General features: G+C 40.3%; 14 protein-coding genes across 15 annotated transcripts; 6 read left to right on the top strand and 8 right to left on the bottom strand.

Moving 5' to 3' along the window:
- Positions 1-3045: 3045 nt before the first annotated feature.
- Positions 3046-13376, bottom strand: scinlb (scinderin like b). Its single transcript, XM_030774475.1, has 17 exons — positions 13294-13376; positions 11385-11570; positions 9923-10077; positions 8677-8838; positions 8302-8451; positions 7628-7717; positions 7255-7387; positions 6856-6944; positions 6122-6337; positions 5882-6015; positions 5620-5710; positions 5118-5288; positions 4841-5015; positions 4470-4585; positions 4249-4326; positions 4075-4135; positions 3046-3471 (listed from the first exon to the last, which is right to left on the bottom strand). Exons 2-17 carry the CDS (start codon positions 11563-11565, stop codon positions 3311-3313), a joined length of 2163 nt encoding a protein of 720 aa, XP_030630335.1. The 5' UTR covers positions 11566-11570; positions 13294-13376; the 3' UTR covers positions 3046-3310.
- Positions 13377-18276: 4900 nt separating this feature from the next.
- ccdc18 (coiled-coil domain containing 18) lies at positions 18277-35483 on the bottom strand. The gene is made up of 27 exons (XM_030774740.1): positions 35383-35483; positions 34728-34932; positions 34212-34367; positions 33970-34079; positions 33711-33839; positions 33364-33460; positions 33111-33232; positions 32633-32921; positions 32123-32210; positions 31656-31867; positions 31329-31439; positions 31095-31226; positions 30817-30951; positions 30570-30647; positions 30181-30297; positions 29684-29851; positions 27292-27434; positions 26316-26479; positions 25804-26017; positions 23543-23642; positions 23012-23128; positions 22833-22901; positions 22046-22186; positions 21457-21594; positions 20723-20935; positions 19856-20377; positions 18277-18360 (listed from the first exon to the last, which is right to left on the bottom strand). Exons 1-27 carry the CDS (start codon positions 35481-35483, stop codon positions 18313-18315), a joined length of 4119 nt encoding a protein of 1372 aa, XP_030630600.1. The 3' UTR covers positions 18277-18312.
- A 2642-nt stretch (positions 35484-38125) lies between these two features.
- mtf2 (metal response element binding transcription factor 2) lies at positions 38126-41735 on the bottom strand. Of its 2 annotated transcripts, none has more exons than XM_030773128.1 (12): positions 41645-41735; positions 41342-41442; positions 41059-41207; positions 40634-40729; positions 40460-40528; positions 40107-40230; positions 39936-40003; positions 39671-39841; positions 39346-39448; positions 39149-39207; positions 38922-39029; positions 38126-38501 (listed from the first exon to the last, which is right to left on the bottom strand). In XM_030773128.1, exons 1-12 carry the CDS (start codon positions 41718-41720, stop codon positions 38126-38128), a joined length of 1500 nt encoding a protein of 499 aa, XP_030628988.1. In that variant the 5' UTR covers positions 41721-41735. The 2 variants fall into 2 exon arrangements, with proteins under 2 accessions (XP_030628988.1, XP_030628989.1); XM_030773129.1 differs by having other exon boundaries at positions 38931-39029.
- Positions 41736-46632: 4897 nt separating this feature from the next.
- Positions 46633-53473, top strand: dipk1aa (divergent protein kinase domain 1Aa). The gene is made up of 6 exons (XM_030773127.1): positions 46633-46659; positions 46777-46860; positions 51570-51704; positions 52055-52162; positions 52286-52462; positions 52661-53473. The coding sequence occupies exons 2-6, from the start codon at positions 46807-46809 to the stop codon at positions 53471-53473; spliced, it is 1287 nt and encodes a 428-aa protein (XP_030628987.1). The 5' UTR covers positions 46633-46659; positions 46777-46806.
- Positions 53474-54336: 863 nt separating this feature from the next.
- rpl5a (ribosomal protein L5a) lies at positions 54337-58254 on the bottom strand. The gene is made up of 8 exons (XM_030773126.1): positions 58174-58254; positions 57592-57661; positions 57334-57449; positions 56910-57044; positions 56600-56802; positions 55710-55887; positions 54957-55045; positions 54337-54501 (listed from the first exon to the last, which is right to left on the bottom strand). Exons 1-8 carry the CDS (start codon positions 58174-58176, stop codon positions 54402-54404), a joined length of 894 nt encoding a protein of 297 aa, XP_030628986.1. The 5' UTR covers positions 58177-58254; the 3' UTR covers positions 54337-54401.
- Positions 58255-60272: 2018 nt separating this feature from the next.
- On the top strand, positions 60273-67314 carry evi5a (ecotropic viral integration site 5a). Its single transcript, XM_030774739.1, has 15 exons — positions 60273-60364; positions 60777-60939; positions 61165-61389; positions 61497-61571; positions 61762-61887; positions 62093-62236; positions 62740-62829; positions 63078-63175; positions 63300-63360; positions 63527-63598; positions 63727-63846; positions 64158-64298; positions 64449-64601; positions 65641-65787; positions 67222-67314. Exons 1-15 carry the CDS (start codon positions 60273-60275, stop codon positions 67312-67314), a joined length of 1800 nt encoding a protein of 599 aa, XP_030630599.1.
- A 7103-nt stretch (positions 67315-74417) lies between these two features.
- Positions 74418-76550, top strand: gfi1aa (growth factor independent 1A transcription repressor a). Its single transcript, XM_030774738.1, has 6 exons — positions 74418-74529; positions 74745-74936; positions 75113-75486; positions 75675-75812; positions 75905-76070; positions 76372-76550. The coding sequence occupies exons 1-6, from the start codon at positions 74418-74420 to the stop codon at positions 76548-76550; spliced, it is 1161 nt and encodes a 386-aa protein (XP_030630598.1).
- A 1666-nt stretch (positions 76551-78216) lies between these two features.
- On the bottom strand, positions 78217-85589 carry rpap2 (RNA polymerase II associated protein 2). Its single transcript, XM_030775747.1, has 12 exons — positions 85532-85589; positions 85183-85225; positions 84834-84948; positions 84484-84582; positions 84208-84273; positions 84025-84113; positions 83882-83917; positions 82790-83780; positions 82143-82222; positions 81766-81846; positions 81022-81090; positions 78217-78375 (listed from the first exon to the last, which is right to left on the bottom strand). The coding sequence occupies exons 1-12, from the start codon at positions 85587-85589 to the stop codon at positions 78231-78233; spliced, it is 1872 nt and encodes a 623-aa protein (XP_030631607.1). The 3' UTR covers positions 78217-78230.
- Positions 85590-86542: 953 nt separating this feature from the next.
- Positions 86543-92073, top strand: glmna (glomulin, FKBP associated protein a). The gene is made up of 18 exons (XM_030774338.1): positions 86543-86626; positions 86741-86866; positions 86990-87103; positions 87202-87310; positions 87680-87917; positions 88081-88180; positions 88477-88658; positions 89013-89066; positions 89221-89251; positions 89355-89444; positions 89564-89605; positions 89697-89770; positions 89945-90029; positions 90124-90233; positions 90339-90402; positions 90612-90747; positions 91090-91166; positions 91408-92073. Exons 1-18 carry the CDS (start codon positions 86588-86590, stop codon positions 91486-91488), a joined length of 1752 nt encoding a protein of 583 aa, XP_030630198.1. The 5' UTR covers positions 86543-86587; the 3' UTR covers positions 91489-92073.
- A 529-nt stretch (positions 92074-92602) lies between these two features.
- cdc7 (cell division cycle 7 homolog (S. cerevisiae)) lies at positions 92603-98291 on the bottom strand. The gene is made up of 11 exons (XM_030774737.1): positions 98240-98291; positions 95711-95797; positions 95361-95496; positions 95085-95178; positions 94847-94989; positions 94470-94707; positions 94136-94231; positions 93752-93936; positions 93583-93665; positions 93203-93352; positions 92603-92952 (listed from the first exon to the last, which is right to left on the bottom strand). Exons 1-11 carry the CDS (start codon positions 98289-98291, stop codon positions 92603-92605), a joined length of 1614 nt encoding a protein of 537 aa, XP_030630597.1.
- A 145-nt stretch (positions 98292-98436) lies between these two features.
- hfm1 (helicase for meiosis 1) lies at positions 98437-118946 on the bottom strand. The gene is made up of 34 exons (XM_030774736.1): positions 118857-118946; positions 110950-111023; positions 110608-110720; positions 109170-109401; positions 108721-108836; positions 108509-108550; positions 108153-108223; positions 107935-108067; positions 107493-107644; positions 107324-107401; positions 106741-106896; positions 106432-106632; positions 106193-106281; positions 106045-106088; positions 105718-105819; positions 104239-104384; positions 103841-103935; positions 103579-103712; positions 103424-103471; positions 103154-103234; positions 102908-102999; positions 102629-102735; positions 102490-102537; positions 102197-102294; positions 101902-102036; positions 101669-101754; positions 101369-101452; positions 101044-101201; positions 100806-100909; positions 100325-100528; positions 100080-100184; positions 99870-99994; positions 99476-99558; positions 98437-98680 (listed from the first exon to the last, which is right to left on the bottom strand). Exons 1-34 carry the CDS (start codon positions 118944-118946, stop codon positions 98437-98439), a joined length of 3870 nt encoding a protein of 1289 aa, XP_030630596.1.
- A 2306-nt stretch (positions 118947-121252) lies between these two features.
- On the top strand, positions 121253-124508 carry znf644a (zinc finger protein 644a). Its single transcript, XM_030775659.1, has 5 exons — positions 121253-121560; positions 122093-122665; positions 122769-122894; positions 123130-123232; positions 124138-124508. The coding sequence occupies exons 1-5, from the start codon at positions 121332-121334 to the stop codon at positions 124328-124330; spliced, it is 1224 nt and encodes a 407-aa protein (XP_030631519.1). The 5' UTR covers positions 121253-121331; the 3' UTR covers positions 124331-124508.
- A 2135-nt stretch (positions 124509-126643) lies between these two features.
- Positions 126644-129918, bottom strand: lrrc8da (leucine rich repeat containing 8 VRAC subunit Da). Its single transcript, XM_030774157.1, has one exon. The coding sequence runs from the start codon at positions 129916-129918 to the stop codon at positions 127369-127371; it is 2550 nt and encodes an 849-aa protein (XP_030630017.1). The 3' UTR covers positions 126644-127368.
- A 3422-nt stretch (positions 129919-133340) lies between these two features.
- gtf2b (general transcription factor IIB) lies at positions 133341-139192 on the top strand. Its single transcript, XM_030774158.1, has 7 exons — positions 133341-133388; positions 135003-135109; positions 136240-136373; positions 136468-136614; positions 137532-137661; positions 137818-138099; positions 138452-139192. Exons 1-7 carry the CDS (start codon positions 133372-133374, stop codon positions 138583-138585), a joined length of 951 nt encoding a protein of 316 aa, XP_030630018.1. The 5' UTR covers positions 133341-133371; the 3' UTR covers positions 138586-139192.
- The last annotated feature ends 1210 nt before the right edge of the window (positions 139193-140402 follow it).

The following is a 140402-nucleotide window of genomic DNA, read 5'->3' as shown; positions in this document are numbered from 1 at the left end:
TCATGTTAAATGTAACAGTCTATACATTATGTTTACCTTGTGTATTAGGGCTCCATGTCCCTTTTTATCTGTCCCAGCCTTACCTCATCAGTGTTTCAGAAAAAAAGGCCTGTACCCACCACGAAAGGACTCCCAGGCACATGTGGCTAAAATTATATGCTGTACTATTAATTTTTCAGAGTGTCCTCCAGGCTAGTAGATGTTCATACCCAATCTGACTGATTTGCTGGTTGGCACCAGTTGTGAGTGACAGAGAGGGACCCACTCATGGGGTTAAGTGTGGTATAAAGCAGTTCTGTAGGCTCTGCCATGCATTATGCTATTAGAAGGACACAGTCATTTGCACAGTTATACGCTTCACTGGACAATCAGGTGGCACTCACTGAGATATAAGAATACGGGATGAAAGAAAGTTGATTCTTTAGGAGGAACCATCTTTCATTAAAATAAAATGTAACTAAAAATCAAATATTTTGACCTGACTGGAGCATTGTTTAATACAATCTATCTAGTATAACTGTGGGCACAGAAACAAAAGTACTCTGCTGTGTCATCATTCTGCTGGAGTGACATTATGTAAAAGAAGTGGTGAAAACATCAGTTATTATGACAGACATAAACTACCATATATTTTTCAGTACGAGCACATGCTAAAAGCAAATAAAAGGAGAAAAGCATGAAACAGTGGTTGAAGATTTAATAACAGTTCCATTACATCTTCTTTTTCATTCAAGCTTTCATTCAATCAGTGTCTAAACCAAAGCTTGTGCTGATGACGGTGGTCAGTATGTTAACAGTATGTATCATGTTCTCAGCTATGCATGTCCTCAAGGTTTAATCAAAATCCCTGATCGTCATTTCTCATTTGGTGAAAGTTCCCCTTTGTACACATTTATCGTCTTCAGTGTCAGGACTCATCTCTAAAGTGTTCAAAGTTTGTCTCTGCCAGATAAAAAATGTGTTTGCTTTGTCATACTGTGATTCCCCTGATAGCGTTATTGTATTAACACCGCTGGACTTGCTAATGGAACACCATTTTGGTTAATGCATGAACGTACAGTACTTGGCCCAGTTACTACAGCAAGCTCAGGCAGATCTCCACTCAGTGCTATTTGATTGAGATCTGTGGAGACAAATGGGGGAAAAAAATAGAATATTGTTCAGTGTTATTAAGCACACATTAAATAGATGCAAGTGATCTACATATACTTATCTTGTTGACGTATTTGTTAATTAGGGATACATGTTTGTCTTAATCACATGGTATGAAAGATGACATGACTGCTGCAATTTCTTTTTTCTTTTTTTTTTGATCTTTCATTACTGTTGTCAGCAATCTAGACTGATGGTTTCAAAGGCATACTACCTTAGCTTTTCACAGGGCTTTTCTTCTTTCATCCAGGCTGTGTGGGGGTTGATACGTGTTCAGATTACAGGGTGCTTAACCCTGGGTGTGTTATAACTTGTTTCAGGGCCTCTTGCACTGCTTGAAAGATAAAGAGGCAACATTAGGTTGTGCTTATCAACAGATACATTCCTGAGTTAGTTCCAACCATAAAAACCTGAAAACGGTGACAAACAATGAGACAAAAATGTTCTACAATCTACAGCCTAAGCCATGTACCATTACTGAATATATTTCAGAACATGGTAATTCTTGGTATGTTGAAAAGAACACACACTTTAAGTTTTCTGCTTGGCTTTCCCAAAGCTCTACTCAGTGGTTTTCAACCCTAGTGGACTATTGCAACCATGTTGGGTTAAGCTATGTGTCACCTCCCCTGATCATCAAAGAGCAGCCACAAAACACATTTCCAGCCTTCTAGTCAGAGTGAAAGGGAGTGAGCAGCCTCTGGAGAGTAACTGGTGACGGGTTCAGACCAGGAGAGCCATCAATCATGCAGCAGATCCACAGCTCAAGGGATCTGAGAGTTTTAGCGGTGTCCCCTGATGATTACTGGCCTTATGGCGCTAACACATCATGTCATGGGTGTGCCACGCATAACATGTTCAATATAACACACTAATGTCTCCTGTATCAGGCCCTCTCATCAGTAAGATGTATAACAGGTAAAAATAAGTGTTGTGATGGGTAATGTAGCACTTTATTATTGTGTTGTTTTTTTAATCTAATGTTGGTTGCTCTTTACTGCAAGCATTGTTAATAGCATGTTTCAACAGCTCTGCGTTTTACACTTTACAAAGAACTCAGGGTAGTTGAGTCATAGTGTCATCAGTAAAATTTGCATTGCAGAAAAGCTTGAACAGTCAGTGAATCCCTTAATCCTCTAAGTGTATTAATAAGTATACGGTGATTATGTCTACAAAACACTAGCCAGATATATGTCTTTTACGGGATATGGAGAGCAAAAGTAAATACGTATTTTTGTTTGAGGGACATGAAGAGAAAAGGTGAATAAGGTCAGAATTCCTACTACGATGGCAAAAACTGCAGTTTGAGTATGAAAGCAGTGCCACCATGTGGCCTTAAAGGGTGGTGTACGCTTCTGTTACACAACACTGACATCATGGAAAATGCCAAATGATAATATTTATTGTACCAAACAAGAGAAATGAGGCATCCAACATGTGGGTTTCCAACAAACATTTTAAAGAAAAGGTCATAATTCCAATCCTGTTACAGTTATTTTGGAGACAGTTTCCCTTTAATTTGCAACTTGAAATATGTTCTCAATCCTTTTATGAACAAACTGATTTCTTTTCAATACTACTGCTAGGGACAGCGCTGCCCATGCTTCAGTGAAGGAATGAATCCATGAAAAATACTGATCATTAAACATGTCAAGCACTGAAAATGTAAAAAATGTACTCCTCTGACACATCCAGGAACAAGCAATAAAGGTCTTTAAAATTTTGACACAAAATGCAAAGGGGAAATTATGGCAACACTGTTCTTTGGAGACCTGTGTATGCGATTTAAAAAATGCACAAAACCTTTTCTCACTACTGGTCTAAAAATCAAACCTGCTGTATTTCATACTCTAATGATGGTCCAGTACAGTGACAGTACAGTATGAGGGAGTATTGGTTGGAACACATAACCCATCTTGGACTGTACGACAGTTTAACAACATATTTAATCAGCAACATGGATATTTGTGTATGTACGTTAGTGCTGTAACAGTTCATGGGACTGAAGAGTTAGCTGTGATCTAGAGGAAAGAGGAAAAACAAAGCTGCCTTGGGTATATTGTTTTGTGAAAAGCAAGCCTTGGAAAAGGCTGAGAATATAGCAGAACAACAGCAGCCTGCCATGTCAGAGACAGGAGTGAGGAGAAGGTCCCCGCTTTTAAAAACTGGCTCGGATGCGCTCCAGAGGGTCTGTGTCCCACATTTTGGGGTCCCAGGCCTGAAACCACCCAGTAAAAGTTGGTGGCTCTGCTCCTTGTTTGATAATCGTAATGGGCAGCCCACGACGTCCTGATGGGTCGGTGTCCACATAGTCTTTGGCTGTGGAGCACAAACATAGTCAATACACCAAAAAAGTATCCTTAGTTATTTTTACAAGACAAAGCTGTTTGTTGGGACTGAATGTAGGAAACGATTCATGTGCTACATAAATACATGTTCTACATATATCAAAATAAAAGAAAAACTATTATAAAAGAGAGTTTAAAAGAGTTTCGGTAAAGATTCAAATGATCTTGCATTGGATGTCTTTCTTTTCTTTCTTCAGTGCCTTTATCTTACATGTGAAGTTGACCGTTTTTTTACATATAAGCTCATTACAAACCTTTCTTTGACATTTATGGGTACTTCAGAATGACTTTTTTTGGATTTTGACTGTTTCATAATTTTCTTCAAAAATGATCATTTTCCACCTTGATCTGAAGTGCATTCACAATTTTTTTGCCAGTGAACACCCTTCTATATGGTGTTGAATCTCACTGAAATTGTTCTCTGTCATTATCACAGGAGATGTGACAGAACAGCAATTTTACCATCTGAAGAAATGGGTCCAAACATCAGTGCCCCTTAAGAATTTCTGATGACAGTGACAAATGACATCTACTGAAATGTTAGGCACAGATAATATGTTAGTTGAACTGTCACCTATTTTTGGTGATCCAGTCCTCTCCTCCTCATTGGCCTCGTTGCCAACCCAAAGGAAGATCTAAAAGGAGAGAAGGAGAGAGTTTGTTAGCTCTTTAATATACTTTTTAATATGACACAGTACACTGTATTCTGCACCACTGTTAACTATCGGCAAGGGACACCTCAGCATACCTGGTCCCAGGTGTCTAGCAACATGACATCATCAGTGGCCAGGTCAGCCTGAGTGAAGTCACCAGGAACCTCTTCAACCTGTGAGACAAAAAGACATAAACCACATTACTCTCTATTAGTGTATGAATAAGCTGCACTGTTTTCTTCAGCCAGTCATCAGCATCCCATCATAGCTTTTCTGACCATTAATTAAAAAAATGACAGTCTCCCTCATCACTCACTATAAGGCGTCCAGTCTTGTTGGAGCAGCCAAACAGACGGGGTGGTTTGACCATATTCTGCAGGCTTTCTGAGGTCTGGTACTCCTTCTTTCCCCCGAGAGCAGACCAGAATCCATCTACAAACAGAGACCACACCATCAACCAACAATATTATCGCTGCAGAAAGCATTAGCAAGTCTACACTTCAACACTATATCCATATGTGTTGAGAAAACCATTACTTTTCCATAGCTAATGCGCAAATAAGTCAAACCACTTTCAGAGACATTAGAAACTGACTAATGAAAGTATGGAAACCATTAAGTGGAGATGAAAGATTAGAGACATCAGTTTCCGGTATGTTGTGGTAGATAGCGTATGGTAACACAAACCTGGCTCTTTGCCCTCAGTTACATCACTGGCACTTCCACCCAGGATGCTGACCACATACTTGGCAGCAACCATTTCTTCCTCGCTGGCGCCAACTCCTCTCCATATGAACATGGAATTAGGAGTCTTGAGCACAAACACATCATTGGTATTCAAGTAAGAAGCAGAGGGCTCAACCTGGTGAAAGAGAGAGAGAGCATTTTGCACCATGGATAACCTGTAAAAGGTTCATAGGCACTCATATTACAGACATAGATGCCACTACATCCACGCGCTCACCTCAACAGCACGGGTGGCTTTGGTGGAACTCTGACGGATGTGGAAGAGGCGAGTGCTACCAGGTTTGGTTTGGCCGCCCCCCCGTGACGTTCCACCACTGTGGACAATCATGGGCTTACCCTTGAACAGGCTCATCAGGTGAGGAGGCTCCTGTCCCTGTGTCACACGCACCTGTACAGAGACACATATCACAGACTCAGGGAGCTGGGCAAATAACGGTGGTATTCTCGCAATGTCATTGGTTTCAGTCACAAAAGCACATTCAAATCAACACTGCCCTCTAGTGGTAATTTCACATAGTAATATTTTCAAGTAGCTACCCAACAACAGCCTGTGGGTAAATATCACTAAATGTCAATAGATATGAGACCCACACAGACACATACTCCTATCACAGATTCAGTTTGGCTGTTCTGACATACCTATAGGAACTGCTGATTCTGACAAACCTCATCAGATACAACAAAGAAAACACAAAAACACACGACAAACCCAGACTCACCTGGACTGGAGCTCCACCCATGGAATCATCCAGTTTGACAGTGAGGAAAGCAGAGGCCACAAGCTCATCCTGAGAGCACTTTAGGCCCTGCCTGAAACACAGTGCCACACACTTCTGATTATAACGCAGCACACAGTCAATGGAACCTGCACATGTGTTTGTAATGAGGATCATAATATCAGTCTGTATCAGGGGTTAAACTTATCTTACACTGCCGCCCTGAGGAGGCACTTGAACAAGAGATGACAAAAGCCCCACTGACCAGGTATAGATGATATGCTGCTCCCTGGCTCCTCGACTATAGCTGTACAGGATGAGGTAACAGTCTCCTCCATAGAAGTTGCCATAAGTGGAGGGATCCACTGGAACCTTATCACCACCCTCCACACGCCAGATCTGACAATAGAGAGGACATAGACATCACCTTACAATTCAGTGACAAATACATAATTGAGGTGAGATTCAGTGTTTCAAGAGTCAGAGTCGAGAGTCTGTTGTTTACCTGGACCTTTCCGGAGCCGTCGTCAACCATGTTGTGTTGGGCTGCCATGGTACTGTTGGAGTGGAGAGTAGAGGCATCAAAGGGCACCTGCTCTACGTGGGCTATGCGGCCAATGGTGTACGGCTTGGTGGGGCCCGTTGTCTGGTCTTTATCTTTCCAATCAGAGAAGAACTGCTTGAAGAGGGTGGTCTCAGCCCCTGCTGGGAGCACTTGAATCTGCAGGGAAAAGAGTGGAGGGGTTTTAGTTCACAATGGTATCTTGTCTGGAAAGAACATACTGGATGTTTTACTCTACAGACAGTAAAGTCAACGATCATGTGTTTTACTCTGATCAATTAGTAGAGGGATGGTGTTGAAGTCAGAACATTTCAAAAGTGTCAGAAAGAGCTGGGTTAAATAAGGAGTTCAGTTATTTGAATGACTCCATTTTGACTCATATTTGTATTAGGCTCCTTTGCCTAGTGCCCATTTCCATAAAAGTTACAAAACTTCTGAGATTTAAGTGGCTTACAGAACCCTCATCACAAGACTCAGTCCTGAATTTAGGGGGAGCTCCATTATTTAAATATTTCCCAAAAATTAATAGAGCAAGACAAACACAACCAATTCAAGTCCCTGGCCAAAAAAAAACCCCAACAACAGTTTTAAAAGCCAGGTGTAGTGAACACAATTTCTTTATGTATCACCCGTTTCTGATGCTAACATTGACTATGACAAGCTCTCCGCATCTGTACCTGTGTCTTATTGGAGTAATTCTTCTCTTTGATGAACTGCTCTGCAGCCTTCATGGCTGCTTTGCGTTCTGCTTTGTTAGCATTTGGACCTGTGAGTAGGAAACACAGCAGTACGTAAGGGTGTTAATATTAACTGATAGAAAATACCAACAATGCAACATCTCAAGGTTCTCAATTAATTACTGTGTTACAAGCGGCAAAAATGAATTAAAAGGAAAAAACACAGCAACAGGGCCTTATGCAAAACTGTATCACTCGCCCGGTGTGTTATTCGGACTGAGAGAAAAGAAATTAAGTATGAAGAAACTCCACTACAGGGCAAAAGAGTGATACAAAGAGGGAGGTAAGCAGAATGGGTAGAGAGCAGAATTCAGGACCCTGTCCCTTTTGAAGCACAACCTTTCCACACAAACACGTTCCTGTCCACGCCGTTGTCCAGGATGTAGCATTCATCAGGCGAGAGCATGGCCTGTTTGAATGGACTGACCTGAGCCACCAAAGAGGTCTTCATGGAGCCAGAGGCATCAGAGATCTACAGCAGCATACAAAACAAATAAGAGAATCAGTGCAGGTTTGCTGCTGTAGGACTGACTATGGTACCATCCAGGAGAGAATGATCCCTTGAGGAAACTGTATTGTGAGTGTACCAGAATAGAGATATAGTAGAGAGATCTATGAGGCTTTGGAACAGTCAATGGTTCTGCGGTAGGCCATTTCAGAGATATCTCTTGCAGGTTAGCGTATATGCTATTGAGATTTTCACAACAGTTACCATATACAGTGCTCCTTTTTTCTTGTTGGCTGTGTCCACTTTCTCATCATCAGGAGTGCCAGGGGCAATAGTGGTCTTGGGTCCCAGAGCCTGTGAAATGCACCAATACAGGATTAGTGCACATACACATACAGGCCTGTGCCAAGTGTTTCAAACTCTACTACTCATTTTGAATCTCTTTTCAAAGCAATGTGTGATCGTTATGCAAAACCAGACTCGCACTGCCAGCTCATTAACATTTCTCTCCAGTCTTGTTCAGTGTTTTTCTCTCTCTCTCATTAAGACCCTCGTTGCTTCGCTCTCATTAGTGAAGTAGCCCAGTGTCCACTCTGAGATTGAACCTTATGCCAGAGCAGAGAACAAGGGTGCTATTGTTTGTATTCCCTGCAATGAACGAGGGAATCATCAACACCAGAGGGAGGTTTCTGTGTCAGTTTAAAATCATCTCAATGTCTTTTTAGCAGCAATTTTCTAGTATCATGAAAGAGAGTAACACTCTTTTTAAGAGGGCTTACAGAATGATGTGTGTGTGTGTGTGTGTGTATTTTAAATTTGTACTGTGTGTATGTACGTCTTGAAGCCTTTGTGTGTGTTTGTGTGTGTGTGTGTGTGTGTGTGTGTGTGTGTGTGTGTGTGTGTGTGTGCATAAGTGTGTGTTTAAGCTTCTCACTCACATCAGTCAATGCACTTGGTTCAGCTCCTTCTTCCACCATGTGCACTTTGGCACGGCCATTCCTCTCGTTGTCACGGATATCAATGGCCACCTGGGAGGCCTTTAGCCTCTCAAAGCGATTACACTCACTGCCACACCACTGGAAGATATCCTGAGAAAGAGAAATCAGGAGAAGGTTTCAATATTAATTTGGAAAGCAAAAAATTAAAGACAACAAAGAGCACAGTAAGACATTCAGTAATTCTCATGTCTACAAAAGGAAGTCCAAATAGCATAAGGCACACTGAACTAATGTGCAAACAAAGAGGCAACTGGAGCACACAAATGTAACCTGAGTTTTAGACACTAGGGGCGCTCTACAAATGAGAAGTCATACCTTTCCCAGATCTACTATAAAGCAGTCACCCCTGTTGAAGCTGCCCCAGGAAAAGTCCACCTCTGTAGCTCTGATGGCTCTCCTACCCTTAATGTGGAGCAGTCGCTTCATGCTCACATCATTGGTCACCACATGTTGGAAGCCAGAGGCCACGCCCCCTTGCTGTATAAAAAAAAACCAAAGAAAACAAGCCATAAAGGTTGCATTCACACACCCATAAATCACCATAAACCACTTCTGATCATACACAAAACAAGATGACCCCTTCAAAACGCACGCTCTTCAGCTGATGACACACCATCGTGGTGACACTGTTAAGGACACATGACTCAGTGAGGTCATATGTTATGGCCTGAGAGAGAGCAGGGCTGCCTGAGCAAATACGTTCTGTACTCTCATAAAAAAAGAGCAAAATTAAGCCATGCAGGAACTCTTTCATGTCAGTGAGACTCAAACTTGCCTGACCGACATTGGCCCTTAGGAAAAAGCAACACTGTAAGAGAGATGCTATCGTTACTCTGGCAAAAGGAAACATTTGAAACATATCTGGCCACAAAACTGAATCCTCCTTATCTTAAAAATGAGAGTCAGCTCTTCTCAGCAATTAGGGTTTTCCATTTGATGGAAGGAATCTTGAGTAACTCAGAAATAACCAGAATCAGAGAGATAATCGACTCATCATATGGCCTGTAGTAGAAGAACACTGCGAGAAATATAAGACTGGCAAGAGGACTATATTTCTAAACTCTAACTGCCAGATTTTAAACAGAACTGCAGACTTCAACTCAAACCTCACGCATAAGTTTTTTGGGAAATGAGAAACAGATGTTCCATGTCCTTTTGGACAGAAGCATAGAGATCAGGGCTGCAGATGCTGTGGTGTTGCTGGTAGAACCTAAAATGGCAGCCTGTTTGGTAACAGTGGCAGACCTTCCTATGAAAGTAAACATATTCCACATAGAAAAATAAGACCATATTGGTGTTGCTGAACTTAAGCCTCATTTACCATTTGTCAAAGTTCAAGTGTTCTGGCTGATCATTAACCTAATTTTAAGGTTACTACCTTACAGACTGAATTCAAACAGAATTCACATGCTCCTGCTTTGAACCACTGCTGTCGTTTCTAGCTGCTCTTTTCCCATTAACTCACTGTTTTAACTATTACTGTAGTACTCTCTTCAGCCCCATCTCCCCCTGCTGTTTATTTGAAACCATGAAGTTTCAGAGATGGGGACTATGTGCCAACCTGGTACTTGATCCCAGATTTGAAGTAACCCAGGAAGGTGAGAGACTCGTTGTTCTGAACCTCACGGAACTGCACGGGGCTGCCACCCAGGAAGTCATCCAACTGTGTGGCAAAGATCGCAGCAGCACCGCTCTCATCTTGGGAGCACTCAGCACCTAAGAAAGAGGAAGAGGAAAAAAACAAAACAACAGAGGAAGGGCACAAAAAACAAAAGTCACAAACACGCATAATCTAAAATACAGAAAGTGAGTAACAAAGCAAATATTTTGATTTTTTTTGTTGTTGTTCATTTGTTTGTTATACAATGAGCTCACTAATTGTCTCTGGACTACAGGTTTGCTGAATTGTACATTAACAAATTACCAGAAAGAACAGAAAACTAGAGAAGAGAGAGAGAGAGAGAGAGAGAGAGCGACACAGAGAGGGGGGGGGGGAGAGAGAGCAGACGTTGGCCGACTTATTATCTGAAAAAAAAAAAAGTTTGGCTAAATCGGTTAAATAACAGCATTGAAAAAACACTGAATGGAAAATCCCGGTTTTCTACATGGGGCAAGCTCTTCCAATCTGGGTCCTCAAATGACCCCAAACATTTTGATCATTTTTCCAACAAACCTCTAAAAATACTCCAACACACTGTGAGAACTTGTTTGACCTTTACGGTTGCATGTGGTTTTACTTAAACTAAGACCAGTTAAATGGGTTTTGACCAATATAACTACCCTGATGGCTGGTTATATGGGTTAAAACCACAGACTGAGTCACGCAAACTTTCTCAGTGATTTTTCCAAGAGCCTCATCACAAAAAAAAAACCTAACTATCCCAAGTCACTGGTTGGCAGGATGCCAGAAACTGCACTGTACTCTGCTTTACAAGTTTATAATGACAAGACTTCAGGATTATGCTCAGTACAGGAGACAGGCCTTAAATCACTCTGACTCTGCAGAATGGTCACAGACTGCAGAATGTTTTTTTGCGGTTTTTTGCAGTTTTTTGCAGAATGAGGAAAGAGGGACCCAAAAGTCGTACAGTGGTCTTCTATTTACAGCACGGACAAAACGCTGTAAAGACAAAAGATGGGTAAAAGAGATGTGCAAATAGAAGCACACAAAGAGCTGTGGTCACAAACTGATCATTTTCACTTTGACGAGGAAGTGCAATGCAAACTAGCTTTTAAGTCTAAAGGAACATACAGGCAGTTGTGGTGTGTGATCTACAGATAACTGAAAGGCCTTGAATTTAGAATTATTTTTATATCTTTTATGTATGATAATCTTTCTGATAAAGGAGAGTACAGTGCATTTTCACTGTTCAAAATGATATGCACGACAAAACAATCCAGGTAGTCATGTTATTAGTACAAAACATTGCCTATTTTAATATATGGATATGTTAAACGAATATGTGCTTAAAACATAAGGGATGAGGACATTAGATAACCTGGCTACTGTTGAGATCACTCACCCATCCACATGTGTATGTAATAGGATGGTGCAGAAGTGGTGTACAGAAGCAGGTAGGCATCTCCTGTGTAGAAATTTCCATAAAGGTTTTTGGGAACAGGCTTGAGGTCCATGTTCTCGATGCGCCATACCTGCAGGCCTGGCTGCTTCCCTGCAGTCTCAAATTCTTTGTGGGACACCATGATATCTGAAACAGTCCAATATCGAGCTAGTTTTTTTATTGTTGTTCCTCATTTTTAACCAGTTTGAAATGGAATGGACTGTTAGTTTTCCTCTCAGTTTGTAATAGGTACTTTAGCCTGTGAGGGAAGCCACATACTTCTTCCTATACATGTGAAACCAAAGCTGGTTTATCTAGTTAGATATGACTGAAAACAATGAAAAACAATGAAAAATGACCTGAACACATGTAAAAAAAGATTGTATTAAATAGTGGTGTCTAAATGGTTGAATTCCTATTCTAATGATTGAAATCCTAAATGGAGTACTTGAAAAAGATTGAGTTTCTAATAGTCCAAGCTTGAGAAAGCAAGAATCAACAACTCCTAGAGGATCAAAGGGCTGCTGATGTGGCCCAATTCCAAGCATGACACACAAAGGAACTTTGCGATCATAATGACAGGTGAAGGTGATATTAAAAGAAAAACAAATGACAAAATTAGTGGCACTGCCTCTAAAGAATTGAAAATGAACCTCTTTCTTACAGAAACTGATGACACCTATCAATAACAATATCAGAAGCATTTAGACATTATGCTTTGTACAAGAAATATGTCAACTTTTCAGTTGTATATAATCTAAGTGTAATATAGAGATGTACATATTAGCAGCTGTTCCTCTCTTTGTCATGTCTGCGTTAAACAGAGCACTGAAATATTGTTTCCCGTTCTTGCAATGTTAATGCAACCTCCTATAACATTACAAGCACTAAACTATTTCAGCAATTGCATTAAACCGCAGGCGTTCTGTTGACTCCTTCTCCTACTGTTCAGATCAAGTTCTGCAACTCACTCAAGGAAAGTAAGCCCTGTACATACATAGAGAATTCTGCAGGTCGTGTTCACAGAAGTGACCTTGTAATGGCTGATTATCCCTCCATCAGTAAAACACCGAGAATGCGTGTTAGGAGAATGTACATCAGTGTGTGTTACGGCTTAACTGAAGAAATTCTAGAATATTTAGAGCAGCTGAGCGCAACAACAGTTACAAACTTAAAAACATTTTATGTTTTCATGGTCATAACTAATACTGAACAATTTTATAAGTCACGTCGCATAAACCCATGGCAGTTAAGTTAATGACAACAACAGGCATGTAATGTTTAAATACAGGGAAAATCTTGGAGAATGTAAAGGCCTGTAAAGTTACAAAAATACAAACAAACATTTTCTATTGATTTTAGTACAGAGCTCCGCACGCGTCCTGTAGGAATATAACTGACTTCAAACTGTTATGTAACAAGCTGTGCAGTGCTCTCATTCACGGCAACTCATAGATTTACGGTTAAAGATCGAGGAAATCATTCCCGGGGAAAAAAATGGTTTGTCTTTCGTTGAATAGAGATAGGAGAGTTCAGGATATGCAATCGCAACCTCTTATGCATAAAGACATTTAATTTAAGGGAAGGTACAGAAACTAGTGAAATCCAGGATGGAGTCGCTTCTGCACAGAAAACATGAAAACCATCACACACAGCCCATTTAGACACAGTTATGTGTTTCATAGCATGAACAGGAGCAGGAATTTTACTGCATCTTCAAAACTGCTCGTAAAGTAAATGTTTTGGCTTCAGACAATAAAGCGCTTTTAAGAATGACAAAGGAATAAATACTACTAACGTCGCAAGACCAAACGCACAGTAACAGTTTACCTACGATTAAATGACATCAAATTTAATCAAACGAACTTACAGGTGAAGTATGAACGTTGTAAAAAATAAATAAATAAAAAGATTTCTCTTGTTCAATGAGAGAAAAAGTGCGCTGGTATCCCCTCAGTGCCTCAAAGCGGTAGTCTGAGTATTATCCGCAAACTCATCGAGGAGGCGTGTTTCAGTACGTTTACGAGATACAATAGTACAGGCTTGGACCACCATGAACAATCTTTTAAGGCTAACTACTTCAGATAATTATATACGTGGCACTGCTTTACTGCTTTACTTAATGATTAAAATGTTGTGGAAAAAATGACTTATTATGATTTTTTTTATTATTATTGTTCAAAAGGAGAACCTGTATTTGTGATGTTTTAAGAGATCTCGTATTTGAATGTACGTTGTGGGCTATTGATGGAAAGGTGAACTAAACGTTCATTAAGATTAAGTTGTTGCCTGAAGACACAATGAACTAAGCAGTGTCATCCTCTCTCACGCACAGGTAAAGCCAATATAATGACACACAATCACTCGGTCCAGTTGTTTCATCTACATATGCCCACTCGAGCACAAGCAAGTATAGCCTAAATAACGTTCTCTATCTGTCTATTTTTCACGCATCAAATCTGTCTCATAGACTCACACGCACAGACAGTTAAGCCTGCACAAGCACAAAATTCCACACAGTAACACAAGAAGTGAGAAATTCAGATGAAATGCGTGACTTGGGGGGAAAAAAAAGGGGGGGGGGGTGTGACCGCTGTAACGGATGATCACCCCAATACATGGATTACATTCACAAAACTGAACCTGTTTGCCACGAACACTCAGGGTTTACACTTTGCCCGCAGGACCAAACACCCACCATAAAAACTGAACGTGACGTTCAGTGTGTTTTCCCCTTGAAGCCAAGCCCAACCCGTGAGCAGAGCAATGAATCTACACAATGCGCAGTGTGGGACAGATGCCAGGGTAATAAAGCGAAAGCAGTTCTATAAAGGCCTCCTCTCTTTCCTTTTATCGTCTCCTGGCACCATGTACAAACCCAGGCCTGTCAGACATTTTAAAACGGTATCAGATGTCAAGAACTAAGGATGGCACAATCAGGATTTTGTCCTGTTTTCACTTAGCTCTAAACTTAATTACTTTTATGAAGAATGTGGGGTTTTTTTTCAGCACAGAAAAGGACATGGTCACACTTTTTTGAGTCATATGCAAAGGTTAACTCTTTAACTAAATAAAGCTGCATTGTTTCATTTTGATCTAGTTTGCTCCAATAAATCATACATTCAAAACATAATATATACACAAAGCATCTCTGATGTATGCTCAGACATTAGTCCATGCAATTTTATCAAGACGCCATCTAATTATGTTTGCTTCTAAAAGGAAGCTTTGTCAATGCAGCACTGCTTTCATCACATTTCCAAAGACAGGGGGAAAAAAATTGCTTTTGACATCATTTCTCCTAATGATTTTGGCAGATCTCATTCTTGGTACATGCATGATTACTTTCATGGACAAACACACACAATAGCTAACTCCTTGTCACCAAACCCTAACACATAAAATTCAAAACAAAATGGTGAACAGTGAAGGGGAAATGTCTGTCATCTTGCCAAACAATGTGTTTTTTTGTCTCAGTTATCTCAGGGTGATAATGACCACTGTGGGAGCAGACAGACTCTAACTGCAGAATGAGAAAAGTGATGTTCTTCCGTGTTTCAGGACCAACAAAGCACTACTGCAGATAATCTTTAGGCCACACAGACACAAATTCTCTTCCTCTGTTCCATACACTGGACTCCTATAACAGCGTAGGATTTACTGGATCAGACTACAGTAATAATGCCATCCTCCCAAAAAACTCTTGCATAGTCATTGCATTCACAGTCATTCACCTAAAATCATGAACAGTATCATGGTAAATTTACCCTGTGTGTGGGGAGAGGCGTGTTCCTAACGAGAAGCTTCAAAAACACACTGATGGTGTTGTCCTCACCTAGGGACTTGTTTTCTCAAACGGAAATGTGTCTCAGCCACTAGATTAGAAAGCTTGGACCAAAATGCCCCTCTCACATCTCATTAAGACAGAAGTAATGGAAAGAGAGTCTCAGAGATAAAGAGGCTAAAGATTGCAGTGACTTCATAGGACAGTGAAGATTACAGGGACATAAACCAGAAGGGACATAGGTGCAGCTGAAAGGAAAGCTTGGGCTCCAATAAATCTTCTCATGGTAAATTCTTGCCATTGATGACGGCTGCGACAAGGTCACTCTTTCGTCAAACAGAACAAGACAAACCACTGCAGCCCTTCAGAGCACCATGGGAACAGTTGCTGGGACACAAAGAGGGGAAGCTTTACATTTCAAATGTCAGTTTACTGGGGGAGTTTAATAGCAAAGGGCTGCAGCTGGGAGATTTCAGAGGCTCAAACACTGATATCTTCCACAACTATAGTGGGACAATAACCAAGAACAAGTGATGGATTCAGGACTGTTGTGAAAGCTTATGGTGTGAGCAATAACACAATGTAACTAAATAACATCTGTATATACATTAAATGAATAGAACTTCCTAAATGAGCAATGAAAAAAAGTACATGCCAAGTGTTTAGCTCTTCAAATATGATGATGAAATATGATGTACTAGTCCTGGTGGTCAAATCAGCTTTACAAGGGATTGGCTATGGCTGTGGAAATGGCTTTGACAGTAATCAGTGTAGATCGGACTGAAGCTCACCAACACAAATGCATGGAAACGGACGTGTCGTTAAAATCACACATTAACTCAAGTCATGGATGTGTCATCTAATGGAAACCATACTGGAAGGAATAACCTCCGGAGTGTTTGATGTTTCACAGTCCATTTCCAACACAAAAGCAATGCATAATCCAGGCAAAGCATGTGATGTATTTATGTGATCAGCCATTGAGAGAGGGACTGTTCTGTGTACTAAAATGACAAAAACACATGACAATGTCTCAGTTCTACCATGTAGAATCAAGCTGGGCCAAAAAAAACCCTCTGTGGTAAAATTTGTACCTCACAGCCACATGCCAAGGAACACCATCACTTCCTGAGGCAACAGAACTCGTGTGGCAGGCGTGATGTTCTTGAACAACAAATTTTATGAGAGAGACTGTAGATGTAGAAGTTGATGATAATGATGATGAACAAGAACAAAAGCAAGAACAAGAACAAAAGCAAGAACAAGAACAAGAAAACTTCAGTCCACTGTAGAACAAGGTTATTCAGTTTCTCAAATTCACAACCAGATATTCACTTTATTTGTAAACAGGTACATTGTGAACGGCCACCTTTAAATAATGCAAAAACAACAGAACAACCACAAAAAAATACATGCACACACAGTCACACAAAATCAAACTCAAGGACAAAATCATTCAAAATCTTTTGGGGAGCTAAATGTGCATTTTTAATATGAACAACCAAACAGAAGTAGTCCATGTACCCTGAGTTTAAAGAAGTGGAGCATTTGAGAAGCATAACCTCAACTCTTTGTGTGTGTAGTGTGTCTTTCCGGCAATGGCTCAGTATAACTACTACCACATCCTCTGTAACGAGGGCAGAAGCCTCAAACTCAGTAAGCCTCTCTGTGGGGGGTGTTCTATTAGAAGAAGAAGAAGAAGAAGAAGAAGAAGAAGAGGAAGAAGAAGAATTAGTAGTAGTAGTAGTGGTGGTATTCATACTGCTGTGTATTTGACTGGGCAGGCTCCGGATATTGGTTCATTTCTGATCTTTTCATTAATGACAAAGAATGACTGAAAATGTTCCCAATGGTCTATTAATATTTTCTGAATGATCAAAGAGTAAAACCTTCAGGGAATTTGTAACAAGCAGTGAAAAACATTGTTTGAGTGTTGTTTATTCCTAGAAGAAGTCCCTTAGGAACAGATGCACCATTTTGTATTTAAAGGCCAGCCGTTGTAAAGATCAATAAACATTGCAAACATCTACGCCTATTAACAAACCTCACTTTATAACAGTGACAGTACTGCCCTGTCAGCCTTCATTCAAAAAACAAACACTCCCTTTTCACTGTAAACATGGCTTCCTACGACCTTCAGAGACAACAACGCAAAGAAAATGATCCTGAGTAAACATCACACGCAGGCACACGTTAATTACCTTCATCAAAGGCAGCAGGAGTGTCTGTCTTTCCACACAACTCCATGCATTTCAGTGGAATGACCTGTGATAGAACCAACCCCCCCCCCCCCATTACAGTTCAAGCAAACTCGCCTATCTTCATTTCAGTTCCTCACAAACAGATTTTTCTCCAGAATTACACCTTTCTCGTGAAAACAGGTTTTATAGAACTACATGCAAAAGACTCAAGTTCATTGTTTGATTTCATTTGCCATGGCAACAGGATGCCAAACAACCACACCACACAGACACTTCAGTGTGGTCAGACAGCACAGTGTCACATCTGAACACAAACACAGTCACTTAAATATTTATATAAATGCCTGAATGACTATGGATGCGTGCATTTATCCTTTAGACACCTACAATAATTTGTAGAGTTTGTTAAAGCGTTAGGCATCGTCTTGAGTCATCAGGGAAAGAACAGACATAGTGATACATCTCATCATCATCATCTCAACCCTCCAGAGCTGTTACAAGTAAAGGGGAAATAAACGAACATATTTTTTCTTTACACGTCCATAGTTGTGCTCATGCTCTGTAATTTCCTTTGAGTTAGCCAGGGTTCTGGAAGAAAGATGACCACTTCGTTTTTCATTTTACATAAGTTTATTTTGCTGAATTAAAATAATTCTCCACAAGGGATATATAAAACACAGTAAAAAAAAAAAACAATAATAAATACAAACATTGAAAAACCAAAGTATCTACATGTGCTTAGTCTGGGACAGGCTCAGAGGTTGAACAGCCACATGGTCAGTGTGATCGGTAAACAACTGAATTATATCGAACCATATTAGAGGCAGATCTGACCTGCAGCATTTCCACAAATCAAAACCCAACACACATTTCAGCACGGCATGTAACACGGAGATGTAGACTGTTACGAAACTTCCCCTGTAGAGCTGTATCCTTCTTCATTTGTGTCCTTCTAAAAAAGAAAAGATCAAATCATGAAATAAACAATTACAATGATATGCACCTGTTAGCATAAACAGAAGTTAGGGAAAGCCACAGTCGAGATATTCTTCCTCATCCTTTCAAGGCGATATACAGTTAAGCCCAAAATCATTCAAAACCATGCCAAATTTGCATTTATAGTGAATTTTTATTTGACCAATAGATTTCAGCTGGCTGGAAATGACATAAAGAAGCGACAAAAGATGGTAAAACATTGAGTCATGTTAAGATGTTGAGATGTTAATGATAAATTCTATCTATTTCTATGCTTTTTTACATTTTTACTAAAAACGCCACGTCCAAAATTATTCATACCCCTTCAAATTGTTGCATATTCTTGAGAAAATGCAATCTTCTATACCATTCCAAATGGTCTTGGTCATTTTTACCGTGTTCTAGAGCATTCTAATCAACTTCAAATTGAGAATAGTTCATACAGTAGTTCTCTAGGGAGTTACTAGTCAATTGCAAGTCATGGCTAAAACCAAAGAGCTTAGTGTGCACTTCCGGTTGCACAATGTGGCTGCTCACAAGATGGGGAAAGGCTACAAGGCCACGTCTAAGTGTTTTCAAGTGTCAGTGGCCACAGTGCAAAGCATAATCTAAAATTACAAGGAGTTCTACACTGTGAAAAAATCTGGTCATGCAAATGCAAATTTGGCATGGGTGTGAATAATTTTGGGCTTAACTGTATATTCACACTGTAAATGTTAAAGCGATTGATGTGCAGTCACACTATAATTCTCTGGATCCCGAGAAGCAGTTTATTGTGTATGCATATGTTCTAATGGTTCTCAGAAAACCTCTCTATCAACTCTTACTCTGTTCTGTGAATGAAAGAAAATATAACCAAGTGAACAATAACATCTAACTGCTGTAAGGACGTTGCAGGACCCAACCTCCTGTTCACACACACAGCAGCCCCCCCGCCCCCCCCCCCCCCCCCGTATCTGTGGGGAATACGTTCCAAGACCCCCCGCAGATGCCTGAGACCGCGGATAATACTGAACCCTATATAATAATAATACGTTTTTTCCTATATATACATAGCTATGATAAAGTTCAATTTAGAGAAAAACTGATTCACATCCTGAGCAGGATGGCCCAAGATGATTTCATCACGCTTCTCAGAACAGCACGCAATTTAAAACTCATGAACTGTTTATTTCTGGAATTTTTCACTTCATATTTTCAACCACAGTTGACCACGGCTAACGGAAACCACAGAGAGCGAATCTGCGGACAAGGAGGGTTTAGTGTGTTTGGCAACTCTGTGTAAAGATCCTTTTGCAACACTGTCAAACAGTTTGTCGTACTGTCAGTCATTATTACAAATATAAAATTCATCTGATAAATACCGTACATTAATATGCACACGCTAATTCAGTACTTGCGCACAAACTCTTTTAGTCAAATTGAAGATCATTTAAAGATTTTACGACCATTCTCTGAGTGGTTCCACTGACCTGTAGCTGGGGGAATGAGCGATCGGGTTGGAAGGGAGAACTGGAGTCACAGTGGGAGTGCTGTTCCTGCAGGGCCAGCGTCTGGTTGACAAATCTCAGCATACCTGAGAGAGAGTTCAGATCTGCCCCCAGCTCCTCGGGATCCTCTGGCTCTCTGTCCACCATGTATGTGAGAGGATTAAAGGAGAGGTCAGACGTCGAGGAGACGTCACGGGAGTTCAGGCCCTGCCAGGAAGGGTTTGGGGACTCAGGCTGCCGCAGGGTCGCCTGAACACCGGCCTTAACGCTCTCCGACAACTCTACGGGCGAGCTGGCCGTGTCGTCTGGCCAGTCATAGAAGAGACTGGAGCGAGTGGAGTGTTTGGCCGGGGAGGAGAGACGGGTGCGAGTGATAGAGTCTTTGTGAGGGGAGGAGCGAGAAAGGAGGACACTCTCCTGGTTGTGAAAGGTGGTGCTTTGGGAGAGTCCTGCGGCCCTCTCGAAGCCAGAGATCTTGGCCTGAAGACGAGTGATTTCAGACTCCTAAGACAGAGAGAGAAGTGCTTGTCTTTTGCGATTCTTTCATATTCAGCTGGTGAATTTTACAAAGAATGGACCACAGCAAAGCCCAATTATTACATCCTAACACAACAGACACCATGTGGCTACCCTAATCAAAAATATCAAACTTGGTCGCCAGCTCCTCTGGGCTGAACTGAAGAACTCCAAGATCAGTTCATCAACTTCATTTCTCTCATCGTTCAGTTATCCTGCTTCAGAGCTTTAATATCCAAAACCCTTAAGTGTTAACATACTGTGTTACACTACAGACATCTGCCACAGTGGCTGAAGCTCTGAGGATCTCATTAACATAGCTTTGGTTTCTACCTTGAGGAGCAACGCCTCATTGGCTCCCTGTAGCAGGTGCTCTCGAGCGTGGAGCTCCGCCCGTAGGGTGGAGGCATCGTTCCGGGCCTCCTCCAGCTGAAGCCGGGCCTGTTGCAAGCGTTCGGCCAGCTGTTCCTGAGAATTACGCAGACTGCTGGAGATCTGATCCGACACTTTAATCAGCTGCCCACGTGTCTGCTGAAGCATGCACAGCTGGAGAGAGAAAGAAAACACACAGTGAGGTAAGCAGACAAAAGCTCTGGAAACTCCTGACCGCCTAATGATGCCTTACACACGCCCATAGCAGAGCAGTGATGTAGGTGACAGTGAGAGATGGCATTGAGGGGACGGGAGGATTTGGCAGAAATAGCATGATGTTACAGGGCCTGTCTAGTCACAGCTGTCTGGGAATCAGGTGTTGTTGTGCAGAGTGTAGGAGACGGAAATGAAACTAAAGATAAAAAACAAATAAGAAAAGAACATGGTTTGAAAAAAAATGAAGCGATAATTATGGAGGTTGGCATGTGAGAGAACATAAATGGATGTGTACATATAAATAGTGCGTAAAAACTGAAGTCGAGAGCGGAAGAGGTATTTGGATGTCCGAGCATAGGTTTTTTTGTGGGCGAGAGAGTGAGTTACAAGGTAAGACAGTTTGGTATAAAGTTTAGGGTATGAGGAAGTGTAAGCAGTGGTAAGTTAAACTGTTCTGAGGGATGACAGTGATATATAACCTCTTTGTGATGCTCTGCTCTCTGCTGTTCCAGCTCCTCCTGCAGAGCTGTTACAGTGTCCTGGAGCTGAGCCGAGCCCTGAGCAGAACTCCTCTCCATCACGGCCAACTCCTTAGACAGCCGCTGGGACTCATCCTCCTGCAAACACCACACACACACACACACACACACACACACACACCCAAGCATGCACACACATACACGCACACACATGCACACTCATGTCACACTTCACACAAATACAAAACCCTGCACGTCCTAACCATAACTGACAACTACTGCAAATGTCAATAGTCTAATCTGAGTACACAGGCAGAGGAAATGATCTGTTAAAAGTCCATGTCAAAGTGGTTCCCAAGCTATCCATCTTAAAAGTTTGCACAGTTGTAACACTGTATTCCCTCTGTCTAGATTATACAACTGCTGCCGATCACTGGCCCTTTTGTCATATTCAGCAGGGCTATATGAGTGTTTGTTTATCCACTGCTGCTTTATATGAGTTTACAGAAGTTCTGTCATAATGTGCCAAGCCTTACAGGTTTAACCTGAGTTTTATGGTAGAGAAGCAGTGAACCGTGCCAGGCCTGACCTTCTGACGGACTAGCTGAGTCATTTCGTCCAGCTGCCTGCTGAGCGTGTCACAGCGAGACTGTGCATCATGCAGCTCCTGGGCAGTCCGCTCGAGCTGTTCCCGACACAGACGCAGCTGTTGGCACTGTTCCACAACATCCTAAGACACACACACACACACACAGAGAGAGAGAGAGAGCGCCCAAGCCAAAGATAAGAGGTTTAATCCACTGCATTTATCTACTTAGCAGACGAATGTCATCCAATACATTCACTCAGCGTTATTTGAAGTTATTACGAAATAAAAAAATCCTCAGTGGATTAAACCTGAAATAAACTCAGGATTTAATATGAGAACCTTATTAAAATAAATACTACAGTAAATATGAACTGCCTATTTCCTTGTTCAGTTTGTTTCATGCCTGCAGAGGGCTCAACGTGTGTCTCCACAAATCAGGAACGCTTGAGAAATCCGACCGTAATGCCGGAGTTTGACTGATGCGATTAGGGCAGAAGATTGAATTGAGGTTAAACTCAATTCAGTGTTCTGCTTAATGCAGCTGAATTCTTCAACAGCTGTTTGCTTCTTTTCTCTCGCTGCTGTCCGTTCACTCAGCACCGCTGAGCTACACAAAATCAAGATCAAAACCCAGATAAAAAGTTGTGCGCTCGTGACCTCTGCTGCGAACGACATTGCTCCAATGACGAAATTACAGCTCCTAAATGTCACAAGCAGAATCTGCCTGAACACACGCTTATACATGTCCAACATGTCTCTTGTTTTCATTAATTCTCTGATCACACACCCTCTCCACACCCTCCTTCCCCTGCAGCTGTGTTCTGACCAACTCCAGTCTCTGAGTCAGATGCTCCACCTGTAAAGAGACACAGTAAAGAGAGTGCATTAGAGTCTGTGAAACAGTCTTCATCAATGACTCACAAACGAATGCAGCACAGGCTCTCTTAGGCCAATCTAACGGCCCACCTGCTTTTCTCTGTCCTTCAGCTCATTGTCTCTCTCCTCCAGGGTCTGCTGCAGATATTCCACCTTCCTCTCCATCTCCAGCTTATGCTCTTTAATGGCCACGTCTAGCTGGCCCAGCTGAGACCAGAGCAGAGAGAAAGAGAGGACAGTAAACTTTGTCTCTATTCTCTAACACTTGACTTCTAGGTTGGCAATATACATGACGGTAGCAAGACCAGACAAAGACAGTAAAATAAGTTTGAAATAAAAAAAAAAAAAACCCAAACAAAAGAGGTGAAAAGCTGGTACTTTCCCTGTATTCAGTTGTTACTGAGGCCAAATCACGTCTTTCACATAGTTACAGTGTTTACAGTATTCTTCTCAACCCTTTCTGCTTTGTGGTGCTGGAAAGCCTGTTAACCAGTGTAGTTTAGGTCTAACAAAACTGGGTCATTCATCTGTGAGGGGAGCATTCGTGCCTTTGTGCGTGTGTGTGTGTGTGTGTGTGTGTGTGTGTGTGTGTGTGTTTGTAGTGGTTTACGAAGTCAGTACCAGCTCTGCCCTTTGTTGTAGCTCCCCCTGTCTCTCCTTCAGTGCAGCATCCATATCTAACACCTCATGATTCCTCTCCTCCAGCTCACGCCGACTCTCTCTGCAAACACACACACACACACACACACACACACGCACACACACACACACACACACACACACACACGCATGTAAAAGAGAGGTACAGCTATTGGTTTGTGTGACAAAACTGCCTGAAGTAACAACAATACAACATAAATTCGAGCTAGCGAGCTAATCTTGGTCTGTAACACAGAAGCTCAAAGCTGGAGTTTTTAATCTTAATTTGACTTGTCAATCAATGCATTGCAAAAAACAATTTGGTAAAAACATTGGTGAGCATATCTGACATATGCCCCCACAGCCCATGTGTGGGGAGGCAAAGGGCGTATCGTAACGGGAGTGATGCACATGATCAGGACACACAGAGCTATGTGGGAACAGTTATGAACTATTCACAGAAATCAGGAAACCCTATTCTAAGACAAAGACTGCATACAGTCACATAAAAGAGTCTGAACAGGCCATGCTCCCATTACTATTATCGATTGCAGCAGGATTATGAATAGAACTCTTATAAAGAGCAGTGCAGTTTCAGGCTGCAGCAACGAAAAACAGACGTGTGTGTGTGTGTGTGTCTGTCAGACACGCTGACATGTTGTATGAGGTGAGAGTGTTCTAGCTGAGCTGTCCTGATACGTGTGAGTTTGACATTCTTTCCACAGAGCATGAAAGCCACACGGACAAAGCGTGTTGGGCTGTTTTTTTTGGGTTGTTTTTTTTTAAATACATGAAGCTAAAGAAGTCCTCTGGCAAGTATGGTCACTGATGCACGCCAACACAACTTCAGCCCTGCTGTGTCACAGCGCTGACAAAAGCTTCGATTTAGGGCAGATAAAAACTGAGGAACTACAGCTGCCTGAGCTGTCATGTCCCCTTTAGTGGTGTTTCCACATAAACAGACATATGAGTCTCTGTTGCCTTCCCATCTGTCACGTTACCAGGGGGCTATTCATGTATCATGAATTCAGTCAACAGGAACAGTGCAGTTGGGGAATTATGGTGTTACTTCTCAATAGCAACAGAACTGTGAATGAGGTAATAATATAATGGAAGGGAGGGGGCCATGTCTTGTGGAGCGGTGAATTTTGGTTACTGTTTCAGATGGGGTTTTTTTTTTTTTATCTCTGAGAATAAACACCAACAAATGCAAGCCGTCGGACACAAGTCTAAACCCAAGCTAATAAAAGAAACATGGACATGTCTGAAGTGGTGATTAAATCATATTTCCAAAAGGAGAAAAAAGAAAAAGTGCTTTGTGAAAAGTGCTTTGTGAACATGGGATCATTGATCAGTAGTCACAAACAAGCCTTATATTTGTACATAATGTGTATGAATCATTCACATTCGTGTGAAAATAACTGTCTGTCTCATCTATAATAGACAGAATATCTGACAATTGAGCAGTTCAGCAGATGTTTCACATCAAACAAATGAATAGGCCAGGTTACATAAAAAGTCATACCAGCCCTGAGGATAATATGGCAAATAACACTGGAGACTGAAATGGAAATAATCCTTCAAATGATCACTTTCACACGAGAAAGAGAAAAACAGATAAACTGGCTTGATCACATTAAAACAACTAACATTGTTTCTTCACATTACACAGGATAACACAGAGATAAGAAAAATGTGCATATATACATACATTTATGTACAATTACTCCCTCACCGCCCTCAAGGCATTTTGTGGTTTGGGAAAAAAAATTCAAGCAGCACTGTATTGTTTGCAAGTCCGGGAGCAGAGCAGGAACTTCTTTTGAACAAAGCTTTGGTTAGGGTTTCATTGTTTGGGCAGGCCATCTTTGGTTTTCCATGGCAAAAGGGTACAATTAAGAAAGGAATCATTAAAAAAAAAAAAATGAAAGGACCTCGCTGTCTGCAGTAATGAGGAGTTAAAGAAATAAACATGCCTTGACTGACCAATAAAAGAAAGGTCCACGGGTCATAAGATAGCTTAGAGACCAGTATTGAACAGACAGAGAATACTTGGTTCAATATCAGGTGAGATGGGATGGTCTGCATTCAATCTTGTCCAATGGCAGTGAAGCTGAAGGCACTCCCATGTGCTCCTGGGCTAATAGCACGGAAGCTGATGACATTTTCATGTGCTCTCTAGCCAACGGCAGAGAAGGCACGCTCTTCGTTCAGAGAGGAGAGTTTGAGAAGAAGCTGCTCACCTGAGCTCTGCGGCCAACTGATCCATGGCGGCCTGTCGCTGGTCTGCAGTCAGCTGCGTTCTCTGCAGCACGTCCCGCAGTTCCTGCAGATGATCCAACGTGCCGGCCAACTCCCCGCGCACGGCATGCAACTGCTCCTCCAATAGCTGCGCCCGCTGCAGGGAGTTCCGTCTGTCCATTTCACTCCGGTGAAGCTTCTCCTCTAAATCTACAACTGAAACACGCACATCAGAGACGTTTAAATGAATCAGTCCAATATACCTGAAACTGTACTCTGATCGTCATGAGACAAAGAGAAATCACACATACACGTGAAAAGGTTCAACATCTAAAGAATCTTGGCCTTCTGTAACACAAGCCAACTACTGCTGTGCAAATTTAAAGCAACAGATTATGCTTTTACAGCCTGTTTTCAAACTCTAGTAAAAAGTAGGCATAAAACATAAAACATAAAAGGACTATAATAGTCAGCGTTAGCCTTGAAGAAAAGCAGGTCTGTGGTATTCACATACCCATCTCGCTCTTCTTTTCCAGCAGTCCCTGGGTCTCCAATAACGTGCTCTCCATTTGGCTCAGCTGAGATGCCTTAGCGCTGCTGTCCCTCCTGAGTCGAATCAACTCCAACTCCATGTCGGACAGCTCGCCCTTACACTTACTCATCTCTGAGCTCAGCTGCCTGCAGAACCACAACACACACACACACACACACACACATACACACACACAGCTGTAAATTAAGCACATGCTGTCTTTAAAATTTCTCTCCATCTCATCGCTGAATATCCTAATAATCGTCGTTCAGTTTTTAGGTATGTTGAAACTGGCCTTTGTTGTGTGTGGCTGTGCCACACTGAAAAAGAAAGTCAGAAAAGACAAGTCCACTGATCCACAGAGCACAGATATGAAAAAAAACTGCTGAGGACAACAAAACTACCTCAAACACCAGCAGCAACTCTCTCTCTGACTTTCTATCCAACCTCCTAGGCTAGGGGAGAAGGAGCAAAGCCTACAGTCCTCTCTCTGGACCCGTCACTGTTCTATATGGGCATGAGTGCTGAAGGGTGGGTTTGTGTATATATATATATACACACACAGACACACACACCAGCAATCACACACACATAATCAAAGGAGAGGCTGGCCTTAGAGACATAAAGGAGTAACTGAGTAGCAGAGTAGTCATGGGACAGTCTCTGGTGATAGCCTCCAGTGAACTGACTAGTTCACCCACAGCCTGTGGCCACATGCTGCCCAAGCCCCATAAACACCAATCTCACGGCAGCCTCAGTGCGTCAGACTCACAGAGGCCCGTTGTGACAAGAGCGCTGTGGCCCTGCGCTAGTCACACAAAGGCCGAGTGAGACGGGAATAACGGCCGCGACTTGGAAAATCACAAGGCGAGGACAAGAACATATGACTAAGTAGAAAAAGAGCTGGAGTGGAGCAAGCAGAATAAAAAGAGAGAGGCAGATATCAGTGGAAACTCACATGATAGAGCCGGAGAGCTCCGCCGCCTTTCTCTCTTTCCTCTCAGACTCTTGGCCGGCTTCTTCTATCTCTTCTTCTCTCCTCCTCTGTTCCTGAGCAAGGGCGAACCGTTCTCTTTCCAGCTCCTTCTCCAACTGGGCCACCTTCAGACACCAGAGAAAACACAGGTTATCGGTGAAACCGCAAAAACATGGGTTATCTCTGTAAAACCACAAGAACACCACTACAAATAGTGTGTGTTTCATGTCTCTCTCTCTCTTCCCCTTTCTGTGAGTGTAAGACTATCTTCAGTCTCAGAAGATTGAGTCTTCCATCAGACTGCTGCATTACCTACTACTGTGTCTGAATTTCAGCACTGACTATGGTATGGAGGCTCTTGGTACATACTTAGGAGACTGTTAAAAGACAGTCTATAAGGACAGACTTGCTAACATCTATCTGAAATTTAAACACAATTAGTCAACCAAAGATGATATCACAACTTCTAGGTTGATGATGTAAGCGCACAGTTGGCTTAGCTGATCTTTGGTGTGTTGTTAATAAGGAAATCTATCACCTAACACATTTCTTTTCAGACAGACAGGTTTAAAATGCCTGAGAAAAACTACTGCAGACCTCTGCTCAATATGATTACGTACTCCAGCATGTAGCATGATGACACTGTGAAAAGTGACGTAAGGTTAGACTTTAGTGTTTAGTGTCACTTTAGTGTTTCCATCAATCATCCTTTAAATTTCTTCCAAACAGAAAATGATAACTTGCGGCTCTGGAATCTTTTCCATATATTTTGAAGCCTGAGGTCAACATGGTTGACAGATATATGGTCTTTCACTGTGTCATATCATTTCAGAACTTGTGCTTGCATTCAATAGTTGATGTTTGCTTTTTGATCGATTTAGAGTAAGGCATCTATATCAGTTAACTAGGACATTCCTAAATTTTGCCTGATTTTCTCATTAAGTAAAAGAAATGTCTCTTTAAACGTAAGTTTTAATTTTAAAGATTACAAAAAAAAATTCTCCACAGCTGAGGCTTATGTAATAGGATAAAAGTGAAATGTTTGTTTGGAAACAGATTAAAACTTAATGACCTTGTTTATGGTTTGTGGCTTGCCCTGTCTCCAGTGTTTCTGATTATGAAAGCCTACTTTGTAAACTAGAGTACCAAGCAAACACAGCAACCTATGTTCATTTTAACAAGGAAGTCTATCATGCACTGATTCAGATGATGAAATGATTTCAAAAAACACTTATAACAGTACATAATATGTGGTAAAAGCTTATGAAATTACAAACTAAGAATATCATAACCAAACAAGCTGAAGGGTACTTCATATGGTATAATATGATCAGAAAAGTTTGTATGAATGTCAGGGCATTTTCACACCTAGTTCATTCGGAGTGTTTGTTTCAAACCCTGGAGCATTTCCACCCAAGTTCAGCTCATTTGGGCATATATGAACACAGCAATCGCACTAAGGTGCAGACTAAAACAACTCTGGAGCGGTTCCTTTGCAGTGAGAATGTAATCCGATCCAACGGAACAAAACAACCCACTGCTGCTACACAACGGATGATGGGTGGGTTGGCATGCTTCGAATTATGGGCAACAAATTCTGGGTGGTCGGCAAACTTGCTACTAATAACGAGTTGTCAAATTAAAAAAATTACAAAAGATGCAATTCCTCGATGATGGGGGAATAATGGCTTTAAGCTAAAAAAGAGAAATTATAATGAGATGAAAGGCATATAATATCACTAAGCTCACCTGATGAGGTGAATGTGTCACTGTGTGCATTATATTTAAAGCATGCCTTCTCCCACTGAAGTGTCTCAAAGCAGCGCATCTTCTTCTGAAATGCATGCTATTTTCAAAATGAAGTCTAGATTCATTTTCAAAGTGAATATGGTACTCATACTGCTAACACTGGTATAACAGCCAGAGAATCGTGACAACTGGAATGATGAAATTGTTAGTTTGCTCTATTTTCGATTTGCTGTTCCCATGTTTTTCTTTTCAGAAGACAGTGATGGAATTCCCGCACAAAAATTCTGACCATTGAGGGAACAGTTTGCTTGCGCATGGCGTTTGTTTAACAATTTTGGTCCATTTTTAAATATTGCTGTGTGAAAACAAACAGAACCAGGGTGCGAATGTAACATTGTAACAAATTAGTCCCTGATTCAGAACAAAGAAAACGGTCTATAGATGTGAAAACGTCCTCAGTGTATGTGTGGTACTGGATCACTCTGTCAGAGCATATGGCAGGTCTATTGTGTGTGTGTGTGTGTGTGTGTGTGTGTGTTTGTTTGTTTATCTGGATCTGTAGATAAGTCCTCTAGCCAGTCAATGTTCTAAATGTTTGTGTGTGTGTGTGTGTGTGTCTCCATACCTGGCTCTGTAGCCGATTCTGGCTCTCCTCTAGCTGGGCTACGCGGGACGTGCTGTCCTGTAGCATGTTCTGCTGATGCTGGAGGGATTCTTGCGTCTGTAGGTTCTGTTCACTGGATCTCTCACAGACCAGAGTTACACTCCTCACCTCCTCCTGCAGTGCCCGCAGCTGTCACACACACACACACACACACACACACACATCACAGTTACAGCCTCATACAAACATGTGCACATAGTCCTGAAGAGCAAAGAGAGCAGACAGCCAACTAAGGACTCAACAGCCCTTAAGGATTTATTATTTGTCAGGAAACACCGGACAAGCAAAGCATTTTCTCCTTAAATGCGAACGGTCCCAAAGCGAACACGATATATCATAACATAGATGCAAGTGTACTGTATTCCGTGTGTGTGTGTGTGTGTGTGTGTGTGTGTGTGTGTGTGTGTGTGTGTACGCGCATGCGTGCGTGCATTTGTTTTCTGTACAGTAGAACAGACCTGGCTATTCTTAAGTTCCAACTTCATCTCATACTGGTTTTTGATGTCCTCCATCTGCTCAAGATAAACATTAATTTCATCTTTACAGCAGGACAGCGCTGACTCCAGAGCCTTCACCTACAACAGCACAACCAGATCTGTGAGTCGCCAAACTACATTAAAACAACATTTAAACATCTCTGCAACAACTCAGTCCCATTCACAATCACTTTAGGACACAGTCCGCATTCAGAAGAACACGTACATGGATTACCATCAGTTCATCCCATTGTTCTGTTCAAACATAAAGCTATTACTTCTCAGCTGAGGCTTCAGCAGACAGCAGACTACACTGAAGCGGCCCGCTCATCCTCACACACTACCCTGAGCGCAGTGAGCGGCGGACTGACCTTAGATGCCGACTCTGACGCCTGTTCTTCAAATTTACGCAGGGTTTCTTCATAGTGCTTTGCTTTTACCGTTCTGTCCTGTTAAATAACACACACAAAACACAGTCAGGACAGGGATCTAATAATTATTGAAAAATTATAGTTGTAAAATCTAACTTACAAAAGGGAAAGATACAATGGAACTGATTTGATTAGAATGAGCACAAAGGTTTCTGTAGAATAGGATAGAATGGAATTTCAGCCTGACTTGTGTGAGTTGGTCCAGAGAAGCCTGTAGTAATTGGGCTTTGTGTTGGGCTTCTTGTTTCTCTGTCTGTAGGCAGGCTACAGTCTGCTCCAACTCCTCCACCTGAGCCTTCTTTTGCTCCACAGACAACTGCAGCTATAAACAGTAACACACACACACACACACACACGCACACAGCGGGTGGCGGGTTATAGATAATATAGACAAAATGTTCTTACACACAAAAAAAGTAATGCTGGAGACCTGGGAGGAGATGGACCATGAATACAGAAACTCACCAGTTCTATCCTGTCCTCAAGTTCCTTACATTTCTCTGAGTGGGAAGTCTTGGTCCTCTCCATGGCCTGCTGGTGGTCCCTCTGTTTCTTATTCAATAAGGACTGATAATGTTGGAGACTGCTATTTTTTTCCTAAAAAGAGAGATATCACAGATCAAAACGACTGTCTATAGTGTCAGAGATGAAGCTGAGATTTCTGTCATTGGATATAGTGTGTGTGTGTGTGTGTTTTACCAGCAGCTCCTGCTCTAACTGGCTGGTCTTCATGGCAGCCTGAGAGTAAGCAGAGGTTTTCTCCTGCAGCTGTTTCTCCAGCACAGCCAGACGTGAACTCTTCTTTTTTAGCTGCATAGTGACATGTCAGCCACAAGAGGGAGACATACAGTAAATTACAGAGGTCATCTCACACACATGCAATACACAGAAACGAACACACACAGAAACAAACACACTTGCAGCCTGTTTTGGATGCTCTGTAAGCATCAGGATATCCACGAAGCATTGTTACTGCATACACGTTTAAAGGTGAATATAGGCATGTGTATCCAGGCTGTCACTCACCTCTTTATCCAGTCCTGTGGCCTGGTTAGCCTTGTCTAGAAGCTGGTTATGGAGCTGTTGGAAGTGGGAGCTGCGCTGGGTGATGGAGGCCTGCAGGGAGGAGATCTCCTCCTGGGCTCGGTTCAGTTTCTCCTGCAGACTCTGAGCCGCGTTGGCCTGTCGAGTCTTCTCCTGCTCCACAGCCTGCAGCACAACCAACAGCTGCTGGTATCCTAGCAACCGAGATACACAACAGTCATGATGATTTTTCAATCAGACAGGCAACTCAAGTCACAAAAATTAACAATCACATCTGTTGTGATGTTCAGTGTTTTCCAAACTATTTAAAAGCTTTCTGTCTGAAGCAGAACTAACATGTGACAGCATGTAAGCGATGACAGCATCTGAACCTTGGATGTCATTGCAAAGCTGGTACAGCACTGTTTTTATGGGAGGTAAAAATTGTGCTGACAGGGTTAAAAACACACCTGACTTCTGCTGAAGTTGTTCAGTGCTTCCTGAGTAAGCCACTGGGGAGGGAAAACAGGGGTTCACGCATAACGGTCCCTCTCGAGTCTGAAAACAGACGTACAGTCAAAGTTAAAACTCCATACTGGACTACAGTCTTACCAAAACTACACACACACACACACACACACACACACACTCAGAGGAATGCGACACAAAATCTTTTTGATGGAGTCAAAAACAAGGACTAAGAAGCAACGGACACACATAATGACCATGCGTGACGCTTAGGCTTCTGGCACTCTCACTCCAATCACATCATAACCAACTTACTCCTGTCCCAATTTCCATCTACAAGACACTTCACAGCCTAATCCCAGCGCCCTGGCAGGCTGCCAACAAAAAAAACACTGCTATGTCCTTGCTTATCAACCAACCACATGATAAATCACTTGCCAAGAGGTTATTACACCAAATCAAGAGTCTGTGTGTGTGTGTGTGTGTGTGTGTGTGTGTGTGTGTTCCCGTACCTCTCTCAGGTGTAACAGACTGAGAATGGACTCCAGGCTGGTCAGCTCCGCTTTGCTGTGTTCAGTCTCTCTCTTGGCCTGGGCCAATCTCTGCTCCTGACAAGCAGTGAGGAGACGCAGCTCCTCCCTCTCTTTCCTCAGCGCCGACACCTCTTGCACCTCCACCTCCTTCTGAGCCAGCTCCTTCTGCAACCTGCTCAGCCTCTCCGACGCATGCTCCAATCGCCCCTGCAGCTCCACCCGCTCCTTAGACAGAGCATCCGCACGGGCACAGCCCTCCCTCAGCTCACTACGGCAGGGAGAGAGAGTGGGACGGAGAAAGAGAGGAGGTGGTTTAAACAGGGGAGACGGAGAAATACGGTAATATTCCCAGTGACATATTTATTATGTCCAAGGGACCCAAGTCGCAATAACAAATGTGATGTGTGCATAACTAGCCCAGGATTCCTGAACAGATCTGGGATGTTTAACGACTTACCTAACGTTCTGGCTCATCCCCTCCCTCTCTCTCTCCAACTCCGCACACTTCTTTTCCAGTTCTTCTCTTTCTCTGTCACACTCTATTAGGCTCTCCTTCAGCCTGCTTTCACTCTCCATTACCTTATAACACAGACATGAAAAAAAAAATGGCAGAGAAGAGATTTCGTTTATTTAAGACTTTCAGCCATGTTCTTGAGAATTCACGGATCAGTGGAAAGCTTCTAAGCAGAGAAGAGTTTGTCATGAGCTACCTTCTTTAGCTTCTCCGTAACATCTTCTTTGTAGTGTTTGAAAGCGAGGGTCAGCTTCTCCGCGTTCCGTAGGGCCTGGTTTCTCTGCTGCTCCGCACTTTAAAAAACAACACGAACGAATTTCAAAATCCGCACAAAGGGTTTAGAATAACGAAAGGATCGGTGTCACATCAGCAAATTTTCCACATGATTTATGTGAGATGAAAAAAAAGAACGAAGCATTTTGTCATAATGCTTCGGAGAATTCATTTGATAAAGTAAAACTGTCCACCGGCACAATCTGAAGGGAAACGAAATTATTCAACAACAGAGTTTATTGAGAAAGTAAACCATGGCTTATGCCTCACCGTTTCCCCTGACGAGTTCTATCAGACAGTTCAGCTTTAACTGCATTCAGCTCCTCTTTCAGCCTCTCCACCAGTCTGTTACTCTGGGCCACTGCCTCCTGACTCTCCTCTCGCTTCTGTTCAGCATCCCTGCCAGAGCATAAAGACAAGCAACCCTTAACAACATCTGCCAGACAAACACCAGTCTAGCTAAGATTAAGGCTGAGGTGTAGTGATACTATAAAGAGCTATGCGAGTGACAGTCAGAGAGCAGAGTTACAGTAATGCTTTAGTCTGAGTCTCCAGATCTGCCTCCAGGCCCATGATCTGCTCCTTCAGCACTGCCACGCTAGACGTCTTTGCCCCAACAGCCGAGCCCAGCAGACGTATCTGAGGAACGCAATCCATGCATTCCAATTTATTCCAATATCAAATATTTAATTATAGGACTGTTGTGCATAGCATTAAGATGTTTTACTTAAAAAAAAATAGATAAATAAAAACACAGAGAGTGTGCAGTACCTTGGACTTGGTGTTGGCCAGCTCCAGCTGAGTGGCTTCCAGGTCACCAATAAGCTGCCTGTTTTCCAAAACTAACGAAGAGTTCTCCTGTCGAACGGAGTTGAGTTTCCTCCTGAGAGCAGAAGTTTCCATCTCCATGTTCTGAGCTGAGCGAGACTGTGAATCACAACATGAAATCTCACATAAATAGATTTTGGGTTTATACTTATGAAAAATGAAAGCTAAATATTGTAGATACCCACAGGGATTACAGTTTAGTGTCCATTGTCAGTGTTGTTATTATAATGTCTGACAGCAACACCTTCCTTTCCATAATCATTAAATCACAGCATACAGTTCATACCATTAGAATTTATTCTTGTATCAAGCTTTAATCTTTACATTTTATACATTACTATTTTAAAGATTATGCTGCTGAGGTCTTGTTGATTAGTCTAAGTTCCATGGACTAATCAATAACAGCGTAACATCATTTAAGTCCAAAGCCTGACTGCTGAGTTTAACAGACTCTCTTACTCTGCAGTCACAAATGGGTGTGTTTCCACAGTGCACACTGTGCTCTGTGGTCCTACTGGATTTGCTTTTTTCCAAAGTGCAGGGATCAGGCCGCGTCGGCACAGGTGCAACATCTGATCTCTGGAGGTCTTCAAGGGTCAGACGAGCTGGTAAAGTAGGCGATGGTGTCCGATCATTTGTCTCCTCGATGCTGTTTTCTGACTGACTAGTGGTCAATAGACAAGACAGATGTTATCTGAAGATGCCACAGTCATAAAATTGAAATGACTGGTCATAAGATGATAACAGAAGCGAAATATGATGGAGATGCAGTTCAGAGGCCACAGTTAGGGCCAGATTAACAAACGTTAACTGGAACGTTTGAAAGCGGTATCATGAGCAGTACTCATGATACCGGTACATGTACATAGATTAAATCACTTCCCATATGTCGCGCTGAATTAGCACAAACTGTAAAAAATAGAGGCTTCATAAAAAAAGGTCTTCTGGTACAAATGTGCGTAACTTTAATTACGAATTTCAAATAAGGTTTTCAAAGCCCTTCGTGTTACTCCGGGGTCAAAGATGAAGTAGGAGACCACGAATTCAAATGAATTAAAGGGCCTTAGGCAAAACATATCTCCTCTTCCCCTGTCATGAAGCAAAATGAGCTCACCTTAACTGCTCTCCGAGAGACTGCAAGCTGATCTCTGTCAATCGCAACTGTTTTCTCAAAGAGACCACATCGTCAACCAAGTCTGTGTCGTTGTTAAACATTGGGAACTGACACATTCACTTCTGCCTGGAAAGTGAGCCAGGCCAGTAGGACCTAACTGCTTTTGACAGCCATAAAGTTGGTTTTAGCTTATGTTGATAATATGAATATGTTCTACGCGACACTCTAGAACAGCTTACTTCTTACTTTTAAACTTAGAATAAATAAACTGTTACAAATGTTGTACACTAAACTTAGAATAAATAAACTGCTACAAATGTTGTACGCAGTCTAGTTACTACCCGTAGATGTGCTTTCCAGCTAGCAAATTAGCCTAACTGGTTTTGGTCAAACTTGTTGCATGCAGACAATAAGTTGCCTAAACAAATAGCTGTTGCAACTAACTCTGTGTTATTATATCGCACGAAAAAAGATTTATACTGTGACGGAAGATACAGTGAATCAAATGATTTGAGTATATTAACTACCTACAACGAACAATATCCCTTCAATACAGTAAGACCTCAGAATCCAAACATAACACTCCGGCAACATCGTGTTATTTGATTGGTCCAAAGAAAACCGTCACTTGTGACTGGTGTGCCTCCTTTACGAAAAAAAGGCCGCGAATGAAGGCGCCCAATTCGCTAACTAGGAAACGACGTGCTTTCAGTTATTGTACGTGAAATTTTGAATGTATGTATTAAGGGACAAAATAAACACAATAACAATGCAGTAAATTTCAATGAATTTATTCTTTGGCTGAAGAAGCCTGCTCAAAGCCAGTAAAAAAAAAAGAAAAGGAAATATGCAGGGGTTTCACACTGGCACACCAAATGAGAAAAGCTTCATACATACACATATGAGCTTAATCCATGAACAGGTTAAAATAAAGAGGTATCAATGTTGAAGTCCAACACTTGCCTTGAGCCAACCCTTTATGACGTTTTTGTCATAACAACAAAAACCTGGCAGATATGACATGTTATCAGAGCTTTCACCACAAAACCTCATGTCATCACTGCTCTTACAACAGTTTTAAAGGGCTATGATAATAAAAACGCATCTTCCCCTAAAGTGAGCAAAATTTGAATTTATCCAAACCCATTTGAGGGGGAAGCCTCTGTTCACACCATGAAGAAAAACTCCCGAAAATCTCATAAGAAAGCAAGACTGACGAGTGTTCAATTCCACCATCAAATGCCCCAGTACATTCCACACCTATGACATTCTCACCAACTCTTACAGTGAAGTTGTATCCTGAGTGTACTCTAAAGTGAGTTCGGCTGTACCAGTGGACAATCCTGACTTAAGTACACTGTTTCAGAAAGCAATAAATAGCACCTCTACTTAAAAAAAAAAAAAAAAAAAGAAAAGAAAAAAAAAGAAGAAAATAAAAAGCCTGAGTCAACTGTAAGCAGAATATTGCTTTATGTTATCCTGAAGCTGGTGTGGTGAAACTGAGACACTGAAAACCACACACATCCTTGTGAGTATTGAATTGCATAGGAGACAATAAACAAAACTATGATACAACGGAAAGAATGACCATCAAGGGAGAAAAACATAATCCTTGAGCTTCTCTGGTCCATAGTGCACGTATATTGCACATGAACACAAATATAAAGTTTTTTCTCTGCAAGAAAAAAAAAGGAAAAGAAAGAAAGAAAGAAAGAAAGAAAGAAAGAACAACTGGTTCACAACAGCTTGCATGTGAATGTTGTTACATACGTGTAAAATAAAACAAAAAACAAACAAACAAAAAAAAAAACCCTTTAAGATACAAAATGACGGCATATGAAATGACACAACATTGGGGAGAATGTAAAGCTGAGACAAAACAGACAAAAATATTCCAGGATTTCACGTAAATGTTATAGTGCGCCGTCTCATATCAAACAACGTCTCAAAAGAGAGAGATTTCAGAAAACCTCATGAAAGATACCACAGCACTGTATCTGCCAAAAAAATCAGATTATTCAAAATAACCAGTGTTGTCTGTTTAAAGGCAAAATGAAAATCTACACGCATTTAAAAAAAAAAAAAAAAAAGGAGAAAAAAAAAACGATATAAAAATAATACTGTATAAGATTTTTAGTTCCTAAAACCTGCAGTTTTTCAGAATGAAATAAGAGCTTGCACATCGTTATCTGATAAGCATACAAACTAGCATCTTCTCAAATGAAAATGAAACTTTAAAACACTAGATGAATAAGATGAGAACTTATGTGCAATCAATTATGTAAAAAATAAAAGTGCCCTACTGACAACTGCTCACTCTCTCTCTCTCTCAACAGGAAAAGGATGATTGTTTAGAAAAATACATTTGTTTGCAGCAGCACATCACATCTGTTTGTTTGATCACTCCATACAATGATGAAATCGGTGGCCCTTGTGAAATGACAGTGATACTTGTCATCTATTCCTCTCACTCCATCTCTCCTTTAATCGTCTAGACATTCAAACAATCACAATCATCTCACCACAAGCAAAAAAAAAAAACACTCTGATTCCCTAGCAGAGTGTAAACTGTAGCTGAAGGGATTCCAAAATACATATCAAAAGTTTTTTATATATATATATAAAGAAAAAACAACAAAAAAAAAAAATCAAATCAAGAAAACAAAACCGAAGAGCATATCACTGGGTCTAAATGGACTGTACAAGCCCAACTTCTGAGGAGCAGGACATGTATGGACGTGTTTCACGATGCAGTGACTCCCTCCCACTCCACCAGGTACTGCACTTTGCCATCCATGGTGACGCGGCGGGCGAGTACGCGGTACTTCTCCCCGCAAGCCATCCGTCCGGCCGCCCCAAAGTAGCTGCTGATGGAGCTCTTGAGGTGGCTGAGCTGGGCGTCGGGGTCCAGGCCCTGCAGTATGTCCGTGGTGTGAAGCCGCGGCAGGGGGCTTGGCTCTTGGACACTGGGGTTGGGGAGCGGCTCCGTGTCACAGGGCGGAGGGATCTCTGGGTTGGGGGGCTGAAGGGCTCGCCGCGGTCGCCCTCTTCGCCTTTTAATTGGAGGCTGGGCGACGGGGCACGGGCGAATCGTTCGCGTTCTGCTGGGGCTGCTCAGACTGGGGAGGGGGAGAGGAATTAGAAATGCTTGGTTTTTTAATGTACTCAATACACAGCTGGAGCCTGACAATTATACATACAGCATAACATGTAAGAAATGCAGCAGAGTTATTCATGAAATGAAGCGTTTCCCTGCTCCGACTCTGGAGACCCACTGCCTTTATTCAAGCCTAGCAGAACAGCAGATTCCAGTTTAATCATGCATGACGGAGTTGGGCTACAGCAACAACATCAAAAAAAAAAAAAAAAGTGGGTATCCAGCCCTAGAGCTGAGAAATATCCCCAGTAACAAGCAACAACATCAAAAAAAAAAAAAAAAAAAAAGTGGGTATCCAGCCCTAGAGCTGAGAAATATCCCCAGTAACAAGCACAAGTTTAATTCAGCTCAGTAGAATACTGTCTATGATGAAGGGAAGTACCTTGACTGCCTTGAAATGCTTGTTGAGGTAGTTTCTGAGGTGCTAGTGGCACTGATGGAGTCCACATCTGAGGTACTTGATGATGGCATAGACTTGTCACTTCTGATACTAAACAGAAAAGAAAAAAGAAAACCACTGAGTACATGTTCATTCCTTAGGGAGAGAACGGGCTGACATCCCCTTACGCAGAGCACAGGCTGACAGGCCGTTTTTGTGCTGTAGCCTACCTTTTCGAGGCCACTGTGTCCAAACCGTTATTGTCCAGTGGTGGCAACTTCACATTATTCTTTATATTGGGGTGGAGAGGAAACATTGTGTTACTACAAGACTTGATTTGATTACAGAAACATATCAAAGACATGAAAAAAAGGAGATCACTCTTCCATTCTCATCTCTTGTGAATGTTTAAATCTTCCATCCTCACCTGTACCAGAAGTTCGTTTGATCGCCTCAGCTTAGCCAGCGTCTCCAAAGAGTGAGTGCCACGTTTCCGCTTCTTCTTCTTTACTACACCATTGGTAACCGCACTGGGAAAAAAACACAGCACCATGTCATGGTCTGGACAAAACCAAAGACGTCTGATAACTTCTGGACTCCACCTAATTAAATATGTAGTCTTGCTCCACTGCACATAAAAGCTAATGGCGACTGCTGATCAAAGCCTACAACCTGCTGACAATGGGTCTCTTTTCTTCATGAGATACAGTCAGCGCAGAGTCGCTTAAAGATAAGGAGGTACATGGCTGTACCTGGCTGTGTGCAGGGGTTTGCTGGACTTCCTGCCTTTGATCTTGATTTCGTGAGAGGCCCTCTCCTGTTCCCTGTCGGCCAGCAGCTCTGAGCTTTGGGGCGCGGGGGGGAATCGGATTCGTAAGCCAAACAGGTGCTTCTTTTTCTTTATCTCCTTGCCGGACATGAACCTGCAAAGCACCAAGGCAGAAAGAAGATGTGATTCATACTGAACTTGTGTACTCTAAAGGAAAGTGTGTGTGATTTTAAAATCACCTGACTTACATGTTGAGGTTGCTGTTAAGTGCTTCAAGAATGTTTTCATATCGTTCTGATTTGGGGGTGTCTGCAAGCTGAGACACAATGCATAAAATGAGGAATTAAACTCCATTTTCGATATCTATGCATTCCTGTAATACATCTGTAGAGGAATTTCAGCCACAGACAGAAAAGTACCTCTCCAAGCTGTAGCCGGTCCCAGTTATCATTGATGTAAGTCATCAGCTCGAGCTCTGAATCAAAGTACTTCTTCTTATGAATGACACTCAGGTTGTAGAGGCTCAGGTGTGCGACATCTACCCTGTGGAGAGGCACAGAAGAGTAAATCTCTGTGCTTACTGGACCACTATGACTGATTTATGGTGATAAACTGCACACCACTCTGATATGAGTACTTTAAATTAATCGACAGAGTTGTCCTTGAAGTTTGAAGTCCCTCAACAGGCACAAAAGTGTACCAGACGTTCATCTTTTTTATCAATTAAATCAATGAGTGGTAATCTGAAACACACGTAACATCTGAAACTCACCATCTCAAAGGCAGTCGTTTGAGGTACTCTGGTCCACTATTGCAAACTGAACAAATAAATAGATAGAACCTGAATGACAGAGAAATACAAAAAAAAAAAACATTCTTATTCGGCTCAAGGTTACAAAGCCTGTTTTTTCATGAGTACATGCTGGTTTAGGCGGTAAAGCCCTACCTGTCTCCATAGAGCATTGGCTTCTGAAAACACTGTATGCATGCCTCATGAAACCACTGTTTACACCTGCTACACTGCAACATTTTCAGATACCAGCTGAGAAAGAGGAGAAAAAGCACTGTTATAGCTACACAACACTGCTCATTATGAATGCCTTCAAACATAAATGAGAGAGTGATCCAGCTCATCTACAATTTGATAACTTGTCGTTTTGTTTTCTTCTGACACCACAACAATGAGGTATTTGCATTTATTTATTTACTGTCTTTAAAGACCCACTGAAATAATGTATTCAATACTGTGCAGGTGTTTGGGACACATGTGAGGAAAGCCTGAAACTCTACACCGTGCTCTGCATGTAAACACTCTGGAGATCTACATCAAATTATTCTGCCATAAAATGTGTGTGTATTTGTTTCACTCACTCTCCAGGTCCTCCACAATAACAGTAGCACTGCTGGACATTAGTCTTGTGGCCCTGATCCCAAACCAAATCTTCCAAAGCGTAGGGCAGTGACTGTTTCATCTCTTGTAAGGCTTTGGCGTTTGGCCCCTTCTTCAATGCACCACCTCTCTGCAACCAGTGAACTCATATTTAATTGACCTGTATTCATAATACTAACAGTCCTAAGAGAAACTTTACTAGATGTTGTCCTGCAGGGCACAAGTGATATAGTGACTGCAAAACTTTAAAAGCTTTCAACAAACCTTTGTTGTGGTGGCAAACACGCACTGTCGGCAGAGCCACTTGTCATCAGATTCAATCACACTGGACTCGATGATGGGAGCGTGGCAAAGCTGATGGTATCCTGTAACGAAACCGAGATCATTGATAGAAACTCTATAGAAAAACTGTCATAAAATGTCCACTGGATTAAAAATGTCATAATGTGGATTAATAATCTGAACATATAGCTACCAAATATCAAATGTTTAATTAAGCAGCAGTAACTTGAATTAGCTGGGCTGTTGTCACAGGACCTGTTTCCCAGGGCTCTAAAAGGGGCATACCTTGTCCACATTTGTCGCAGATGACCATTTCATTGGGGGGCTCTGAGCTCTCATCCTGGCAAATGGTACAGACCATCTCCCCTCCACTGTCCCCTGAAACAGAAGGAGTCACGCAGAGATCAGAGGAACTGCCTCCCTGACCATCCAACTATCAGCCTATACAGTTCCACATTACTCAGTGACTTGCATAGGCAAGGAGTATCTGGCTTCAAGCAGGAAAAACAAAGAGTTAAAATAAATGTCTGTCTTACACTGAAAAGATTCAGTGAAAAAGAGACGAGAAAGACACAGAAGAACTAATTTCGCCTATGAGACACATACAGCGTGTGAGAAGGGGCTTTAAAATACTGCACAGTTCACTTGGACAGATAGAAAGACCCAAATAAAATGACGTGTATACAGTATTCACCCACGATACCCTATAAGGAAAGCACCAAACACCAAAACATTAACGTGGACAGAACAACAGTAACAGCATAAACATACAGCACGTGTGAGCCCGTAACTGAACTCAAAACTACAAAATTACAACATCTAATAACACCAACAGATTCAGAGGTACCTTCCCTATTCTTGTCTCCTGGCTCCACGTGGAGCATACAGTTTGAGTAAGCCGGGAAACTCTGTGGTCTGTCAACTGTCAGGGACAAATGAAAAGATAACCCAAGCTGAATGGAAGCGATAGGGCAGACAGACCTCAACCAAAGAGACAGGAAGCAGGGAGAGGAGGAAAAGCAGTCAAACAATGAGATACGCTGCATGAAATAAAGTGAAAGCTACAACAAAACATAAGGTTTTGGGTGGTCCATCTTCTATTGGAAATATCTGTGAAGAGAATAGAGGCATAAAACTACAACTAAATGACAGCATGTACGTTGGATTAGAACATACAATGGCAGCAATGTATGAGTGCTATCAGTGGGATAAATAGGAGAATGTCCGAAGATGAATCTGAGATTATCAGAATATCCCCCCACAGACCAGATACAGCACAAATCTCCCAGCTAGAGAAAGTGAGAGCTTTTATCAGGGGTATTCCTGATGGAAATCAAGCTAGTATCAGATATGCAATTAAAACAAAAGTTTATATGAAGGTGAAGGTTACTTGCCTGTCTGTATATCTTTCCACAACACCCAGGACTTAGACTGATCCTCAAAGACGACAAAACAGCGACGCTTGTGTTTATTTATCTGAGAAATCGAACAAGAGGGTTATGGTTAGAATACACCACATAATGAGAGCGATCTGGGAGTGAATACATACAAGTAACTACACACTGGGTGCAAACTTCAGTTTCATTTTATGACCATGAAAATGAAGTCACCTTTGTGTTTCATTTTATGACCATGAAAATGAAGTCACCTTTGTGATTGTTCCCAAGTAGAACAAGCCATCTGACCACCGAGCTAGGACGTCCTGGCCCTCTTCGAATTTGTTGGCGTATCTGGCCGTATCATTCTGTCCATCCTTGGGAGACAGTTTGGACAATGACAAGGGCTCCTTTTGATGTCGATGGGAATGAGCTTTTTGGTGGACTGCCAAGTCATCTGCACCCGTTGAGTCTCTGTAACGAGCGACAACACAGTCCATAACAGTTCGGCCGCATTAGAAAATACACTGGGGATGAAAATCATAGCGTTAATTTATACCACTTTAATAATACCCTGAAATTCAATCCGCAAACGCTTATTACTGGCTGTATTTCCCCGCACGACGCCAACGTAAACTAAGAGACGATACTTATGATTACTTTTAACACAATTTGTCGACTGTCGATCAGACTTTTCATTCATAAATAAGTTTATAGAGTAACACCACACGGTAGGCGGGACGTTTCACATGTGCAGAAATGAATGAAGGAGCAAATCACAAAGGTGTTTTTTTTTTTTTTTTTTGCCGTGGAAGGCTTTATAGCCAGCTAACCCTCTTTCAGAGCCCAATTAATGGAAATGTCTCCCACTTTGCGGCCAGGGGAACAGAAATGATAAGTCTTCTTTTGTTAGCAAGATAGCTGGCAAGCTAGCCGGACAATTATTTCAAAGCGGTAGACAGTCACACAAAAAATAACTAGTTTCAAAGCGTTTCTTTTCTGGAACAACGAAAAGGCGCGATACACTACATCTACTGTCAATTAATGGTCATTTCAATTGTCTGGAACGCACCCACACCCCCCACTCAGAAAAACATGGAAATGTTGATTACACGCAAGATACCTCATTCGGTCACTTTGCGGAGTCAAAATGCTGCGGTTACAGGAAAAATTACTTTAAAATGATGACAAACGTTTTGTCTCCAATTTGTTACCGCAAACCGATAGACTCCTCAGTTTGATAATCCAAAGTCAATGTGCTTTTCAGAATATGACAAACGAATGATTTTCTCCCGATGTACTCGCCATTTTGGTTTCCCGCTGAGTTGCGAGTGCATTCTGGGAAGCGCTACAAGCAGCATGTTTTTTTCTATGAATTTGAAAGTAGCAACCTTAATGTTTGGTCCGTTCACGGATAAACGTCCTCGCTAGTGTTCAGGATGCAGTTATCGTAATAAGTTTGAACATGCACAAGATCTCATATCTGCGGCACAGAAATTATATTCAAAATGCGACGGTTCAGTCGTATCTGATCTAATGTATTTTTCCTCGGCTAATCTTATTTAAAGGGGTATGGTCGAAATCAAAACTGTGTTTTGTTATAATCGACTGCTGTCACTCTACACTATTTTTTAAGATGTGAGTTTTCATAGGGTGGGTAATATTTTGTTTGTTTGTTTAAAAAGACCAAACAGTAAATCACCCCTAAAAATGCAGCTAGACACGTGAGTCAAACTAAGTTGAACATGTTTATGAATATGGGAAGAGTCAGCTACAAAAAAAAGAATGACAACCAGCATTGGGTTTCTCAGGCAACACGACATATCTAAAAGCGTTTTAAAGAGACCAAAGAGTCCATAAATTCATTCCAAGTGTCTCAAGGACTGCAAAAGTATTTAATGTGGGTATAGGAACAGCCTTGACAATGTTGACAGCATATGTCAGGCAAGGAAGATGAACAGGTCGGCTGCTAAAAGCAACGAAACAATGGACCCCAAAATTATCACAGAACTGAAATACATTTCCATGACTCTCAAGAAAGACTAGGCATTAATTTTACAAAGCTTGTTGCAGGGCTTCTATTTGGATGCCACATACCATGGCCAGTGGGAGAAAACACACGACTTCGTATTTTAGGACAAAACCTGGGCTGGAACCCTAAGCAAGGGGGGAGGGGGGGCGCTTTGCATTTGGAAAAAAAAATGTCCCAGTATGGCACTGGACGCAGCTCTAAACTGGAAACAGCATTCCAAAAAGGTTGGATTTAAGGCTGGGTTTAAGACATTGACGAACATTCACACGTGTTAGACATTTGCATTGCTATTTTCATTATGTGCACACCCGTGTTTTCTCCTAACGTATATTAATGAGACAAATCAACCAACAGAGGGCGCCATCTGAGCGGCCATGAGATATTTATGAATCAAGAAGCGTTACTTCATGAATTAGTCGAGAGGTCGTTCAGATCACTTCATGGATGTAAACGGCTTTCAGAAAAATTTGGTTAAGACCTTGAACTAATAATCCGTACAATGTTCTGTTCATTGAGGTGAATATAATCTGAGAACAGTACTGAGAAAAAGGGACTAAAAGGATGTACAAGAAACGGAGAAAGTTCATTTCGTACCTGGAATTTATATTAAATGAATTTGCAATTACTTGCGTATGTATGTGTGTATAATAATAATAACTGTATTTTTTACAGACACACACGTACACACATATGTATGTATGTATGTATGTATGTATATATCTATGGGTGTGGATGGGTGTGTGGTGTCACGAATATAAACCATAAAACCATAAAACTATAAAACTATCACGAATATAAACCATATCTACCCTGATCACACACATACGCACACACGGTGTTTCTCTGAACTGTAGAGTGATGGAATTGAACCTGGAAAACCTGTTGCGAGTGTAACAAAGCTTAAATAGCTATCCTAGGACTTGGCAATAATATTCAAGAGGAGGACAGTCAGATAATTTCTCCAAAATGTAGGAGAACAGCTCGTTGGGACAACAGCAGCTAAGCAACATTGTTACTGTACAGACTTGAATCATAGTTGAATACTCTTGAATAATTCATCTGAGGAATCCAGCCTCGTGGAATACCCGCATAGTCAGAGAAAAGCGTTTGCCTCTACATTAAAATGCGGGTGAGTTCCAGCTCCTAGTCCTCAGCTGTGTTTGTTCGTTCGCTTTCGGAGTGTCTTTATTTCATTCATTCTATTTAACAGTGTCGAATGCCCCCAAAGATTCTTCCATCCTAGTCTGTGCATTTCATGTTGCTACTAAGCATGTTGGTTAATTTAATCTGATTTGATCTGTACTTGAAAAGAGCCTCTTTGGTAGTTAGGCAGCCTGATATGCATAGTTTTTCTGTATGCGGGTTGTGCATCCGTATGTTTGTTGTTGATTTGTTATTGCGTAGTGTGGGGCAAGTCAATTATTTATCAATTGCATTTTACTTTTTACTCTGGCTTGCACAAATCAGACCATAGATATATCACATGGCTGGCTACTAGGCTACATAGCTGCCCATAACTCACAACTACAGATTTCCGGCAGGAATCATTTCTGCACTAAGTTGGGCTACCAGATTCCTTTTGGGGTCCTTTAATGTTTTGTGAAGTATCGGATCCCTAATTTATGATCTAACTATAGCTCAGCACAGCATTAAAGGGTTCTGTCCAGCTCGTTTAAGGCCGATTACAAGTTACTGTGATGAAATATGTGTCGGCCAACGTTTAATATGTCCGCGCCTTTAATTCTAGGGTTACATATCTCTGAGGCCCAAGGTGGCTTAAAACTGCCGCATTAGAAAGAGGTTGTTGCGACCGAGGAGGCGCCTACACAGCGAAATGCGTCTTTTCTGAATTATTTTTACATCTTCGGCAATCGAGGCAACACCGGTCAACGGTATGCATAAAACTGTAGAGACACTAACATGCAGTGTGTTGATTCGTGCGATGAAGCTATTCACGTGCATTAAAGTGTAATACTCGGCTTTGCTCATCATGCATTTCTCATTTATAGGTCTATGTGTTGAGATGATCTATTTTTGCTATGGCGAGGGGTCTGTTTTCTCGGGCCTGGATGACAAAGTCTTATTACTTTCAGGTAATAAAATGTTCATATGTATTTTATACTGATGTCGCATATTCATTCATATTACTACAGTGTTTTGGGGACGACTGGTCGTGGACTAATTTGTCACACTGAAACCATGTGTCGTACTTGCCGTCATTCAGTTTTGCAGTTTGAAGAATAATGTGTCAAGTCTTACTGCTCACAACGTTTTGGATAAAAGCTGCTTATGTTTAACCTATATGTATCATTAACAAAATATTTCAGGAGATGTAACCTGTTTTTGTTAATTATTATATAGCTTGCTCTCCAAGTTGTTGGGTGACGTGTAATGTCAGCTGTCGTGGCATTAAGAGAATAATCTCTATTTAAAGGCTTGATTCACTTTCTTAAATCCAGCGGCGCTGCCAAACTAATGAGCCACCACTGCAGACTCACATGACCTGTGAGCCCTTGCGCGCGAGGCTGTTCGATGTGAAAATGTTTGACAATTGGAGTTATATACATCAGGGCCGTATTGTAGTAGAAATGTTTATAGATGTATGAAAAATCGACAGACCTGGTCAGGTAGGCTGAGTCAACGAAAGTGAAATGCCCGCGTCGACGACGCGGCTAATTAGTACTAAAAGGTTTTTTCATAAACACGATCTTTGAAAACACTACAGTGGTTAACGTAGCTTTGTCCATTTCGTTCACTCTTGAGAATGAAGAATCTCAGCAATATTGCAATATGTTGTTTGTCTGCCACTATTGTGAAATTATTCCAACGCAATGTGCTACGACGTTAAACTGGATTTATGCCCGTTAGCACAACTCAGCACCAAGGATTGAGGAGATTAAACAGTGGAGAGACTAAGGGGCACGCCATGTCATACCAGCAATGTGTGTTAATGCGCCACAATATTACATTTGGTTTAAGATCATCTTCTATTAGGGGCATAAAACATACACACCATGCTACATTTATGCTTTCACAATCAAATTTTTGGGTTTAGTCACAGCACTTCGATGTAACGGACTTTGCCAGATTTCACCATGTGTAATAGTCATAAAGGGAAATTTATATATAAATAACGACAGGGGCGAGTGTGGTTAGTGTAGCCTTTATTCAGCACACATAGTCTTGCCAGAAAAGGAGTAATAGCTGTCAGTGCAATGAAATCATTTACCTATATTTTAGTATGCTCTGCATCTCTTGATGTCATCAGCATGCTTCTTGTAATAAACAGTTTTCAAGCTGTGACTTTCCAAAAAATGTGGCATTTTGGCTCAGCTTGCCCGATACCAGGGGGAACTTGCGCATATGGGAAGGGTAAGTTGAGCCATGTGATTATGTGTTGTTATTGTTCACTCTACCCAAACATCAAACAAGATGTGATCTTGTATCACCTCCATCCACAAAAAAAAAAAATGGGAGTACCTCAAAGGCCATGACCCTTCCTACAGAAGTGACCTCAGGCGTGCGGGCATGACAGGTGTTGGCATTTTCTGAATCCATCCATCGCGTCCCATAAAGGGTCGAAAGTTGCGTTGTCATTTGTACTAGCATTTCTTTAGAGGCCCAGATGGGACTGAAAGAGAGCAGTGTAGACGATGGCTGGAGAGGCACACGGGAGCGTATTTTCATTATTGGAGCCGGCCCATAAACAACATCAACTGACAAAGATAATATAGGCTGCATGTGTTTTCTTCTTCAGTCCATCTTTCAGGGTCCTTGATGGTATTCTCTTTTGCAAATTCAGTGGCCAATTTTTGGATCTTTGTGACCCATGAGACCATGAAACTGGTCATCCCTTTCCTTTATTTGGTCTGCTGGATCTTTTTCCTGAGGATCAGATGAGGATTAGACGAGGATCCTGTCATGCAGTACCCTCTCTTTGTCATCTGCACCCTCTCAGTTTTAACAAAGAGCATTTTCGGGGTCATTCTGTCTACTTTCATTTATCACGTCTGGATCTCTCTGTCCTCACCTCTGCGCCTGCTTTTCATAGAAAAATCTTTCAGAGGAGTTGAACCCTTATTTGTTTAATATACAAGTGACATTGGTGCTGAAAAGATTACGACTTATTACATTTTCATTTCTGTGCTTTATTTAATACAAACCAACCAATGAAAAGATGGCATATAATGGAGAAATCAGTAAAATTATATAATCATAGGAGCAGGGGCAAGTTGAGGTGGTGCTTCAATGAACCCCATGCCAAATGGCTCAGTGTACGCCACTGTCGCCGTTTTAACAAACTTTCCTCACACGGCAAATTAGAGCTAACAACACGCTAAATATTTTAGCTCGTAATGAAGCTTCATAATGAATGAAGACGTTACTAATGTATTCTAAAACTAACACGCACAGCGAAAATCTGCAATGCACTCTTCCTGTGTCTATGCTCACATGACCAGTGATGTGTTTAGTTGCTTAGGAACAAGGGGTGGCTCATCTAACCCCACTCTCCCCTAGAGTTCTTTTTTTTTTAATCACAGGGATGTAAATATGGATATAATCATCTTGAAGGTTTTCATCTTATGTTTTTTTTTTACGGCCCATTGCCTGTTCCTGTTGGTGAGCACTGTTAGTTTTGTTACCAGTTTTTGTCTTTTGTAACGCATTTTTTCAGACATCCTGTCATGGTTTGGTGTGGTTTAGTGTTCCTCTTTTCACACACATAATTTTGTGGGGGTTTCTTGTGGGCCAGGCACCTGCATTTTGGACACCAGCAATTCAAGCCTCTTTCAAATTCAGTTATCTCTTTGCTTTAGGAGCCCCCCCCCGCCCCCCCCAGTATTTCTGACCTCTTTTCTTGCTGATGACGGGAAATCAGTACTTATGAATCACTTGTGTCACTGCCTTTGCAAGTGTGTTTTGGTTATTTTAAAGTTTGAATACTTTCCATGTGGGCTTTTCCATTATTTCTTTTTGTCTCCTGCACATTCAGGAGGACACACATTACGGTCAGATTCAGATTTCAGTTACAGAGCTGTCTTCAAACTATTTTTTGTAATGTTAGCACATAAACTTCAAGGTGAGGTTCACATCTGCTTTTGGAGCATAAATCTGTCCAGATTAATGGATCCAAGCAGATGTTCCAGCATAAGCGGCATGAGTTCATCTTGTCCAATAAAAATCTTCAGTGTCTACTCACAAATTGAACTGGAGATGTCCTCAAATGAACTGCATTTGGCACATATGCGAATTCTGAGGCTTTGCAGATTCACTATTGCAAAAACACAAACGTGTTACGGCAGAAATGTCTGGCTTGTGTCAGGCTGTGTGTTGGCGATTAAAATGCGGCACAAATGATTAGACCCGTGATGAACTGTTGTTTAACTGGAATGCTGAATGTGCCTAAGAAGAATGCTGACACTCTTTTTTTTGGGGGGGGGCAGAGCTGATGTGGCCAAAAAGAGCCTTAAGCATTGCATTTGGCAAAGGAGTTCAGAGAGCAAGGGTATCATCTGACAAAAGTAATTAAGTGATGCCAAACATGTTACAGATATTATGTACCAGATGATCTCTGTGCAACAACCAACTGCTGTTGAAATGCAATTATGCATACAAATGTTGTGGTGTCTATCTATGTAAAAGATTGATGTAAAGTCCACATTAAGTGAAGATGAAAATTAATTGGCCACTGAGGTTCTGTTTGGAATTATGTCACAATGACAGGATCATTTGCTTAATCTACATCATATCACTTTTGTTGTCAGGCAGTAAATAATGACAGCCTCACGCAGTTGTGTGGCATGTTGTACACTGTACACTGTCCAGTGGGAGTGCAGCTTGACTCTCTGGTGGAGGTGTCTGAAATGAGGATGTCTCTCTCCCACTGCATAAAATACTGAGCAGTGATAAGGGCATCTTGAATAATGGTCTACCACTGTCAGAATGTAGTCAGAACATTTAAGGGATGTGTTGTTTTGAACATCCCATATTGGTCAATATACTCTTTACACATTATCTATTACCCCACTGTGCCTTCCTTGTATATAGTTTAGGAGACGTATTTTCATTTATCTTCTCACAGGCTTAGGCCCAGAGTTAATCATATTTACATTTTTATTAGTGCTTTTGTTTTTGTACTTTTTTTCCAAGCACATTGTCATGTATAATACCCAAGCAACTGTTTAAAATTTATCTTATCTTTTGAGGTTTGCTAGCTGTCGTTCTAAGAGATTAATTGCCTTGTCACCACAGGAAGTCTCTATGGCTGGTTGTCATAATGAATTCATTACGAGCCTGCTAATTCAGCATTGAGTCATAGTTTAACGGATTTGTGTTGACTTCAATAATGTTGTTGACGGATGGTTTTGTACCCCCCCCCCGTCTCTATCATCAAAGTCTAAGCTTTTTGGAGGGGACTGTTTTAATCAACATCATGGTAGCCTGGCGCTGTACCACCACGCTACGTTTTTGATGATGGATATAATGCAAATACAGCAGCTTCAACTCTTTTCATCAGCCAATGAGCTCCTATTTTCTCAATGTCAGTGTATTGTACCACGCAGAGGTTTAACGTTTAGATATCTGTTGTTGAATACGGCACAAAGACCTGACCATCACTGTTGACATAACACACAAAAGCCTTAGATAATAACTTAAAGAAGAGATAAGCATCCTGTTTGAATGAGGTTAAATAGGTGAAAGTAGTACACTCTCAACTTGTCTTTACTGAATATGTGAATGTTTTTTCTAATAAATGAGTGAAGTTTTGTGTGAAATGGTTTCTTTGTTTATCCTCGTGCAGGCTCGTCTGTCCTACGTTCGACTGAAGTACCTGTTCTTCACCTGGCTGACGGTGTTTGTTGGAAGTTGGGTGGTGTATGTTCAGTACTCTGCTTACACAGAGCTGTGCAGGGCACAAGAATGCAGCGACTCCATCGTGAGTGTGATTCCCTGTGTCGCTTACTTTAGGAATTACAATCAGACTCGCGATTCTTGTAAAACGTTAAAACTGTTTGGTTATCCGATAGGACTGATACGTTTTGAGATTCACTCACACAATCTGAGAGATTACGCGTACACATAGAGCAGCCTTTTCACTGTACAGCCCCATTTACACGGATTTCATATTTTCAGTTTAAATCTTTCATGACGCTTTTGTTTCATTTGTTTGGTTCATTGAGTTAATTACAGAACGCATCAACTGATTGCTCCATTCATAAAGAGGCACAATCTTCAATTTCAGTTTTCTCTCTTTCCACTCCCCCACCCCCTCTCGTCTCACTTCAGTGTGACAAGTACAGAAGGGGTGTAATCGATGGCTCGGCTTGCAGCAGCCTTTGTGACAAAGGCACGCTCTATTTTGGGAGGTGCCTCTCCACTAAGCCTAATAACCAGGTGCGAGTCCTTGTCCACTTCCTCCTGTTTCCTGGTGGTAAAAGAAATTCTACAACATTATCTGAGCACTAGCTGTGGTTCTATTATAATGACTTAGCTCTTTTCCTCTCTGCTGTCCTTCAGGTATACATGAGCAGTTGGGGTGAGCTGGACACAGTCATTAAGTGTCAGTTGGGAGATGTGCTTCACTATGAGCTGGGTGAGGAACTGGAACCCAGGAGAGAAGCAACACTCTTTGACAAACCCACCCGTGGGACGTCAGTGGAGAAGTTCAAAGAGATGGTCTCTAACCACTTAAAGGTGAAGGGGATCTCTCAGGACTTTTAACTCTGACTTCATCATTCACTGACGTAAAAAAGAAATTATTTGTTTTAAAATGAGACAAGTTAATGAGTTATGTTGACACAACAAGTAACCAGTTGGTTCCTCATTGTAGTTACTGGCTATTTCAAAGTTCCTCCCTCTTCTTCTCTCACTTTCTCTCATTTCCACTCTTAGGCTAAGGTTGGAGAACATGCCAACCTGCCCAGCTTGGTGACCTTGATCCTATCATTTGCAGACAGTAACAAGGATGGACAAATTTCCCTCGCTGAGGCCAAATCAGCCTGGGCCCTGTTGCAGCTCAATGAGGTTCTGCTAGCAGTGGTTCTCCAGGACCGTGAGCACACGCCCAAACTGCTGGGCTACTGTGGAGACTTGTATGTGGTGGAGAGGGTACCCTACACTCCCCTCTATGGTCTCAGCCTGCCATGGCCACTCGAGCCCTGGATCCCTGTTGGCCTCCGGCACAGCATGGACCAATGGTTCACACCCTCCTGGCCACGCAAAGCCAAGATCTCCATTGGCCTGTTGGAGCTAGTGGAGGACATCTTCCATGGCACATTCGGTACCTTTCTCATGTGTGACATGAGACCTAACAGTTTTGGCTACACTAATCGTCACGATCTGCGCCTGGTGGACGGGCGTAGGGTGGTGCCAGAAGAGGCCTTTAGACTGGCGATGGTCTCCCAGCACTGTGAGGACGACGAGGACTGCGTTTACGGCATAGACTGCAGGACGTCGTGCGACCGCACAGAGCGCCGCTGCACGGGCAAGGTGACCCAGCCAAACCTGGCACGGGCATGCCTGGCACTGAAGGACTACCTCCTGCGGGGGGCGCCGGCACATCTGCGGGAGGAGCTCGAGAAGCAGATGTACGCTTGTATGGGTCTCAAGGGTTCAAATGAACAGATGGAAATGGAGCATTCGCTCATCCTCAACAACCTTAAGACCCTGCTGTGGAAACAAATCTCACACACCAAGGACTCTTAAACTGACGAGCCAGTTTCTACAATTCACAGAAACACCCACTCACCCACATCAAGTCACTCTTACCTCTCTTGTCTTAGACACTCTATTGTCATCATCGGTGGCTGGAACGGTTAATATATAGAGCTACGGATTTTGCGGTTCCATTTTAAGTGGTAATTGAGAGAGGACTGGGGGCAGTTAAAGATTGAGTGTTTGAGCTGTATGCCTCCGAGTCACATAAGCTTAGGACTCCATTTAGCCATCAGCTTTTTTTTCCATAAAGTATGGGAAAACTGAAAGCTGACAAAAGAAAAAAAATGCTGTTTAAGTATAAAATGGTACCATACATCAGTGATTACTGATCATACTGTATGACAATTTACTCCGATGAAGTATTATGGAGTGGCAAAGAATCATGATGCTGCATCCATTTTTGGATGTGAACCACTTCTTGAAGACAGCCTTTTTTGTAATGGACTTTCCATAATGAATTATCATACATTTAGTGCAATTTTTATCAGTACATGAATCATTGCTTGATGTCTTTGCTGCTGTTTAAGAGAGAAGGATAAATGTTTGTATTTTAATATTTAAAATGCATGAATTTGCACATTAAAAACATTTTGTCACAAGCCTTCCAGACCAAAATGTGTGAATTTGTAACTCACTGAGGTTTTGGACATAAATCTACATATGCCTCCACAATCCCAATCCTGGGATTAATGACAGTTCTGCTTGGTAGTACTATTTACAGATTTTGTCAATGAAAAATCCAAGTAATATAGAAGCCTAACTTTCCATCAGGAACTCCTTTAAACACTACCAAAAAGTCTATGAAAAAAATAATACTGAATCTTTGAGAGACCACACACACACACACTGAAGTCTTTCCAAACGATTTATTCGGACAAGGCGCACGTTTTCTTTGGAGCGAGGGTCAACCATCCTTTCACTCAGCAGCTTCAGCCTCCTGGGCCCGGAGGAAGCTGGCCTTCTTCTGGGCCACACGATCCTTCCTCTGGCCCAGAGTGAGTTTGGCCCGGTTCCACCTGCAGCAGGACAAAGGTACTGAGTACATCTCTTCACAAACTGTCAATCAAAACTACACAGTTTCCTCCAGCCCCCAAAAGCTGAATACAAAACAATGATAGAGCCTTTGTCCCTAAATAAAATGTTCAATAATAAAAATCTTCTTTGGTCTGTAAGTACTATGTAGTGCATGACGCTGCAGAAACTACAATAAGTGAGAGGGACGAGTAACACTTTGGCATTGCGTTACCAAACTACAATGTAATGATTATTACTGTCATTTAATGTCGTTTTACTGAACAAAACACAGCAAGAAAGCTACTATTTGCAGTGTTGGAACTATAGCAAGACTCGCAGTAACGCACTGAAGGGAATGACAGCAATGGTTTTGGCTGGGACCCCCCAGAGAAATTTTTCTTTTCTCTGGAAAACTTTATCATAGCAGAACTGAAGTAAAACAGCCATTAGAACCCACCTCTTCTTCTTCACCTCCCTCTTGGGTTTCTTCTCGTGGACTGGGTTCTCCCGCATGGCAGCGTGAGCCTTTTTGTACATCTCCTCCATCTGCACAGACCAGAGAGTCTCAGAATGGAACCACTCAGGTCTACATGTACTCACATGCAACAATCAAGATACCTATCTAAGTCATGATGAACTCTCCTCTCAGTTCTCGGAAACATTTAAAAACCCCTACAGCTTAAGTTCTACAAAAATAGTAATCCTAAAAAAAAAAAAAATTCAAAGAGCGCTTATGTACACACCTCACACATCAGACATCACATGTGCATAGTCACCAACTCACTTTCTCACACAGACACACCTCAGAGCACAGTTATCAGCACACTGAAACCAATAACATCTCTGAGGTATTGTTGGGTTTTCCTGATTACTAATGATAAACGTCTGCACAGGTCTCACAGCGACAGACACACTGTGACAGAGGTAGTCAAAGCACACTTGAGCTTCTTTCAGCCCCGTCTTGAAAGATGATTTACATCAACCGTGCAAATGAAGGACCAACAACAGTTTGCTCAGTCAAACAGGATCATCACCAAGAAGCGCAGTGTCTCCCAAATCTAGTTAGAGCAGTTCTGAGAACACAAACCCAACCAAGGTATGTTGCAGTCTCTGCATTTTTTCTTTACTGCGGCCCTAATTGTTCTGAAATGTACTCATCTTTACATGGTAACCTGTCTGTGATACTAAGAACCCATGTCCTCGCCCTCACCGATTCAGGTGTGACACCATTCTTGATGTAGCGAGAGAACTGTTTCTTGTAGGCCTCCTCGTCATCCTCCATCAGCTGACTCATGTATTCCGACACGTTCAGGCCGAAAATGTGTTTACGGTGAACCTCGGCGTTGAACTCTTTGCTCTCAGAGTCGTAACCAGGGAACCGCTTCACACTGAGGGACAAAGGTACAGAAATGCAATAATTCTCAGGTTTAATCAGTGACTGAAATCTGCTAGATTAGCACTGTGAGGGCCCCATCTGGTTTAAAAATAACAATAATAAAAAAACAAAGAAATTAGCAAACAAAAACATACCACTGGTAATGTGTGTCTTGTTCTTTTATGGCATGGCTATCTAGCTATTTCTACCAAATAGAAATAACATGTCTGATACATCGGAACTAACATTTTACAGATATTTTAGTCATATTTGGAGTGGCTACACCCTGGAATGAACAATGACTGCAAACAGTGCCTCAGAGACACTTTAAAGTTGACTCCCTATTACTAACCGATAATTTCGGCCCTGTGGCCCATTTTCATGCCACTGTAAAGGAGATTTCAATGTTCTGTGTGCTATCCAAAAAAGTAAATTTACAGGAATTATTTGAGACTAAAACCATCCCCACAAAATGGCATTTATAATACAGTTAAAAATCTCATTCCATATCAACACTGAAACGACAAAAAGCTAAAATCTCATAAAAATAAACAGATAACCAAACAGTTACATGTATTAAAAATGACCTTGAAAGTATCAAAGAAAAGTTTGGGTAATGTTACGAGGTGATTACAGAGACACTGCTGGTGTGTTATGAGGACATTAATCAGCCCCATGTTAAAACACTCACTGCCATCTGCTGGCTGACTCAACACTGCACTGACCTGTGAGGGATAGACAGGCCTCCATCCACAGCTCCTTTGAGGGCTCCGAACACTTTGTTACCGGTGGTGGTTCTAGCCAGACCAGCATCCAGGTAACAGGTGAATGCACTGGGCTGACCATCAATGCTCTCCACATTAAACTCATCACCCGTAACCTCCACCTGGCCCTCATATACCTTATCCAGACCAAACTTGTTCAAAAGCTGCAAGAGACAGAGGGGAATATACCTCACTTTCACAACGCCAACATCTTATCTGAGAAGTTTTACAATTTTAAATGTGTGAAGCTTGTGACATGTCAGGTCCTTACCCTGCGTGCCACCAGCAAACCAGTGCAGTAGGCAGCGGCATAGTTGGTCAACCCCACAGTGACACCATATTTTGGCAATTCGTGGGAGTAAGCAGCGCAGACGATCACGTCGCCCTCGATTTTGGCGTACGCGATCTGAAAAGAGCAAGATGACCAAGCAGTAGTGTCAAACCCAACACTGCATGGACCGTCGTTCTAACACCACTCTCTACTTTGCAGAGAATTCCTAAGTATTTTTCCATTTTCAATTCAGAGTCAAGAAACCAATATGGTTTAAGACACTCAAGTATTTGATGCGTCAGAACACAGTTTCCATCACACAGTCACCCCATAAATCCACAAGTGTGAGAAACAATACAAAGAACTTTTACAAGAACTCTGTGGAACTACACTTTATAAGGTATGTACCGAGTCTTGCGCTCACCTGGCAAACAATATCCCGGTTGGAGAATCTCACAATCATCCTGTACTTAGGCGTATTGTATTTATTCTTGTCTTGGATGACCAGACGCTTGCGAGCAAAATAGTCAGTTTTTCCCTCTGAGATCAAATCAGGCAGAAAATTCAGAAAAACACTAAGCAACAAGGGAAATCATGATGCATTGGTGCAGGTCGTTTCAGCTGACAACAGTTCCATTTAAGCAGCATGTGCATCCATTACAACATAAAACAGAGGACTTACCTCTCCTCCTCCTAAATTTGACCTGGTATCTCTTGAAATACGCCTTGTTCTTGACTACTTTTACGAAACCCTGAAACAAGACACAAGTTGTTGGAAAAGTTGGTCAGAATTCATGTTACAAATTTTTTAACCATATTTCAGAACTTAAATATTTCATTAATCCTATCCTCTGATAGTTCAACAGCATGTAGGTGCGCTATACGTCTTATAACGTACTGTTAACGTTGGTACCGAAAAGGCATCACTCTGCGACTGGCTATCAATTTAAAAGTTATGGAGAGGACATTGACACGCATTAACTCGTGTGACACTAAGTTTTTAGCATCGGATGTTATGACAGTCTTTAGTCTTAGAAATTGGGAGCATTCAGGGTGAATCAATGAATTAACTTTTGTATAGCTTAGCAAGCACAGAGGGAGGATACGTAGGTAGCCATGCTGGAACACAAACCAAGTACAGATAGACATTTGAAATCTAACATCATCCATCAATGTAATAGAGGCATCACCATTGCAAAAGGACTGGATTATATATTAGACCATAGTCTATCTATTTAATGGTATACTACAACAATTTACTGACCATTTTGCTGTGTTTATTCTCCTAAAGTCTGGAGACAGAAGTCTTCAGACTGCGGTACTGCTCCCGCTGCACTGAGAAAAAGGAAGTTAGCTCGTCGCTAACATCCGTAAATATGCTAGCCTGTGAAGAAGTTGTCTATGCCCCGTCTGTTTTGGAGGTAGAATTGCAAGACAGTGGGACAGTGTCCTAGTTAAGTGCACGATCTCATCATTTCATTTCACCAAAACCACATTATACGTATATCGGTATTTTTAATAGAGAAAAATACACTTCTTCTCTGATTTTCGGTTCAGTACGGAAAAGTATTAGGATCGATGAGGGAAGAAAGTATTTCGAGACATAACTTGAAGCCCGACTTTTCCCTCGAAATTTCCTTTTTAAACTCGAAATTAATTTCGTGAATCAACTCGACATTTAGAGAATAAATTCAAAATTGAATATCAAGACTAAAGTTGCAACTGTATCTCGAGATAATTTACAGAATAAGGTCGAAATAAACGAAATTTCGTATATAAAGCTGAAATCACGAGATTAAAGTCGAAATTTCGAGGATAAAAGCGGTATTCTTTCCCAGTTAAATCTCGAAATACAGTCGTTATCTTTTTCTCTCTATGCAGCCCTAATGCTCTTCAGTACTTTGGTAATAATACAAAAGGGGTTGGCTCATACCCAAATAATTAAAAATAAGCAATTAAACCGTATACAAAGTCGGGTTACTTATACATTAAGTGGCTAATATATTTTATTGGCGAGACTGGGGGCCGACACAGTGGGTGTGGCATAGTCATTAACCTTGGTGCTCTAATAAGCAGACTTAGTTTCGCAAGATCAAATAATTTCCTGCATGAAATAGCATATGTTTTGGGGAGAAATGCAGTTTTGCATTCACAGGGGTCTTGCCTACAGATCAAAATTCGGTTGGATTACAGTGTTAGTGCATGTGCATTCAGCAGCGGTAGTTTTAGTACAACCCACATGTCTAATCATTGTTAAAGCTGTGGCTCTGAAGTTAGTCAGCAAGAATGCAGGAACAGCACAGGTCAGTCAGTTTGTCCCTGAGCATAAATAACACTATAACATAGTATAAAAGGCTGCAAATGGTGTGAAACCACATATAATCTCACTTCCCTAAAACAATGTAGTAACCCACCAGGGGCATGAAGTTCCACCCAGTTACTTTGCAGTCTCATTTTACAACTTCCCCACAACTAAGCATGTGCAGTTCACTACTCTAAAATTCTCAGTATAGACATATCTGTTTCTCATCTCTCTCTGGTCAGCTTTCAAGGTAAGGAGCTACATTATTCACTTTTTCATTTTGCAATTCTTTCCCTCGCCTGCACATTTTACCCAAGCTGATTACTGCCTATGTCTTTAAAACATATCCATTTGTCTGTAGATCTGTCCAATGTGTAAAGAGGAAGCTGCTCATGCAAGTCACTCTTTAACAAAACCATTAGTCATTGGGTTAACTATTGTTGCTGTGGAACTTTGACCACTTGGTGATGCTCTGGACAACATGTGACAAAAATGCTGTCTTTTCTCAGTTTTCTCACCTGCCTATTTCACCACTATGATGGGAAGCTGGGTCAGAGCTAACCTGCAAATGTGAAGGTTGTTTCTCACAACTAACCACAGCTTTGACTGCTGGAGAAAAGAATGTTGTATACAGGTAAGATTTAAGAGTTCACCATTTCCTTGTTTGTTTGTCCTGAATCTGCTTTTTCGACTGATATGTACTTTTGGCTGGTGCATTTATGTTTCAGCTGAACTCTTGCAGTTTCAAAAACAAAAACAAAAAACGTAAAGATGACATTGTAACAGAAAAGACAAGGTGGGAAGAACCATAGACATGCTGAATAGCTATTGAAAAAATGCTGAGGTTGATCTTTCTTATCTTTTAACACCAGTTTACAGTTTCTAACAAGCACACTAACTTATACATGCTCCTTTCCCTGCTCTACAAAGCGTTTTGGAGACAGGTTAACCAGAGTTATCATCTTTTCATTTTCAAGTATCTTCAAAGAAAAGCGCTGTTACTCGTTCCCCACACTACTGGATCGATGGCCAGAGAACTGGCGACAGCCTGTGCTGAACAGATGGATTTCTTGTCACCTCCCTCGCCCGCCACAACATCTCCGCTCAGCCCAGATGAGGAGAAGCTCCTTGCCAAACTGGAGGCGCAGAACAGGTTCACTAACCTCTAGATCTCTGCAATTAGTTAAATGGAGAGCACACCTTCCACTGAGCATTTGAATAAGGCGTCTCTGTCAATGCTCTTTGATCTGTGTGGGTTTTGGGCTCATCGCTTGCAGTAGGCAACCACTAGCAATTTGTGTCCGTCCTTTCACAACGTAAACTGTAACCTTCAGCTTGTAATGTTGTGGATACATTTGTAATTCACCCTGTGGCCAGTGTGTGTAATTTCTCAAAAATATTGTTTTATGGATGTCACAAATGATGGAGTTTGCATAATAAATCACAGTGTGTCCCCACAGAGGTCATAAACGCTAAACACTGAGCTGGTAATTTCACACTGAAACACATTTTATGGATTTGAATGGAAGACCTAATCCCGGTGTGGTTATTCTCCTATTCTTCAGGCTGCTGGAAACTGACAGTAAGTCCCTGTACTCTGTCAGTGGTGTTCTGCACAGCCCATCTGCCCCAAAGGTCTTCAGCTTTGAGGAGGAGTCCTGGAATATCTGGGGGTACATTGTGAAGGAGTGGGATGACTGGAGCAAAAGAAAAGTTAAACAGCTCAAGGTACTGATCCCTGGTATTGGTCCTTTTTTCTTTTCTTTTTTCTTTTATTCACATCAAAATGTCAGTTAAGAGATTTTCCCTGACTTTATAACGATACGGTCAGTACCCCCCTCCCAGTACGCTCTCTTGCCCATTCACTGCCTCCTTCACGTAAGCAGTGGGTGACTGACGGTCATGCGTGCCAGTGTCACCCCGACAGTCTACTGAAAATATTCGTCCTCGTAGGAAATGGTGAGGAGAGGGATTCCCCACCACTTCCGCTCCGTGGCGTGGCAGCTGCTGTGTAATTCCCAGAACGCGCCCGTCCGGAAACAGTACAGCCAGCTCCTGAAGATGTCCTCACCCTATGAGAAAGTCATCCGCAGAGAGTTAACCAAAACGCTCTCACATCACACTGTCTTTCAGGGCCAGGACGGGCTGTGTCAGAAGCCACTCTTCAATGTTATAAAGGTTGGATTGCTTAACTTTAGTTTTTGTCATTTTTGCTGTGAAAATATTTACAAACATTTTATCTGTTTTTAATTTTTTTTATTTATTTGGTTTTCTTGTTTGTTTAGGCTTACTCCATTTTGGACAAAGAAATTGGCTACAGCCAGAAGTGTACATTCATAGTAGGACTATTACTTACACAGGTTAGAAATGCTTAATTCAAAAGTATACAAATGTTCATACACATAAAAAGAAAATAATCTCAATTTGAGATTTTTTTCATATTTCATATCACATTAGATGAAATTTTTTAATGAAACCTCCTGACAATTTTTTTGGAATCCTGAAGTCACATTGGACCTGAGGAATGATCGGGTGTTTATGTCATGTTAGATGCCAGAAGAGGAGGCCTTTAGTGTGTTTGTCATGCTGATGCAGGAATTCAGACTGAGGGAACTATACAAGTCCAATATGACTGCACTGGGCCTGTGTGTTTACCAGTTTGAGGGCATGGTACAGGTAAAGAACCTCAGTGCTCAACGGTCAGAGAATCTCAGTAGGCCCGTGGAACCTCTCTAGATGAATTTTGTTCTCCAATTCCATGATATGTTTAAGCTTCCTTGTTATTGTGGGTTTTTTTCTGAGAAAACATAACTTGATGTTCAAGCACAGTTTTTCCATCTCTGACAGAAGTTACATATTTGCTATTTTTCTCTCTGTTCAGGAAGACCTTCCAGAGCTCCACTCTCATTTCCAGGCTCAGGGTTTCCAGACGGCCATGTACAGCGCAGACTGGTTCCTTACACTCTTCCTCTCCTCCTTCCCTCTGTCCCTCGCTCTGAGGGTCTTTGACATTTTCTTGTGTGAGGTGAGATCATATTCATGACATATTTATGTTAAAGGAACTCAGTGACAACTCAGATCCACAGGGTGTATTCCTGGGAGACAGTGTCACAGTGTGTCACATGCCTACTCTAAGTGTGGTTCCCCTCACGGTTTTTTGTTTTTTTTTGTATTTTTTGTATTTTTTTGGTGTGTTTGGCTTGTGAATACCACAGAATCTTTAAATACAAAAAGCTGTTTTATTTTCATGAGAGAAAATTAAGTTGTTGCAAACCCAAATATTTTTCACCTGAGTTTACTCATGGAAGTACGTTTATGGAACAAAGAGACAAATAATTATGTCTCTGATTTAATGCATTTCAATATGTTACAGTGAAAGAGGGCCAAGAAAAAAAAAATAAACACATAATTTACATGAAGAGTATGGGTAGTTTTTGGCAATGTAATTATGACAGTTACTCTCTCCGAGTCAGAGACAGAGTTAGAGTCATAGCTTTGAGTCAGAGCCTGTTATCTGTGTGGGTCCAGGGTTTGGAGATAGTGTTCCGTGTGGGGATGGCCATCCTGCAAATGAACCAAGAGAAGCTCATGAACCTTGACCTGGAGGGACTGACACGGGTAACAGAAGAGCAGCATGCATTTAGAGAAATTCTGTAAATTCTTTTTTCTGTAAAGATGTTTGTTTCTGTCTAAATGAAATCTTTTAAGTCATCTACATGACATGAGACGCACTTGCGCACTGCTGCCTTGAGGGGGCAGCCCATCAGCATCCCTATGTGGCATTTTTAGGGTAGATACAACTGTACCAGTCGTGAGTTGGTGCTCTGCAGAACAATCCACTCTGCTGTAACTCTACTGTTTCTCAGTATCTGCAGAATGATGCCCCCCATCAGTTTGTCAGTGATCCAGAGAGGTTGATTGCCGCTGCCTATCAAGTGAAGTACAACCCCAAGAAATTAAAGAAGTAGGTAAAAGCTTTTCACTTCACTCCTCTAAGAACCAAAACGATCGCTGCCACCTTTCTCCTCTTTCTCTTTCTGACGTTCCCTTGGTTTAATAACGTTGTGCTCTTTTCTAATTGGTTGTAGACTTGAAAGAGATTACACTACCATAAAAATGAAGGAGCAAGAGGATCAAGAGGAAATAAGGGTGAGCATTTCAAGTTAAGTGTTAAGTTTTGGGACATGATACACATTTAGGTCCGAAGGAAAAAATCATAATGCTCCTATGAAAACTTCAAGCTGTAAAAATGTACTCAGTTGAAGTGAATGCTAATGTACGTGCAGCTCAAAATGTTCTTTACTTCTCACTTCAGAGGCTACGGTCAGAGAACAGGCTTTTGAGACAAAAGATTGAGACACTGGAGAAGGTCAGTACACAGAGAACAGTGCTGAGAACAAGAATGTAGACTCATTATGCATTCTGATACACTGGACTGTTGTCACCTAAACATATTTCACAACGTATTACTCATCTCTCTCTCCCTCTGTGTGTGTGTATGTGTATGTGTCTTAGAAATACTCTGAGGACCTTGTGGTGCAAATGGAACAAGAACTGATGCAAGTCAGGCTGAACGAAGCAGCGTGTCAGTGCGCTTTAAAGCAAATGCAAGCCGAGATCCTCCACCTGGAGAAAGTGAGGTCCACAGAGTGTACAGGGCCCTGGGCCGGCTCCTGAGAATTTGTCTCTTTACATCAGAATTTGAATTTCGTTAGTTTTGTTGATTCAGGCATTGCGCATAGGGTGACTGTAGTTAGTTCACAGTGCTGAAGTAACTGCAGTATCAATGAATTATTCCTAATTGTCTTATCTGATGTCACACTTCTAGACTGCAATATGGATAAGCATGAAACTGTGCTGATTATTTTTATTTGCAGAGGTTATCTGCTTTTGGTGGTTGGCGTATGATCATATGTTGCCATATGTTAATATGTGTGTGTTTTCAGAGCAACACGGTCCATTCAGATGAGAACAGTGTGACACACTTACAGGAGCAGCTGATCAGTGGAAGACTTAGGGAGGCAGAGTCCCTGACAGAACTGAAGGAACTTAGACAGCACATCAAAGACCTGGACGAGCAATGGCAGGTGGGTTCTACTCTAACGTTTGACTTCAGAGGCTCAACTCATTTATTTATTTACTTACTTACTTCATTGCCTTTGACCCCCCTCCCCCGCCCCGCCCCTCCCCGACCCTTCTCTCTCCTTGTCCTCTCTCACCCCCACCCCCTCTCACAGAGGCGGCAGATTGACCAGTGGCGGGTAACTGGTGCGAAGGGCAGTGTTGAGAGTGAACTTCAGAATGAAGTGATGACTGCCAGGTTGGGAGAGACACACACCCAAGCCCTGCTCAGAGAGAGCCGTCACAGACTGCTCCAGCTGGAGACTCAGGTCAGACCACAACCAGTCACTATTACTGCAGCCCCTTTAATGCATACATCTCACAGAAACCCTCTCCAGAGTTCAATACAGCAGATTTCAAATTTTGTTTAGGATCTCATTAACGTGGATTTTAAAACCAATGAATATAGATGATGGGGTACCGCAGCTTAGAGCTAGGGTAAAAAAAATGTTTAACCTACTTCATTGCATTACATTTTTGATTTGTTTTGTTTTAAGTGTGGCCATTATTTTCACACCAGATGTTGTCATGTTTCAATTTGTCCAGTAGATGGATAGTTCATTTTTCTGTCTGTGTACCACAATGCCTCTCACTGCAATTATATCACTGCTGTTACTAGAATCCTGACTCTTTTAACTCCTTTGTGTGCTGTAATAATAATCTCTGTAATGCTTTGATGCTATTATGGTCAGAAAGGCTTTCATAAATCTTGTAATCTTGTGAAAAAATATTTGATATATCACTATGGTATGTACGGACCTATATGTCACATTTTTTGTTGTTTCTGGGAGTTTGAAACAGGGGGAAGTGTTGATGACCGATGCCTAGCACTAAGCTTATTCATTACTTCATTTCCAAGAACTATTTAGTTCATTTTTAGTTCTCTGGCTTAGTTTCCTCACCATATATGTTTACAGCATCTTGATATGAGGCCCTTGTCTCAGAGGCATGTGCTGTGTGTCAATGTGATAATGAAAATGTGTTTGTCTTTCTACGTGTTGTAATCTTTTTTAGTCACCGATTATGATACTGACAGTACAAAAATACATCGTTCAGATGCTCCACTGAACTGTGGAGGGTCAGCGAAATCTCCACCAAATCATTTCCACCCACTAAGACTAAAGTGATCACACCCGAATGTGAATCAAATAAAACCAGATCTACTCCTACGATGGTATGAATCAGTGTAAACTGGCCCTTCACGCGATGGGAATTTCAATGCAAATGAATTGTACGGTGTGAAGCACTATGAAATCTCACAGTAATCTCACATCTAGCCGCTGTAATCTCTTCCCCTTTTTTTTTTAGAAGCAAATTTACGAGAAGCAGCTGAGGCGGGTGGAGCAGGAAAACTGCCACCAGGGGGAGCTTGTGCAAAGGATGACTGCACAGAACCAACACCTGCGAGAGCAACTACAGGGAAATAGACAGGAGGGGCAAGACAGTGAGACTAAGGTAAACTGTCAGAGCAAAGACGCCCTCCAAGAAATTCAGTGGAGACAGTTAATTACCATGACACTCGGCTATGGTTACTCCTACGTATATCTAAATACATCCACATTTTACGATAATTCAACCCCTGACTGTTCTGGATCAGCTTTTGTCAACTTACTTGACTTCATTGCATTGTTTATGTCCACAAACCATATCAAAGGAGATTTACATTATCACACTGACATAGAGTTTGAGGCTACAAGATTTCTTCCCTCTTAGGTCATAGACATGTGAATGGACATATAATACAGATTTTGATGCAACAAACTGTGTAACTGCTGAGGACACACCCAAAGTGTTGTCACAGCTCTGATAAACAATCAGAGTTTTTTCAGGCTCCAGTTACTCTTAACTGTCACTTTTGCAGCATAGACATGGAGTCAAACGGGACTTAAGTTTGGCAACCTGCTGTAGGGGTACAGAAAACACTGGTAATTTCAATATGTTTACATTAAAAAATGTAAAACTCCACGTTTTTAGGTTCTCATTCATTTTATAAAGGAGTCATCGGTTTCGTGTTTTACTCATAAGGTCAAGGTATTTGTCGAAGAGATGTACAGCCATTAATTTTCCTTAGCATGTTATTAACATGCGAGAGCAAATGAATTTTTCCTGATGTGATAACCCTGGCTTTCTGAATATAACTCCACACTGAGCTCCACACTGAGCTGTGGGTGGGGGGGAACTTTTTCTATGTACATTTCAGTTCATTTCCCTCACAGATTTTCCTGTTTGATATGATATTTCTTCATCACACAATGAGTTAGTTAAACGGAGCTCTATCTACAGATCACTGAAGACCAAAAAGGAACCTGTGTCTTCTGCTCTTCTGCTTTTCTGAATATGTGTGATCGATAGCATCTTTCTCACTCTGCTGATGGATGGTCTGATACAACCCCATCCTTACACTCTCTGACCAGTAACTGCTGTCTCTCAGCTTGTTTCTGCAGAAGTGATCATGCAAGAAAGAAATGATGAGACATTATTTTTCCTGTGAAGAGCTATACAAATTGAGTTTAGTTTTAGGGGTAAAAAAAAATTCCTTACTGACACTGATACAGTCAGATTGAGAAGTTTATTTCAACGGGGTGACAAAGTTTTTCTCTCTCTTTTTTTTCTTTTTTTTTTTTTTTTTTTCAACAGAGTCATTTTCTTAGAATAGTTTACCAAGGTTCCACGCCTGTGAGGGATGAGAATTGAGCCACACACATCATTGCTCGTGTTTCATTTTAAGCATGGATTTCACTAACATGCCGTCATTCTTCAAATGATCGATGGGTTTTGTTTTTTTTATTTGGTTCTACTCTGCTCTTTCTATCAGCTAGTTGAGAATATTTTCAGCGGTAAGGATTCTAATTCGGTCATATTGTGCAGTGATGATCTTTTCATCTGCAGACCAAAGACGTGATGCATCAAGAAGAAGCAGATAACATGACCACCATCACAAAACTGCAGAGGAAGATCACAGAGCTGCAGGCCGAAGTATGATTGTTCGCTGCGCCACACTTAATATAACCCTTGATCTTTTATCTGCACTTCTGACTCAGCCAGAAAATTACAAATACATTACCTTATGTACTAATTTGTCTACAGTTAACAATTATTTTACAATCAGAATAATCATTTATTCGCTGTTACTAGTTTTTAAGCAATGCATATTATTCCTGATTTTTTTTTTTTTTTTTCCCAGTAGATGATTGTCTAGAAAGAACTCGTCAGCCGTGGTCCACTGCTGACACACACCAGTCTTTACGGACTTATGTCTGTCCAAAATTCATTATCTCTAAATGACCACGTAAAACAATACGAGTTTGAGACCCTGAATAAAAATAGCAGGTGACGCGTCATTTATTTTCCTGGAGTGGCTTTAGTAAGCCCTGTAGATTTAAACCAGTCTACCACATTTTTCACACTTTGCAGTGAGCGGAAGAAGAGGTGCTTTTGCAGTTGAAATCTTTTTGTCAGACCACAGATTTAGTTCTACCGTGTAGAGGAAGGGCCAGAGAGAGAGAGCAGACTTCCTACCACCACACTCATGTGCTTAAGCACCCAAATATGTCACTTAGACTACTTTCTTTCCTAATGTTTTTGTCACACTCTGACTCACGTGGGTCTTAATTTGTTTTTCATGTTTCCATGTAGAAAATATGCAGATTGATTGATTCAGCATTTCACAAAACAGGACGTACAAATACATTTTTTTTCACACATATAGAGAGAGAAAAAAAAAACCCTACTTGATATTGTTGAGTGAATCAAAATCAGATAGCAAGACAGAAATATCAAGACTGAAGTGCTATAGAGCATTTTACAAGAAGCAGTGGTGTGGTAAAAGAGCTGTGAATTTTCAGAGTTTTAAGTTGTTGCGTTTGGTCAATTCAGCTTTAAAAACCCAAGAATCAAGAGAAGTCACAAAATTGTATCCAGACAGACAACGCAAATATGAAATTACTGGTGTGCTAAAAACAATCTCAAGCTGTACAGGAAGGCCTGAATTTGCAAGTACTCATTTCTGTTTAGGTGCAGACAGTGAATAGTCTCTTTATGGTGAGCATTGAAGTTGAAGTTGTGAATGACTGTGGTCAAACCCTCCAAAGTGAGAGTGGCTTCATGAAACAAGAGCATTTTCTCAAAAAAAAACAAAACAGCACAATGGCCAGGAAACGGTTAGCATCTCTCAACACGTCTGCTCTGGTGTGATTTGCAGTCTCCTATTCATTAGATTTACAACCAGAAGCCCTGGCTTGAACCAGGAGCCCTCAATGAGTATAGCTGATTAAAAAGATAACGGAAGGCCTCTTACCCTAGGACTCCGTTGCCGCTCACTCTGAGAGAAAAGCGATGCGATGAGAGAAGAACAGTATTAGTCTTTAGGCCTTGATGGGGACAATTACTTTAAGAGCCTATTTATTTATAAGAAGTGCCGCATTTGAATTAATACCAGTAAGGCACTGATCGCGTTTAAAGACACGAGCGAGTGCTAACTTCTATGCCAGTTAGGATTCTGCGTGTTCTGAACGTGTTCTGAGCTCCTATGTTAAAGCAAAAAAAAAAACAAAAAACGTGCAGCGCTTCTGAAGAGGGGACTTTGTTTGTTTTGAGCAGTGTGTGAGCCATCTGAAGTCCCACTGCAAATTTAGAATTTATACCTTCACACAAAACCTTCGAGTGTCGATGGTTAAATAAGGCGTTTACGTGCTCTCTGTTTGTGGTTTAGAGGAGGTTTATACAGTTTATTTCTATATGATCATCCAAATACGGGTATAACTAGGGTTCTTTTCAGAGTATGGTGTCTTTATGAGCTGTCTCAGGAGTAGAACACGTGGATATTTCTAGATAAGATCGGAGTAAGGGTGTACGTGTATGTGCATTACTGTCAAGATGGACGACTAAAGCATGTGCTATGATAAATATAAAGTGTAACCAAATGTGAGCTGTCTTTGTGAATTGTTTGCAATATTTCTCAGCGCACGTGGGAGTGACAGTTTTATTTTTACTGGGCTCAACATTGTTTGGATTGTTTTGCAATGATTTCACGCATCAGATAATCTTACTCAATCTCTCTCTTGCTCTGTAGTTTTCACTACCTTCCTCTCAGATTATATGCTGGTGCTGGCTATCACAGGTTGAACTCCTATTGTACAGTTAATGGCCTGTATGACAACACCTTGCCCCACTACACAGTGTGAAGAGCGGTTTAGTCACAACATGTGTGTGCTTTTCTCTGTAACCATTTCTCAAATATATTTTGACCCATATATCAAGCTGTGATAATAAAAATAATAAATATGTTATTATCATGTTAAACCTGCTGCATTTCAAACTGATGAAATGGCATTATTCACTTAACTTATTAAAACTTGATTTGAATACTGAAAGCTGTGGTAAAGAGTATGGCTGCACAGCCGCATAGCTATAATACAAAGTATGGCACCATACAGCATATTTAAATCTGATTACAGCATCTATTGCAAATTTACAAATCAACAGAAAAGTCCTTAAAAACAAACCTGGTCTTTTTCTCAACCTCAACAAATGATTTATTGAAGTTACTTTTTAACCAAACAACAGAAAAGAGAACTGTCTAGTGGTTTTGGATTGACAGGCTGTAAATCTTGCATTGTGTTTCCCCCTGTGCCCTATCTCAAGTACACACCAAGGTGTCCAGTGTGGATAATCAGATTTTGCCGCTGTTGCCAGTAGTCTGAGGTTGACTATGGGCTGTTCTGACATGAATTATCAGATTGTGAACCCGTCTCTCAGGACTTGGCTCACCGTTGCTCTCTGTCTGATTTAGTGGTTTTAGTGGCTAGGGTAACCTGGTAGGTGATAACGCAGCTCTGTGGTTTTTGTCATTAAATCAGCTTTGCTGCTTGTTTCTCAGAACGTGTTCCTCTGCTGATGGGAACATATTTGGGGTTGTGTGTGTGTGTGTGTGTGTGTGTGTGTGCTCTGACAGATGCAAAGGCCTAAACTGAAGGGTGAGAGAAATATGGCTGAGAAACAAAGAAATGCAAAGAAACGCAAAGAAACAAATGTTACAATGAGAATATTTTTAAAAGTGCTATTCACAGACAAGGACAACAGTCAGATTCTTTGATTTTTGATCGATATCAACAGCTTTAAAAAAAAAGGAAAAGAAAAGAAACCAACTCTTCAGACTTAACCTGAGTTGTAGTCATTTCTTTGTCACTTATATCTGTCAGCACATTTCACCGTGTAATAGAATGTTTTGTTATCTTTAGGCAATGGTTAGGCAACAGATATTATTTCAGCAGTGCTTTTGAGCAAGCACATGATCTTGCCATTGATTCACATGTATGTGGTATTGAAATATATGTTAGTGTGGTCTGCAGAGTCGCTGTTCTTTATAATAAGAATCGCAGTCACATATTCTCACTCGGATTGGGCACAGGTTTTGAAGCTTCCGTCTGAACAATAGAAATAGATTAGTGGTCACAAAGGAACATCTGAGGCTGGATTTGTAATAGTGCGCACAGTAAGACGGGTTTGAAAATGTTGAACAGAAAAACCTCAAGCTGTTATCACAGCGACTCTTCGCTTCTATTTCAATCACGAATACTCTAAAGAGATGAACAGTTACCATCAAGGCCATGCAGAAGTTAAAAAAAATATTTATATATATATATATACCTCATCATTTCACAAGATCACAGAAGTGATGACCTCTTGTTGCTGTGATAGCGTCTGTTCAACTTTGCTGGTTTCCTGTTCTCACTAAAGTGGAGCCTGTGTTGTGTTACATATTTTCACCCAGTACATGTTGTACTTGGGTAAAGAACTCCAATACTCTTCAACACACTACAGAGTAACTGTATTTCTTTAATGATTGCATCTGGTTTGTTATGTGGTTGGATGAGAGTTTTTCTGTCACAAATGTAGGATAAGAGAATTTTTATACAAATTATGGTGCACTTTGTTTTTTCATTCACATACACTAGATGTAACAGAGAGGCAACAAGTAAGCTTTATTGAAGAAAAGAAAAGAAAAGAAAAGAAAAACATCAATTTGTAAACTGTACAGATTTTTGTTAAGGCCAGATTTTAGATTTTCGCACTACATTTATGCAACTGTGTGCTGTCTCAATACATTCTGTGCATGATACAGCTTTGTACTGCATTCTATGACGCAAATGAATGACATTCTAATGCATTTTTTTTTTCAATGACTGAATGAATTACATTTCATTAAGGAGTAGTGCTTCCATAACACTGAGTTTACTTTGATTTCACCGGTCATGTGATGCATGTTCCATCTCCTTTGCAGATACAGATACTAACAGGCCAGAAGAGTGCATGCCATCAGCTTGCATTTGATGCCACACAAAACGTTTGATGGCCAGTGACCGTTAAAGAGATGTGCACTGACAGTGTGGTGTGGTCAGTCTTCCTGTCCTCCAGTGGAAGAATACAGAGAAGAGGAGGAAAAGTCAGGGTTTCCATCAACAGCACAAACTACCCATGCCTTGGCTAGAAATAAATGGTTTTCTCTGAGGCTGCTGAGGAACTTTGTGCCAAAGACACATTCAACGATTGGCTGTGTGATGTAGTTTGTTTTGTCTGTCATAATGTTTTATTTTTGTTCTTCGCATTTAGGAGGTGAAAGACAGCCAAAGTGGCACCAACACATCAATATCAGTTTAACTGCCTTTTTGAGAGGGGGGGGGGGGGTGATAGTAAACAAATAAAGAAATAACTTTATTTATTATGTATGTTTGTTTTGAAATGACAGATGATGGATTGTTGAGTGTTGTTAGAATGTTGTTTGCATAATAAGAAAACAGCAAAGCTGATACTCAATATCATAGAGGCTCTGCTATTTTGTGCCATTGATTGCACCATTTATGAATAAAACACGTTTCATCAAACGTACTTCCCTTTATTCCTTTGACTAACACTGGCCAGACAAAGATAGTACTGACTTCCCAAAAGAAATCTGTCAGACGTTTCCAGAATATACAAATGTGTGGGGGGCAAGCAGGCATCTACGCTTAACTGCGCGTTATTATAATTACTGTAGGTTATATTAAATTTATTTAGGTTGGTAGGACCTGTTAACCTCTGAGAATAATTCTGGCGTAGGCTACGTTTTTATTTTGGGGAGAATAATGTCAGACAACCACACCTAGAATAAATATAAAATCCTCCTCTACTGACAGACGAAAAATCCACGTCTTATTTAGATCATAAAGAGGCGTAACGGGCTTGAACAAATTTAGTGCTCCTGACAGCATCCCATAATGCAACATGTGTGAAGTATACAGCCTATCAAACAAATAATAGCGTTTCTGCGTGCAATTGATTTTCTAACAATTTATTTCAAGTCTCTGTGAACGAGAACCGTCTAAGCGGGTTTCAGCACTTCATTTGTAAATGGAGTAAATTCGATTCTTTTGCTGATGAAACTTGTTGATAGTACCTCCAGGAAGTTCACGATGTTATTTAAGGCTCACGCTACAACTATGCCTTGCTTAGATGAGACTACGAGGGACGTCCAGCGCAACAGACTGTTTCATGAGTCGAAAGACAGCGCAACAGGTAGGTCTTGCAGCCAATACTCTCTTGTCACACAAACTAAAATGTAAGATGAAAAATATTAAGACCAATGTAATAGCATAGTTTATCGTATAGCTTGTCGTCATGACAGAATATTACAGCTTTACACAAGAGTGTATACTGTAAGTTAAAGTTGTGGTAAGACATGTTACCACACGTTGAAAAAACCCAGCAACTATAAAACGGTTATAATATGATTTTTTCATTTAATTGGTCCATTCTTGACGCGCAAATTAGCAAGTAAATTAACTGAACCTTGGGTTTATGCATGTGACCGCACGCTAGGGGTTGTCAGAACGAGAATTAAGCGTCTTTCAGAATGTCTACAGTCGGAGAATTTTCAGTGGATGGGGTTAACTACAGCATGCTTAAATGATTTCTTCTGAGTAATCTGACGTGTTTTAAACTGTCAGGTGTTCGGACCTCTGCAGGTGCTGCGACTAAGATTTTCCCACATTACTGAAATTAATTCCCTCTCTCAGACAGTATCGAACAAGACAGTAGACAATGATTTCATTTCAGGAAACGTTTGTTCTTACAAACTGCAAAAGAGGAGGAATTAGGCAGATTACAAAGCAATTTACATGACTCGGTCTTACCTCAAAAAGTTGCTGGGCTATTAAATGAGACATCAGCAGTCATGATGTCAGCTTAATATATAACTAATACATTAATTGAACATTTTATAATTTAGAGTAAACACCTGCCTAACATCTGCTTACCTGGCATAATTATCATCGAACTAAAAGCAAGATTTTTTATGATAGTGGATACTCTTGAATTGCAGTAGTAGCCTATGTCGATCTGACTTGAACTTATTCATTTTAAAATCTCTGCATAAAGACGAATCTCTGAACATTTGTCAACAATGAAATAATTTAAATTTGATTTGAATATATATTACACCTGACTGCAAATTGAACCTTTACAGGCAATTGTCCTCACCATGTCTGGTAGATTATTTTTTGAGTATTTAAAATTTAGTTTAGGAATCAAATGTAGATAGGCTGCATGCCAGGAGAGGGCAGGGACAATTTTGATTTTTATATTCAACATCCGTCTGTATACGACGTCTGATTTAGGGTCTTTGACGACATACGACCAATTAAACCCAGAGCTGTAAAACAATACCTGAGGTTCCACCTGCAAGTACGTGCTACGTGTCACTGATGTGCAGTTCTTGCAGCAGCCTTCTGGAGAAAACATTGGTCCGTCATGTAACACCTTACGGCCAGATTGCTCAAGAGGAAAGCAAAATTACAAACTGCTCCGCGAAGTTTTTCTTTTTTTTTTTTTTTAAACATCATTTTAATTTCTGTTACCTATTGGGCAACGCTTATAAAGGGATGTATGTCATGGACTTCTAATCTCGTTAGGCACCTGTTTTAGCATCAGATTTTACTCACACCCGCGTTCAGTTATAAACCAATGGTCTTCAAATCTGTTCAAAGATAAACAGCACTAAGGCACAGCGAAGGACAACAGACTTGAAGCAGCCGTAACGCACAGTCACCATGCCGAGGTCATTTTTGGTGAAAAGCAAAAGGGCCCACAGTTATCACCAGCCACGCAATCTGGAAAATGACAGAGTTCAGTTTCACTCACTTTTAACAGATGTATGTGCAGGTATGTAAAATTATGAGGATGTTCTATTTTTACGTGTAACATCCCGATTTATAAACAAATTTATGGGGAACTGAAAAATAACTCAGTTAATGCCTCGTTTAATAGGACCAGTTACCAGAAAAAAAATACAAAGATGATTGCTTAAGCGGACTGTAAGGCATACACATTGTGAAAAATTATAATTTGCATTGACTTTTATATGTGTTTGCTTGCAGAGAATCAGGAGCAACAGGTGAATCACAGCAATGCAGATACAGGAGAAAACCTCGACAGGCATTTGCCTGATATCAGCTTGGTGAAAACTGCAGATTATTCAGTGGATTTGTCCTCACTGAGCTGTGAGAGCAGCTCAGGTAATCGTTTCTCAGACTATGAAGACCACTGGAGATCTCCATCAGCTTCACCAGGTTCGTATTCACCTTCTCTTGAAATTACTTCAACAGTGAAATGATTTCTTCTGTCCCCTTACTAACATATTGGCTTTACAGTATGCAACACTGAATATCACCAACCTAGTTCAAACAAACTAGAAACCAAAATTAAATATGCAGTTCCTTAAAAGAGATATGTGATTTCCAAACAGATTCAGAAAAATACTCCACACCATCTGCAGAGGACCTCACCTTTCGCTCATTTGCCTGGACTCACCCCAGAACTGAGCTGAGGAACATCATGCAACATATGTATTCTCACATGCCGATTACCATGGCATCTGAGGCACCAATGGGCATTTGCTGTTCCATAGACAGGAATGAAGACGCTCCGCTTTTTGCTGAACCAGGCGCTGCAGCAAGATTTTACAGTGAATACAGCTCTCTCTTAGACAGAGCTCCCACAAGAGGCTTCTTCTCTGATTTCAAGATGAATACCAAAATTTCAGGCATTGAATCAGACACAGATCTCCTGTGCACTAGACTCCAGCTCAGTGGATCCTACAAATGCATCAAGTGCAGTAAGGTAGCCTAATGCAAAAAAAAAAAACAAAAAATGAACATCTTTGGCCAAGTCAATATGTTAACGCTTGGTATTTCAGACTAATTTGAAGAATTTTGCAACAAATTAAAGTTATGTTTTATTCGATATTGGGCTGATGGTCCTCATTTTGATGATAGTGTCTTTGTTCTTCTCCTATGTGTTTCCGTCAGGTGTTTTCCACACCGCATGGTTTAGAGGTTCACGTTCGCCGGTCCCACAGTGGCACAAGGCCCTTTGCATGTGAGATCTGTGGAAAGACGTTTGGCCATGCAGTAAGCTTGGAGCAGCATAAGACAGTGCATTCACAGGTAAGCACACCCGTTTCGATTTGTAGAGGTTCTGGATGTCTTGCCATGGAATCCCATTCTTCAGTACTACATGCAGTTGTCTATCTCAATAGGAAAGGATCTTCAACTGCAAAATATGTGGCAAAAGCTTCAAAAGATCATCTACTCTGTCCACTCACCTGCTGATCCACTCTGACACGCGGCCTTATCCCTGCCAGTTCTGTGGCAAGAGATTCCATCAGAAGTCAGACATGAAGAAACACACATTCATTCACACAGGTGAGACATAGTCACAGTACAAACAAATAAGCCCAGGAGCCCAGACTCCAGTGATTGGTGGTAACCACGAGTCATGTGCAGAGTATACATGTACCACTCAAATACTTGGCATACAAGGATTAGTTGTATCATCCAGTTGAAGTAATGGTGGAAAAGTTTACAATTACAGATAACTTACAAAGTGAGACGCAAGTGCTCTCGCAACCAACGTCAAAGTCTTGGTTCTGGCGTCCTCGTACTGTCGATCACTGAAATTACCAAAGGCACATAACCAGTGTGAACATACTGTTTGTAATTACAGGTGAAAAACCGCACAAGTGCCAGGTGTGTGGAAAAGCCTTCAGCCAGAGCTCCAACCTCATCACACACAGCCGCAAACACACAGGCTTTAAACCATTTGGATGTGAGCTCTGTGGCAAGGGCTTTCAGCGAAAAGTCGACTTGCGGAGGCACAAAGAAACACAACATGGACTAAAATAACTAATGTAGATAAGCTACCACAACTGGGTTAGCAAAGAATATCCAGAATCACCTCCTAACATCAGAAACACTAGAAGCATCTTTGTCAGAAAGCACTGACTTTCTCTCAGGACTTTTGAACTGAAGTCAAATAACTTGTCACAAGTTTAGGTAACCTGGTGTCAAAACTGGTAATTTATCCCAGTTCACATGAACTTATAAATTGGCAGACCAGCAATAACAGTGCTTAAGACATTTGTAACTATTTTGACAAAACTATGTGCTTTAATTTAGTATTGTTTGTTATACTTACTTTATAACCAGAAACATCATTTCTCTTGTGATATTTCTTTACTGGACTCTATTTGGCTCTACATACACTGTGTGCAGGTGCAGCTCATTGTTATCCTGGGGGGATTGTTATGGTTTATCATAAACTATTATAATGTAAAAAAGTAATTAAATTGTGCAACAAATTATTTCTAAAGCGAATTTTGAAACTGATGTCCAACCAACGGATCAGGCTTCACAAAAGACCACGGGAAGAAGATCTTGCACATTACATCAGAAAGTCTAGACTAAAATTGCCTCATGTAAGAGAAAGAATTCAGGGTCAGAAACACAGCAAAAATCAATCATTTCCTCAGAAATTATTTGCCACATTAAGTCACATTACTTTTAATGACAAAGGGAAATTATTCAAGGTTTTTGTTTGACTGAAAACATCTGGTTGAGACCAATTATTCTCAGACACCAGGATTTCTCAGCATACAACGTGGAATTATGGCACCATAAATGCCATGTGAAGGAAGTTTGGTGAATGGTCAACAGCATCAAATTTATTGTACCCTTCTGTCTACAAGAAGGCACTACTGGAATAGTGCCATTTTTATGTCAGAGCCTACCAAGATGTGATTAATTTCACTGTAAAGGTGGGAGATAGCTTATCTACCTTTGAAAATTTTGAAGAACTGATTTAAAACCATACAGAGGATGGATGTGGCATTTTTGTTAGGTTTCAACCAGAAGGCTAAGTGTAGTACAGCCTTTTTGATATTTTTGTAACCACACTGATCATGCGGAACTCTTAAACCTATTCTGAAACTGGAATAGTTTCATTCATATTGGATCTTTTTTTGTAGTTTGTAAAAATGTATTTAGAGAATTTTTTCACTGCTTTCTCAATGGTGTCACCACGTCCATCAACAACCAGCACGATATTTATTAAGTATTTCACAAAACACTGGACCCCTTCACAGATTATTTAAACAGTTTTAATGGGGTGGCATTGTGATTTTTCCTCACTGTTGTTGAAAATGGAAGATGGATCTAATGAAAAGCAAACACACAGTTTACTCCAAATCACTTTGACATGTAAAATACATCCTAAAATGTTAAATAAAGAACTTTCATGAAGTATCTTTTGAAGGAGAATTCAATCAGTGTATTATTCTGGGGGAAGACAGCTTTTTGAAATGTTGACAGAACAGTGTTTTACAGTTTATAACACAGTACATTTTAAACTCCAGAAAAACAGAGAATATAAATGGACTTTTATTTAAAAAAAAAAAAAAATCAAACCAAGTACAGACATTGTCAAAAAGGTTTTACGATTAGACTCGTCACTGACTTAGTGAATAGCCTTTTTGAGAGTGTGAAATACTGTCTCTGTAGTGTTGTTGAAGAGGTTGTTTTGTTTTTTTACTGGACATGAGGCTTGAAGAGCAAAACCAGGCTTTGAAGGTCTTGGTCTTGCAGTCTCAGCTCCTTCATCAGAGAAGAAATGTACTCCACTGAGGACGGCCTTTCTAGACTCTCCCTCAAGACCGAGGACACCTCCATCAACCTGACCAATAGAGGAAAGACTTGTACTGTCAAAGAAATCCAGACACAGCAACACCCAAACCACCAGTGTGTCAGTGACTCAGCAGGATGAATGAGAACCAAAATGGTTCAAAAGTTCCTCTGTTTTGAGATTCACTGTGCAAGCCAGTTAACAAGCCACGATAACGTGTTGACAGAAACTCCTTCAATCTTTCTCTCTCTTTCAAAAAACGCACACGTATACACACCAGTGTAGTTACAAATAATTTTTGTCACGTTAGCTCAACAGCATCAAGCAAGCAAAACACCACAAGCAAATGAACAAAAAGCCATCAATCAAAGGGAGCAGAAAGCTGTAGCATACAAAAGAGTGCGAACAATCCTGACTCAATACTAATAGCACGGTGGTATGGTAAAGCAGTGAGACAGTGACTTTACTCCATCATGTTTGTTTTCGCTCAGAGATAAAGTGTATTGGAGCAGCTCAGATTCAACATGTTCTACTGTTACAGGAGCTTTATGCATTATTCAGTAAGTTTGAACAAAAGACCACAGTAAACTACAGGTCTAGCATAACGTAGAGTCAGGTCCACCGAGGAATTATTTATGAAGGGAAATTAAAATGTTCTGTGTTTCCAAAAACTAGGAACAGCCGCTAGATTGACAACTCTTACTGACAACCTGTTGCTATAGTAAACAAAACATGAGGAGCTGTAACATTGCATGTCGCCGAGGAAAATGTTCATATTACTTTCTGACAAAGGTCTACTGCTTTTTTCAAGGTTATCGCCAACTACAAAATTTCACAAAAAAAAAAAAAAAATGTAATCCTTTGACGTGTGTAAAATCCACAGTCCATAAATGAAATCATGAGAAAGTTTTTCTGAGATATTATCACCATGATTAAAAAAATAGATCTTTTAAGTAGTATCTCAGAAAAACAGCGAGTCTACGAAACATCAGTTTCATTAGCCAACCTCTTGACCTCCAAGGGTTTGTTTGTTTGTTTTTTTCTCTCTCAGGCCAACAGATAACCTTAACCCTTGGAAACAATCAAAGGAGCAAAATGCTGAAGAGGACATAAAGCAACAGGAAACTGAGAGACCAAGTGCAGTCAGCCCAGGCTGCCACGTGGATTTAACACATATGAACAAGCACATTTTACGCTAGCCATGTTAAAGACTAGGCTGGACTTTCCAGAAATGACAACAAAAAACACCTCACCAAAAAAAAAAAAAAAAAAAAAAAAAAAGTACTATGAACGAACCAAGACAAACACTTGTTCCACGCACTAGTCTGTGCAGTAGTTTGAACAGCATTCTCCCTGTCAATGATAAATCTGAGCTAGGTTTTTCAAGCTATACTTTGAAGGGGTGAGGTTTTGGGGAGGAGGGAGAAGAGGGGGGGGGGGGTTGGTTAGTTCCTCAGGTGGAATTTTTCCCATGGGCTCGCGTACATCACGGATCCACTGTAATCAGGTGGCAAGATAAGGGAGGAGGTTGTGCTGTGTTGACACAGACGGGAGCAGCACGGAACTGTGTGTGGAGAAGCCCCCGCTGCGCTCCCCGATGCCTTCATAAACCTGAGGAAGTCGCACACGCCATCTGGCACAGGGCAAACACAGAGCCAGGTCTGCCTCTGCCAAATACATAAACATGCCAGCGCTCCCAGATATACACGCCAACCTAATCAATGAGCTTTTTTATTTAATAACGTGACTACATGCCAACACACTGTGCACCATCTATAACACTCGAAGATACAGATTTACACATGCATGGAGATGGTGTTCGAACATTACGACCTGAATCTATGTCTAGATTAATGTAAAGCAAAAATGCTTAGGCAGTGGGTTAAAGGTGTTTATGTGCTTGTTTGTAGCATCTGTTCATTTCACATAAAAATTCACAGGTGAATTTGTTGAAGTTGTGATTAAGCCTATCCCACCATCAACAACAAATAAAAATAAATACAAACGATTCCTGAACTTGATTAGGTTTTTTTTTTTTTTCCATTTTGAGTTCATGAGAATTTCTATCTGCTCCACTCAAACACACATATGCTGCAATAAATCAGTATTTTCTTATGGGGAGTTACTTAGTGGGAGTTCCTGTAGGGAAAACAATGCTCTATGATTTCCTCAATCCAGCGTCCTTAAGACTGACAGCCCCGGCACTCCAGCTGCTGAACTCTCAGTCACATACTTTCAGTAGCGTATAGCAGGAGATCAGGCTGTCACAACCAGCCAATCAGCAGCTCGCCTCAGATCATAAACACATTATCTAGAGTCCAATATTTTCACTCCTCTTAGCCTCACAGAGGCATAGGTTGGAAACATAGTTGTATTTAGCTCTCAGCTTTCATTGTAAGTGCCAACACATATGGCTCCTTCCCATCAAAGAACAAACTGATACAAAGGGCTCTCTGCAGATTTACTAATGGGAATTTATGTAAAGATTTACAAAGAGATTTCGTTTCCTCCATTGGTAAAAAAAAATAACTTTACAGATACATTCAAACAAATTGTTTTCACCATACAAGCTGTAGGAACAAGGTTGTTTTTAGACAGATGAATGTGAACCGCATTAACTGAACCAAATAAAGAGTTATTTGATCTTATCTAAGCTGTAGTCTGACGATGTAAGAGAGATGTAAGAGAGAAACTTACACAGAAAGCAGTACAATGGCAATCAAGGTCCACTCAGGGTTTTTGTGAATGATGTTGGTGTTTGTGAACCTGCATAAAGACAGTTTTCACACATTTTAGAGATGTCATAATATCACTGCCACATATATATTACATAAGCAGTTACAAATGCACTAATATGTGCAAGCCAACAAAATGTCCACTCGATCACAAGGTCAGGGCTGAATGAGTCTAACACTCCACGTGGCTAGTGGAGATTACGGCACCTTGAAACTCTTACTACACGGGCTACGAGTTTAATCAGTGTTAAGTCTTTGTGAACAAAGCTCAGATTTAGTGACTTTCAACAGGAGCGGTAGAATTCCTGGAAACAGGTTCAATAAGAGGGTGAAGTGCCCATTCAGAGCCATCTTAAATCATTACCATTCTGAGACACACTTCTTCCTGTTGACACCAACTTCTCAGCCAATGACAACTCAATGAACGTACATTAAAAGTTTTCTTTCTTCCTCTCTCTGTCTCTCTCTCTCTCTCTCTCACCATGACAGTAAGGGTATACATGGTTCATAAATGAACGTTTTGATCACCTGCTCTAACTAGTTGAATTTAACGTCATTCATGACTAAGTGTCAGATATTAAGGTCTCCTTGAGGGAAGCAAACGAAAAAAAAAAAAAAAACCCAAAAAAGATGTGACAGTACACAGTGTAACTACTAAAAACAGGCCCCATACATATTTGTGTTTGCTGAGGGACAGATAACTCACCTGAACGTCCTGACCAAACTGTTGATGTCATTCATGATATCTCCCATGGTTAAACACAGTGGACCCACGATGTCTCTAAGGCTTGAGCACAAACACAACAATTACAAGTCAGGATAACAGAAATGACTTTGAGTGAGTGCAGGGGAGTCCTTTACTCCTTCTACAATCCCAGTTTTTTAGGGGCAAACAAAGAGATTGCATCTGCACATCAGCAATGTTAATTAGATCTGGACAATGAGCAGTTTCTATTTTTCTGTGTGATGAGCCGTCTAGTTACTGGCCTTTGATGTTTTATTTCACCTACACAATCTAAATGAAGGTTAAAACAAGTTCACATTTGGTCAGAGACACATTTCTAGAACCTTCTGAGCACTGACCTTCTGCTGAGCTTCTCCACAACAATACGTTTCTGAATAAGGTTCTGTGCATGGGAGTCCACTAAGGGAAGCACAGGATCCTGGCCAGAGCACTGAAAAATGCATGAGTGTTAAAGTTGACACGCAAACTAGTAACTTGACCATTAATGCTTGAGATTGGCGCCCTCAACAGGCGGAAGGGAGAACTAAAAGTTTTGACCGATATACCAGAGCCAAGTCATTCAGTCAAACCAAGTGGGCCAAAATGTTTAATCATAGTTGAATGTAAAGACAGGTTTTATTTTTAAATAATAATTTACAAGTCTGAAACTGAACCTCGAATCAGGGCCACCTTAAATCTTCACTGTAATGAGGAACACCACTTCCCAGTGACATCAACATCTCAGGCAATCACAGTTCAGTGTGGATGCATTAAAAATACTAATAAAGCCACAGATGTACAGAAGCTCACTTGAAAGAAGAGGTTATTATTTTGCTACAATCATCTGTACTGGTTATGTTATTATGACCTGTATTAGGTTATGTTTATTCTGTACTAAACATTTTGTCAAGAGCAATCTGCAAAAGGTCTTTGAAAACTATGTTCAGAGTTCAATGACACCAACGCCCATTCATGTACACAGTGCACTGCTTTATATAATACTCACCTCACTCTCTCTGTTCTCTGTCACAGACTCCTCCAGAACCTCCTCAGGCAGGACACACACCCCTCTGTAGAACTCCTTCACCTTCAGGTCCAACAGTTCAGTCTCTTTCCTCAGGGTCTCAAAGTCTGGAACATGAGCAGAAGGTCTGTTCTGGCTTCCTTCTCCTTGTGTAGACATATCTACCACATCATCACCATCCTCCACCTCCAGGTCATCTTCATCCAACGGCTCCTCCTCACTCTCCTCCTCTCTCTGTTCTCCAGTTTTGGTCCACTGGTTGTAGTCAGGCCCATAGAGGTACTGAAAGGTCTCCTCAGTCCTCCACTCCATCAGAGTGGACTTAAGAGTCGCTAGGATGTTGAGCTTTATCACTGGGAGCTCATTCTTTCCTACGTCACGGCCCTTCAAAAGTGCTTTGAGTCCAGCAGCCCCCTTTTTACTCATCCCAACCTGGGTGATGTTTAGGTTATTGGTGGAGTTAGATTGAACGGGTTCAGAACTATTACTGCTGTCATTCTGCTGTGTTTGAGCTGAGGTCTCCTCAGGCGGCAGGGTCACGGTGTGACTTTCTGCAAGTTTACACTGGGTCAAAAGTTCAACAGTCTCCTCCACGGCGTGCTCCGCAGGTACGTCTTTCTCCGGCAGGGACGGCCTGTTACTAATCTCGTCTTTTGCAGAAGTTTTCTCCGAGGATCCATCAACATCACCGCGGCACTGGGTCTCTGCTCTATGTGGAGGACTGGTTCTGTTTTTTTCTCTACCTCCGCTCTCGTCGACGCTCCCTCCATCATGTTTGGGCAGCTTACCCCAGTGTACTTTGGAGCGTGGCCGTTGCTTAGACACCACGCTAGAGACAAAATCTTGTTCATTGTCACTACTGTCACTTTGACTTGTGTTGGGTGAGCGGGAATGACGTTCTGGGGCTGGGTTCTCAACGTCTGCTTCTGTGACAGGTTGATCAGCCAACTTAATCTCCAAGCCTGAACTTCCTCTAAATATTCAGGGTGGACAGAGAAATAAAGCTATTAGAGCCCAGATCAATTTCACAGTCAAATAAAAAAAAAAAATGTAAGAAAAGAAATCTATACATACCCATCTCCTTCTTTCATCAACTTAATATCTGGCGGTCTGAAATTGAAACCAAGAACAAACTCTAAATACTATTTTATAGATTTTGAGAGATTTCTGATTAGCCAAATATCGTAAAAGGAGACAGGAAATAGGAAACATATTACCTCTCCTCCTTCCTTAACCATAGAGGAGTCTTAGGTATCTGAACCTCAAAATACTTTGAGGCCTTATAGCAGAAATTACTGCAAAAGCACTGGGGGAAAAAAAACAAACCATTAGTTGACAAAGGAAAAAGAAAATCTCGCTAAATCTTAAACAAAAAGAGGCAGTTATGCTGTGGCTCCTACCTTACGCTCAGTGATGTCATAAACTTTATTTGTCTTGGTAGAAATTTTGAATTGTTGACTGGGAACCTAAAAACACAAGTATATAAAATATTTAAATGAACATACAATAAGACGAATTAAATCCATTTTCAATAACGAAAAAGACTGCTACAGATTCATGGTGATCCCTAAAGTATTTTTAAAAAAAGCACTATTTAAAGCAAAAAAGAAGGCCTATCATTTCCTTTGGTTGAACTTTTCTCTATTTTTTCTTCTCTCTCTTGAAAGAGTACTTACATTGCAAAGTCTGTTTGCGCAGACGGGATAACCACACAGTTTAACAATAGAGCGCTCCTCCACTGTGTCTTTGTAGTTGGCTGGAGTGATCATTTGAGCCTGAAACAAAAAGCACCATATTTATTCTCTGTTCGAACTGACTTAGGGATTTTAGTTCCAAAAAATTAAAAACACATTAAAAGCAACTGGTTTTACAGACATAACGTGCTTTCTCATAATTAGGGCATAATGACCAATAGCAAGATCACCATCACTCCATAAGTCTCTGTAGCTGTTTGGTGGTTTGAACTGAAGGGCGAACAGTGGTACTCTAAGAAAATCTCACAGACTGACAAACAAATCAGACTCACACAATCAATCAGGAAGTCCTCAGTCACACTGTCTTCTAGGAGACGCTCCACAACTTGTAGAGCCCTGCGCTCTAGTTCCAGTTTCTCCCTCAGCGTCTCCTTCAAAGCCTCCCTGCTGTAAGGATAAATGAAGTCTGACGTTAAACGTTCATCTAATAAATGCAAATCGCTGAAAACAGATCCTCTATTTGAGAAAGACCGACGTAACGGATAAAAACACAAACATCAGTATAACTGCGTGAGGAAAAGATATTATTCTCTTTACTTCATCCAAATTTTAAATAGCACTGAGCAAAAGTTCAAGCTTCAGAACGATGAAAGTGCATCCGCACATATAGTAGATACATACCGTTTAGCTTCCTCGGCGGCAGACCTAGCCGGTGTTTTCCCATCTGTCAGTGATTCAGATTGTAAATAAGGCAATCATGGTTTATTTTGGTGACAGAAATTAACAGTTTACGCGAACCTTTGTTGTTGCACTATTAGGATTTCTATAAGACGCAGGTGTCATGCCATCTATTAATATACAGGTACATATAAGAACTTAAAAGTTGAGTGGGTGCTACTAAGACAGTTTCGGTCACGCTTCTCTGACTTGAGTAAGTTTAATCTTGACTATTTCTGTACGAGGGTGCAGCATTCAGAGACTGTTTTTTAAGGACAGATACCCAAATAACTTCAGCAAACAGCGTGTTTACCTTTTCTCTTGGATTTTGAACCGGACCGAACCTGAACCTTTCTTCCATCAGCTTCCATGCCTCTACCCGTGTATCACGTATAGCCGAATTATTCCGTTTACGTTAGAGATGTACGGCAAGCCAGAAGTGACATTTGTAGTCAAGCACTTCCGAAACACACGAGGTTTTGACTGCGATGATGGGAGGTAACTAGCAAGTTATTAGGTAAGTTATCCCAGTTACTGTCGTCTTTCATTAAGCAAGGTGTCGTAATGGTCCAGCAAAGTCATAAACTGAATACATTATCACTGTTATGGAACTGTTCGCACAAACAGCTTAGATCATTTGAAACGCTTTTGTCATGCTATCAGAAGTCGCTAGCTGCGTATTCAGAGTAGCAGCCATCAGTGTTGCAGGACAACATGCTGACTTGCATTCGTAGTTACTGTTAGTTCTGTGTTTTTTTAGAGAGAGAAACCAATCGAGGGCAGACTTGGCGGGCTTGTCGGCCTTTTATTTTAACATAATTGTTTAGTTGATTGCATTCCCTCAATATTATCAAGCGATAGTAACAGCTATGGCTAGTTCCATTTATGTAGTGATACGTATGTCCATCTGAGAGAAAGCAGTAGGCGATTTTTAGGGGGATGAGGGGGGATGCCATCCCCCTTGTTAGCAAAATCACCAAAATGCATATCCCTTGTTAACCTGCCATCCCCCTGTATACACTGTAGAGTAGTGTGAGGGGCCATCCCTCCTGTCAAAAAATAAAAATGAACTACTGAGGAAGAAGTAAGATGAGATCAAGAAGAGTATCGTAGTTTCGACATTAATGTGAATTTCTTTTATTTTTAGGGTCCCTAGAACTGTCATGCCCTGGACATAACCCTGTTCCATTTCCATCCCTCTGCGCTCACCCTGGTCAGTTGGAGATGTTGGTCTGTCTTTATGAAGTTGTCAAATTGTCATAAGAGGTGATGTGATTAACAGTTTATATTTGTTAATCAATGAGAGTAATTTCCTCATCCCTATAGGTACTCATTAGGAAAGAAGACTTTGGCAAAGTTGGGCACGAATATGGCTTTAGAACAGCTAAGTGAGGTCGTGCAGAGATGTGTAAGTAGAATTGTCTCAGGCAGCAATATACAGTAGAAACTCATTCAGTGTCTTGTATTCCTTCTAACACTCTCATCCTCTGTTGTCTCCTATCTGTATATCACACCCTCTTAGCAAGCAGTCCACGGAGAAAACTTTTCGCCAGAGGATTATGGTCTTTTCCAGTCAGCTGGACAAATGTGTATAGAACAAGGAGATAGTGCACAAGTTCTGAGCATCATCGTAGATGAGAAGAACAAGGTAAAATAATCATTACACATGTTGTCAAAACTGTTGACGCTCTTGGCACTTTTACATTTTAGCAATCTCTCTCTCTCTCTCTCTCTCTCTCTCTCTCTCTTCCTCTCCCTCTCTTCTCTAAAGAACATTGTGAGATGCATGGGCTGGAACCTGTTAGGCCCACTGGTGCAGGTTCTCTTGAAGAAGGAGGACAAGAATCTTCCACACTGCAGTGCCATTCTCACATACCTTCTGGAGGTTCGTCTTTTCAATTCTCAGATGACTGTGAGCAAACATGCAGTCTCCGAACAGAGCTAGCCATGCTCAGCGCACACCGTTATGTTTTTGTTTTTCAGGTCTGCAGTCCGAAAGAGCTGTTGGTTGGTTTACTTGAGCAGATTGAAGAGGCCCAATCAGATGTCATTGCCGAAACAATTACCTTACTGCTCAAGCCCTTACAGATAGGTACTCAAGTCTGGAAGGCTTTGAATCACTTTCATACTAACAGCAAACAGGGGACACTTTCTGTCAGGGTGGATCACTTGGTCACGCATGAGTCCTCGTCACCAACCCCTGTCTTCATATCAAAGCCTGATCTCTTAGACCTAATCTTTTAGACCGTTAACGTTGCTCCGCAAGTATGCGTTGTTTCAACCAATTCATCTGCAGAAATTTGGTGAACTATCTTCTCTCTGTGTTCTGCTTTTTTTTTTTCATAGAAAGGGCATTAAATCCCACCATTTTTATGAGTAGCATTCTCTTTGTAACTAAATAAAATAAATTGTTCTTTGTGCATTGCCCACTGTTCCTCATTCTTTGTGGCATCCCGCTCAGTGCTGCTGAAGCTGGGAAGGAAGAAGGCCTCCTCCGTGGGCATGGCTCTCTCCACTCTACTCAACCAGGTGGCAAGGCTGCCGGTGCCTGGCACCGCGGAGCAGGAAGTGGATGACGTGTTTGGCCTTTGCCACTGCCTCACAGCCCTGCTCGTCTTTGTCAAACCCTTTGTGGAGGAGGCCAGAGAAAACCTGCAAGAAAACAAAGAAAACGAGCTGAGGACAGAAATACTCAAATTGTACGTTCCATTTTTTTTTTTTTTTAACTGATAAACCTGCACGGTGTTGTAAAGTTAGTAGTTACGTGCTATGAATTAAGTCATGCAAGTCGTTCTTTATGTCAGTTTTTGGGATTATGTGTTTTAGTAGAGTGCGTAACAGCCTGGTATTCTTTACCTGTAGCTGTATGAAGAGTTTGCATGAACCTCTTCTGGAGGTGCAGCTAAAGGATCCGGACACATTAGAAAAGTCTCCACTTCGAAACTTTGCCGCTGAGATCCTGGTAAGAAACACGACAAGTTTCTTCGTCATTTAAGTATTCCGTATTACCTGGCATTTACATAATAACTACATGTGTGAGGTATTTAGATATTTAGCTTGAGAATGTATTACCACAATCCGTACCCACTGTGTATCTAGCATAGGTTGATAATTACATTTATTTAAATTACTTAGATAAGTACCACTGTAAGTAGCGACAAATTTCTGAAGCTAAAGCGTAAACAAAGAGTATAGAAAGTGGAGTGTTATGTATAGTCCTGTCCGCATGAGTTTTTTTTTTTTTTATGTTTCTTCCAGTCCATTCTGTCCAGTATTGGGGAGTCCCTTCCAGACTTGTTGAGTCATTTTTTACTCAGGAAGAGGGGAGTCCCTGGCTTTCTAGAGGAGGAGGTCAGGTACCCAAAAGAGTCCTTGGCTTGCCTTGCACACCTCCTCTTTGTGCAGCATGTTTCCATGGAAACTTTTCCAGCTGTTCTCAGGTACATAAAGGTGTTCTTCCTATAATGCTACATGATAATATTAGCAAAAGCACCTCTGACAGCTCCATCAGTATGAATGTTTCTTTGGTGTTTCTGCTTGATGAGATCATGTCTTAAATCAGAACAGTCTATGATGGCGATCACAGTTGTGCATACCAGTAATGAATAATATTGATTTCTATTAAATGCTAGTATGATAAGGCATATATGAAGTCATCTTTATGTCATACCAAAAGGGGGGAAACCTTCAGAGAAAACCACTCATGCTGTTTAGTACTTTTTAGGATACATGTCAGGTTTGGCAGTTATTTGTTTCTGAGATTTAAAAAGGTCACATTTCTGCTTTTGTCTCAGCCCCGAGTTTGTTCTTCAGTGCAACATGGAGTACATTGAGTTTCTGTTGAGCAGGTACAAATTCCCTTTTTTTTCCTTTACTAGATCTTGAAAATGCTACAATGCTAGACGTTCACTTTATTGACTGTCATATAATCCAAGAGGATTGGAAAAAAACTGTGAATTTTTTTGTAATTGACTGAAAAGACTGTTGTGCATTTCTTCACAGAACTGAAGAGTCTCGTCTGGAGAAGGGACTGGTAAGACCTGATAGAACCGACACCCACACTACACTAATCATTTGTGCTTGTTTCTGTGTGTATCACAAATGTTTGCTTTGCTCCTTGTTCTCCTCCTCATAAGGAGTTGTATGAGAAAAGCCTGGTGAGAGTGGAAGACTGCAGTCTGCCCGTTGACCTCCTGGAGCTGAAAACTTTTTTCTCCGTCCCACAGGTGACCATAGTGTGGTCGTGTTATATTTGGTCACATTACTTTTTAATAAGTCCTTCTTTTTTTTCGTGTTCCCCGCATCATTTCGTGATGTGTTTTACATTTCCTTTCTCTAATTTCAGCACCTGGTGAAAGTCATGACGTTATGTCCAGCCCAGCGAATAGTAAGTGAGATTTTTAACGTGTATGTGATATCAGGCAGTGTGGTTATGTTTTGTTCGGGTGTTGCTAATTGAAGTTTGTTTCTTTTGACAGAGAACAAAAGGACTGTCAGTGTTCCAGTTGAGCATAGACAAATTTAACACAGAGGCCAAATACAAATTCTTTAGGTGAGATTCTCTGTTCTGGAGATCGCCTTTTCTTCATGAGCTGCCATTTCACCTCGGTGCTTATCAAGAATATTAGAACACAGAGCACGTCAAGGCAAAATAAAATTAAATGTCCATAAATGTGGCATGGAATTTGATGTAATGTGTTGTGACAATGCTTTTATCTTGTTTTAGGTGTATGCTGAAAACCAGCCATCATGCTGGAGTAGAGGGCTACATTATTAAGAATATAAAAAACCAGATTGACTCAGCCTTGAAGGTATCGCATAGGTTACGTCATCCATTCAATTACAATTTACAACAGAAGTGAAACGTCTTTTTATTAAAGGAACGCATATCACTGTTCTGTTTAGCCTGGGAACGCGAATGTATGGTTCCTGGGGACACATCTCTTGCCTCTGCTACGTTTGGTGCTGTGCCTTCCTCAAGGTGCTGAGACAGACCTGCTCCACAACTTAGACAGGTTAGATGCCCCACACGTCACTCGCTCGCTCCAGAAGTAATGAAAAGGCAGTTTTAATCTCATAAACGCAGCTGAACTCAACCTTTCTCACTTATGTCTCAAAAGGATCATGGAGTCACTGAACCTCCTGCGCTATCTGTTGATCAGAGATAAAGAGTGGAAGAATGAGGTAAGAGCCACAGAGCATCTCGGTCACATCTCACCGTGCCACGCTGTTCGTTTCCTCGTGTACTGTAGACAAAAAGAGATAAAACGTTGATCATTTTCTGTTTTTTGAGGGGGTTTTTTCAGTGATAATACACAGTCTAAATTTAAATCTTTACAGCGTGGTTCCCTTTTGTCAAGCTCATGTCTGATGTCTGTCTCTGGTTCCCTCAGACTGGAATATGGACCGAGTTGTATAAAATTGAAGATAACTATCTGAAGCCACTGCGGACGGGCCTGAACATGTCCAAAGCGCATTACGAAGCAGAGCTTAATAGCGCTAAAGATAGCAAGAAGAGCAGTACAGGAGGTTTGATTTTTACCTTTTTGCATATGATGTGGAAGCCGGGGGCTTTGCCCTGTCGAGTGTAGTCAAATGTCACAGCTGTTTCAAAGCTCACTTTTAAAACACGCACAGGAAGAGATATAGTAACCAAAGAAATCCTTAGCATATTTTAGGTCTCTGCCATTATTTTTTTATGTGCTTTTATGTTATTTAACTTTCTAACATACTATGTAATCACAGTAAAATAGTTAAAATAATAAATATAAAATACAAAAAACATCAAAATAATTAAGTCATTAGCCCAGACTTTAGGCTCCCCCACCCTAAAAAAAAATCTTTGCTCTCTCTCTCTCATGTCTTTCTTAGAATCTAAAACACCGGTCTGCACAGTGACAGTGGGCGATGAAAAGTTACCCAGCATGACTCCAGAGATGCAAATTCAGGTAATTAGCATTTCAGTTAGGGTTCATTTTTATTCCTGGGCAAATGTATTTGACATCGGTTACTATTTAAATGAAATATGTTTAGTTTTGTCTGAATCAAGATAAATCACTTTGTTCATATCACTGAAAACACATAAGCACTTTCATTCTGTTGTGAAATCTTGCAACTGAGTTAAAATGAGCAACAGTTGCTTTATGGATGCCTTGAGTGGTCTAGTAAAGACCGGTTTTGTACCTGCAGGTCCTGCAGTCTGCGTTGTTCACGTTTGATCTGATGGAGAGTGTCCTGGCACGAATCGAGGAGATCACCGAGGCCAAATGAAGGCCCCAGGCATGAGAGAAACAGGGTTAGACATTACAGTGTTAACACAAAGCACTGTAGTGTCTCCACTTTGGTTTAAGCTCCACGGTCACATCTGAAGATTCAACATGTCTCTGTGAGAATCTCATCAGTGACTGTTTCTGAAATAATGTGAAAAGGTCAATATCTGATCTTCAATATCCTATTAAAGTCAGCAACTGATTTTACATCAATCTGTAGCATTAGATGGCTCTACCCCGGGTGGCATGGCACATCCTGTCCTGTAAAAAAATTGTTACTGTTGTGGGAACTGCTTCTCTAAGCTGTGTAAGGCTGTCTATAAAACATTTCCAAAATGTATTTCTTTGTTACTGCCTCATAGAGCATAGAACAGCACCTGTGTTTAAATTACACTTGTAAAGATGGAATCTGATAATGCTTTTAATGAACATTTGTTTTTTTTCTTTTTACAAATGTAAGTGGTGGGGAATTTGATTTTTTTTACCCATCTTTGATAAACTGCTAAAAACAGAGAAGCCAAGTTACAATATACAAAATGAATGAGAATACTAGAATACTGTTCATGAAAACTAGTGTTTAGTTAGCTATGAAAAATAAATTAGAATTTACCAGCTTGCTTTTGTCTCTATGGCATCCAAGTCAAGCTAAGGTTTACACTTGTAATTCTGACCCTAAACTGTTTAATAATCAACAGAACCATCTTTCCCGACTTCTTTAAAGATTTATAATAAATGAGATCTTAGGTAAAGACTGACTGTGAAATTGTATATTCATCCAATTACTTGAAATAATTTAGATTCTTCAATTTTTATGTTGTACTCTTCCCAAATATGTAAGTCAGACACTTGTACAGCAATTCAAAGATGGATTATGTCTTCCAAACATGAGGCTGAGGCAACGTGTTTCAATATTCAAATAAAAATGTTAAAAAATTTACTTTATTCAAGAAATGTTGCTTAAAAAATTCCTTTAAAAAGAGAAGAGTAGACACTATAACAAATTTACAAAAATGTCAGTATCTTCTCACACAACATCAAGAATGGACAAGAATAGCACTCATATTTACTCTATACAATTAAAATGAGGAATTCTACATCAAACTTAGTCTCTGCCGTTAAACACTCATGTCTTTAAAGAGCGGGTGTAGAAGGGCCTCGGCTGCAGTGATCCTGGTTGTTGGGTTCAGGTCTAAGAGTCTGTCTAAGAGATCATAAGCCTCATCAGTCACACTGTCCCAGCCGGAGGCCCCGGACTGTGTGGAGTCTTTAGCTGAGGCAGGGGAGCCCTGACTGGGTCGTTTCCTGGGCGGGCTGGCAGGGTCCTGCTGGATGTCTGCTGGATTACGGGACGCCTGGAGCTCTGCAGGAAGCGTATCCTCTCCGCACGGCCGAACACCCCTCAGAGTCTCGCACAACGTCCTCAGGTCCAGCCGCGGGAGCTCCCGACTGCACACCACAGACTTGCCTGCATTCAAACACCAGAGTCAAACACACCACAGACTAAGCTGCATTCAAACACCAGAGTCAAACACAAACTAGTGCAGCATCTAAAGCATTTTCCCACCGCTGTGGTGTGAGGAGGAGTCAGGTGTATTGTTAAAAATGTAGAATGTTGGCTTTTCTTGATAAGATCTTGTCGCCCTGCTGCATTCCAGATTAGACAATGGGATTATTTGACTGAATGAGTAGAGGAGTATAGGGTGATGGAAACCTACCAAACTTCTTGGCAGCCTGTATGGTTTCCTCAGATCCTCGAATGGTCATGATCTGTGTTAAAGCCATCAGGTCGTCACTGGCTTTGAAAAACGGATACCTGCCACTCAGGAGTGAAAGCAGGATGACACCCGCTGACCACATGTCAATGGCTACAGGAAAACAAAAAAAACAAACAAAAAAACAATATCAACCTTTTAGTGTGTACAAAACAACAGCATGGATCACTTGCCAGTTAAAATTGGAAAATGAAGGACAAAGACCAACTGCTGTGCAGAGTTACTTTGGAAAGATTTCATTTGACGGCCGTTACACGGCTGACAAACTATTTGGAACATCACATCAAACAGAATGGGCCATGATGTCTGGTCAAGTGCTATACCTGTTCCCTGGTTAGGACATTTGGTCAAGACCTCAGGGGCTCTGAAACCTGGAGTGCCAGCCCTTGGGGCCACCTGTTGTTTCCTGTAATAGAAGAGGAGACCATTACAGGGAGGAACCTACAGAATAGGCAAAGAAATACAGTTGTATTAATCGGTGTGTACACTTACCTAGAGAGGCAGATGTTACAAATACGATCAGTCATGTAGCAGTTGCAGGTGAGGCCCTGACTGACCACGGCAGCGGGTTTCGGTTTCTGACTGGTTGCTGATGCTTTCGCTGGAGGAGGGCGACGCTTCGAAGACACATACTTGCGCGTAGAGGAATCTACCGTCTCAGTAGACTTTAAGAGCTTCTCATGGCAATACAAAGAAAGAGAGAAAAAACCCACTCTCATCTCAACCTAATATAATGTCCACGGCCAATACCGAACGTAATCCAGATATGATGTTATAATATAGGTGAGATTACACCAATTGTGTGTCATTAAGAAGCTGTGAATATGGATACATGGAGTGAGAACATAAAAAAAGTTGAAAATTAAAGACACTCACCTCTGCTTTGTCATTTTTGCTCTTAAGAGGGTTTATACTGTTAAGATTTCTTTCCCCAAATACAGAACGAGGTGCTTTACAAAGTCCCATCAGCTCCTGGGGGGGGGATACAAATACTTGTAGTCATATAACACTGAAGTACTTTTGACCTACAATGAGCTAGAATGAGTCCCTTTCAAGTATATTGTCCTACAACCACACTGATTAAAAATAGCCAAAAACGTTCCGCTGTGAGCAAACAAACAACCTCTCTCGCACTGACAGATTTCAAAGCACTTTCGATTGTGAAGTGTGCGCTTTTGACATCTGTGCCAGAGAGCTGAAGTGCAGACACCTTAGTGGGTTTAGTGCGCGTGGGTGGGCTGGGTCTTTTAGCTGGTGCCTTTGTTGAGGAGTGAGGTGCAGGGGGCCTGATGTTTGGTGGTAAAGGTACAACTGACTGTTTCCCCAGTGAATCCTGTGTTTTAACTGCTGATCCACCACCCCTCTGAGGCTTAGACTTCACAACCTTCAGCAGATCTATCTGAGTGTCCGGAGTTCCCTGAGCCAAGCCAAAATCCACCAGTGCATATCTAGAACAAAAAGAACGTAACACGCGTTACTTTGTTTTGTGTGTGTACACCATTCAATGACTACTGTGCTATTTGAGGATATTTAAGGCCATCGGTGAGGTTCCCCATTGGATCACGGTTATGAAAATTTGGTTCTTACTTCTTCTCCTGGCGGTTGTACAGAAAGTTGGTCGGCTTAATATCTCGGTGGATTATTCCAAACTTGTGAATGTGTTTTAGGGCTTTGAGTAAGTTATACATGTAATGACGCAGTTCTTCAAAACTCAGGGAGCCAACAATATCCTGTAGGGATCAGAGGATTAAGTTATATCACTTTGTTTTGTAGCGGAAAATATTAAAGCGGATTCACATTTATGATATCAGGAGATGTTACTTACCACAAAGGTCTGGTGCTCCACATAAGGCATGACAATTACCACATGGTGGTCTTTCCTGAAGCAGTAAGTGACTCCCATCACATTTTCTACACCCCTGTCAAAATGACACCCAAACATGGATCACATCAAAGTGATGTTTCATAACCTGAACCCAAATCCCAAGGGCTTTGTTTAATGCTCACATTAAAACTATTGTAAGAATGCTTTTAAAATCACCACTGTTAAGGAATTTTGAAACAATGAAAAATAAAAAAAGACACGTGATTAAGAGCTTACCCTGCAACCGTTAAGCACTGGAGTTCAGCGGCTATGCGCACAGGATGGCTTGTAGGTATAAGGTGTTTCAAAGCAAACTTCTCTCTGGCACCACTTGTCATCTGGGCCTCAGCCAGGTACACTGAGCTGAATGTGCCTAGTGAACAGGCAGAGGAAATATGAACTTGAATCCCAAAAGCTAGTCTAGTTTCATTCATAAACTGAACTCTTCAGCTGTGGCGAGACTGGAGATTTACACAGCAGATTTCAATCCCAAACCAGCTTGGTGTACTTTCTTTTTTAATTTTGAAAATAAAAAATAAAAATCTTTGATAGACAAGTTAAGTTCAAACAACCGTATGACAGCAAACCTTCGCCAATTTTGTCGGTGATTCTGAAAACCCTCGACAGCTGCGGCACGACTTCATACAAATATTCAATGTCCATCTCCACGTCCCCTGAGGATACAAAAAGCAATTTCGAAGTAAGTAAAGATGCAATATAAAGTTAAGTATTTACAGGAAACTTTCCAAAAACTGACTCAAGGCAAACATAAAAGAGAATAAATGCCACGTCAAACAGATTCAAACACAGGCACGACCAACTGTTTAAGAATGGTTCAGTTTATAAGACGTTTCAAAACTATACTCACTGGATAATTTACATTTGCCGTCACTTTTTTGGGGGGGTGGATGACTTTCTGAGTTGTCATTGTTGTCTGACTGTAGTGACTCCATTAAATGTCTGTTGTTCCGTCTTTCAACTGCAACTTGTAGGTAAAATAACAGAGGGGCATATTTGAGCTAAAATTAGGAACTCCCGAACTATCGAATTGTCAGCCCTCTGAGCCTCAGAGGCGGAGATATGTGCCCTCTATGAGGTTCTGGCTTACAGATGTAATTTAGAGCCAAAGAAAACAGGTTTGTATGCCCGGTTTTCTATCATACTTATGCTTTCTAGTCATGTAACTACGATAGCGTTACCGTTACTCTCCTAGATATACTGTAGATTTTGCTAATATCAAACCGAACTGAGAATTTTTAAGCTTTATTTTTGAAGCACGGCAAAGTTCCTTTCAACATTTTCGCTATGCTCAGTCATACAGTCATAAAGACAAAATTACGATCTAATGTATAAAAGAACGTTTGGACAGAAATCGTCAGCTAGCTAGCAATTGCTAAAGAAACAAAACAAATAGCCAAGCTAGTGGCTAGGTAGCATTTATCAGCAAGTAGCTTAAGAAAAGTCAGCTAACCGCGTCAATACCCAACGAATAATTCTGAAATGTCTGTTTTACTACACAGTGGAAATTACTCGATTTAAATAGTAGAGGTTATGTGAGATAAGATGCATTATTTATTCGACAACCACAGCTAACATTATCTAGAACATCTTACCATCCTTCGGTTCACTTCCAAGTTCCGCGCTAAAATTAAGGTATGTGACGAAGCAAATCACGTGGCCAGGATTTTAAGGTTCATCTAACTTTCCAGGAATGGGATACGGCTCAAACACTTTGGGAACAATTAATCTGTAACTTCCTAGCTCAGTCCTAAATTTTTAACTGTTAAAAAGTAAAGAAAGGAGGACAGTACAGTAGCCATAGGAGTCATTAACAGAATGTTCAACCAGGAAATTGGAAATCCTACGGACAAACTTGTCAATGAAATCTTTAGTGTGCCAAGTTTCCTTGCTTTCATGCAACACTACCCAACTTCACTGCCTGTTTATAAAGGAAATTCACAAATTTAAGTGTTACAAATAACCATTTTATTTACCTTACAATTAAAGCTACAAACACATTCAAACTGGAAACACATTACAATAATTTATTGATACTTTTGATATAAAACAACTGAGGGAGAAAACAGGGTTGTACAATATTGCACTGTGTCATCTGTTGTCCATTAAATGCAATATTAAAGCATACTGTCAATTTTTGGTAAAATTTGTAAATTATTTGTCAAACTGATGAAACATTAAGAAGACACAATAAGTAACAGCTGAAGCAGCAAATCTTTCCATTAAAAAGGTTTTCTTCATTTTTTTCCCTAAATACTTAGAAGAATCGACATTTCATCAGCATATAACGGAGTGATATAACCATCACATGTACAAATATGCTTCTCTGCTTTACAACAGGAGATGCACATCAGCACTGTAATTAACAGATTATGGTCTATAACATGTAAACAGTTCAAATGTATCCTTATAAAAACTCTAGAAAATACCATCAAATATGCCAATAAACATCTCAACTTCTTTGTTATTCTCTTCTCCTTGAATCCTGCAGTATCATAAAATAATGTAAACGTAAACAGTAGAATAATTTCAGAGTGCGGATAATATGAGTCAAAATTAAGATGAAAATATTATTTTAGCACCTGTTTGAGCATGTACGCTCATCTTGAGCAGTACTTCTCTTTGAGAAGAAATCAAATCTTCCTCCTGGAGAATTTTGTTTTGTCTCACTCTGTTCTGACTGTACACACTTGCTCTCAGCACGGTGCGTCTCAAGATCTGTTTTCTGTCAACAAAAAAACGTTATCTCAGATCAAGAGCGACTGTTGCTTGGTCGTCTGAAGAGGACAGCTTCTCTTCCCATTTCACACAACATCCTGTTTTCACTTACTGATGTTTCACTGAAAAATTAATGTAAAAAAAAGTACTATCCTATATTATATCTTGTATTTACATACAAGAGGACTGTGGATGCTTACTGATAGCGGTGGCATCATGGTATCAGGTCTGAAAGAGTGATAAATACATGCATTTATGATTAGACATTCAGCCAATGGCATATAAAAATTTTCCCCTACATATGTCATCTGAATGATATAGAAGAAATAGCAGAATTCGTGGGGATCCAAGTGTATTCTACATATTAATTGTAATCTTACACATACTGTAGTGGTCTGTTAGGTTCTGTGCTGCACAGTTTGGGCTGTCCATAGCCTGGTGGACTCGAAGTCAAATAACCTTAAATATAATGATGAGCATTGAGTGTCTGCTGCAACTTTTATACAACATGATATTCATATATGAAATGAATCAGTCCCAGTACAATTTATCATAATGAAACCACAATGAGGAATGACTAGAGTTTATCACCTATAGGCCAGTTACACCGAGTCTTCTCTTTCACAGAGCTGGAGACTTCACAGGAGTGAACTAAGTTCTCGTCATCAAAATCATCCCAGTCATCTACCGCAAAGTCAAAGTTCACGCAGAGTGAATCAGAGGAGAAGCAGCCGCTGTCATTAGTGAGGTCTGGGTTTGATTTGAGAGAGTAGTCACAGTGTGGTTTAGGAGGGACCCTGTCTAGTTGTCTCTCGTTTGGCCTGGGTTGTGTCCAGGTAGCAGTATCTGAAAACAGACACTCAGACTATTTAACTGATTCATCCGATGACTAAACTCACAAACTGCAAAATCTTGCACAACAGCCTAAAGTAACACAGTTCTTATGATACCATACCTTGTGGTTTAGTGCAACTCTGGGCTGGAGGTTTCCTCATACTTTCTTCCATTGCAAAATACATGTCTTCCAGGTGGTCATTATACTCTGGGGAAGGCCAACGTTAAACAGATCTTTTACTTGAGCAAGTGTTAGTCAAAGTTCTGTGCCTGCTTAGCTTAGGTTAAATAATAAATGCAGTCTAAACCACAGTATTTCTACAATTAACACATTCATATTCAATGTGGATATCACTACCAATACCGTCATAGGAGGACTGAAGATAGGACATCTCATGGGGAGATGTAAAATCCTTTGATGGTTCAGTGATTTGATATACGCCCTGATGACTTGGTCCAAACCTTGAAAATACAGTATATATATATGTATATACATACACACACACACACACACACACACACACATACAGACACACTTAAGTATCCACGGTCTCTCTAAAACAAGACCATCTCCTCTTCAGCAAATCACCAAAAAAATGTATGTGCTTTATCTTTTACCACAGCCCTTTTCAGTACTGGAGTCTTGGTGCAAAATAAGTCGTTTCTTGTTACTGAGCCTCTTAAAATGTGGTTTTATAGATGATGAACTCATCTTTAATGAAAACTGTGATCTGCTTGTGATCTGTAGTTCTGCAGCATACTGGAAATGTTAGTGTCGACACCTTGAGACAGTGGGCAGAGTGTCTTTGGGCTTGTATGAAAACTGTTGCATGTTTATTGTCCCAGGAACACTATTCATCTTCATCTAAGAGCAAAATCAGAAAGTTATTAAGATTCACCTATATAGCCTCATATATTCAAGACAGCCCCCCTGCCATTTACAGAACAGATTAACTCATGAACAAACAATTACAGTGTAGTATTTAAATAAATATTATAGTTACTTTTAAAAACGAGAGAAATGAGACTTTGTCTCTCAGCCAGTTTAATGATTTATTTTCCAACCATGAACAAAAGATTAAAAACCAACCAGAGTATAACCTGACTTGCATAAAATATGATCTAAGTCAAAACTCATACAGCTCAAAACTGACAAACTGAGTTGTCGGGACAGACCTTTAAGCGTTTGACTGGGGTCTCGATGGCGGTCTCATCTCTGCTCTTTAGGTCTCTGAGGTAGGAGGAGAAACTGGAGTCTTTACTAATAGACCTTTTCGTTACCTTCTGTACTCCAACTTTACCTAAGAGGAGACGCATCTTCAAATGGTCAAAAACATGGACACGATTATGAATACAGCATTTTGATTTTCATTATCTGACACTTACAGCAGTCATGGCCACACTGTTCTTTGTTTTTGCAGAAATGGTTACACTCTCTTTTACCAGGATCTGTCTGGGCAGAATCTGAATGAAAAATAATAATGTTTTTGGCTTTGTTCCCAAATCTACATCAGTCAAACCCAAGACAACCCATAAATATCATCAAAATAAGGTTTTCATTTTACATTCCTTATCTGGCTTGAGAGAGAAGCAGTTCATCTCTAGTCTACCTTTGCCAACAGGAGCACAGCCCTGATTATAGGGCTTTTCCTGTGATGTTGCCTGTGCTCTGGGAGTGGCAGTCTGCGTATTCACGCCTGTGTTTGGTTTGCTCTCGATCACAGCATGTTGTCTCTGTGCTATGTATGGAGGACTCTCCATATTGTACAACTCAGCTCCAAATTTCTTAGCTCCGGAGTAGAAAACACTGTATTTCTGCTGGATGTCCAAACCCACTGCACACACACGCACACATACACACACACACACACACATACACACACACACAGGCAGAATGTTTCTATACAGTGCTTGATTATCTCCACAGTAATAGTCAACATAATGCTTCCCATAATACTCCAGTCCTAGTTTGAATCATACAGTGGAAGGAAAAATAATCTCATCTCTTACAAAAATTTTAGCTGCACTAAAAAAAAAAAAAACTGAACTCTTCAGGAAAAACTGGAGAGGAAGTGTCAGTGTTAGTGAATGGTTACTCAGGCCCTAACTGACCATATTCCGAGCTGATCAAGTTTATGCTGATCTCCTCTCCTTTGGCCGTTCTAGTTACATCAATTTTCCTTGACCAGTTCCCAGACTTTAAGAGTAATGTATCTCTGAAATACATAAAAAAAATCTGCCATTCAGTCCATCAAACAAATCCTCGACACTCCAGTATCAGAGATTATTTTGTGTCTGCTGGTACGTTGGTGGTGCAAACACAACTCAGTTATTACAAAATTGTTCTTACGTAATCTTCTGCAGAAAAACCACGTTGTTGTCACAGTCCCCAATGACAAGGGTAACATAGTGATGGTCAGGAGCAGTCCTTTTCATCATCAGCTGCTCAAAGTTTTTTAAATTCACAGTGACAACAATCTCTGCTGTGGAGACACTGTATCTCGGGAGCTAAACAATAGAAAAACCCATTCAAAACTTTGACACTTAATTATGGAGTAAGACTAAAGCTGTTTGTGCCCTGTAAATATGGCAAACAGCCTTGAAAAGAGAGGTTACACCAATATTCATGGTGTACTATAAGTCAGTGGAATTTTTTATGTGCAGAAAAACAGTACCTGTTCCAGACTAAGTTCGTACTTTGGAAGTCTGTTGACGGCATCTTTAATCTGGTTCCCAAATGGAGGGTGTCTGTTGACAATCTGTTAACAGTAATGTCATTATTTCAGACAACACTTACAAAACACATAGGCCGCATATGATATGCACTGGAAGGCCTTTGAGCAGTTTATCTGACCAGAGAGTTAACTGACTATACTCACATGTGTTACCTCTGATTACAACAAAAACACCCACGAAGAAGAGCGGTTGTACAGAAACACAATTCTTTTTTTTCTTTTTTTTTAATTCTAGCTTACCAGCTCCAGTTCTCGAGGATTGGTCCGCTCAATCTTGCTGAATGTAGTAAGTCCTGCGTTTACCATGGCTGTGGCAAGAGTTAACCCTGGAAAAGCAGCAATGAAAACCATCAATCAAATGTTCTGCAGAAAACTGCATTCTGAACAAAATGTACAGAATCTGCTATGGATCCTGTTGGCTGATTGGTTACGTAACACGGCTATACTCTCTGAAGAACCACTGAGCGACCGACCTATCTTCTCCAGCTGCTTGGAGACGTAAGGGGAGTTTTCCCACAGCCTGGCTCGGAAACATTTGGCCAGTATCAGAGAGCTGAGCTGAGCAGAGAAGTTCTTTCTGGAGTGATGATGAAGAAACTCTGTCAAACCTAGTGCCATGTAACATAACAAGGGTTAGCCAGGGGGCAGACCCAAGAGGTATTATTTAAATATGCTGTGTATGTCTTTTGAAACAGCTTTAACTGCCAATACAATCAAATTCAGACATACAACAGACTTAAATAAACTTTAGATATTATATCATATTACATCTGCTAACTCGGACTCCATTTCTGAATATTTTCCCCGTGTCCTGTGTGAGCCCAAACTCCTGAACAGGAATGCAGCCAAGCTGAGCCTGAATCAAGCTGTGATGAGACAGTTTGAGAAGTTCAGTAGAAACAGGTACAGAGTATAAAAAAGTACAAAGGGGCCAGATTGTATTTGAATACCCATGTCATAAACTATAAAGCTATACATAAACAAAAAAGTCATCCATATGATTACATATGAGACTTTGACAGAAACTAGAAAGCACTGTGTGAGGAGGTAGTGTCACATACCAGTTAACTTTCATTTCATTCGTTTTGATCTTTCCTGCCATGGGATACCTAATAAAGAGAGCGAGGGTCCTTATCGCTGTGTGTTCTGACTTACAGGTAAGTTATTTCATATGTAAGTCCGTTAAGAGCTTTTTATGACCTGATGGTAATCCGGTTCTTATCCCTGTTCAGTGTGTTGAGAGTTCTTTTCTCATTGACTCTCAACTGCACGTCACTGAACTCTTTCCCCTTTGATATCATTTCAATCTGGAAGTAAAAGCATTGATAACTGTCCTTTAAATAATCAAGTTCTGAAATCATTTAAAGTAATCTAATCTAGCCCACTAATCTGAATACCCTGTCCAAACAGAGCACAGACAATGTGTATTCTTAAAATTTACTGAGGAAAAAAGAGAGGTCCTTCTTAACACACACTTACCAACTCAGGTAAGGTCTCAGTACCTGCAACCTTACTGAACTGTTTCATGGTGTCAAATGCAACATAGTATCTAGCCATAAGTTTTCCAGTCTCTGTGTATGAAAAATATAACGGTGCTTCAGAAATACAAAATTTACATGTGGAAAACTTGATTTAAAAATGAAACCTTCGAGGAGCACCCAGTTTTGTTCCCCTCGTTATGAACCAAGGAAATATTGCAACATGCCAAGAAAAGAAAAACATTACCTGCAGGCTTAATGTTGATATCTTCATCCATGGTGATCAAACCAATGGAAGCCAGTGAGTTAAGGTTCTTCAAGCAGAGCTCTAAAGCATGTGGAATGTGTGCAAATACGATTAAAAACCTGATCTCATACTAGAACTGTACTCAAAAGCTACAGAGTAATTATAGATTTACTAGATGAGAGTCATTTCATTAACCCTCTGAACAATAAATTCTTGTCGCCCACAGGCAATAGTTTTCAACTCGAAAAAAATAACAAAGAGATATTGTACCTTGCAATCTGGCTTCAATTCCACATTTGTCAAGATTAGGGGGAAAACCTAAAGCATAATTCAAGACACTAAAATAAAATGTTGGCATTTTATACATGGCTTTTGCCAGCTGGCCAACGAACTCTGTGGTAATTCAGGGATATTCGGACAGCTACCATAATGTTTTGGATTCCTCATTGTGCGAATGTAGAGAAAGGTAGACCGAATCCAGTCCAAAACCATCTTCACATCAGAGATGGTGTGGAGGACAATCTCTGCATTCAAGTGTTCAGCCAGGTTCAGGTGCAAGCTAAACACAGTGGTTACAATATGGTCATTTTGTGTCTATGAAGGAGACATAGTTTTGCTTTGTTTTTTAAGTTTTAAACCAAACCGCATTGTTTTGTTGTTGTTGTTGTTGTTTTGTGTTGTTTTTACCTGCTCTCAATAGTCTCAACCCCACTCATAAACTTTGTATACTTGTCTTTGGTTTGGGACCTGGTCATGATCACTGCAGTTGCCGTTGTATCAAACTAAGAAGAAAAACATAACATTTAAGTCCATCTGAGCACAGTTTTACTATGCATTAATACTGCACTCAGGTCATCATGTTACATACATAAATAACAACTAGGACATCCACCTAATGGACATGCAGTGAAAATAAAACCAGTGTTAAACTCAGATATGAGTCTTTTCATCCCTGAACTTTCAGAGCAACATGACACAATGACACAAAAAAATCAGGAAGAGAGGAAAATTTTTTTAAATCAGGAGAATGGGATATGTATTTCTAAAACAGGTGTTTTGAAATCAGACACATAGTGTGTTTGCACCTGCGGTCTGCCAGCCCTTCCAATCATCTGTAACATGTCAGCTTCACTGTATTCCTCACATGAACCTCCAACGTAGTGCATGGTGGACTTAATCACCACCAGATGAGCAGGCAGATTCACACCCATCGCTAAAGTACTGGTGGTAACTAGATTGAAATAAATGAGCAAGATGCATAGTGACAATTCAGCTGAGCCAAGCGGGAAAAAAAACAGCACACAGTCTGGGAACCAAAAGGCTTGGTGTCATAGTGCGAAACTGGGCATGGTGCTTATAAATACAGGTGGTAGATAAAATAATGGAAACGCCACAGGAAAAAGACATTTAACTTTGAAGTTGGTAAACTGCAATTACAAACCCAGCTGCAAAGGTGAGTCATATTAGGTTGACTGCCAATGACCAATATGAGTTAGCTATAAAAAAGGTCTGACAATTTGCACTTTGACAGGTGAGTTTTCAAGGCAACATGAGACAACTAACAGAGTTCCAAAGAAGCAGAACATTGGTGCTCACATTGCAGGTGCTTTCGTCACAAAAACTGCAAAAATGTGTGAAGGAGAACAGTCTCAAAAATCATGACAGCATATGCCAAACATGGACAAACTGCAGTTGCAGGAGGAACAGCATTCACAAGTTAAAGCTCAACAACAGGGATAGATGGACACTTAAAAGTTAGTTGCTTAATGTATGTTGTGAGCTTCACAGAGCTGAAATTTATGGCAGGGCTGCCATTCAGAAATCAATTGTATCCGAGAGTGACGCACAGAAATACATGAACAATGGAAAGAAGGTCATATGGTTTGATGAGTCATCTTTCAGCCTATTTCCTACATCTGGATGGATTTACGTTTGGAGAAAACCAAAGGATGCCTTGAGCCCACAAGGTCTGCTGCCAGCTGTTAAACGCGGTGGGGGATCTGTGATGGTGTGGGCAGCCGTCTCATGGGAGTCATTAGGTCCAATGATTGCCCTGCATGGTTCTATATCAGCCAAGGAATATGAGGCCATTTTACAGGACCAGCTGCACCCTGTGGTCCAAATACTGCTCCCTCATGGTGTTCCCATATTCCAGGTTGATAATTCTCCCATACACATGTACACATTTGTAAACACATTGGTAAACAAATTCAAGCGTGGTTTCACAAACGCACGCGATGAGGTCAAACACCTTTCACTGTCTCCCCAGTCACCAGATCCAAACACTATTCGACATTTCTGAGATGTTTTGATGCTTAGAATGTGAAGTACATTTCTGCCTCCTCCATCCCTCAAAGAACTGAGGACTTTGCTTTTTAAAGAATAGTGCAATACCACAGTACACACAGTTCAGGACTTGTATGGCAGCTTTCCAAGAAGGATTGAAGCTGTTCTGAAAAAAAAAGGGTGGCCCTATTCCTTATCTCATTATTTATATTACTGTGTTGTTAGGTGTTTCTGCTATTTTGTCCACTCCCTGTGTACACGGCATGAACAACACTCACAGAGCACGGGCAGGTCACCAGCTGTAAACAACTCCTCAATCACTTTTCTGTCTGACACATCAACGCCAGCATGATGATATCCAATACCACACAGAACTAAATCTGGACAAGAGAAATTTGGGATTAAGAAAAGCAATCATGCATAATATTGCACATTTACATCGCGAGTGTCACTGAATAACATGAGCATGAACCTCATTTTTGTTCTGCATGGCCATAATTAGGCTGCTATTCATTTCTTATCCAGTCATAATTACACGTTGCCTTCTGAAGACGTGTTGTATTTATGAGTATTTTGAAATGTGACAAATAGAGAGCTGTACCAACCTCTGAGTTTTGAATCTAGAAGCGAACTTGCATACTTCATTAACCTGAAATGAAGAACAATGAGCTTCGTGCAGCAGGAATAACCAACTGCAACATGAATTCAATGCCTCTGCACAAAAGAGCACTTAGATTGGAGGTTAAGAAATACCTTTGCTTGTGGTCAGTGCTCATAATGAATCTGGCATCTTTGGCAAGGACAGCAGCAGATTGCTGAACTCCTTTTCTTGTGGAACAAAACTGCGCAGAATGGTTAGTAACATTGAAAAAACCAATGCTTCAATTAGCAATCTGCCCTTAACAATGACAGATGCAAGGCAGACAGAGACGGAAAGAGAGATAAGGAGAAAAAAGACAGAAGGAGAAAGATAGACATGGAGAATCACTCACCACTAGTGTTGGTTTCTGGTCTGAATATGTCTGAATGATGTTGGCCATTTTATAGTTGAGGGACAGATCAAATTTGAACTCAGTCTGGTGACTGCCGCAGGGAAATCCCAGCACGACTTTCCTCAGTTTAACTGGCCTGTGGCTCTCATCCATTTCCAGACATGCAGCAGGTCCAGTGTCATCACCCAACCAATCAGCTACCTGTAAAAAGAGGAAATGAAACTGAATGGTTGCTGTTTATGTGAACACATAGAAAGTAACTATACTGAATCAGTTAGACTGATAATCCATGAGTTTTTTATGGTTTACGTCGGTGATATTTGGAATTGTAGCAGAGACAGCCACAAATCTCAAGCTGACATTGGCCTCATGGTTTTCAGCCTTGCGATAGGAATGCATCGTTTTCATCCTACTGACAACAACTTCCAAGGTGGCTCCACGAGCTGCGTCTTTTACCACATGCACCTGAAAATGACTCTGTATCAGTGTGGTACTACAAAAGGTCTAGACATGTTAAAGACTCTGAAAAATTACATAAACGTTAAAAGAATGTGCTTGGTAATTTATTTAATAAGTGCTGTCAGCTCAGGTGCAGAAAAAAAAACCACTGTAGTGAGGAAAAATATAAATGTTTAAGATATCGTTGGATGCTTTGGTCCTCTAATGATGTGATCAAGCACGAATGTAAAATAAAATAAAAATTGTGAAGATACTGAATGTTTATCTTCAAAAACTTGTGTATTTATTTACAGTTTTAACAATGAGCCTACACTATTCCGATTAACAGCAGATCTGTTACTTGTTAGTACAAGTAACAGCTCTGCTTAAAAAAGCATAATCTGGACCATTTAAACACACACACACACACACACACACACACACACACACACACCTCATCAATGAGGAAAAGCCGGACCAACTGCAACAGACAGTTCTCCCTCCACTTCCTTGTCATGCTGTCCCATTTTTCCTTTAAAGAAGGGGACATTTGTGTCAGTAGATAGGAGAGAATGTCTGATGCTGTTTCTGATGAGACAAGACTGTCCTGGGCAGTCACTCACCGGTGTGGTCACGATGAGGTGTGCATCCTGAATTTCAAAGAAGTCATCAATTTCCGTATCACCAGTTAACTCTTTACAGTTAAGGCCCAAAGGCCCAAACTTCTGTTTCCAGTTTTCGTATCGCTGACTACACAGGGCCTTGATTGGTGCCACTGCAAGAAATTGATAGAAGTTTACAAATACAATTTAATCATGATTTGTGACCTGCATAAAATACCAATTTGGAGTATTTAAATTAAGGGTTCAGGTTGTGATACATTTAAATGTTCCTTGTATACTTGCTGCTTTGACCACAAATCTAAATAGTGGTCTGAAACATTTCTCACAAATGTAACTAAACACCATATTTCCATTTACATTCAGTATTTACTGTAGGTCAAATACTTAAATTGATTTTCTAAAAAGAGAAACAATAAACAGGCAAAAAATGAGTTGTACTCACTGTACACAACTCTAACATTCTGCCAGGCTTCATTACTCTCCATCAGTAATCTAATAATGGCCAACTCAAAGAGCACAGTTTTCCCAGAGCCAGTGGGAGCACAAGCCACAAAATTTTGACCGGTGTAAAGGACCTGGAAGAACACCACCATACAAGTAATGAGATTAATGGGAGAACAGTAATCTATCTTTTTTCATGGATGACAAGAGGGTACTAACGTCATCTAGAGCTTTGGACTGCACATAGTTGAAGTAAGGGAATTCTTTAAAAACAGATCTGAATTTTGCAGCTGCGTGAGGTTTATTAAGGTTTCGTAATGCAGTTACCTACACACAAATGACATGACAAAGTAAAGCATTGCTTATTGAGTCTGAAAATAAACAAGCTTCAGTCTCGAGTGATTTAGCTTTGGTAATCTCATTCAGGTCTCAGTTTAGAGCAGAAGCAGACTTTTCTTATTTACCCTTTTTGGCAATTAGAGAATCAGTATTCAGGTCTTCATAAAATACTGTATTTCACTTTATCTAACAAAGGAATAGTAAAATCTACATCCCACTGTACATGGAAAGGATACGAATTTCAGACACTGGACGAAGAATCGCTGGTCCAGAGGCTCCTAAAATAAAAGTAGAGATGAGTTCTACAGAATAAGAGAGATTTGTACCGCTTTTGGATTGAACTGTTGAAACAATTAAGAGACCCTCTGTTTTCATAGAACACATACTCCAAAGACACCTTTTGAACCAAAGAGGATACTGTCAACAGCAATAGCTACGCTAAGGTTACCTTGAATTTGTACAGGTTTAGGAGACATTGGTAGAATGCAGGCTTTTTTTGCTCCAGTGCAGCTCTTCTGCTGTGAAATACTAGATCCTTCTGACAAATCCAAGCCAGTAAAGGACCTAGGGACTGCAACATTATGTGTTGTGACTGGATGTTCAGTTGCCGTGGCAACCTGTCTGAGGACACTCTGCTCATTTGTTGTAGGCATCATTTGACTGGAGCTACTGTGACTGTATGCACGGCTGTCTGAGGTCTTCTGTGAGGGAGATCTGAATAACCTAAAGCAGGAAGGAGGAGCTGAATGCTGGTTGCCATTCAAATAATATTTATTCAAAGTACTGCAAATGTATCTTGGTTAGAGTCAGATTTGTTTAGTAGTCAATCAGGTTTGAGCTCACAATCCTCTGATATTTTGGTCAGGACAAAATGTCTTGTTAAGTTAAAAAGTGTACCTGATCTTGAACTGATGATTTTGATTTGAGGAGAAAGAAACTCGTGTCTCTGATGGAAGATCTGCATTCTGTTCTGCATGAGGACCACTGCTGACCACACTCTGGGCTCTCTTTATAGGAGCTTTGTGGATCCAGAGATCCTCAAACTCATCTGCCTGTTTCTGGATATTCTGGGTGCTGGTACTGAGGCTCCGAAATGGAGGCATAAATTTCTTTGTCCTCTGAGAGAAACCTTTAAAGAACATAAAAGGCTGAGATGGCATACACACAGTGGAGCACTCCACCCTCTGCATGTTCTTTGACTCTTTGTTTACAGTCTATGTCGGTATAAGCCGCATCACTTCCACACTAGGTGATTTGATATTTTTTTTTTTTTTTAGAGATGAGCAGATTGCTCGCCTGTTTAAAAAACAAAACATATAGGCCCTGGGACCATTGCTGGCGATAACCAGTATCTCAGGATATGATTCTGTTCAAGCCTCTTGGGCACACTGGTTTTGGGGAGAAAACACATTTTCTTCTCTCTTTCCTTTCGACTCTCTTTCTTCTAAATTATTACTGTGTTTGAGGAATGCATAGGCAAAGAAGTGTTTTGTGGGAAGAAACGAAAAAGAGGCTGGAGGCCATGCTCTAGCTATAGTTTTCTCCTGACGGTTATATCCAAATGTACCGTTTTGATTTACAAAGAATGCCCACCATTTGCTTCAGGTTCACTTTCATTCCTTTTAGATAAAATCTTCACAAACTAACTTCTGGGAAATTGTCAAAACGCGGTTTTCATAAGTAAGGTGGCTTCCCTTACTGTAATAACATCTCAGGTACCATGTTATTGCATATGCTCTTTAGATGAGGATAACAGGAAGCTAGCATGTATCTACAGAAATAAAATCTTAATATTCAAATACTCAAATATATTTACAAGGATGTAGGTGATATTTTTCTACAGTAGTGCCATAATTTTTCATTTCAAAAGAGGCATACAGCAATATATATGTGTGTGTGTGTATATATATATATATATATATCTCCTGGTTTTGATAAATATGTCTGAACTTTCTAGTACAGCAGTCATTTTCCTTTTATCACAATTGACTATCATATTAATAAATATAAATATGAGCAATGCAAGCAAGGAAGAAAATTACTATGAGAAACCACCTGAAATCTACAATTTTATCCTGACTCTAAATCTTTTGAACCTAACTATATCTGCGTTGCAGCCCTGTTACATCAAAGTAATCAAAATTTGAACACGGCAAAAACATCTATGCTGAAAGTGTGACCTTACAGTGAATCAAGGGGCACGTAACGCGGCCCTTAAGAATTAATGTTCACTGCAGAAAAACGCTTGCCACAACAAAGTAAAATAAGTTATTTAAAAATCAACCGGTTATTTCCTTGAAAAGGGCTCTAAAAAGGAAGATTTGATCTGACTCACTGCTTGCAGACAAACATTCCACCTCTTTCTGAATGTCTGGGGTCGCAGGTATTTCGGAAATTGATGGTGGGGCATCAAGTTCCCAGGCGTCCTGCTCTTGACATAATGGTTTTCTAAATAGATGCACAACCCAGAGCATATTCTAAGAAAGACTCTTAGCTCAGGTATGTTTATCTAAACTTCTTTATCAGTGGCCTATGAGCTTCGATAGAATACACAATCTTCATCTGATTCAACTAATCAAACCAGCTCATATTAATTTTTCAAGCGAATGTAACAGAATACATTCATTCACGATGTCTCATCATGGATTTTCAGGTTTGCCAATACTACGAAACTCACACTTTATGAACAACTGGCCGTTCAAAAAACAGGTTATCCAAGGGGGTTGAGCAATCTTCGACGTGTGACACGGCCTGATATTAAATAAATGACAAAGATTTCTGTCGTGTATTGCAAAATATGAAACATTTAGATAACCCAGTTTGGGAACTGGCTGTTATGCAAGAGTTATTCGTCTTGTCGGGAGATTTAAGCCTAAAGGTTAGATGGTCTGTGAGTAGCAAGACAACATAGCTGCCACTGGATGGTATCCCTCAGTTACTAAGCTAGCAAAAGCTAGCTAACTGGTTTAGTTTTAAATTTTTATGTTGCGAAAATATCGTTTAAATTAAAAACTAAAGAACCAAATCAACATATCCTCAAAGCGAACAAAGAAAAAAACCCCACCGTCATTCCATTTGATTCATGCGGCGCCCTATTTCAGATTTCAAGCAATTTCTTCACACTAATGACAGGCTCTACTGAGAGATAAATTTGTCGCGAGCAGCTCAAGGAGATTACGGTTACTTAATATTACAGTGACACTATGAGTTGGCCAAGACGTTTGGTAGCATTTTTCTCAGTTCAAGAACAATCTGAAATATGAACTGGTTACTTTTCTCTGATGATCTCTTTTGCTCTCCTATGACTTCTCTAACTTGCCTAACTTGCATCTTGAAACGTTCGTCAACACATACTAGTGTTTTCAATGTAAAGTATTTTAAAAAAATTACAAAATATTTTGGTACATCTGTAGAAACAAAAAAATCATGGCTAATCAGTTTCCCATGCAATGATCCACCACTCTCATTCTCATGATTTAATGATCTTGTAATCGAATTCGGGCGGTCGTAAATCTAACATAAGGAGCACGAGTGCACATTTTCATGACACCTTTTGTCGAGGATGTCTGTTGTGACACAGACTATTATGTTAACATCCTTTGTCGTAACAGTGCAATGAATGATACTCAGACTTAGGTTGCTGCTGGTGTGTAAAACCTTTCGGTTTTTCGGTATTCGGTGCCACCTATTTGGAATACACCATTTTAAAGTGGGGTGACATTTTCTGGATATGCGAGTAAAATCATGAATGTCGCAAGGGACTTAGATATACTGTATTTTGAAATTTAGTACAAGGATTGCTTCAATGAGTATATGTTTTGAAGTGCACGACTGAAGCCAGTTTTATTTTGTCTTTTAACATTGTTGTATCACCACGTCCCCTCTAAGAGCAGTCGAAACGCCCCAGCACTTGCAGGCAAATATGGCGGCTTTGAGATGGATGGAAAGCCAAACTGAGCAATAATGAAATTACATGAATGCAGCCTTCATTGTTCTGTCTAACGGTGGAGAGGTAAACTAACAGCTTTCTTCCATTTTTCTGACAAGTTTTTAACAGTGTAACGGTCTTTGCCATTCCACCACGGATAGACGTGGTCTAGATCTTTATGTGGAACATAATGGATAGGATGGCTACCCAGCTAGCTACCTTGCTAGCACCTATTAACAGCATGTATTAAAGGAGTCGAATCGTGCAATGTTAGCTGGTTATCTAAATCCATAGTTGCATGGCGTCGGAGGCCAATCGATAACAATTTTAAAGCAAAAGAGAACGGTGAAATGTTTTTTAAAGGATGTATGTTTGCTCAAACAGCTGGCTGTTACAATCCACATAAGAAGTTGATCTGAATTTCACGTGAGGCAAGAATTCAGTTGAGATATCTGTAAATGTAGCGAAATTGATTACAAGTCCGGCTTTTTTTGACACTCACTCCCCAGTTTGACTCTAAACATATTTTTTTTCATGATCACTGGTTCGATAAGTTAACTGTAAATTGACCATATTTTATTTTACTATACTTTTTGAACTACATTGGTACCTGCAACAACACAATCATCTCAGTGTCTCAGTGGTTATTCTACATGGACAGTGCTTTAAAAGGTGAAGAGCTGTATCAACCCTTATTTGCAAGTTTCATGCACTGGCTGATTTTGATACTTAAGAGCAGATTATTCATGAATTACATAAAAGCTGCCAGAAGGGGACAAATGAAAAGCAAAAGTGCATTGAATTCACAAAAGCTCAACTCAATTCCTAATTTTCTCTTATGCTGGGATGTATTTGAAAATGAGATGCATCAAATTTCAGTTTTTGAAACTAAGTCTCAGACTTATGTGGTGTTGGTGATCTTTGATGTCACATAATTTGACAATGAACCTCACACTGACTGATGTAAAACTGTGCCACAATTTTTCAGTGTTTGCCGTGCAAATGCCACCTTACCTTTACTTGGTAGCACACAGGACATGGTACTCCCAAATGCTTTGCCTAGGCAAAGTGTCTCTTGCAGGCATTTGAAAAATTTGCTCATCCCATTTTTTTTTTAATCAAGCAGACCTCATGAAAAAATACCACAAGTCACATTTACTGTTTCATTTTCATGCCCCACAATTCCACCCATTACTACACTTAGGGCAATAGGTCAGCTTGCATTTTTATATTTGGCTTTTTCTGATACTGTAGCCTATTATGTAGTAACCTAGCTTACTTGTATTGCCAAACTATATTAACTATGTAACATACTATGCGATTTTTCTGAGTTTTAATATATTTACTTATGAACGCAGCTTTTGGCAATAATAACCTATAGCAGAGTTACGATAAGCTAAACACTTGCCAGTGTGATTAAATAATCAAGCATTTTTTACATTGAAATCAGCTGCTTATCAGGTTCTGGAAAATAGATTTTTCCATGCATCTATTTTGGAATTTTGACAGATATTGGTAAATGAATAGGCCACATTTTACTACCCGTGTTTACGCGTACAAGTTTGAAGACTTATGGGAACAACAACAACCACCTATCACCGCTTGAGCTAGAAAAGCAAGATGCTAGCAGTCCTATTTTGCTACTAACATGCTGACTTGCAAACTAACTTTTATCGGTGACTTCAGGCATCTACAAAAAAAGAATCAGAGGTCATTTTATTATATGGATTTCAAAATTTCATGGTTATTTAGGACTAATCTATGCTCAATCATATTTGTCAAAGTACCAGGGTAGTCCTCATGATTCTCACAAAGAAGGAACAAAGGGATGCGTATAGATGACATCAGAGTCTCATTCATACCACCCTTATTGAACCAGATAGTTAAGAGTGTCTGTGAGATTCAGTCAGTTAATAATCCTTTACATGTTTCTTTAGTTTTTAAATGCGTGAGCTGACAATTCAAAAATCACCCCGGGCTCTCCAGAAAAATTGCTGGGTGATCAACAACTTTGACCAAGCTTTCTTGTAATCTGTAAAGAGCCAAAACCAAAGGTGACATAATCTTCTACAATATATTTATCATCTTTTAGAGCATGGTTAGACATTCAAGATTTGATGGAATGAAATATTAAAGAAAAGAACAGAAGTGTTCACCTCTTCATGTAGTTAAGTTACTTGAAGATCTTTTGAAGACACCTTTGTTTATATCAGTATTTTGTTCTGTCAGTTTTAGTACATTTAAGGCGTAGTGCCTTACAGACTGTAGTTAGGATATTATGGTGAAAGACTTTTCAGTGCCAGTGATCAAGAGAGTAGCAAAACTACAATCTTATTTTAGTATTCGTCATGAAACCAATACTAAGATAATGTCAGCCAGAGATCCCCTGGGGATATAGATAGTATAATATGGGTTCAGGGATTTCCAAAACATAGCTTGCCAGCTGTTGGAAGCTTGTGAAATGTGAATATGTAGCTGACCCAAATATCATAAAATTCACTTAAATAGTATGAAACACCATAAGCAATCAAAAGTTAGTCTCATATCCATCTCCCTGTTCCTCCTAGAAAACATCTCTCTATCTCTAGTCATAGACCTGACAGAAAAAATTGCCCATCAAAAAATATCATCCAGTGTCATAACAATCTGGTAGTGCCGTCACATTTGTGTGACCTACTTTAAACTCGACACATTAGAGACATGTAGCATTGTTAGCTTCTTATAACTATCTCGCTACCATTATTTAGCATTGAAGTTAAATCAGTCAAAACTGGCATTTTGATTTGGCTTTGGAAAAAAGTCTCCCCAGATCTTTTTAAATGTTTGAGTCTATGGCAGGGTTCATAAAACCTGCAACAATTCTTTTGGACAATCAAAACTAGCACAGTAGAATGGTGAAGAGAGTATTGAGTCTCAAGGCCTATTCAACTGGTCACCCATGAGCCATATCTGGCCCAGGAGTGACCTCTGGTAGCCCAGAGGCAATTACAGTCAAATTCAGACAGTTACTTCCAGTCAAGGAATTGGATTGGACAAGAGGCATTCCGTGAGTGCTGATATTTACCGTATAACAGCATTGGATTGTTTTACCATGTATATCACTCTGCTTTACACCACTGCATATATCTTGCTAAAATTCTGACCCATGAACAGGAGCCTGGTTTCTGAGATCTGGCCCCTGTGATTATGTAATTGAATAGCCCTTTTCTAGGACAGTCAGAAATGGACAAGAAAACGATGAAGAATGCATGGTGTTACTACTCTTTATGGTCTTGAGGACTATCAAAAATGGCACAAAAGAATGGTGAATTTGTTAAAGCAGTGTTGCAGGTTATGGAAAATCTGAGCTAGAATAGTAACATTTGTGAATCCATTGTCTTCAATAGCTCAGTTTCAAGATCCTATGATTGGCTGGAAGTAGTCAGAGTTAATGAAGCGAAGATGCCAAAGATCTGATCAAACCTGGTCTTGGCTTCGTACATTCATGGCAGATCAGTTCAAATGCATAGAAACCAAGGATTTCCCAAAGCATCTAAGACAATTATGAAATTCTAAAGCATGGTTTGTTTTTGAGATGTCGTCCAAAAGCATCTTAAGAAGATCTTGAACATCATCGTAGACATGTAAGTATCTGAGTGTTGTAAGGAGAAAAACAACTTATGTTAGACCTGCCGGACGCAAAGGAAGCAGACTTCAGATTTATAACACTAATTGTCTGACTGCCTAGTGTTTTTTATTACAGCATTAGCCTGCAGGATTCAGACAGAGTGGACAAAATTGGCCTATCACTTAAAATTGAGATGTACATTGTTTACACATTTGTTTTTTAATGTCTTTTTGCTACTATAACTTTACTACTATAAAATCAGACCATTAATTGAAGGTTCAATCAATGTAAATGTTTTGAAGTGTTACCTTGTATGTTATTTTTGAACAAGATAGATTAACAGTGAACAAAGGTGCATTTATTTTTCTCAGCCTTGTTCAAGATTGCATTGGTCAAAAAGAATCATTTTATGAATTTTATTCTGTCTTTGCCTTCCCATACCCCTTTTCCACTGATGCCATGCCGGTGCCTAATCTAGAACCGGGGCCACGTATTTCCACTGAAAAAATATTGGTGCTGGTGCCGAAAAGGTGGCACTGGCATGGCTCCCCAAAAGTGCTAGTTCAAAAGTTGGGACCACCAACGTCAGTGGCAATGCAAATGAGAACCACGCGAGATCAGTTCAGCGTATGATGTGTTCGTCACGTGACATTCTCTAGAGTGGTGGGAGAACAAAAAAAGTCAGACCAAGATGCCGGACGCTAAAGGCTTCATGTAGCATGAAAACATGTATATTATTAAAAGATGTATGGGCAACCATTTGTGTCTACATCAACACGGGTTGTTGTTTACATGTTACATGAACGTAGAGGTAGAAGAAAACTCTAAACCAGGGTTGGATATCAAGAACTGGTTTCAAGTTGGAACCGGTTTCAAGTTTCCAAGAACCGTAGATTCGATAAGACACGTGCGTTTTGGTTCTGCGTTTCGGTTCCTAACTTTTGCATACTTCAGTCGCGCTCCCGAGTGAACTGCAGTGAGCATTTTACAGTCCATAAAAGTTTCGGTTATCTGCGAGGGCCTGCTACGCTGACCTAACATCACGTCATTTGTTACACTGTACGTCAAAAAGGCTTGTGAGAAGAGACCCTTCTGTTTACTTCCAGGACATTGGCTGACTGCAGAAAGCGCTCAAAGTTTGGCTTAGCTTCCCTAAAAAAAGATAACAATACAACAAAATGCTACGACGGAGTATTGGGGACACATTGAGGGAAAAAAAATTCTGAGAATTTTTGATGTGATCGCGGTAGTTTTGTTGGACCGTGGTTAAAGCATTTTTTTAATGGGATGGATCAAAGCATGGTCACACTTTTGTTTGCGTCCATCAAACACGTTTCCAATGCCCACGTGCACCCTGTGGCGTGACAGAACAGTAGCTATCCTATCAGATGACAACCCGCCTGCATTGATTTACAGTTGTGAAGTCAAGTCAGCTTTTGAACGTTAAAAATCAAAACGGAATTTGGCTTTTTCGTGAGAGGCGTGTTGTACCTTTGAGAAGTACCCATAACATTAAACTGATACATGTGTGGTTTTCACTGGAGTTTTCATTTAGTATTGGTAAAAAAAAATCGCTTGACACTGTCCCGTTGGTCCTGTCAAAATGTGGGGAGTCTACGATTGGGCAGTTGGTCATTTGGGGAGGGATTGGACTGTCAGCCTGCTGTCAGCTCTGCATCAGTTCGACACTGGATTCGGCAAACGGACAGTAGCCTACGTTTGGTAGAGAGAGGGGCAGAATGACACAAGATGGAGCTTGTCTCAAAACGTATGTTCATTTAAGCAAAAAATTACAATGCTTTATGATAATAAAGAGGCATGGTTTACGTCATAGGCAGTGTACTTGTGTTATCACATTATCTTGGCCACATAACAGTGAAATAACCAAAAGATTTATCCTGGGATTCATTCAAAACTTTAATTTGTTTGAAAAATAAATAAGTATTTTTAAAATTTGAATGAAACAGACTATTATATTTTTCATCACAATTCCTTTTGAGACAATTATTTGTACAGCAACATTTGGAATTCTCACAGCTCTAATAATACTGTATATTTTAACTCAGTGCTTAATATCTGTAAAGCAGACAACAAGATAACTGGTAAATGGATGTCCAGTAGTAACAGTGACAAACTAAGGTTTGGCCACCATTTTTTTATTGAAAGATGTAGCTCGCTGCAGAGAAAGATGCCTGTTTGTAAATAGCGGTTGGTGGAGTTCTGTTTGCCTGGTTTTAAATGATGTCAGACTCTCTGAAGTTAGCAGTGCAGAAATGGAGTCTGCCAGGTGTTACGGAGTGCATGATTAGCAGTCCTGTAATAAAGTTAATGTTTGTATAAGTAGCTCAATTAAAATATTATAGGGGCTAGCTAAATTGAATTTGACAAGGCGTGCTGAAAAGCAGGAAATAAAGTTTATTTTTGCGAACAGGGAATCTGATGAATCTGATGAGTTGACTGTTTACAGACATGGAAACATTAGATGGAGTTCATACCCTTCTTGGACTATGGTTTCTTTGCTTTCCATGTAGTTAACCTGCAAATGGATTAAAAGATATAGGCCTCGTTAAAATAGTGATGATGTTCACCCTAGGATGCTGAGCGCAAGCTAAATTGATTTTGGGTTTGGTGTTAGGCCTGTGTATTGGACGTGTACTGTCATTGCATCAGCATTAAAGAGGAAAAAAAGAACACTGAACCTGTGCTGGGGGATAAAACCAGAATATACTTTTGCTGTTTGTGTAATTGTATTGCTCTCAACAATACATAGTACAAAAAATATCCATAACTACAGATTTAAATATATTTTGTTAAGATAATACAGTTTTTAAAAACAGCTGATGGCATTAACGCAGCACAAATATTTCAGCCGAGAAGTAAATGTAACGGTGATGTAAACAAAAGCTATTTCTTTTTTGGGACTATCAGTTTTTTCACTTTTGGAAGGCTGACACAATGTTTTAAGATAGCTCTGGGATGTCTGGGATGAAAAAATCTTGAGACCTGCCTTTGATAATCCCAATGGTATCATTTGTTTTATTTGTTTTACCTTTCCCAGGAAACGACCTGAGGAATGTCTGATTTGAGTGCCAAGGAAGAAGAACATGAAGTCATTACACAGGATACCTTGGACAGCCATAGTTTCTTATTTAAGAGGACTTCCTCAGGATCGTCACTGCAATGTCCTCGTGAAAATATAAAAACACTAAACAGTGACCAAGCAGATCTCTTTTCACATGTCAGTTTTCTTGACCCCATCAAGACCGATGGACCTGCCAAAGCTGCTCATGTCAATGGATCCACCTCACCCCAGATCTCAGATGAGATCTTTTTGGATATCTCCAAAAACGTCCCAGGGTTTATACCTAAAACTTTACATGCACAGAACTCTACTGTCACAACCAGCAATCAGTTTGATTCCGACCCACTCAAGAAGGATGGGGAAATGACCATCAGACAAATGTTGACTGCTGAAAATGTTGAAGATAGAGGCATATGGGGCTTTGACATGGATTCCCCTGAAAGCTCATCAGATAATTATGATAATGGTAATGATTTTAGCTGGGATGCCCAGAGAGAGTTCATGAAGTTCCTGTGGGATGACCATGAGGATCCTGAAATGGTTGAGAAAATTGCTGCTGTTTCTCCACTCCCCAACCAAAGGAAGAAGAAACGTAAACTAAATATGATGGTGGTTGATCCAACAGAGGATCTTGACACAGATTTGGGCCTTAAGTATCAAAATCAGATATTGGGTGAAGGTAGCAAGCCAGACCCTTATATGGTAGATAAGGAACAGTCCCAGAGAAAACAGTCCAAATTACAATTGCCAGGAGCTAAACATTCACAGTATTCAAATGGAACAACCGATTCTTTGAACGAACTCATTTTAAAACCAACAGGGAAGAAAACTGGTAGCAGAAATCGAAAACTTGGATCGCTGAAGGACCATCCATCAACTGACTCTGGATCTGAGGAGGAACCTTCATTTTATCCATGTACCAAGTGCAACATAAATTTCAAAGAGAAAAGCCATTTACATAGGCATATGAAGTATCATTCAGATCCACCCAGTCAAATAAATGCACCTAGACCATTCATATGCAAAGAGTGTGGACGGTCTCTTCGTAATCGCAAATCCCTCCAACGGCACATGGCCATTCACCAGGAAAGACGGCAGAAACTCATGGAGAGGATCAAGGGTCTGAATGAACTTAAAGATGAAGGCAGAGAAGCAAGATTACAGTGCCCGCAGTGCACTTTCGGAACTAATTGCCCTAATACTTTTGTCCAACATGCAAAGACCCATGAGAAAGACAAACGGTACTATGGCTGCCAGAAGTGTAGTTTCATGGCTGTGACAGACTGTGAGCTCTCCAGCCACATGTTAAGTGAGCACAGAGTCAGTAAAGTTCCATTACTGATCAGTAAACAAGATGGAGTACAGGAATTGAAAATCAAGGTATCAGACAAGCATACTGTGCCGTCAAGTCCTACCTCTTTTTCTTGTAAGTTGTGTTCTTTCAGGACAACCAATAAAACTGCCCTAAGAAACCATGTTAAGGTTATGCATCGCCGTAACTCAGAGGAAGTTTATGGAACTTCAGTTTGTCAAGAAAGTGACAACTTTCCGTCGCTTTTGCATTTGTCCCCTGTCAGCAAATCTCTCGCAGAAGCTTCAGAATCACCAGAGAGGTCACACAGTTTACCTGGAAAGCAGGAAACATCTAGGAATACAGAGTTTTCATCTTGGCCTGAGGAAATATCAAGTCTGCTCGGAAAGGAACACGTTAAACAAAAAGAGAGGAAAATGTTAAAGTCGAGACTTGACACATCAATTAACATACTCCTGTCCAGACAAAGACATGTTGAACACAGGAGCTTAGAGTGCAGTTCAAATCAGAGGTCTAGGAAAACCAGTTCCACAACAGGCTTACGTTTAACTGGAGAATGTCGTAATGAACATCTTAATTTAGAAAGCACACAGTTGGAGAATAAAAGAACAACCTCCCCCTCTAGTTGTCTTAAGTCCACATTAGGAGCCCACGTTGAAATGTCTGAACATTCTTGTAATTCTGAAACTGGAGGAGGTAATTCAGGGTTTTGCATTAAACCAGTGACTTTGGAGAAACCAATTATGAAGAAGTCCCCTTCAAAAAGGAAAATGTCAACCCCATACCATAACATGCAAGGTCAAGACATTCTATCTGATTTTCCAAAATGTAGGCCCAATTTTAAGAAACAGGAAACAACGGAAAACCAAAAAATCAGTGATGATGATGATTCTTTTAAGAAGGACTATGCTTATGATAATGATTTCAATATCACCAATAGCTGTCAAATCAAAGATGATCATTATGTTGGTAACCATTTTGTAAAGAAACAAAGGTCATCCACAACGAGTGGTCAGTGTTCGTCTGGCAGCCTGTGGAAACAAGACATTAGTCCACCTCGGAAGCTAGCTGTCAAAGAAGAATGCATTGAAGCAGAAATATTTGATGACACCTCGTCATCCACGCCAACAATGAAACGTGAATCATTCTCTGAATTTGAGGCAGAACGCAAATCGTGCCCCTACTGCCCAGCTGTCTTTGAATCTGGAGTTGGCCTTTCCAATCATGTTAGAGGACATTTACACAGGGTTGGCTTAAGTTACAATGCTCGCCATGTCGTCTCAGCTGCACAAGTGGCCTCACAAGACAAGATGCCTCGTATCCGCCGAAGGATGGGTGCAGTACGTCACATAAAAACAGGTACTTGCTTTATGTGTTTTGCGTATTTGTCACTTACAGGTCAGGTCATGTGTTCCTGTATTCAAACAACATCTTACAAACAGCTGATTAATCTCAAATTTCGACGCTGCCAAGTAAATTTCACAATTAAATGCCCATTGTATAAAGCAGCGAGTAATAGTTGCTTTACTTCTTAATCAGATCATATTGCGTGATGGGAAAAAGAGTGCAGTTATTGTTTGTTCATGTATAGACAAAGTGCAAATTGTTTTTAAACAGATTTTATCAACCAATAGCTACGCTGATGTGAAGGGGTTTTTTTTACTCATTCAGTTAAAAGAATGCAAATTCTTAGGATGATTTCTACAAGCCATATTTGGGCATAAAGCTGTTTCTCTCTTAGCTTTGGGAAAAATCCATCAGAATTGTACATATTGGAGATAGCACTTTTCCAAGATAAAGAGAGGTTTCAGCACTGCTGCAGCAACCCAAATTTTATTTTCATTATAAAGCTATAACAGTTGTTTTGCTGTCAATATTCTGAACACCACAGAAACCGCTCTTCAGCTGACAGAGGCACAGGATGAACTTACCTGCCCATTATGCAGAGAGTGGTTTGACACAAGGACTGGCCTGTCCAATCATGTACGGGGCCATCTGAAGCGATTAAAAAAAGCATTTTCTACAACTGCTGCCAAATCTCCAGTGTTGGTTCTGAAGGAGTTGATGCGTGACAAGAAACAGTTCCAAGCAAGAGTGCAAGCTCTCCAAAAGAAGAGTCGAGAGTCCCGTTCTGTAAAACACGTTGGTTTAATAAGTTCAAATGGTCTGTTCTACTCGTCCACTGCCAAAGTCCAAAGCTTCCGACGAGGAGGCAAACAGCAGGGACCAGTGTCATCCCAATCAGGAGAAGAGAGAAGGGAAAAGAAGAGAGTAGAGACTAAAGATGGGGTCAAAGGATCTCCATCAAGTGATCTAATTGGGATTCTGAAAAAGAGGAAAACTCACGAAGAGACCAAGGTGAAAAGTCCATCTCAAACGGCAAGAAAGGCTATTCATATATCTCCTACCAAAGAGCGTGGGATGGGAATACAGATTCACAAAGCACTGCCAAACTCAATTTCAGGTGCCGTTTATATATTTATGATAGTGCTTCACTTTTGATTTGATGATTTTTTTTTTTTTTACATATTTCATCACACCAATCATTGTCTTTTTTATTGTTACAGATAAAAGTGACCTAAATAGAAAGGTATGTGTTCACTGTAATGCCACTTTCCACAGTGGTGTAAGCCTCTCCAATCATTTACGAGCTTACGCACGTCGAAAGAGAAATGCCCTTCTAGAGGGAACAAGTAAGTGTATCTTTATCTTTTGCTGACTCAACAGCTGAACACGCACTTAACCATGAAGTTTGAACCAAACCATTTGGCAAAGAATGATTTTGATGTTCTTCATGGGTCAATTTAAGGAGTTTCAAGAATGTTTTAGTTTCAGTTCTGTCTGACCCAAAACCTATCAAATTTTGCCTAAAGAATTTTTGTATTCCTTAAGTTCAGTGTGATCTTATCATTCTTATCATTGTTTTAGCGTATGACTGTAAACAGAGGAAACAGAGGTCAAGGTCTGGGTCAAAGAAGAAAACTCATCCATCACTGCACATGCCTGAGGAAATATATAGACTTACTTGCAGGTATGATGTGTGTGCTGGTATGACTGCAGAGGGTCTGATTTTTGTAATAATTTGCATTGCCACCATCATGAACTAGAGGACACCATGGATCTTTTACAGCCAATGAATCATCTAGATTGAAAGCAGACCGGTTTGAGGAAAATTTTTATTCAGATTGAAGGCTCGTGGTTCTAACATTCCGGGTTATTTATAGAGGAATTGACCAAGCCCTGAAACAGATATGCCTCCTATAAACCTTTGGGTAAGAGTTGTGGAAATCTTTATTAGCTTCGGAAGTACTTAAACACTTCTCAGATTGTCCCCCATAACAAGTTTAGTTAACTTCTACCCAATCAAAATGACAACACACACCAAAACCCTTGTTACCTTTAAAGGTATTGTGAATTTTCTGTACTCCAGTCCATGCTTTAAGTCACCTTCTATCTTGCTAACTACATTACGCTTGGCAATCTTAACCCTGGGCTTCAACAGTCATCACTTGAGTATGAATGCTGTGTGAAACTGCTTTTTTTACTCATCTCCAAGGTTTGTATGATTGACGTTGCAGACTGCAATTGTGTTGTAATGAAAACTTATACATCTTAATACTCAGTCATATATTTAGTACCTTCAGACTTATCTCATTAATCTTAATGCTTAATCTGAGAACCAACCTGAACTCAGAATTCCATCCAGAAATAAAATGATGTATTTATTAATATGTTTATTGAGCTTAGCTAAATTATAGTGCAAATTTAAAAAAAAAAAGAGTCCATGGCACCACGGTGCATTAGGTATTTTTAAGCTGTGGAATAAGTACTTGACCTGTTAATTGGATAGATATTTGTTTTTATTCATCGAAGAGCCTTGTATGAAGGATTTGTATTGCGAGTAGTATACTCAATGTATCATGCCTGTTTGTGCAGGTTTTGTGATCTAGTCTTCCAGGGTCCTCTTTCGGTCCAGGAGGACTGGATAAAGCATTTACAGAGGCACATCATGAACACCAGTGTACCGCACACAGGAGCAGGTATGGTGGAGGTCACCTCCTTTCCCAAGGACCCCAGCATGGACAGAGAAGAGCAGGCGCAACCAACATTGACTCAAGCTGCCTGTTAAGCCCAGGAAACTTTTTAGATTTTCATTCTAGAATTATTGTCTGTAGATGTTTTAAATTCACAATTTCCCCAGAATTTTGTATGTTCATTAATAATGAGACAATACATTTTCACCGTTCATGTCAGTTGTTTTTAAAATGATATTGTCATATTGTACTGGTACCTTACATGGTTCACGTCTGAAGAGAAATATATATAGTCCACGGTGGGTGTGCATTTTTTTTTTCCTTTGGACCCACTAGCAGAACACAACTTTTACCTCAGATGTTCAGCCAGAATTCTCACAGCGCTTACAGCAGCGCTCTTACACTCAACAAAAACTGAAATATGCTGATGACTCTCTTAATTCTCTGGATTTTATTGCATTTTGTTTTTAATTGTGATCCAACACTATTTAGCCTTTTAATTTTAACATTAGGTCTTGGATGGTGCAAATGTACAGGAACCATAAATAGATATTCGACAGGATGAAACTGTCACTCATTACAGTTTAAGATGTTTTTCTTACATGAGTACACAAAAAAGTGGTAAATAGATATTTTGCCTTTAAACTGACTTCCCTTTGCATGTCATAATACAGTTTGAATTGACTATATAACATTCAGTTCTTTTTCTTTTTATCACAATCTATTATGTATAATTTTATCAAACATAAACTTTTTGCCACCTGTTGTGGAAAGACAACATATTGTCATGTGTGTATGGGGTTATTTTTTACAGTTACATTGACCTGTTTATACATGTTTTTAAATAATTTATGCTAAAATGTAAATCACTCTAAACATTTCTGTTGTGCTGAATAAAAGGACCTGTTTTGTTGTCTTCGACCTAATGGTATGTTCTCTTAAGCAGTGATTGTAACATTATCACAATGTATTTTACTGTGATGTTGATATTGATACTGTTTGTGTCACGTGATCATTTATTCAGTAACGGTCTTTTCCTAATATAAAGTTAAATATTGAATTGTAAGGTATTTCTTCTTTTTTCCGTCCCAGGGGTTCTTCTTTACATGAAATATTTTCCAGTACTGTCAAAAGAACTTTGAATGTCCATGAAAGGTCATTTCATAAGTGAAGTTGTAACACAAACAACAGTGAAATCTTTTCCATCTTTGACCAAAAAGCAAAACAATAGAATGACACTGTATCTACCTTTCTTGACAGTGGATTAAGCAAATGAATCTTTTGACACTTTGGATACATCAGTGCACAAGAGCTTGGAAAGCTGCTTTTCTGGAGATGAAAATTTGTCAGTGAAGATAAGTTGGGCAGTTGTACTTGACTGCTGCTTTTTGAGGGTACTCAACTGAAGTCTTTGTTTCCAAATACGATGTTTACATATAAATGGAAGTAATGCATGCATTTAAAACATTCACCTTTGCTGCTACGTCATCTTTGTTTAATTTTTGCTTTAAGAATTCCAATTTGTTTTTCCCCATGAGAGGAAACATCCTATGACGAATTACTAAATATTTGTTCTGTTTTGTGTAAGACACTTTTCTGTAATTAAAGAAAATAACATTGAAGAAACCTAGATATGGGATACATTGACTGATGAAAGTTAACACCCTAACAGCAAGTTAGCAATTAATTATTCTCGACTTGACATCTCAATGGATTAGTGCAACTGTAAAAGTAATTTGACGAGGAAGCATGTACAAAAATGATTACCTCTGCACTCCATTAGTGCCATTAGTAACCTGGTAGCTGTGTTAGCTCACTCATGGTTGTTGGCATGTAGGTTGTACTGAATACACCGATTAAGAAAGTACATTTGGACTCATAATTGAAAAAAAGTTGAGTTTGTATGACTGAGTATGTAAGTGAAAAATCATTTTAACTCTACTTAAAGTAGCAGCAATTAAATTACTCAATTTTTGGCAGTGGCATCTTCTACTGTATCTTTTTAAAAACTGATTTGGGTCAGGGGCATAATACATGTTTATAATTAAATGCCATGACAGTTTAATGATATTTATCCAGATGTTACACAGCAGGATGTGTGTTGTCGTGCTGACGGAGCACTAAAGTAGGCATATTACATAATATTCTGGTCTGAAATGCCATTCAGGTTCTCTGTTCTTAGAAGCTTCTGTGGTGAGTCTGAATGCCCAAGGAACAACATATTTGTCGGCATATAAATTGTTTAGAAACACAAATATCAAACTTGTGACAAACTATTGCGAGGACAAATTAAAATACTTTGCAAAAAAAATCTTTATTCAAATTAAAGTTATTTGTATCAATAGTAATTTGAGAAATATTACAATCATAAAATATTCTCACTGTACCATTTTCTTTGGTATAAACAGTTCAGTTTCAGTCTGACATCACGTATGGACCGACAAAACTATCTTTCAAACAGCCATAAATCCAGCTTTCAACAGGACAAAATGTTGCCATGAGGAAGAATAGCAACCCATGGAGCTAAAATAGAGTTTTGATAACTAAAGTAACATAATTTTTCGGACACAGCTGCATTCCTTTCAGAAACTTGTCTAATAATCTTTCCTTTAAGGCTATCAGGCTAAAACTCCTCTCACAACACGTTATCACAGGAAGCACATGCTGTGGGGTTGTTCCAACGAACTGCCTTTAGCCATAAAGCAATATATGTTATAACACAGACATAAGACAACAGACTTTCTGACTTTTCTGAGTCAACAGAAATATTGATCAATGATCCAAAGAAGTTCTTAGTCAATTATTTAGTCACACTATTCATATAATTCAGCAAAATAAAACTCAGTACATTAGCAATGAAACAAGCAATATGGTAATATACATTTTTAAAATGCAATGATAATGACATGACAATGACAATCAACATATGAAAAATAAACACTCACACACAGCATTGTTAATAGGCTTCCAGTTAAAAGGTTGAAACAAAACTAAAAAAAGAAATTGAAAAACCACTGTCGAAGGAATTCAGAGGCATCTATTTACAAAATGCGAATACACAAAATAATTCAATGGACTCATTGTGCTGATGCAATCTTGCAACTAATATCTGAGCAACTGATGTATTCTAATATTACAAGACATTTGTGAAGGACACGTTAACATCCCTACAGAGGTTTTCCTTTACCTCTAAAGGCAGAGTATCAAAAATGTGATCCTCAACAAAAAGGAGGTTTTTACGAAGAAGTCGACACTGTCCAAGCTGTGGCGGAAGGCGGTCTAAGCAGTTCCCTTTCAGCTCAAGCTGTGAGAGTTGTACTAACAGGCCAATTGATTCTGGGATAGTTGAGATGCCATTACTCCCCAAACACAGTACCTTTAATTTGTTGCATCGGAAAAGTTGCTTAGGTAAGACCTCTACCTTGTTTCCTGTAATGGCAAAATGCTGGAGGTTCTGCAGGAGCCCCACCTCAGGTGGGATCACAGAGATTGAATTGTGGCTGACATCAAGGTGCCTCAGCTTTGGAAGATAGAACAGTGGAGTGGGAAGTGTCTCCAGTTTGTTGTGTGAAAGGTAGAGCGTTTCAAGACTCTTGACATGGCTAATGGATTGAGGAATAGTAATTATCTTGTTGTGCCACAATTTAAGGCAGGTTAGCCTTTTCAGGTGCTGGAAACTGATAATCTCTTCAATAGTACGAATATTGTTGGATTTTAAATCCAGTTCTTGTAAATTGATCAAGCTAAAAATAGCATGGGGGATCCTCTCCAGTTCACAGTTGTGAAGCTCCAACTCAGCAAGATTTGTCATCTTCTTAAGACTGTTAAGTACCAACAGTTTAGTCCCGTCATTATGCACCACCAGCTTGGTAAGGCGTGGGGACAGTTCTGACAGGTTTGAGGGCATTTTATTGAGGTTACTCTTAAGGTAAAGTGTCTTTAAGTTTCTCAGCTCCCTTAGGGATTCTAGCCCTATGAATTTATTGTGCTCTGAATTAAGGTTACCAACTAAATTCAATTCCCGGAGATTCCTCAACAGGTAAACCCAAGCGGGAATTTCTGCAACATCTGTGAATTTAACATAGAGGATCCGAAGATGGTCACGGAGAAAACTGAAGGCTGTTTGCTCAACTTTGGCTGGACTGTGATATAGATGCAGTTCTGTTAGATTTGTCATCTGGGAAACCTTGGCTGATATTCTGACCTCAGGAATAAGCTCTAATTTAAGGACTTCCAGCTCAGTGATGTCAAAAACAGCACTGGGTAGTCCAGACAACATGAAGAGATGCAACTCCATTTTTTCTTGAGCATTGCACACCACATGCTGACGTAATTTCTCAAATGTCCACTCATGATTAAGGCTAATCTCTCTAAGTTTGTTCTCGCTAACCTCTGAGAGAAAGACACCAAATCGCTTTGAGTAAAGCTGATCATATTGGTCAACCATATGCAAGAGGAATGCAAAGTCATTCTTCACATCAGGTATGTCACTGAAACTGCTCTCTTCTCTAACTTTTTCAAAAGAGTATTCTTTCAATGGCCGCCTAAACAGCCAGTACAAGGCATACAGGCACACTAACCCATATATACACATCAGAACCATGTAACTGAGAAGGAGCTTCCTTAACATGAATGCCATATTGTGAGTGCAAAAGAATGCGTCGTATCCTGTCAAATGTTCAATTTCAGGCTTACATACGTGTTGAAACTTGATGGCTGCTGCAAAAGTTGACGTGTAGCATAATATCAAAATAAATTTTAAAAATTTGATCACAGTCTGACCAACATAAAGATTGTAGATGAAGTCACTGTCCTCCACATGAGCCCGAAATTTTCTCACCTTCTCAAAAAGTGCCTTGGCCTGTTCACCATCCTTTTTGTCAAGTATTGTCATACTTGGGACTTCAACAACAGGCTTTTCAGCAGAAAATGTCACTCCAGTGTTTTCCAGCATCGGTGTGGATGGATTTTCATTGTCCTCTTTACTACCTGTGGATACCTGTTTTGAAGCAGTGGGGCCACCAGTGATCCTCTGTTTGTTTTCCTCTGAGTCTTCACATGCAGTTTCAGATAATGCCTTTGTGGTCCATGGTGATTCAAAGCATCTCCCCAATATAGACACAAAGTGTTCCACTTTTGAACTAGTCTTTGGGTATTTAAACCAAAAATTACTACTCACCATCAGAATGATGGTGTGTATAAGAGCAAGGTAAGGGAAGTATTTGGAATACCAGGGCAAGGCAATATGGTAACACATCTGATTAACAAATACGTATTGCTGAAAGTCTAGATTTGTTCGAAGGCCTTTGGGCTGAGGTTCACTAATACCTTTTGCTCCTTTCAAAGGAGTAGGCTGTGTAAGATGAAGATCATGGACAGCACTGTCAGGAAGATCTTTGGTAATCAGCGGCCCAAATCCTATTGTAGCTCCACTTACTGCTGATGAGGGGCTTCCTGTTGAACTATGCGTTTCATAGGAATTTGGACTTAATGACTGTTCTTTTTCCTCGAGTATGGGGAGACATGCCATTTGGTCTTTGGTTATTTGCATTGTCCCAGCAAAGATGGCTAACATCAACATGACAATTCCAAGATAGTCCATAAAGACATCCCACCATGGCTTCAGTATTCGATAGGTGGGCTGGATGTCATTAAGTGAAGCGACCTCAGTAAGAGTAAACATTCCTGTAAAAGAGAGAAAGTACTGTGTTTGGCTTTTGGGGCTTTCAAAAATCCCCTATAGAAATCTAAGTAATCAAATAATTATGAGATAAACTCCGTGAAAAAAGTCTGAATTCGATTTAATTGAAAGAAAGCTTCATACTTAAGTAAACCTTTTACCGGAATGATACTTAACGGTTAGACATGCTTTTACAGAACGGTAACTAATCAGCAGAAACTGAAAACAGACGATCCAAAAGGCTGTCACGTGTCATATAGACGCTACAAGCAGGCTGAACTACGTCTTGACTGGAGGAAATGTGTCGGCATACATTAAATTGTGCGGCAAGATTACATCTGCCGTCACAGTATCGTGCCAATGAGAAGTGTAATACGTGCGCGTGACATATGAACAAGTAATGATAATTGTGTTCAACTACGGTAAAGCAAATGGAGGTTTTGGAACACTCAAGTCGGCTGATTTGTTGCTGTTTGCGGCATTATAGTGTCTTACAAGGAGCGTGTAAATGAAGCGTTACGAGAGAAGCTTACGATAACACCAAAAATATCTTCTCAAGTTTACTCATTGGACTGTTGCTTGATGACCGGTTTATGCAATTTTATCCGCACAAGCAACATGTCAGCTATGTTAATAATTATGGCAACAGTGAGTTAACTATTGATAGACATAAGTTTATTCGAGTGACTGTCAATCGGCCAAAGAAATTTCTCGTATCTGTATAAGGTAATCCAAAGAAAAACTGTTTACGAAATAAATGTATTTATGAAATTTGCATAAAGTACACCTAAAATAAGCAATGGCTGGTGTTAAAACTGAGTTTGGGAAGACGTTTCATAAACTCCGCAAAGAAACTGAACGAGCACAACGGCATTCGGCCATATGCAGGAATTGACGGTATGGTTCATGACACAAACATAATTTCAGCAAAGTTTTTCAAGAAAAGACAAACAGAAAATACTTACTATCGCAGATAAAACTGTTCTCATCACACGAGTGTTATTTCCTGCAATCCATGAAGTTCCCTCTTATGTGCACTATAACATTAGCTTTTAACTCTCCAACCAACGGCAAAAACAGAACATTATGTATTGTAGTATTTCAACTACAGATTACCCATCTACAGCGAGTGAACAGATGGCGAAGGGCGCGCTTTCATATATGAAAACGTTGCAACATGGTTTGATTCAACTTGCATCAACGTGCTTTCCTCTTTATTAAGATGGTGTGGTACCTTCTGTCAGCAACGACTTCCTCTAGACGATAAAGGCGCTCGTCCAATGTCCAAAGCAAGGTTGAACTCGGTGTCTGTACCATATTACTCAAGGTGCGCCGCGATCTACTGCGCAATTTGACCTCCACCCCTTAAGCAGCCCAGTAAGGGGCGCTCATTGTAACATAATATACTAGTTAAAAGTGTACAGCAGTTACAGTGTACGTAATAACATATCACACCCAATGAGCCCTACCTCTGTCTAAAATGAATCACACAAATGCAAGACTGATCTAAACTCATCAGGACGCGAAGCAGTTATGAGGGCAAAAAGTCTGCCATGACGAAACGAGGGCTCTTTCTTAGCCATGTGTTGATTGCACACCTGAATAATTCATGCTGAGTCAGACAGTTGTGCCAAATTGTGTCAGTGCCGTTTGTTACCAGGCTAAGCTTGTGTATCAAAATTTCATGCTTTAAAAACCCTTCAAAAATCCCGACAAAACCCATACAGCAATAACACCCTTTTCCTGTATGTATCAAGAAATCAGGAATCTAGGACCCAGCGACCCATGATCAAACCGCGTTTCTGATGGAGCTGCATTATTCTGTCTGTGGCAGTAAGCAGGAAGCGTCTGAACAGCCGAAACCTCTCTTGGTTGGTTTCTTCAAGTTTCAGCCAGTTTACAGGGGGAACTCTGAAAGGATTTATTCATCCTTTATACGCTTGAATGTCAGATCTCCGTTGAGGAACAATGCATGTATAAATAAGTATTTATTTAAAAAAAAATCAATCTGAGAAACATGTATAGATTAAGAAAAATCAGCTTTATTATTTTTATATGCACAACATATTTGACAGAAATACATTCTGAATTGGCTTCAACACCTTGTTTACTCTAGGAGAAACAAGAAGTCCTTGTTCCTCTGGCTCTCATGCATTCAACACACTCCAAAAGAATACATTACATGTAGTAAATAAAGCTCATTAAGCACAATACATAATATGTTTACAGAAAAATGTAATATTTTTATGATGATAATGACCGACGAGGTTATGAAACTCTCATGTAACTCTTTCGTAATCATCTTATCATTCCTCACATTTTGTCACATAGACAAGCTCAAAATCAATTAGCCTGTATTTTGTTCACCTATGTATATTTTTACGTGGCAGTTGTCAAGGAAGTGTCCTTGTGGTTTTTGTAACCTAGACAGGCCAACAAAATCTCTCACAATGTACTTTTAATAACATGTTTGTTATTTCATCAGTTTCTTATGGAACATATTTTTAATGAGGTGCACAGGGAGATCTCTTAAGAGGGACTCAGGGATTTGAATCATCTGATCACTCTTAGTTATTATTATTTACATCACTGCAGGATACTGTGGGTTCTTTAACATTGCTATATCAGTGACAAACGGTGTGTGATATGGTAAATGTTTAAAGAGATTTATACCTTTTGTTTATTTCAAGGTGTTTAATGAGGCTGATACACAAAACATCTGCATAATGCACAGATCTGCTTTAATAGAGGAAATATCTAAATACTGTTCCTGTTGCCAGGTTAGCGACTGAAATATTGATGTCTCTAAGATATATCAGGCATGATGTATTAAATAAGCAAGCCATTAGCAGCAACAGCAAAACACTGTGATAGTGCCAAGAGGTCAAACTCAACACTGTATAACACAGTCTAATGATTAATTTCTGTATATGAATATGATTGTTTTGTAATAACTAATAGCTTAAATTTGATCTTAACTGCTGCGTTCAACAGTGTGTGTGTTTGTGTGTGTGTGTGTGTGTGTGTGTGTGTGTGTGTGTGTGTAGATGTAATACACTTCCTTAAACAGAGGTCTGTGGTCTGTGTTTCAGAAAGAGATTTGGTGAGCATTGACTGGCACAATGAGCAATGGTATTACTCTGTTCCCTATAAAATAAAACACTCATACACACTCACACACACACTCTCACAAACACACACACATATCTAGCTACGTATAAGCAGCTCACAGAACAAATGTGCAGATTGGAATTAATTCTAATAGTACGGGGCAGACAACGTTATGATTTGCTTTGTACCAGGCGTCAGTTGTCGCAAAGACCTGGTATTTTGGACCTTCCGGAACCCCGTCTGTATTTTAGACACGTGAGCTAAAAAAATCCATATATAGAGGTAGAAGACGCCATTGTTCTGGAAGGCAGCTAGTCACTGCCAGTTAACGGAGAGTAGAACAGTATGGCGTCGACGAGCCGGTGAGTAAATGTGGACCCATATCCTTTTTCATATGCTTAGAAGTTTTTCTTGTATGATTGTAGAAATGTTTTCGGCCTACTATTGTGTACAGAATGTAGAGGTATTTTCCAGAGATAACGGGGTAGATCGCATGGATTCTTTTCGAAAAATGCGTGTTTCGTACCACAGTCAAAAGACCAAGCACTGAATTGTCACTAAGACCGGGAACACATTGTCTCAGCAGCTATGCTAACGAATGATTACATACAGTGTAAAATGTCGTGTGGTCACATTTCTTATGTAGTAGGGTTTTAAGTAATGACGATTAAACGACGCCTCGAATGGGTCGATATTTGGGCAAACCTGTTTTTTTTAATTCGGCTTGTATTCAATTGCACAAGATGCAAGGTGATGTCGTTGCGTCGGCTGTCTAGCGAGCTAATTGTGACGACGTTGACCCCTCTAATTGAGCAGGATCAGTGTTACATTGTCTTATTTTGACGGAAAATCATTTCAACAGAGACAGATTTGTTTGTAACTGCGGTCAGCGCGATCCATTCTGACATTTACTTATGTTGCCAGGAGTATGTGTTTCGCTAGCTAGCTGACAAACTAAAGTCCACACCACAGTGAAAGGTAGTGTCATGTTGTTCAGCTAACAGCTGACTTAATCAGCCGCCCCTATCGTGTTTACAGAAGTGTCCTGCCAAGGTAGCTTAAAACTCGAAGGTGGTCATTATGTCGGACACAAGCCCGGACTCTTAGTTGCCGTTTTCGTAACATTAGGTGTCTAATTTTATTCGGTCAAGGGTAACCCATGGATTAGGTGTTGACGTCGCGTTTACTGTGGTATTTGAGAAGATGTTACGGCGACCACGTATGCTACATCAGCCAGTATCCAACCGCTTTAGCCACATCAGCACAATTTCGTTTAACAAGTTCTAGCTAAATTCCAAACAAAAATGGACAGAACAGAGAGAGGTCACTCGTGTTTGTGTTCTTGTTGAAACCCATATGATCCGGTTCCGATAACACCATGTGGTAAACAGAATACACCAGCGAGATTTTCAAGTCTGTGTTTCAAGACGTAGTACGTGTCGAGATTTTACGATGTTAGTTTTTTTAATCTTTGTCGTAAACCACTACAAATGGTTGAATGTAATCACTATGCAGTACCCAAAATGATAGAATCGTGCATGGAATCGTGACTGTTAAGTGTGTAAGGTCCAACCGAAGTGTAAAAATGAGAGATTAGAAGTGAAACCTCATTATTTGGTAACCGAAAAGAGACTAGAATAGTTCGTGTACCATCGTTGCTCATAATTTGCATTTGGGTGAAATATTTATGGGAAAATAAGTGACTATATTTTGAGCTTTATTTACTTCAGTGTAGTACCTGTTTTTGTTATTACAACAGAGCTTAGCATTGACAAGTAGGCCCATATATAGATTTTTAAAGATTTTTAAACAGTTAAGGTACCCATGTCCTGAGAACCGTCCTTGGAGAGCAGTGCCAAATATTTGCGGTCTGCAGTGTAATTAGGCTACATTGTCGCAAAGTTTATTGACACTCGTCTGTCAAAAATTCACCAGGAGAATGAACGTATCTATTTGGTCTTTTTTTTTTGGCACAGTGGAGATGCACTTCCCAAAGTGCAATGCCCCAACCATCCCGATGCTTTGCTGGTGGAGGACTATAGAGCAGGAGACATGATCTGCCCAGAGTGTGGGCTTGTAGTAGGTATGTTAACATGCTGATTAAAAATGACTTTTTTTTTTTTTTTTTTTAATTATGAGAGATCTTATAGCCTCTCTCAAAACCTGTTACATTTGTGATCCTGATTCTGTATAATAAAAAGGATATAACTGAAAATAGACTTACAATTTAGACTACTAATATTAAGACACAGTCTAAAGAGTCTGTGTCTTACAGCTGCAAAATGATCTTTGCTTGATTTGCATAAACGGTTGTTTTGTTATGTACGCTGTGTCTAATTTTGTCCATGAATTCTTGTTAACCCCTTGACAAGATAGATGATGTGTTATGCTGACATTTATATGCCCATAGAGTTTTCTAGAACATGCAGGCTAGAAATAAATACCAACTTCTTATCTTTTTGTGAAACTGACAAAGAAAAAAAAGTATTGACTAGTTACTCAGATGTAAACTTAACAATTTTATACATGAAGAGTAATAATTTCTCTTTTTGTTTTTATCTAGATAAAGTGCCTTTGTTTCATGTTTTTGTTTTAGTTTCCATGTTAAATAGAATGATGCTAATGATATTAATAGGATGATTTTGATAAACATTGGAATGAGCTACAATGTTTATGGCCTTTGAATTTGTCTATTTTTGGAAGGTAATGTTGAAAATAGTGTTTGTATATGAAAGAAAGAAGGCTGAGAGTATCATCAGATGTTTTATGTTGAGATTCGTTGACTAATCATGAACTTTTACTCTCATGTTTTGTTTAGGACTATGACTTGATTTTCATGATTTGGCTGTAATTACAGCTTCTGAACTCTAGATGGTGACAAATTAAATTTGTTGGGTTTTATTTATAAGCAACTCCATTTTGGATTGCTTTGCTTAACCCTTTCCATGACGTTACATTAGTAAGCTAAATACTGAATAAAATTTGGCTAAATGTGTTTTTTGCTTTATATCATATTCAAATTAGAATTTGAAGTTGTTTATGGAAATTCTTTATGGAATAATGAATCGAGGAAATGCATTGTTTGATGAAAATCTTCAGGACACACTCCTCGCACCCCTCCCCCCATACACACAACACAAAGCACACAGCACACTCACAGGCTCACAGTTAGGCTCTCATCTTTTTTCTGTTCTTTTCCCATCTGTCATTCAGGTGACCGTGTGATTGATGTGGGATCAGAGTGGAGAACATTTACCAATGAGAAAGCCACCAAAGACCCTTCCCGTGTCGGCGACGCCCAGAACCCCTTGTTGAATGGAGGAGACCTCACAACAATGATCAGTAAGGTAGGAGAATCCGCGCTGCTGGGTTTTTCTCAGCCGACTGTGTTTAACAAACAGTTTAATCAGCTTTTTTCTTAACGAACTTTTGTTTCTTCAGGGAACCGGCGCGGCGAGTTTTGATGAATTTGGAAATTCCAAGTACCAGAACCGCAGAACCATGAGCAGTTCTGATCGAGCCATGCTCAATGCCTTTAAAGAGATCAGCACCATGGCCGACAGGATCAACCTGCCCAGAAACATCATAGTGAGTATTTTAACCTTTCTCGATTCTCTTTCTCTCACCTTCTCTAGCACTGTGCGCGATACAACAACTAACCTGTGAGATATCTGTAATTTTGTCAAGGGATTTGCTTCAGGTGTGAGGGGTGGTAAGAGGAAGATGTTTTTGTCAGAGAAAGAAGGTAGGAGAATGGGGGAAGACTAAAATAGCAAGCAAAGCACTGTTGGAGGTATCAGTAGCAATATAAAAGAGAAGTCACTGCTTTCCACTGCCCCAGTTCAGTCCTAACAGTAAGCACTTTGAATTTAGGTTGTAAAACATCCATGCTAAAGTAAACGTTTCCCAAAGGTGCTTATGAGCAATTAACCGAAAACAACTGATGACTGATACCAAAAGTTCAGGAGAGGATAGATAGGTTTTCTGTTATGCTGAGTGGTCAGTTGCAGGGCACGTGAAATAAATGATTTTCCATGCGAAATATATAATGCATTAATGAACTGCAAAAAGAAGTGTCAGTTTTGAGAAAAGTAAAATTGGCACACGTGCTCTCTGGCTTTAAGCGTACTCTGTATTCAAGTCAACGCGGTCATACCCAGGGTTCTTTTTCAAGTGAAAGTGTTTTCTGTTGTTTTGTGCTTGTGTAATGACTGGGAAAAAAAACAAATGCTTTCATCTACAAATGAGAGTTCAAACAAACCCGTTTGACCTACTAAAGCATGTCTCATTTCCAGTGTTAGAAAAAAATGGGTTTTCTGTTATGGCCAAACCAGGTCAAACAACAGACTCTCCTGTCTTTCTCTGCTCTAACCAAATCTCCATTTTTGTCCGTTAGGGCGGTTTTATCATTTAAACTGATTTCCAGAAGCCCAACATGTGCAAACTACATTTCTCTGCTCTCTAGGGAAGCACTCTGGCTAAACAGTACATTTTTAACCCTACAGGACCGCACAAACAACTTATTTAAGCAAGTTTATGAACAGAAAAGTCTGAAAGGAAGAAGTAATGATGCCATAGCCTCAGCCTGCCTCTACATAGCCTGCAGACAAGAGGGAGTCCCCAGAACATTCAAAGGTAAAAAGAGTTTTTTTGGGGTTTTTTTTAACCATTTATCAGTAACTAACTAAGCAAAACTGATGTTGTATTACTTAATTACTCTTTAAGCACTACTACCATTTAATGAATACAGTTGAGAGCTATTGATTCAGTAGCCACTTTTGCTTTCTTTAGAAATCTGTGCCGTATCCCGGATCTCGAAAAAGGAGATTGGTCGATGTTTCAAACTGATCCTGAAGGCTCTGGAGACGAGCGTGGACCTCATCACCACGGGTGACTTCATGTCTCGGTTCTGCTCCAACCTGGGTCTGCCCAAGCAGGTGCAGATGGCTGCCACCCACATTGCCAGGAAGGCTGTGGAGCTGGACCTGGTGCCAGGCAGGAGTCCCATTTCAGTGGCAGCTGCTGCTATTTACATGGCCTCTCAAGCCTCAGCTGAGAAAAAGACACAGAAAGGTAAGAGGAGGAGGTTGGGAAGAAGGACTTGGGAGTTCCTTGGGAGTTGCAGATAACTTTAACTCTTAGATGTTATGAATCAGGTTGTAACATAATGTGACATAAGTATGGTCTCCTGTCTGACATTACATTTCATTTGCATTCATCCATTTAGGAGATACTTTTATCCAAAGTGACTTCCATGCAGAATACAAACCTGACATAGTACTTTTGTGTGATGTCCATACAGATTGACCTCTAGTGTTTAGCCATGCCTCTTCTAAGCCTCTTCTTTAGGATAAAATGCTAACAGACCTCTGATACACAATGAATATGATCTCTGTACTGAACACAAATTTTCCTGTTTGCGCAGAAATCGGCGATATCGCCGGCGTTGCAGACGTCACAATCCGTCAGTCCTATCGGCTCATTTACCCCCGTGCCGCAGACCTGTTCCCTCTGGACTTCAAATTCGACACGCCTGTGGACAAACTGCCCCAGCTGTGAATACCTGCTTGTTTAGTGCTAATCCAATTTTTAGGCTGTTATTTTTTATTGGATTTCTAAAGGTTTGCTTTTCCCCTGTTGTAAGAAAAGCTTTTTTGGACAGGCACATGCAGGGATTAAAAAAAAAAAAGAAAAAAAAGTACAGGTGAGACATTCCAAGGTACAATACAGACTGCAGGCTGTACCTAGTTTCTTTTTGTGTGTGTATATATATTGTATATATGTCCAAGTGCAAAATCTAATTGGTGGTTGCAGTTAGGCAGATTTCATACTGTAAACATTTTCTTTTGTAGGAAATGAGTGAATTCTATTTTGTTAGCTTTGTTTGCATTATTATATTAAGTAATTTAACAATAATAAATGCTTTTCAGAAAAGCATGTGTCTTGCATTGGGGGAAAAAAAAAATTAGTGCATTAGTGGTTTAAGAAGAAAAAATGTTTACAAATTTCAAATGTTGGCATGAGGGGATGTTGTGTACCTCATGAATGGAGTTCGACAGACTTCTATTTCCTTTGGATTTGATGAAGGGTGGGAGGGGCCTGCTGTTTGAGTGTGTTTGTTTCCTGTCTATTCAATTCATTTGTTATAAAACCTTTCATTAAACAAAGCCAACAAAAATCCCCTTTTGTATGCTAAAGATAAATCACTCACTACTCAGCCTGAAAATGCACTTTCTGTAATACCCCAAATTTGCCCCTAAACCATGGGTAAATAGGAATGATGAATGACGATGACTCCGATTATGGTCCAAAAAGGAAATATTTGACAAACGTTTTAATGTCGCATTCACAATGGGCAATAATAGTTGTTATTTACACCATAGTCAACTTGTATAACTTCAAGGCTGTGTACCACTTAAAAACTATGGTCCTCTTTTGTGACATGCAAAGCAAGCCATTAAAGCAAAATAGTAGTTAAGAAACCTTTTATACAATCCATTTTCACAAATAAGCTAAAACATGGATAACTTAAAAAAGAAGAAATATTACTGACTGTATTTAGTGCTTTGAAAAAATCAATGTGTTTATAGTGTTTTATATCACATGTCTGGCTTAACCATTCCCCCCTCCCTTCAGTGAATCATTCAAAAACATTTTCTCCACTACCTGTCATTTAGCTAAGTTGAGAGTTTTGGTAATTAGCTTTCCTTTCAGTATAAAAATGAATACAGAAATCCAGACACGCGTTTAGAATCCACAGCTTTCACCAAATGACTTCCGAGGACAAAAAGAAAAGAAAAAATAAACAAGGAGGAAATACTGCATGTACACACCACTCTGAATGAGGTGGGATGGAGATACTCTGATGTTTTCAAAACTCTGAACAGTTCTTCAGGGCTAACGTCAGACAGCTTCAACCTAGTACAGAAAAAGGCTTTTCTCTCGGTTGGTCGGGTTTCAGAAAATCTTAATGAAACACTTGAGACAACTGGTATCACAAATGTTAGGAAGTTGCTCTTTCATGGTTTTCTTCTCTTTTTTCTTTTTTTTTTTTTTGAGATTTAAGATTTACAGTGGTATCATTAAGCAGTATATATCAGCTGAATAAATGTTCTTATTAATTTACAGGCTGAAATGCTTGACTGGCCACATTCTTTTTCTGAAACAGACCAAAGAGCAACTGAAGTTCCGTGTCTTATTAGGTGTACTTTATAATTGTTATTTTTTACATTCAAATGGTAAAGTCCAGAAATATCCCAATCAGTTGGGCTGCTCGCTTTCGGTCACCTACTCTTACTGTCATTTACATTTAAATATTCATTTGTTGCCCTTAAAAACAGATTACTGTGAATTTAGTGAACTGATAATATGGAATA

Source organism: Chanos chanos, chromosome 5, assembly GCF_902362185.1.
Source record: "Chanos chanos chromosome 5, fChaCha1.1, whole genome shotgun sequence".
Lineage (NCBI taxonomy): Eukaryota > Metazoa > Chordata > Actinopteri > Gonorynchiformes > Chanidae > Chanos > Chanos chanos.
Note: the sequence above shows the minus strand (reverse complement) of the source record. Positions and strands in the feature narration are given on the sequence as shown.

Coding starts and splice junctions, on each gene's coding strand:
- scinlb (XM_030774475.1), bottom strand. CDS start 11,565: ATGGTGTCCCACAAAGAATTTGAGACTGCAGGGAAGCAGCCAGGCCTG. Junction 6,945..7,254: donor GAACGTGTTTGTGTGGAAAG/GTTGTGCTTCAA, acceptor TCCTACTCACAG/GTCCAAATGCTAACAAAGCA. Junction 4,327..4,469: donor ACAAGACTGGACGCCTTATA/GTGAGTGATGAG, acceptor TTTGTCTCACAG/GTTGAAGAGGTTCCTGGTGA.
- ccdc18 (XM_030774740.1), bottom strand. CDS start 35,483: ATGTTTAACAACGACACAGACTTGGTTGACGATGTGGTCTCTTTGAGA. Junction 34,933..35,382: donor TCTCTCGGAGAGCAGTTAAG/GTGAGCTCATTT, acceptor ATTGACCACTAG/TCAGTCAGAAAACAGCATCG. Junction 30,648..30,816: donor CTCTGGACCAACTCACACAA/GTCAGGCTGAAA, acceptor GTTATTTAACAG/GACAGAACGGTAAAAGCAAA.
- mtf2 (XM_030773128.1), bottom strand. CDS start 41,720: ATGGTCTGTACCATTTGCCAGGATGAGAGCTCAGAGCCCCCCAATGAA. Junction 41,443..41,644: donor CTGCGACAAATGTGGACAAG/GTATGCCCCTTT, acceptor GTTTCGTTACAG/GATACCATCAGCTTTGCCAC. Junction 39,030..39,148: donor GACACAGTGGCCTCGAAAAG/GTAGGCTACAGC, acceptor TTTTCTGTTTAG/TATCAGAAGTGACAAGTCTA.
- dipk1aa (XM_030773127.1), top strand. CDS start 46,807: ATGGCGAGGGGTCTGTTTTCTCGGGCCTGGATGACAAAGTCTTATTAC. Junction 46,861..51,569: donor CAAAGTCTTATTACTTTCAG/GTAATAAAATGT, acceptor ATCCTCGTGCAG/GCTCGTCTGTCCTACGTTCG. Junction 52,163..52,285: donor CCACTAAGCCTAATAACCAG/GTGCGAGTCCTT, acceptor GCTGTCCTTCAG/GTATACATGAGCAGTTGGGG.
- rpl5a (XM_030773126.1), bottom strand. Junction 57,045..57,333: donor ACCGGGATATTGTTTGCCAG/GTGAGCGCAAGA, acceptor TGCTCTTTTCAG/ATCGCGTACGCCAAAATCGA. Junction 54,502..54,956: donor AGGGAGGTGAAGAAGAAGAG/GTGGGTTCTAAT, acceptor GTCCTGCTGCAG/GTGGAACCGGGCCAAACTCA.
- evi5a (XM_030774739.1), top strand. CDS start 60,273: ATGGATTTCTTGTCACCTCCCTCGCCCGCCACAACATCTCCGCTCAGC. Junction 61,390..61,496: donor CACTCTTCAATGTTATAAAG/GTTGGATTGCTT, acceptor TTGTTTGTTTAG/GCTTACTCCATTTTGGACAA. Junction 63,176..63,299: donor AACCCCAAGAAATTAAAGAA/GTAGGTAAAAGC, acceptor AATTGGTTGTAG/ACTTGAAAGAGATTACACTA.
- gfi1aa (XM_030774738.1), top strand. CDS start 74,418: ATGCCGAGGTCATTTTTGGTGAAAAGCAAAAGGGCCCACAGTTATCAC. Junction 75,487..75,674: donor AATGCATCAAGTGCAGTAAG/GTAGCCTAATGC, acceptor TGTTTCCGTCAG/GTGTTTTCCACACCGCATGG. Junction 76,071..76,371: donor ACACACATTCATTCACACAG/GTGAGACATAGT, acceptor TTGTAATTACAG/GTGAAAAACCGCACAAGTGC.
- rpap2 (XM_030775747.1), bottom strand. CDS start 85,589: ATGGAAGCTGATGGAAGAAAGGTTCAGGTTCGGTCCGGTTCAAAATCC. Junction 81,847..82,142: donor GTGGAGAAGCTCAGCAGAAG/GTCAGTGCTCAG, acceptor TTTGTGCTCAAG/CCTTAGAGACATCGTGGGTC. Junction 81,091..81,765: donor AGTTTGGTCAGGACGTTCAG/GTGAGTTATCTG, acceptor GTCTTTATGCAG/GTTCACAAACACCAACATCA.
- glmna (XM_030774338.1), top strand. CDS start 86,588: ATGGCTTTAGAACAGCTAAGTGAGGTCGTGCAGAGATGT. Junction 88,659..89,012: donor ACTTTTCCAGCTGTTCTCAG/GTACATAAAGGT, acceptor CTTTTGTCTCAG/CCCCGAGTTTGTTCTTCAGT. Junction 90,234..90,338: donor CTGCTCCACAACTTAGACAG/GTTAGATGCCCC, acceptor ATGTCTCAAAAG/GATCATGGAGTCACTGAACC.
- cdc7 (XM_030774737.1), bottom strand. CDS start 98,291: ATGGACAGCCCAAACTGTGCAGCACAGAACCTAACAGACCACTACAGT. Junction 95,497..95,710: donor CACCGACAAAATTGGCGAAG/GTTTGCTGTCAT, acceptor CCTGTTCACTAG/GCACATTCAGCTCAGTGTAC. Junction 93,937..94,135: donor GCAAAAATGACAAAGCAGAG/GTGAGTGTCTTT, acceptor TATTGCCATGAG/AAGCTCTTAAAGTCTACTGA.
- hfm1 (XM_030774736.1), bottom strand. CDS start 118,946: ATGGCTGTCCAAGGTATCCTGTGTAATGACTTCATGTTCTTCTTCCTT. Junction 106,282..106,431: donor ACCAGAAACCAACACTAGTG/GTGAGTGATTCT, acceptor CATTCTGCGCAG/TTTTGTTCCACAAGAAAAGG. Junction 99,995..100,079: donor ACAGTGTGGCCATGACTGCT/GTAAGTGTCAGA, acceptor GTCTCCTCTTAG/GTAAAGTTGGAGTACAGAAG.
- znf644a (XM_030775659.1), top strand. CDS start 121,332: ATGAAACGTGAATCATTCTCTGAATTTGAGGCAGAACGCAAATCGTGC. Junction 121,561..122,092: donor AGTACGTCACATAAAAACAG/GTACTTGCTTTA, acceptor TGAACACCACAG/AAACCGCTCTTCAGCTGACA. Junction 123,233..124,137: donor ATATATAGACTTACTTGCAG/GTATGATGTGTG, acceptor CTGTTTGTGCAG/GTTTTGTGATCTAGTCTTCC.
- lrrc8da (XM_030774157.1), bottom strand. CDS start 129,918: ATGTTTACTCTTACTGAGGTCGCTTCACTTAATGACATCCAGCCCACC.
- gtf2b (XM_030774158.1), top strand. Junction 137,662..137,817: donor AGTCCCCAGAACATTCAAAG/GTAAAAAGAGTT, acceptor TGCTTTCTTTAG/AAATCTGTGCCGTATCCCGG. Junction 138,100..138,451: donor TGAGAAAAAGACACAGAAAG/GTAAGAGGAGGA, acceptor CTGTTTGCGCAG/AAATCGGCGATATCGCCGGC.